The sequence below is a fragment of the Arvicola amphibius genome, chromosome 12 (genome assembly GCF_903992535.2).
Source record: "Arvicola amphibius chromosome 12, mArvAmp1.2, whole genome shotgun sequence".
In the NCBI taxonomy this organism is placed as follows: Eukaryota; Metazoa; Chordata; class Mammalia; order Rodentia; family Cricetidae; genus Arvicola; species Arvicola amphibius.
The window spans coordinates 68,030,348-68,163,620 of NC_052058.2; the positions used below are offsets into that span (position 1 = coordinate 68,030,348).

Consider the following 133,273-nt stretch of genomic DNA (forward strand, 5'->3'; position numbering starts at 1 on the left):
GATTTCTCTGCAGCTTTTTTAGAGCCTGTCCTGGACCTAGCTCTTGTAGACCAGGCTGGCCTCGAACTCACAGAGATCCGCCTGCCTCTGCCTCCTAAGCACTGGGATTAAAGGCGTGCGCCACCACAGCCTGGCTCATTTACGGAGAATTTACAATGTGCAAATATTGCAAGTTTTAGTGAGTGAACTTGAACAGTCAGCATGCATCACTGGTCACAGCTTATGTCCAATGTTGGCTTTCACAAGTATCTTAACTGATGGAGGAGTATCTATGTGTTACTTTCATTATTAATAAAGAAAACTGCCTTGGCCCTTTAAGAGAACAGAAAATTAGGTAGGCGGAGTAGACAGAACAGAATGCTGGGTAGCAGGAGTGGGGCGATGCTTCAGTAGCCATAGTGAGTCTCCATGCTGCTCCTCTCCGAGATGGACGCAGGTTAAGATCTCTCCTGGTAAGCCACACCTCGTGGTGCTACCCAGATTACTAAATATGGGTTAAAGGAAGATGTGAGAATTAGCCAATAAGAGGCTGAAACTATGGAACAGGCAGTATTTAAAAGAATACAGTTTCCGTGTAATTATTTCGGATAAAGTTAGCCGGTTGCTGGGAACTGGGCGGCGGGACGCAGCCCCGCCGCTTCACACTACAGATTGGCGCTCCAACGTGGTGACTAAATCCACTTAAAAACTCAAGAGGGCTTTAAATAAAGGAGGGAGAGAGTTTAACACAGCTTTTTGCTGTTTGCCTGGACGTGCCGTAGAGAGATTTCCTGTTTCGGCAATAGCGGCAGAGAAAAAGCTGAGTCATTTTAAAACGCGGCTTCCTGGTGCTGTGCTGCCAGTGCAAATTCTGGCTATAAACCATTTCAGTGGCTTTTATGGACTGGATGTTTGTGTGCCCGCTTGGGATCGGGGGAAAAAAAGTACTCTGAGACCATGCCGATGGCTCACTGCTCCCTGCCTGCACCTGGGCAGATGGCGGAATCAGGCTTAGGCGAGTGGGACAGCGTTTGCGGATTCCTGCCGCCATAGAGAGAGAGGTGTTTTCAGACTGCACGGTGCTCTGCGCATCAGATTTGGCTGTAACTTTGATGAAAAGAGTTTCTGTGCCGCATACTCAGTCTCAGAGTTAAAGTGCTGAGTGCAGCTCCTACCTGGCAGCCCCAGAGCTAACAGAAAATGGTACGTCCTCCATTTTGAAATTGGAGAGAGGTGGAGCCAACATCCAGAGCAGCCCGCAGCTCTGCAGCTCAGAGCTGCAACCCATTCAGAGTCACAAGCGGCTCAGCCATGTTGGACTGGGCGTGGCAAGCTCACAGTACCTGTTTTTGACCTAGGAATGTCACAGCTTAGAGTCTTAAGCGCTTAGCAATGTAAAGGCTCAAATCAAACAAGTTTCTCGACAGTAAAAAAATTACAGATTCACAATAGGACAGATTCAGACATAAAAGACTTTTAAATGAGTCACAGTGTTGGATGAATGTATGTAGGCTTGAGATAGAGAAGAAGAAAATATAAAAAATAAAGTTAATGCCTAAAAAAAAGGCTAAAGTCTTTAAAGAGACAGAATAAAGTAAAGTGATAGAATGAAAATAAGCCGCATAAAAATGGAAAATTCACAGAGAGTCTGGATTATGTATTTTGTTGTGTTTTCTTTGAAATTTTTGACTGTAAAGGAGCTAAATACAGAGAGACATTTCATTATATGGGCTGCCAGGCTAGACCAGAATGGACATTTTAATGGTATGACTTCAGGATTTGGATCTAAGAACATGATGCTTTGGAAAAGAGTTTCTTCTTTTGTTTTCACAGAGGACGAGACTCTGTGGATTGCTTCTATCCCAATATGGTATGATAGACCACGCCCTCCTGAAAGGTTGCTATGAACATCTTCAAAAAATTACTTCACTCAACTGCCAACTGAGAGGAACCTAGCACACAGGTTACACCATAAAAGACCTAAATAACAGCGCCCCCATTCAGCAGGAAGCAGTTTGGAGAGAAAAAACTGCGCCCATTTTCCCAAATATTGTTTATAAATGTTCTTTTACATTTAAAGGGGGAGATGATATAGATATGAATAATTTGCATTGGTATAGATTTTAAGGACAATTTGTTATATGTATATGTATTTCTGATCTTGATTAAGCTATTTTGATTGTGTAGTTCATTTTAAAAACTGTAATGTATAATTAGGAAATATAGATTGTTAATGGATAATCATTGATAATAGTTAAGCTTGTAGTCATGTTATTAGATTTTCTAGATATGTAGAGATATATTTCAGTTAGATAGACATTCTTCATATCTTTCAAAGACTGCAGAATATGGCATTTAATGTTTTAATAACTTAGGGTTTTTCATGACAATGAGACACGTCTGCTCCTGGCAGCACCAATCTACTTCGAGAGGAAGATGGGCATCGAAGAGGCTACTTATGGAGTTTGTTAGCCATTTGGGCAAGAAACTGCTCTTGGCTGGACTGTTCCATAAACTGGACACAAAGAACCCGCAGAGAGAGGACTGCTGAACTTGCCTAAAGGTGAGATGGTCTTTTGGGGTTCCTGATTCATTAAAGAGTCTGCGAGACGTTCTGCAGGACACAGCAGAAAGTGACTGAACTGTCTTTGGAATTTTTCTGCTTCATGAAAATGTCTGCTGGATACTTATGGGCCTGTAGGCTGAAGATGGATGCCCCAACAGTACAGAGGAACTTTGGGTGACTGTCCAGGCAGCGAGTTGTCTCTGTCATTTCTAGAGTTTGAAAGTTGCATATGACTTGTTTACTTAGGTAATATTATATCCTTCTGGAGTCTTTGATGGAGTTGAAGAATAAATAGATAGTTATAGCTTTCCTTAGTTATGATAAAAGATAAAATAGATCTAAATATTGTAACTGTAATACTTGCTTGATAACTGTTTTGTTATATGTAAATTTACTATGTTAAAGTTGAAGCCTTTCTTTTTTGTTTAAACAGAAAAAGGGGAAATGATGGAGGAGTATCTATGTGTTACTTTCATTATTAATAAAGAAAACTGCCTTGGCCCTTTAAGAGAACAGAAAATTAGGTAGGCGGAGTAGACAGAACAGAATGCTGGGTAGCAGGAGTGGGGCGATGCTTCAGTAGCCATAGTGAGTCTCCATGCTGCTCCTCTCCGAGATGGACGCAGGTTAAGATCTCTCCTGGTAAGCCACACCTCGTGGTGCTACCCAGATTACTAAATATGGGTTAAAGGAAGATGTGAGAATTAGCCAATAAGAGGCTGAAACTATGGAACAGGCAGTATTTAAAAGAATACAGTTTCCGTGTAATTATTTCGGGTGTAAAGCTAGCCGGCAGCCGGGTGGCGGGACTCAGCCCCGCCGATTCACACTACACTTAACCACTCTAAGACATCTACCGAACAACTGTTTTGTACTAAGTACTTACATAGGCCCTCTTAATATGCCCTCTCATTTATTTATTTCTTTTTGAGACAGACTCTCTCATGTCACCTAGGTTGACCTTGAATTCATGCTTGAACAACCTCCTGAAGATTGGAATAATAGGCACTTACCACCACACCAACTCCCTTTTGAGATAGTCTCAGGCTGGCCTTGAACACCATAAGTACCTCAAACTCCTGATCTTCTTGCCTCTGCCTCTTGAGTGCTGGGATTATAGGCTTGTGCCACTATGCTAGGCTAACACTCTACCAACTGAACTACATCCCTTTACAAAATTACTGCAGGTTCACAGAAAAATTGTGGTGGCACACGCCTTTAATCCCAGCACTCAGGAGGCAGAGGCAGGAGGATCTCTGTGAGTTCAAGGCCAGTCTTGTCTATGCAGTGAGTTCCAGGACTGGCAGAGCCACACAGTGAAACAATCCTGGCTCAAAACTATACATATAATCTTCATCTCACTCCACGCTCTCTGTTTTCAGCATTGGCTGCTTGAGGCTTGTAGAACATCATGAGGAGAGTTGTGAACTCAGGGCTCTTGCAAGCCATGATGTGGCCCGGCAGTGGGAGAGCGTTAAGAGAGAGAGCATGGTAACTACAGGCAACAGATGGAGCTTTGAAGGGAGGGAGAGTCTTCAAATCCAGAGGACAAAGAGTTCTTAGAGGTTTCCTCAAGGGGTGGGTGGAGAAAAGAAAGTTACTTGTAACCTAGTGTGCATGGTCCCTGGGATGGAGGAGGAAGGCCAACACTAGGAAGCAAAGTTACAATTCAAAGTTATTTAGGCTTTGGTCTCAGGGAGAGAACTCAGCTTGTTTGCAGCTAGCTGTAAGGGGGACCCATAGAATTCTGTGAGAGCCTTAAGGCTGCAGAACCAGGGGATAAGGAAAGAGAGAGAGAGAAAATATGAGAATTTGGGGGTGAGGGTGGGGAAGGCCTGACTTTAGGGAGAGAACAGCAGCTGGAAGATCTGTAACTCAACAATTCCCAGTCCAGATTTGCTATCCATCTATCTGTCTGTCTGTCTGTCTGTCTGTCCGTCCGTCCGTCCGTCTATTATGTATGTGTATATGTATGTATGTTAGCCAGAAGCAGAACTGCAGATTACAAGGTTAGTACATTTAGAGACTTTCCCAGAGCTATGGGTTTTGGTGGACTAGGTCTTTTAGTTTTGGCAGGTGGTGCTGTCTACATGCTGTTTATATTTTTATATATGTTTATAGTCTGAATGGTACTTTCATCATGAATTCAGTTGTGCTAAGGTCTGAGGCCCTGTTACAAGGATGGCCTCAAACTCTTGCTATTTATTGAAGATGATGACCTTGAACTCCTTCCTGATCCTCTTGCTTCTGTTTCCTGAACGTTGAGATTACAGATGGGAGCCACCCCGGCTTTTTATGAGGCTAGAGTTGGAACTCAGGGTGTCAGGCCCCCCAAGTGAGCACTCTGACTGATCCACAGTCACTGACCCCCCCCCTTCCCCCAGGGCTCTTACTGGAATCAAAGGTTCATTCTGCTCTCCTTTCCCTTTCAACCAATCCCCCCTCCAAGAGATAGAAGTTAAGGGGAGAAAGTCCCCTGGGGAAAATTTTTCTGTCTCAAATCTCTTGGGGTAAGCACTAGGATGAGGTCACTGAAAGGTCACAGTTTTACAGTGGGCAAGAAGTCTTGTCATCAGGCAGTCTATTTCTCCGGTCACCTGCTGGTTTAGGAAAGTTTGGAAGTGGGATCTCCTGGGGTCAACATCTGCATTTTATCTTCAGCCAAATTCTTTTGAGTTGAGAGGCAGAAGCTGTCCCAGGTGCCCTTCGTTAGAGCACCACCTGAAAATCTGAATGTGACAGGTCCTTAAAATAGAGGAAGGCCTGGCGAAAGTAAGCAGAAGTGAAATGTCCACATGCTCTGTCTAACGCTGGGGTGCAAATCCCTTGACTCTGCCCACTAGGCAACATGCCAGCCGAGAGCCACCTGCACCCTGTGGCCCAGGAAGTTTAAACACATTCTTCAGAATTTCGTTGACATGGGTGGAGATGGAATCCAGGGCCTGAGTATGCTAGTTTAGCACAAACGAACAATAAACAGATAAACAGGGTGGGGATGTTAGATTTGAGGCATAGTTTAGTGGTGGGTTACTCCTCAGAGCCTCAAAAACACAAGAGCCCCCCAAAAGTATGAAACACAAAGGAGGCTTTACTCCTGAAGCTAAACAAAGGGGTAGGGATTGAGAGGAGAGATAGGGAATGGGGGGGATGGCGGGGGGGGGGGGGGGGGGGGGGGAGTTGAGCAAAAAGGAGGATGCATCTTGAGCTAAGTTTTCCTTTTTGTGGAGGGGAGACTGGGTTTCACTATGATACAAAAAAGCTATGATAAAAAGCCACTGCGCCGGGCTTTTTATTAGGCCTGCGCTACCACTCCCGGCAATAAGCCAGACTCCTCCTCCTTTAGATTTGTTATACTGTAAGTATCAATCTTCTGCCTGCGTGCATATATGTGCACCATGCGCCTGCTGAATCTCCTGGAGCTAAGATTTTTTTGGGTAGTTGTGAGTCACTACGTGGGTACTGAGAATTGAACCCTGGTCTTCTACGAGAGCAAGTGCTTTTAACCTCTGAGCCATCTCTCCTTAACTCCAGCCAAGGAGTTAGGGATTTTTTATACAAATGAATCTCCCAGGTAACTACCACCTGTGGTAATCTGTACGTGGGCCAAACCTCCTGAGGAAAGATGTTATAAGACATAGAAAAGCCTATTTTCATCAGCTGAGCCTTTCATTCAGCTGGACCAGGCTAGCCTGGGACTCAACCCGGCTGCCTGCAGCATCTATCTATCCATCCATCCATCCATCCGTCTATCTATTGAGACAGTGTCTTAGTATGTGTATTTCGTATGTATAGCATTGGCCTGGAACTTGCCATGGAGAATAGGCTGCTTTCGAACTCACGGAGATATGCTAGACTGCCTCCTGGGTGCTGGGATTGAACGTGTGCACCACCAAGCAGTACATTGCCTGCAGCATTTTGTATTTTAACGTACTCGTGGCACCCGGAAATACTTGGGCAGATTTTAAGATGGCTATGGGGGGTACTTCTGAAAGGATTGATTCTGGTAATTAACACTAACCATCAAAAAGGAAATCCGTCGGGCTTAGTGGCAGGTCTGTAAAATATGCACCCGGAAGGCAGAGAAAGAGAGAGAGAGAGGGAGGAGAGAGTGAAGACTGCGTTAGATTGTAGGTCAGCCTCCTCCACAAGGGAAAAGCAAAAGGATCTCAACTTCCTGAAAATGGCCCTCAGCGCCTGACAGGAAACGGCAGGCCCAGGCCAGAAGAACTAGCGCAAGACCTCAGGTTTGGCGGCCGGAAGTGGCTGCAGCCCCGCCCCCTTGGGCGTGCTAGCTCCGGAGCTCGCCTTCTGCGCAGGCGTGAGTCGCTGACTCCGCCTCCTCGGTGCCGCGGTCGGAGCCATTTCGCCGCTGCTTCCATGCGGGGTGAGGTGCGTTCCTTCGCCGTTTGTGTCGAAGCTTGGAGCTGCGAACTCGCCTGAGAGGGTTGTGCTTTCGGGCACGGAGCCGTGGAGGAGGGTAAGGGAGCAGCGTTGGGGCCCCCAGGCGGGCTCGGGGCCGACGGCCGACGCTGGCCTCCTCGGCTCCGCCGTGGCTTTGTTGTGAGGCGCAGGCGGGCGGGCGGGCGGGTGGGGGAGGGGCGGCGCGGCGGGTGCCCGGATTACGGGCCGTGGGCTCGCCCGCCATGGCGTACTCGCTGGCGACCCTGGCCCCTGGCCGCGGTCTGCCTCCTTCAGGTTGACCGCTCTCAAAGGCCGCGTTCTCCATCGGCCTGTCATGCGACGGGTGTGTCGGTACCCAGAGTCACTCGTGATGGCGGCTCGACGCCACACGGCGCCTCGGGCCCTCGGGTCGCTCATCCGGGGCACTAGAGCCCCGGGGGGCCCGCCGCTTGGGCACACACGGGTTCTTTGCAGCTCCTCAGCATGGGTGGCTGAGCACGGGTGGGGCGGAACGAGGAGCTGCTGGTAGGAAAATGTCTGAATGATTAAGTGAGACCGTGCAACGGGATCGCCCTACTCTAGATAACGGTCTCCGGGAACGGCGCCTCGGAATCTGAGACTGGCTTTGGGGTGCAGAATGTGTCATCTCCGAAGATGGAGGGGCATTTGTGAAGCCTAAAGCCATAAACTGACCGTGGTGGTGGTGGTGGTGGGGGCGCGAGAGGGAGGTCTGGCCACGTGACTTGAGGGTGGCGAAGGAGATGGAAGAATTTGTTTTAGGGTAGAAGAATGAAAAAGAATTTCGAAATATCGCAGTTCTCCAAGTAGGGATGGCAAGCGACAGGAGCTGGAGAGAAACGAGGACCATCAGAGACGTTCTGGAGCCAAAATAGCCTTGCGGAGCAGGCTTGCATCCGGGGTGATTGACGTTTTGACATCCGACTAGGCTCTCTCGTCAGGGGAGAAGTTGTTTGTAGATTCTGAGTCTGTAAAAGAAATTGTGGCTATTTCCAGGGAACCCTTCACTTTTTTTTCCCCCTCTCGGAGACAGGGTTTCTCTGTAGCTTTGGAGCCTTCCTGGAACTCTGTAGCCAGTCTGGCCCCTAACTCTTGAGAGTCCACTTGTCTGCCTCCCGGAATTAAAGGTGTGCGCCACCACCGCCCCGGGGCGGCAGACCCTTCCACACTCATTTCTCACTTTGCTGTATGTTCCCTCTGCTCAAAGAAATTAAAGGAAAACAGAACAGTACAGTATACAGTTTAAGGATTAGCTAGTTCCTTAATCCTCTAAGGATAATCTCAACAGCCATTTAAGGATACAAAAGATAGCCGTGGAAGATCTTTGGGGATCAGATCAGAATGTCCAAATTGAGACACTGAATTACTTGGTGCCATTAATGTAGGTGGGAATTTATTTATGGGTTTGGGATACATTGTTTTGGAAAAATTCTTATTGAGATGCTAAGTTAATGTTTTGATGGGAATGTTAATATTTTCCTTGGATAAAATTTGGAGTCTTGCATGACTTCAGGAGGCAGAGACAAGCGCATCTCTAGAGTCTTCTTGAGTTTGAGGCCGGCCTGGTCTACAGAGTGAGTTCCAGGACAGGCTCCAAAGTTACAGAGAAACCCTGTCTGAAACCACACACACAAAATGGAGACTAAAGGCTTTATATATCTATTTTGACTTAAATTAGCATGAATATTCTAGGGATAAAAACTTGTTAATGCACACTGCGTACTTTTTTGTTCTGTGTTTGTGATTCTCCTGCCTCAGAGGCAGGAATTGTGTGTACTGCAATTTCTCTGTAGCTTTGGAAGTCTGTCCTGGAACTAGCTCTGTAGACCAGACTGCTCTCGAACTCACAGAGAACCGCCTGCCTCTTTCTCCTGAGTGCTGGGATTAAAGGCATGCGCCCAGCTAACAATGCTTTCTTAGGCCTTTTATTTTTAAGATTTATTTCCTTGGTTTTAGACAGGGTTTAACACCTGGCTGACCTTGAATTAAAAAGCTGCCTGCCTCTGCCACCTAGTGTTGGGATTAAAGGCCTGTGCTACCACCACCCGGTACACCTTTATTTTTTAAAGGGCATTAGCTTTGACATTATTGTCCAAAAGTATTAAGTGTTTTTGAGACAGGTCTCAAATTTTACTACCTGTAAAATTTCTTTTGTCCCTCCTTCTCTCTCTCTCTGTCTCTCTCTCTCCCCCTCCCCCTCCCTCTCTCCCTCTCTCTCTCTCCCTCCCTCTCCCTCCCTCTCACATTTTCAAGGCAAAGTTTTTCTCTGTGGCCTTTGCTGTAGACCAGACCAGCCTTTAACTATAGGATATCACTCTATATCCCTGGCTAGCCTTGACCTTTATGTAGACCAGGCCAATTAACGACCTATTTACTAGGCTCTTCTGAAGTAATCACACGATCAAATTATAAGATTACAATCTCAGCATGTGGGAGATAGAGGTAGGAAGGTAAGGCTACACAAAGACCTTGTATCATATGGTTCTACAGCTTTCAGAGGATAATGAATTGGTCTCCTGTCTGGTGAGGTAACAGTAACAGTCCTAAGTGGTTGGATAAAGCTGCTGTTCAAAGTTTTTGCCAGTTTGTAGGGGGTGATGGGGTCTAAATATTCCTTCTGTGATAAGCCTTTACTTTGAATGGAAGGCCCTACCTCTTAAAGCTTTATACCACTGTCTAGTCATACCATGGACCTTGGAGGGTGACTGCTGTGTATCTTGTTTGATGCTGGGTCTGGCTCTGTTTCTTGGCGATTTTTTTTTTTTTTTTTTTTTTAAGATTTTTAAATTTTTATTTATTATTTATTATGTACATAACATTCTGCCTCCATGTATGCCCACACACCAGAAGAGGGCACCAGACCTCATCACAGATGGCTGTGAGCCACCATGTGGTTGCTGGGAATTGAACTCAGGACCTTTGGAAGAGCAGGCAATGCTCTTAACCTCTGAGCCATCCCTCCAGCCCATTGGCGATTTTCTGGAACTTAGAAAAACAGGTTGGCCTTGAGCTCAAGATCTGCCAGCCTCTGCCCACCAAGTGCTTGGGTTAAAAGCATGGGCCATCACCACACCCCACCTTGGAAGTACTCTTCATTGTGTTAAACTTTGAGTTTCTGTTATCTGGGTATGCCATTTGCTTTACCGAGTGCTTGATCAAAGTTCAACTGACAACAAAATCAGATTTATAAGTTTATATTAGGGTCACATTTGTTGGGTGTAGATTTATTGTAGGTGCCTTGAAGCCTACAATAGTAATCGATCTCCCCTCCCCTTTCTAAATTTGGTTTTGTTTTTTCTGTGCATGAGTATTTTGCTGGCATGTATGTAGATGTACCATTTGCCAGAAGAGGGCATTGATTGGATCCCTTGAACTAGATAGTTAAGAATGATTGTAAGCCACCTTGTGTGGGAAATAAATCTGGGTCCTCTGTCAGAGGAAATAATGCTCTAAAACCACCTAGCCATCTCTCCTGTTTGCCCCGTGAGGGTTTTGTTTTGTATTTGGGCTTTGTTTTTGACATGGTCTCACTATGTAATCTTGGGTGGTTTGGAACTGGTTGTGTAAATTAGGATGACCTTTAACTCACAGAACTGCCCACCTCTCCCCATTGTTAATATGTCTTTAAGAAAAAAAAAAACTTTGACTCATTTTTATGGGAGGTTAAGGTTGGCTTAGGCTACATATCAAATTGAAGGCTTAATTGATTTCATTAATGTATGTATCCTGTACCTTCGGAATAAGGCTAAATATGGGTTTATATGCAAATTGTTGGTTATTTTTGTAATTTTGTTTGGTTTTGTTTTTAGTTTTCTGAGTCTGCTGCATGCAACCTCAAGTAGGCCTTCATTCTTAGCCATCTTCACCTGAAGCTTACTAAGTGTTAAAATTATACATGACCCACCACACCTTTAGTATGCTTGTGTGTGTTGCTGTTTCTTAGTCTGGTGAATTTCGGTTTCAGTTTAGGCTTTTACCATGAGTCACATGGAACTTAGATTTTCTTTTCTTTCTTTTTTTTTCTCTTTTCTTTCTTTTTTTTTTTTAAAGCTTTATTTTTAGCTGGGCAGTGGTGATGCATACCTTTAATTCCACCCAGCACTCAGAGGCAGGCAGATCTCTGGTGAGTCAAAGCCAGACTGGTCTACAAGATAGCTAGGACTGTTACACAGAGAAACCTGTCTCAAAAAAGTTTTTACTTTGTGTGTATGAGTAGTCTGTGTGTTTGGATACCACCTGGATACCAGGTGCAGGCAGGCAGATGTCAGATCCCCTGAAACTGAAAGCCAAAGAAGATTGCCAGTCACCAAATGGCATGTAAGATACCTATTGTAGAGTGTAGGACCCTGCATAAAATGTTTGCCATGTCTGGATGGAGGTGGTGTACACCTTTAATCCCAGCACTTGGAAGGCAGAGGCAGGAGGATCTCTCTGACCTCAGGGCCAACTTGATCTACAAATGAGTTCTATGACAGCCAATACTACAGAGAGCAACCCTGTCTCTAAAAACAAAGAAAAAAAAGTTTGAGGTTAAAAATCAGCCTACTGTGATAATTTGTGTGTGTGTGTGTGTGTGTGTGTGTGTGTGTGTATGTGTGTAACCCTCAGCTTGTGTCTTTTTTTTTTTTTTTAACCACATGCCACAGGCTTCCCAAAATAAATTCTTACCAGTTCTAGTAGTATTGTGAATAGAATACCTTATTCTTGGCCTAGATTATAGTGGCTTATATATTTTGAGGTTTTGCTATCATAACGTTTTGACTTGTTTTTTAGGTGTGAAGAAGACACCTGAATCATGGGTGACATTAAAAATTTTCTGTATGCCTGGTGTGGCAAAAGGAAGATGACCCCAGCCTACGAAATTAGAGCAGTGGGAAACAAAAACAGACAGAAATTCATGTGTGAGGTACTAAAGAATACAATATATTTGTATGCTTTCATTTGTTAGGTTAAAGGAATGTTTGGAAAGGCTAAGCTGTTGCAGGTTAGAAAAAAATATTTTGACTTAACGGTTTACTAGAAAAATTATTCTGGTGCTCCCAAAACAACTTCGATGCTTGTTAAGTTCAGAAGATAAGTGCTTGTAGTCTTAAATAACTTTATTTTTGTTTGGGAGGGAATGGAACAGTTTTACTTCTATCTCTGGCTGGCCTTTTAACTCCGTAGACGAGACTGGCTTCAGGCTCAACTGTTCACAAGTGCTGTGATTAAAGGTGAACACCATACCTGCTTCTCTGACTCATTTAGAGAAGGAAAGTATTTAAAAGAAAAGTAAAGAGCTTTTCTTTTAGTTATTATAAAATCTATGTTACATGATTGTGTGTACATACAGGCATAAAAAGTAAAACTTGTGAGGGTCCGTTTTTCTTGCTGTACACGTCTCAAGGATCTAATTCAGGTCCTCACATTGGAGGCAAATGCCCTTGCTGAGTCATCTTGCTGTGTGGGGGGCGCATTTTGATTGTGATGGGAATAGCACTTAAGGCCTGTCTAGGCAAAGCACTGTCCCATTGAGGTTACCAGCACTCAAGAGGCAGGAGAAACTAAGAGAATTTGAGGTCTGCCTGCCTGGTCTACAGAGTGAATTTCAGGACAGCCAGGGCTACAGAGAGAAACCCAGTCTTGGAAAACCGAAAAGCAACCCAATCTTAAAATAGTTTATTGTGGGAATCTGAGCCACTTAAATTGATACTTTTGGATCAGCATATCAGTGAAAAATATAATTCCATGTTTCTAATAAAATTCAGTGTTGTATGGGTATGCTAAAAGCATGCTTAAATGCATGTTTAAAGTAGCTAGCTGTTCATGCTTTATCTTGATGGGCCATTTAATGAATAATTATTTTTTTAAATCCTAGAATTATTATCAAGGTTTAATTCAACTTTTTTCCCCTTGAATCTTAAGGTTCGAGTAGAAGGGTTTAATTATGCTGGTATGGGCAATTCCACCAATAAAAAAGATGCACAGAGCAATGCTGCCAGAGACTTTGTCAACTATTTGGTTCGAATAAATGAAGTAAAGAGTGAAGAAGTTCCAGCCGTTGGGGTAAGTATTTATGGCCAAGAACTTGAGCTGTCTTTATGTTTGCTTTCACATTTCTTTGGGTTCAAATTAACACAAGACAGATTTATAGGTGAGTGGACATTGTGTGCAGGGCTATCAATTGTGATTATGCAAAAATGCAGTAAGCTTTAGAAACTTTTAACACATGTTGAGATTTCTCTTTCTGAAATGGTGTAGAACTGATATATACTCAGTAGAAACCATACCTTGAATTGTGAATTTTGACATTTATCCATGCAGGCAATAAATAGTTGTTGGACACATGGCCACTCAGACATGCCCCCAGAAGAGTATAAACAGCCAGTACTTATAGCTTATGTGTTACTAAGGTACATTGCTTAGTAGGATGGGTATAAGAAGTTAGTGTTTGTTTCAAAAACTTGGTATTTTCAGAATAGGTGTTTTATTGGGAGATAGCACCATCGAGGCTTTGAGTGCTCTCATAGGTGATGGTGTATCTAGGTGCCAGTCTCTCATACCCCTCCGCTTTAGGTTTTTTTTTTCAAGACAGGGTCTTTATAGCTCTTACTGTCCTGTAACTCAACTGTGTAGATGAGTCTGGCCTCCAACTCACATATCCACCTGCCTCTGCTTCCTAACTATTGGGATTAAAAGCTTACATCTATTCCCAGCCAACATCTCATTTCTAATTCCTTGGTATTTTTAATCTCAGGTTGTGAGATTTTGGGGGATAGGATAGGTAAGTGTTTTGGAAGAGATGATAAGGCCTTTTCCTTGTATATCTTTCTAAAGCACCCTAACCTTGAGCTCCAGAGCCACAATTTCAGGTGTCAGTATCTGAAATTCAGTTCTAAGATTGTTTTAACCCTTTTTTTCCCTTATAAAAATGCATGTTATATATTCTGGGCTGCCTAAAATTTTTTTTTTTTTTTTTTTTTTTGGTTTTTCGAGACAGGGTTTCTCTGTGGCTTTGGTGCCTGTCCTGGAACTAGCTCTTGTAGACCAGGCTGGCCTCGAACTTCACAGAGATCCGCCTGCCTCTGCCTCCCGAGTGCTGGGATTAAAGGCGTGCGCCACCACCGCCCGGCTGCCTAAAATTTTTTAATGAAGACAGGATTTTTTTTTTTCTTTTTATGTATACAATGTTCTGTTTGCATTATGCCTGCAGGCCAGAAGAGGGCACCAAATGTCCTTACAGATAGTAGTGAGCCACCATGTGGTTGCTGGAAATTGAACTCAGGACCTGAAAAGTAGCCAGTGCTTTTAACTGCTGAGCCATTTCTCCAACTCGAGGATTTTATTATTAGAACTCATTACTTATACCAGGCTGGCATTGAACTCACAGAGATCTGCCTGTCTCTGTCTCTCAAGTGCTGGGATTAAAGGCATGTACCACCATCACAAGGCAGACTGAGGGTGTCTTATACTCATTAAAAAAAATTTTTTTTTTGAAGTTGGGTCTCTGGCCAAGACTGGCCTTGGATTTAGAACTCTTTGCCTAGGTCTCCAAGAGCTGGGATTACAGACTTGGGACATGAGGTCCAGCAGGCTATATTGTGCGCGCCTCCCCCCCGTCCACCCTTTTGTGCTTTGTTTTGCTCTTCAGGACGGGTTTTTTGTATAGCCCTGGCCATCCTAGAGCCAGGCTCGCCTCAAACTCAGAGGTTCCACCTCTGCCCTGAGTGCTGGGATTAACCATCATTGTCCAAGTTATTGTGCTTTTTAGTTTTTAAATATTTATTGTAGGGGTATTTATATTTTGCTTAAGTGTGCATGCCTAGTGCCCACAGGTCAGAAGACATCAGATCTGGAACAGGAGTTATATATTATTGTAAGCCACAAAGTGGATGCTAGGAACAAAGTCCTGGTCCTCTGCATGAGCAGCAGGTTCTCTTAACCACTGAACTACCTCTCTGGCCTATATATCTAATGAACTGTGGTATCTTTGTATAGAATAAGTTTCAGAAATTTGTCATGTACCTAGTGTAAGACTGTCATAAAAAAAGTATACTATGTAATTAACTGTATAAACATAGAAATTTGAACACTTGAATCTTTTAACTTTATTAAAGTTCTAGCACTTAGTAGGCTTAGGTAGTGAAATTGCCTTGAGTGGGTAATTCTGATACCACAGGTCTTGCCTTAAAAATGGGATCTTCATAGGAACAGGCATTTATCATTATAATGTTAAATACTTCTGTTACTATATAAGACAGGTTTCACTATGTATCTTACAGCTCATCCTGGAACTCACATAGATCCACCTGCCTCCTGAGTGCTGGGACTAAAATTGTGTGCCACCATGCCGCACACTTTTATTTTTGAGATTATTTCACTAGCCTTTGCCATCCTTAACTTTTAAGTTGTGATGGTTTCAAATTTCCACCTAACCTCTGAATCCTGCCTTCCTTGTTGCTAGGGCTGAAGGAATGCTTTACCATGTTTGGCACCAGAAAGTTACCTAATTCTTTTTAATAAGATAGGTTCTCAATATATTCTGCAAAAATTGGCCTCTTCCTCCCCACTGCTGTAATTAAGCACATATACCACTATTCCCAGCTGCTTTCTTTTCTCTTTTTTTAAAAGCAGGGTTTCTCTGTAACAGTCTTAGCTGTCCTGGAACTAGCTCTGGACCAGGCTGACCTTGAACTCAGTTACAGAGATCCGCCTGCCTCTGCCTCCCAAGTGCTGGATTAAAGACATATGCCACCATTGCCCAGATTGGCTTTGAATTCTTGAGGGTAGTGTTATTTCCTGTTAAGGATGTATAATATTTGGACATCCTTAAAGGTGGTCAGATATTGAGGAAACACCAATGGAGAAAGACAGGTTATAGCAAGATTTAATAGTATCGGGAAGTGGGAAGTGGGAATGGGTTATGTAAGAGTTTGGTATACTCTTAAGTTACACGAAGCTGTCTCTGAGAAATAGGGAAAATACTGTTGGAAAGGATCTTTAATATATGGCATCTTTTGAGTCTTGAAAGAGACTTCTAGTTCTTCACCAAAAAAAAGTCAAAACAAAGCACTGACACTGTTGACATTTCCTTGCACAGATTGTACCACCCCCACCCATACTTACGGACACATCTGATAGCACAGCAAGTACTGGAGAAGGTCCACCACCACCCATGGGAGGACCACTTCCTCCACATCTGGCTCTCAAAGCAGGTAAGAAAGAGACTTGAATATCTGCACTTGACTGAGAATAACACCATTATGGTCATTCATGTCTATTTGGAAAGTTTTATTCTTAGTTTAAAAAACAAATCTACATTGAAAATACATTATGGGTGGTGGTTTTAGGCCTGTAATCCCAGCAGAGGCAGGCTAATCTGAGTTTGAGGTCAGCCTGGTCTACAGAGTGAGTTCCAGAACAGGCCCCTAAGCTACACTGAACCCTGTCTGAAAACCAACAACAACAACAAAAAAGCCAAGAACATATATTAGTACCTAGGACAGAGAGAGTACCATTCCTGAGGATGTGTTCTAAATCAACTAGCATCCAATATGGGCAGAAACAGATTGGGCAAGTAGGCCAGGCCAGCTTTTACCACCCAGATGAAAGCAGCTCAAGGGAGGATGGGTTTATTATGGTTCACAGTCCATCATGACAGACTTCAAGGTGGGAGGAGATTAAAGCAGAAAGCAGCTGGTAACCTTGCAAAAAACAGAGCAGTGGATTTATACTATTACTTAGTTTCTAGTCCAAGGAATGGAGTCTTCTCATTGGGTTGGCAGTTTTATACACTCTGGTTAACTTTTAACCAAGACGGTCTCTAACAATTACTGCTAGAGGATTTAGTCAAGTTAACAGTTATATTAATTAATCATCAGATAGCTTATTTACTGTTTCTTGGAGCTTATACTATCGTTTCCACATGCATAGGCACAAACAACAAACGAACTGGATTGGGTTGTCAGTTACTTAAAATTTTTAAGATAGTCCTGATTCAGGTGCCCTTCCACATTACTGAAAATAACAAATTTCCTTTAGGAGTATTCTTTAAAATAATTAAAGTTTCTTTTTAGTTAAAAGAGTGATTTTTTTTTTTTTTTTTTAGCAGCAGAGAATAATTCTGGAGTAGAGTCTTCATCTGGCTATGGTTCTCCTGGACCCACCTGGGACCGAGGAGCCAATTTAAAAGACTACTACTCAAGAAAGGAGGAACAAGAAGTGCAAGCGGTAAGGCTCTTACAATGTCACATCCTTGAAAATAGGCTTTGGGGTAGAATTCACAGCAGGGTTGAGTATCTCCACAAATTCATAATATAGTTATTTGGTTTTCTGTTTTATTTTTGAGACAGTATCTTGAATCCAGTGACTATAGCTTAAAAGCCATTTTTAATGGTTGTTAGTACTAACTTGGTTGTAGTCCAGCAGTAGAAAGTAAGGGACAAGGGAATGACATTCAGGTTAGCCTGAATGATAGTTCCAAGAATATAGGAATTCCTATGTCTTAGCTCAAAAATAAGGGTTTTGGATAGTTCAGTGATGAAAGTACTTGTCTAGCCGTTTTCAAGAACCTGGATCTCAGCACAATAAAAACAAAACCTGGATTTTGTATTGGAAAAGAAATGTTACTTGTTATTATTGTACCTTAAGTAAGTACTGATAAGTAGTGCAGCCAAATTTAATCATCATTGATTTCACAGACTCTAGAGTCAGAAGAAGTGGACTTAAATGCTGGGCTTCATGGAAACTGGACATTGGAAAATGCTAAGGCTCGCTTGAATCAGTATTTCCAAAAAGAAAAGATCCAAGGAGAATATAAGTACACCCAAGTGGGTCCCGATCACAACAGGTTTGCTTGTTTCACTGTTTTCCTTGTAAAGAAGTTAAGGTTGTTTGGCTGTTTATGTTTTAACCAAATGTTACCCAGTTTATTGTATGCATCAGTAGTGAATTGTGAACAGATAAATATGTATAAGAATTACTGACTTGTTGCCATAGTTTTCACTTAAGAATTTAATGCTGTTGTATAAGAAGTCCTACAAAAGTCTGTTGCTAGACTTTTAAGATTATCCTTTGGCTGAGGCCGAAGGTAACATCCACTGGTGATTTGTTAGTTGACCTAATCGGTCAGAGGTGGTGATTTTGTTCTGTGTAGTTTTATTGGCGATAGATAGCTTTAATACTTGAAATGGTTCTGGTATGTTTTGTTGTCTTAGTAGATTGTATTTCATCTGTATCCAAATTTGACTTGAGTTTGATGTTGGCAGCTCTTAAAAGAATCCTGTTTCTAGAATGCCATGAAGTTGAAGGATCGCGAAAGTTTTATATGTGACTTAAATTAGAATGCTTTTTTTTCCTGTTAAGTTTATAAAACTGAATGTAAGGGAAGATATGTGACCGTATGTTTCTCAGCCTGCTTGATGTTCTTCCTAAGAGCATTCCAGGGTGTAGTACTTATTACTCCCAGGAAGGCTCATACAGATTAGATTCTTCAGGGAGGCACTATATTTTTATTGGAAGAGAAAGGAAGCGGTTTTGGAAAACATCTTGATTGGATTTGCTATCTTTAATTATAAAAAAATTAAATTATCCAAAATAAATTTAAAACATTTTCCTTAAATCAAAGTGTTCTCCCTTGGGTGCAAATAGCAACCCTAAAATAATCATTGCACACACACAAAAAAAAAAAAATCAAAAATTGACTGCATACTCAAAATGATCCAGAGCATGGCTCCTCCTGCTTCCTACTGCTTTGTTCAGTCCTGAATTCTCAGATACTATATGCTTGGTGTCATTATTTTCATTTTGTTGTCAGATTAAAAAACAAAACAGACTATAACAAAATTTTTTAATGCTTTATGTATAACTTATTGGACTTACCAGCTCCTGGTAGTTTTTCTTTGTAATAATAATTGGAAATGCTGGTGATAGAGCTCAGGTGGAGCATCTCCATAGTTTGCTTGATGCCTAGAGTTCATATTCCCAGCATTAATGTTTTAACTATTATATTATTGTTGTTGTTATTATTATTATTATATACATAATTGTGCCTAAAACTTAACTGAATTGCTGCCAAAAAGCTTGATTTCAGTATCTTACTGATTTCTGATGTAAAAGCAAAGAATTCAGGACACGACAATGTAAGAGGCAGACAGTTGGAGCTGGGACACATTGCTCCTTGTATGTCCTTTATTGAAAGGCATAACAGACAGCAACACCAGAGGTTTGTGTTCATATACACATGTGCTGATGCTTAGGCTGAACTAAGCAATCACATGGGAAACTATTGTAAACTGATTTCTGGTGTTGCTGTTCCCCCCTAGGTGGAGGAGAATGAGATTGAGTGCTGACTTTAAGCCTGGCTGAGAAACATACTGTCATCGGTGTCATTAATGAAAGGGTGGATGTTGTTCCCCTGAAAGCCAGTGGCCTTTGACCCCTTGAAGCCCTTGTGCCTGAAGGTCAGTTGACAAAGAAGTTTAGGAAGGAGACTAACATTTTTTTTCCTTAAGCTTCACCTAACCTTTTGTTCACAGCACAAAGTCAAGTTTGAATGTACGAGCAGTGAAGGACCAGCATACTTTTGCTAAAAATCTAAATTTATTCCTTAGAACCTGCTAGCAGTTTTAGCTGTAATGTAAAAAATGACTTTTGTTCTCTAGGCCCTGGTTTAAATACCTAAAAGTAGGCTAAATTTTTTTTTTGTCACCAAGGACTTCTTGCAGCTATATGTAATCAGGACTCTGCCACAGGAGCTACTGGTATATAGTGCTTGCATGTATGAAATTGCCCTAACAGGTTGTAACTAGTATATATATAATTTGAAGTTTGGTGTTTTTCTTACTTAGCTACAAGCTAAACTAAATTTTCTTTTGTTGAAAGCATTCTCATTCAGATTCTAACCTTGGAATAAAAATAAGTAAATTTATAATAATCCAAAAATGTAACATTTTTTTTCATGAAAGAAAGCTCTCCAGCTGTTAATAACTAATGTCATACATATTTGCAGTTTATATACTTTTTGTTCTAGGATTGGACAGAAATGTTGAGAATGTTTTTTGCTATAATTTCTATTGAATGCAGTTGGAAAACCTCCCTGACTAGGTAGATACGGAGTTAGTAACTTAGAGTGATAAATTCCTAACCTTGTTTGTATATGTTGTTACAGGAGCTTTATTGCAGAAATGACCATTTATATCAAGCAGCTGGGCAGAAGTAAGTGTAATCCCTTTTAAACTACTCCTAAAAGTTTTTGCAGTGAAGATATTTTCACATTATAAAGTCTTGAGCTACTTTAAAAGAACATACACCACTATAGAGAAGTTAGTTTTAGCCTATTACATTGAAAAATTGAACTATTCATTAATGGGAAAGAATAGGGGAGTAACACATGGGATTTTGAGAGTTAGTTGATACTGTACACTAAAGTGGGAGCTAGGTATTTTAATTTCGTGCATATTAATTTGAGCTATGGTTCTAGAGTGGAATAAGTTAGACTAGGGAAAGTTGAGGATAGGAGGTGCACTGTGGATACCACTATGCCTCACATAAACAGATGATGAAATGTAATAGTCTAGATATGAAGCGCCTGTCTTAGACCTAGGAAAGGTCTTTGCTAGGCACAAAACAAGCCTGCTTGTATTTGTCTGTTTCCTTAAGTCATGTAGATTTCCTTTTATAGGCGTTTCCTTTATAAAAATGGTAGCCTTTTAGACTTAACAGTTATCAGAATAGTTGGTCACCTTATACTGATGCCAGAGAAACCTATCTGAAACAGCAAGTTTTAGGTACCATGATACCTATAATAACGTCTTAGGATATTATTGAAGATCAACACAGGTAATCTCCCAAACCATATATGCAAAAGATGCTTGTGTAATATTTTAGTGGTCAGATCATGAAGGATGTTTACAGTTCAACTATAAGTAGTGAAATGGAATTTAATGGGTTGGATTGGGTAATCGAATTAAAAGCAATCGCTATTGCATTTGAGAGCCATGTAGCTAGGAGTAGTGGTGGGACCTGCATTGTGTGTATTAATGTAGGAGGGCAGCCTATAAGTTCCAGTCCTGTATAAGTTAGAGAGAAAGAAACCTTGTTTTAAAACAACAAAATACCAAAGGTGTTAAGTATAGCCAATAGGTAAATTTGTGGATTTAGGAGATAAGCAAATTCGGTGGTAGATTGCTTACTTATAGGATTATTGATTCAGTACCCTGCACATCGAAACAACTGTGAACCAAGTCCCTGGAACTCTAGCTATCAGCATTCTGTTAAAAAATGGTCCTTTTCTTTGGGTCTCAATGGTAATAAGATTATATTCAGAAGGTCCCAAATTAAGCCTTTTGTTCAAAACAAACCCAAAAGCAAGATTTAAAGAAGCATGGGGGCTGGGCTTTTAACTTACTTGGTGAGTGTTCGCATTTATTTCTGGCTCAAGTACCACGCAAGCTAGGTATGGTGGTATGGCGCACTGCAAGATGAGGCAGGAGAATCAGAAAAGTGTGTTCAGGGTATTGGGGCCACATTGAGACCTGTCCATCCTATATAGTGAGTAGCCATTCAGGACTACATGATACCCTTGTCTTTAACAAAAACAGTTAAAAGTTACCTTTTACTACGTAGAATGTTGGAAGTTATGCCATGACTACAAGAGACACTCTTAAAAACAGAGAGACCATGAGAAAGCCACTAACCTTAGGAAAACAAAGGATAAACTTATCCATAGTAGATGATAGAAAGGCTGAGATGGTGCTTATATTAATTCTTCAGCAATAAGACTTAGGGAGCTCTAGGTTAAGAGCATTATGGGCTGCTCTTCCAGAGGTCCTGAGTTCAATTCCCAGCAACTACATGGTGGCTCACAACCATCAGTAATGAGATATGGTGCCCTCTCTGGCATGCAGGCACAACACTATACATAATAAATAAATCTTTTAAAAAAAAGATTAAGACTTAAGGTATAAGGATAGAAAGATACCTGTACATGTTTTACTGCCATAGTGTTAACCGTAAATAAATTCTACCATACATAATAGTGGTTCAGATTATTTGATCAGAAGATTTAAAGGAATGTCTTGAAATACTTTGTATTTCTGAATTTTTAATAGTGTAGTTTAACACATGCTTAAATTTAGCATATGGAAAATTTCATAGCCAATAGCAGTGGTTGCTTTTGTTTTTTGGGTAAAGATCTTAACATATCTTTTGGCTTGCATGGAGATAAGAATTTGAGTTGTCTGCACTGAATTTCATACTAAAAGCAGACGTCACAGGTGTGATAGACTAAAACCTGTGAGACCTACTTATTTTAAAACTTGGTCTGGTTTGCGTACTAAAGTTTTGGAGTCCAGACTTTGGTAACCCTAAGAAGCTGTGAACAGGGTGCTGGAGAGATGGCTCGGTTAAGAGCAATGACCCCTCTTCCAGAGGTCCTGAGTTCAATTCCCAGCAACCACATGGTGGCCCACAGCCATCTATAATGAGATCTGGTGCCCTCTCTGGCCTACAGGCAGGATACTGTATAAATAAATCTTAAAAAAAAAAAGAGGCTGTGACTCAGGAAGTTTTTAACATTAAGTGGAAGCCTCTTTCTTGATGTAATTAACCATCGTATACCTAATTTCATTTTATACTTAAGTTTTAAGTTTATCATTTTTTAATCTGATTTAATGATGTGGTAATGACAACAGTTGAGTGTGGTCTTCAAAATGATTAGTTATATAGAATTGGATTTGGTTAATGAATAGAATGAAAAGAACTGTGATACTTTTTATCGATGGTTGTTTAATATATAAATGTTTAGTTGTAACTGATGGTTCCTTGTTCAGCTCATTTCCGTCTTGGTAATCCTTGTAGGGATTTTTGCACGTGAACATGGATCAAATAAGAAATTAGCAGCACAATCATGTGCCCTCTCTCTTGTCCGACAACTCTATCATCTTGGAGTGATTGAAGCGTACTCTGGGCTTACAAAGAAGAAAGAAGGAGAGAGAGTAAGTATTTAAGCATTAATGTTCGTAACTTAGTATGTAACTAAAGAAGTTGAATTTATAGTTCAAGGGAGGAATGAGTTGGGGGACATGACCATAATAATTAATGGAAATTAAGGATTCTAAATGCTAGGCAGATCTTTTACTTCTGACCTATATCAGATCAAAGCTTAGAAAATCAAGAAATTAAAAGGCTGTATTTAATTAACACTCTTTTAAGATCCACTGAGTGAATTATAAATTATGATTATAATTCTCACTAAGAGGAATTTTTGTTTATGTCTATCATAGCCCTATTATATACTGTCAGCTCTCTATCTCTATTTTGCTAAAATTAATAGTTCTGAATTATTCATGGATGTGTTGATATTATTATTTTTGTAGGTGGAGCCTTACAAAGTTTTCCTCTCTCCCGATTTGGAGCATCAACTGCAAAATGTGGTTCAAGAGCTAGATCTTGAAATTGTGCCTCCAGTAAGCATATATACAGCTTTTTGTAGTTAGCTTTATTTTAAAATCTTCCCATAGACAAGTGTCTACATTTATTTTATTTTGCTTTTTCCTAGCCCGTTGATCCTTCTATGCCAGTTATACTCAACATTGGGAAATTGGCTCATTTTGAACCATCTCAGAGACAAAATGCAGTTGGAGTAGTACCTTGGTCACCACCACAGTCCAACTGGAATCCTTGGACTAGTAGCAACATTGATGAAGGGCCCCTGGCTTATGTAAGTACCACATGCCCTCTAAGATCAATTTTGGGGTTTAAAACTTCGGTATATTTTATTAGGTCAGGGTAAAATAGATTTTATTTGAATGTTTTCTTTTTATAGGCTTCCACTGAACAAATAAGCATGGATCTTAAGAATGAATTAACATACCAACTGGAACAGGATCATAATTTACAAAGTGTAAGTAATAAAGATTTTAACTATACATTGCCTAGTGTTTCAGAACATTGTTCTGTAGAATGGCACATTTCACCAAATTATTAATCATAGCATCATAGCTCTGATATACTAGTGGCTTTTAATTCAGTCAGGACCTAGAAATGAGTTGTGCTTCTTTGTTCCTTTCAAAAGTGTGTGGCAAGTAATTATAAAATTAGAAAGTTTCTGGAGACCTAAGAATGAAATGGGGGATGAAGACAAAGATTATTTAGAAATTTAGTAAGAATCAATTTTTTTTTTGTTTTTTCGAGACAAAAATGTATCATAGAATATATCAAGAACTAAGCCAGTTAGAATATAGTACTTTTTAAATATGGAAATGGTTTTAATGAAGTTTTACTAAGTTTTGACTTTTCTATGCAGGTATTACAAGAGCGAGAGATGCTTCCTGTGAAGAAATTTGAACCTGAAATCCTGGAAGCAATCAGTCAGAATTCAGTTGTGATCATTCGCGGGGCTACTGGATGTGGTAAAACCACACAGGTTCCACAGTACATTTTGGATGACTTTATCCAGAATGACAGAGCAGCAGAGTGTAATATTGTTGTAACTCAGGTAAATAACAAGCCAGTGTGAGCTCTGTTAATAGTTTGGGAGTTGGAGGATATTTTTTTGTTGTGATCAAATAAGGTTTTGAGAATGTTAAGACATTTTCACCTGCTTTCAGGGAACCTAGATTGGTATTAACGCAGGTTTCCTAGTTGTCAGACCTATAGGAGGCCTTACCTTCTCTAAAAGAGCAGATGGTGGTTGGGGAGGGGAGGGAGGAGGAATTGGGATTAATATGAAAACATTCCCAGGTTTTACGGGGAAAAACTGTTAAAACTGTAATACACACTCTTTTCTGCTTTCCCTGTCCTTTGTAACTTAGAATCTTGACAGGTTAGGCACGTACCCTAACCACTTAACCATAGCTTCTATCCTCTGGGTCATCATTGAACTTGAATCCTGTGTGTCAGGGGGTTCAGGCTTACGCTAGGTATACAAACACTAAGAACTTGGGCTAGCCTGGCAGTGATGGTGCATCACGCCTTTAAGCCCAGCACTCTTGGAGGCAGAGACAGGCAGACTGGCTGCTCTTACAGAGGTCAACAGCATGGTGCCTCACAACCAGTTATAATGATATCTGGTGACCTCTTCTGGCTGGCAGGCACACAGGCAGACAGAGCACCATATATATAAAATAAATCTTTTTTTTTTAAAAGAACTTAGGTGACTCTTATGGTGCCAAGTGATCTCATTTTTTATGTTTTTGTAAGTAAGATAAGCTTGTCAAAGTGCTCAGGCTTTGGGGACAGCTATTTCAAATCTGTCATGTTAAGCTGTTGGCGACAACTGACCATCAGGAGGATAGACCATTGCAGAGTTACTAGACCAGGGTGGCTTCAAACTTTGATCTGTGTCTTCCACATGCTTTTGAAGGTCAGTAAAGTTAAAAATTAATACAAGCTGGGCAGTGGTGGCACACACCTTTAATCTGGTCTACAGAGTGAGTTCCAGTGACAGGCTCCAAAGATTCACAGAGAAACCTTGTCTCTGCAAACTAAAAATAAAAAAATGGATGGTGATGATAAAACACTTGAGAAAAAAATAGTAGGGCAGTGATTCCAGAGTCAACCTGAAACATATCTTTATTTTACTTTTTAAATTTTTTTAGCAGTGTGTTTATATTGCACATGTGGGTATGTATCCACGAAAACTAGAACAGAGTGTCATTACCAAGAGGTGAACTTAATTTTTGAGCCATCTAACTAACATGGGTGCTAGAAACCAAATTTGAGTCCTTGAACAGTTCAGTGAGCCATCTTACTTAGTTCCAACTATGCTGAGTAGTGTAAGAACCAGTTTCCTATTGGTTTGTGCCTTTCAGTCACTTGTATACCATGATTCTGTTGGGAACTAGAGGTAGGTACTCTAATTAAAAATAAAGAGCCTATTGTACCATAATAGAAATAGTTAATGTATTCTCCATTTATTAAAGTTTCATATTTGGTAAAGGTCATTTGTGTCCTACCTTTCTCTGTTTCTAAGATAGCAATGAGAGCTTTTATAGTAATTTAAAATTTAGATGGGTGTGGTGTAAAGTTTGAAGTGAGACTCAAAACTTTTTGTGTTACTAGTTTGGTAGAACACTTGGCTTAGCATGTAACCTATGTTCAGTCACCCATATAACACATAGGAACTTTTAAATAAGTACAACTAATTTTATAATTCCATATCACTTTTGTTTTCAGCCCAGAAGGATCAGTGCAGTTGCAGTGGCTGAACGAGTTGCTTATGAGAGAGGTGAAGAGCCTGGAAAAAGCTGTGGTTACAGTGTTCGGTTTGAGTCTATACTTCCACGCCCCCATGCCAGTATAATGTTTTGTACTGTGGGTAAGTAATGCATTGTGGTACCTCATTTGTGACTTATTGTCATCTTTTTATTAAAAATACAGAAAGTTTGTTGTGTAAATGTTAATCCTGTACAGAAGAGAGACAGAAGCAGGCAAATAACTCTGTTAAAGGCCAGTCTGTTTCACAGAAAGTAGGGACAATGCCAAAAATACCTGAATGTGTCAGGATATTAATTACTGAAGACTGTTTTGACAATACAAGGATTGTGTTGTAGCAAGGTTGATTATCTAGTCATTTGCTTGCTTGATAGGTTTCTCTTGTGTAGTTTTATTATCTACATGATTTCAATAAATCATGTCTTTTTTTAAAGGTTTGTGCAATCAACCAAAGCTCAGCTAAAGTTTTTTGTTTTTCATTGATTCTAGGAAAGAAACCTATCATTGTTTCGATTTTTTTTTTTTTTTTAAAAGGTGTCCTCCTAAGAAAATTAGAAGCAGGCATTCGAGGGATCAGTCACGTAATTGTAGATGAAATTCACGAAAGAGATATTAATGTAAGTAACCTATGAGTCAGGTTTGATTTGACTATGTCTAACTAGAGAAATCACATCTTTGCTTTCTTTCTCTACTGCTAAATACTGTTTATTCAGAGAACCCAAATAAGTTAATATTCACATCGTAATGATGTTTACTATGATCGGTTAGAGTTTTATGTAACTTAGCATTTTAGTAGTGATTTATGACCAATAGCTGGTGGAATTGTATGATTAGTTTTCCTTTGTATGTGATAAATTTGTGCTTTTAGCAAAATGTTGGTAGGTATTGATAGCTTAACATTTCAGATGTTAGTAATTGTCACGGAAAATGAGAAAATACAAATTTCTCGCTCTTGCCTCATGGTTCTTGATAAACCAGTGTAAAGTTTTATTATATACAGTTGTAAGATTGGAAGGTGGATACTACAAACAACATTTTAAAATACTTCATTTATACAAGAAAAAGTGTGATATCTTTAAAAGGATATCCTACATTGTTTCGGCATGCAAACTATCCAGAGTTTCTATTGGAATCTAGTAGTTACTCTCTTTTTTAAAACAGGGTCTTGTTCTATAGCACAGATTGGCCTCTGATTTCCAGTCGTGTTGCCTTAGCTTCCCTAGTCAGTTATTAAGTATGAGGAATTACATCCAGGTGTTTCAGTAGTGACCTAACTTGAATGTTAGCTAGTTAGTGGTCTTTAAGAATTTTAATTAATGTCCTGAAATAATAAGATGGATGGTTATTTAATATTCTACTTTAAAACCGTTTTAAAGCTCTTCAAATAAATAGCATACTAAGAACTTAATGTGGGTAAGTGCTTTGTAGAAAGTGTACTCTCCTTTTATCTATTACATGGAAAACTCCATCCAGATTTAGAATTAACATTGTGACTAGAAAGTCTGGGCAAAGTTGTCTTTGACTGACCAAAGCTTTGCCTGTGGCATTAAATCCTCCTGGTTGTTTCGAGACAGGGTTTCTCTGTAGCTTTGGAGCCTGTTTTAGAACTCAAGTTGTAGACCAAGCTGATCCCAAGCTCACAGAGATCCACCTGTCTTTGCTTCCCAAGTACTGGGATTAAAGGTGTGTGCCACTATGCCTGGCTAAACTTTGAAATAATGGGCACACCTTTAAGTGCTATGTATCAAACACTTGTGTATTAAGCAGATGCTCTACCATTTAGCTAAATCACCATTCCTAGCACTGGAACTTCATTATTTTGAGGAGCAGATTCATTCTCTGACACCACCTGATAATAGCGTACCTCTGTTCAAATTCTTTTCCTACAATAGTATTTTTGAGATGAATATTAAGTGAAAAAAGTGTTATATATACAAAGCATATGTAGGCATTACAAATATAATTGAGGATGCTGACCTGGGAGACAATTTAAACTTTATAAAACTTAAGTTGTTGTGGCTATTTTATTTAAAATAATTTTTGTCATATTTCTAATGAAAGTTGCTTGTTACAAACTTAATTTTACCAAAAAATAGTTGAAGTGTTTGCATAACGAAAACTTTTTTCCCCTTAAGTATGCGAGTACACTAATAGAAACAGGAAGGGCTGGTAATGAAAGGTCAGTTGGTAGAATGCCTAGCATACACAGAAGCTTTGAGTTTGGCTTCCCAGCAGTACATAATGTGCTTATGATCCCTTTAGAATTGGGAGACAGGAGAACACAGTCTAAGGTCAATTATGACTATAGTGAATGAAGTCAAGGCCATGCTGAGATTCTTATCCCCAAAATGAAAATAAAACTGTAATATTTTTTGCACTTTTTTTTTAAAACTGATACCAGAAACAATTTCAGTAATGTCTTAAGACTGTCACAAATCGCCGGGTGGTGGTGGCGCACGCCTTTAATCCCAGCACTTGTGAGGCAGAAGCAGGCGGATCTCTGTAAGTTCGAGACCAGCCTGGTCTACAAGAGCTAGCTCCAGGACAGGCTCTAAAGCTGCAGAGAAACCTTGTCTTGAAAAACCAAAAAAAAAAAAAAAAAAAAGGACTCACAAATCTTACAGGTATATTTTACCACCCTGTTTAAACTTTTGTTTTCATTTTAATAGACTGACTTCCTATTGGTAGTACTACGTGATGTCGTTCTAGCTTATCCTGAAGTCCGCATTGTTCTTATGTCTGCAACTATCGATACTACCATGTTCTGTGAATATTTCTTTAATTGCCCTATCATTGAAGTTTATGGAAGGACTTTCCCGGTTCAAGGTAAATTTTGTGTTGATAGGAAGAAAATCATGATTTGTGCTGGAGGTTTTGCATTTTCTTAATTTGGAGATCAGCGTGATAGTTTAAAAGACTGAAAACATGTCATTGGCTCAGACATCTGTAACTCCAGTCAGTCCCAGGAGAATCCAACCTCCTCTCTGGTTTTTATCAAATGTCTTCGCCTTTGGGGAACCTTGCTTGCCTGTGGTACTTTGTTTTCCGGAGTAAAATCAGATTTCATTCACTTTTTGAAATTGATTTCTATGCTTTTTAAAATTTGAATCAACATAGAGCTTGTAATTTTATTGAAATAACATTACACAGTCCAATTGCGGAAATATGAAAATATGCTAAGAGCTTTAACATTTTGGCAAAGTGTGTTCGCATGAAATGAATAGCCGTGCTATGCTACTATATTTTTTAGTTCAGTAGCAGTAGTAGTAAATTGTAGGCAACTGAGAAATGGGTCGCTCAGTGTTTGTATAAGCACAAAGACCTGAGTTTAAATACTTGCCCAGCACCCAACAAAAAAGCCAGTTACTGTGGCTTATGCTTGTAGTCCTGGAACTAAAATATGTTAGGAATGGGAGGTTCTACAGAACTTTCTGGCCTATCAGTGAGCTCAGATTTTGTGAAAAACATTTGAGAAAGATACAAATGTACATAAAATACACTAAAAAAAGGTTAATATACGAATGAAGTATAAGCTAATTTTATTTCCCAGGGTCTGGGTTTTAAAGTTTATTTGCTGTGCATCTGTACTTTGGAGCTTTATAAAAATATTTAGAGGGTAAGAACCTAGTTTCTTACAGATTGCAGTAAGAAGTTGCGGATAATGTTGTAGTTACTCTTCATTGCTGTAAAGAGACTCCATGGCCAAGGAGAGAAAAGGTTTTGGGTTAGTTCATGATTAATATGGTGAGGACCACTGAGGAAGGCAGGCATGCCTCTGGGACAACTTGAGTTGACTGAATCATACCAATGATTTTTAAAAAATTGATCACCTGAACTTTTGAAATAACTTCTTACACAATCCAATTGAGGAAATGCAAATACCCTAGGAGACTTACAGTCTGCTGAAATGAATATTCATGTCACTTGTTAAAATTTTTATTTGTATTTTATTTGTGTTCTGCCTGCATGCATATTCATGTGAGGGTGTCAGATGTCCTTAAACAGTTCTTGACAGTTGTAAGCTGCCACTTGGGTGCTGGGTACTTGAGTCCTGGAAGAACAGCCAGCGCTCTATCCAACTGCTGAGCCATCCGGTTCCATTCCACTACATTTTTAAAATCTCTCCTAATCTGCAGGCAGAAGTCCGTGATGGGCACAGTTTGAGCAGAAAGTTAACGATGGTATTAGATTATACCTAAATCTTAAAATATAAATATACTCTGAATAGAAAAGTACATGGTAATGACAGATTTGTCAATGAAATTTACTACTAAATGTGTAGATTTGATAACAAATTTTGATCTTAATGTGTGTAGTTCTGAGTGACTGGAGAGCATTACTTAATATTGAATAAAATTGGTGAACATTAATTTAGGTGATGGTGTGTGTGCCTTTGGTTTGCTGTCTTGGTGGTCACTGGTGAAGATACAGAAGACAGATTATAGAGACAATTCTTGACTTTTTAGAATTTCAGGCACGTTATTGGTTAGCTATATTCCAGTCTTTGGAGTAGGACAGTATATACAGTTTTCAAGCGTATTTCCTTGAAAAATGTGTATAAAGGGGAAACTCCAGCTGGTTTGTAAAAATTTATGTAAGAATTACCTACATTTTTGTTTAGAGTTTAAGGGAGACATGTTTAGTTTACATTGTTGAAGCTTAATCATGAAAATTCACTGTTGGAATTTATAGCGGTTTGAAAGAAGTTTGAATTGCAGATTAGGTAATTATTTTACCGATGTACCATTTTGTAAATCATCAAGTGCTTAACTAATGTGATTATCCTTGCCAGAATATTTTCTAGAAGATTGCATTCAGATGACCCAATTCGTTCCCCCACCAAAGGACAAAAAGAAGAAAGATAAGGAAGATGATGGTGGTGAAGATGATGATGTAAGTAGATTTCTCTACAAACCTACAGGAATGAGAAATGTTCATCGTGAGAGTTTTTGATGGAGAAGAGAATAAGTGGTTAAAGCATAGCATGAATTAATTGGCATTGCAGAGTCCTTTAAAATCAGTTTTAATGTCTATTAATGAGGTTAATGACTATTAATCCAAATAATTCCAGGTTCAGTGCCAAGAGACTTCAGGTTAAGTAGTTTCTGGCATAAAAGTCTTAAGTTCTGGGACTATTTGTAGTTGAATTCTCTATATCCCAGGAAAATAATAAGAAATTCAGTTTATCGTAGGTTCTATCTATATTCATGGATATCAGTCGTTTTTGGCAGACTTAGTATATGTACAGGTGCTTTCAGAGATGCCGGAGCAGATGTGCTTCCTTGCAGGTCAAGTTGCAGATAAGTCCCTGATGTAGGTGATAAGAAATGAATATGGAAATGCCCTTTACTGCTCACCATCTCTCTAGCTTAGAAGTTGGTCAGTCAATCTCTGTTTTTAGAGACAAGGTTTCTCTGTAACAGCCTGGCTGAAACTCAATTTGCTTCCCCAGTTCTAGAGTTTACAGTGTGTTTTCCCAACCCAGCATAAATCAAATATGCCAGGCCTTCCTTTGGGCCACTAACCAGGTACCAAACAATGACATAGAGACTTAATAAATATTCATTTTATGAATGCTGTCTTTGTGCTTGTTTCTAGCTAGCTCTTAATAACTTACTTGTTTCTCTCCATCTATGGTTTGCATTGTGTCTTTTCTTCTGTATGTCTTATTTCATCTGCCTGACTGACTGATGACTGGCTACTGCCTAACTGGTTGGCTACTGACTGGCTAGCTTGCTTGCTTCAGGAGTCTTTTCCCCTTGTTCTCTTCTTCTTTTTCTATTTATTCTCTGCCTAACATCCAGGCTTCTTATTCTTCTGCCTAGCTATTGGCTGTTCAGTTGCCTTAGGCAGATAAGATGAAACATTATCATTAAACAAATGCCATATAAATAAATGTAACACAGTTGAAGTAGTATTTCAAAGTACTGGTCTCATAATGAAAGTATGACTACCCTAGGGTTAAACAGTATTGCTAGATGTTTCTTGCTTAGAAAAAGTAAACCCAAGAGAATTGAACTGTTAATAATTATGCGTGACAAATCCCGTTTTCTTGCAGGCAAATTGCAATCTAATATGTGCTGATGAATATGGTCCAGAAACAAAATTGAGCATGTCTCAGTTGAATGAAAAGGAAACTCCTTTTGAACTCATTGAAGCTCTACTTAAATACATCGAAACCCTCAATGTTCCAGGAGCTGTGTTGGTCTTCTTGCCTGGCTGGAATTTGATTTATACTATGCAGAAGCATTTGGAAAATAATTCACATTTTGGTATGACGATGAATACGTTTACTTCTATACTAGCTCGTATGTTGCTGTGTTTAATGAAAGTATGTGTAATTAAGAACAATGTTTTAACTTGTTCTTTTAGTCCTTATCCTTTTTGTATTGTAGGAAGTCACCGGTATCAGATTCTACCTCTGCATTCTCAGATCCCTCGGGAGGAACAGCGCAAAGTGTTTGATCCAGTTCCAGATGGGGTAACCAAGGTAAGGAAGGAATTACAGTGAGGTCAGATGTGAAAGAGATGTTAAATATTAATAAACGTTTGAATAGCTCTTGGAAAATGCAAAAATATCAAAATCTAAATAGAAAAAGGTCTTCCAGTCTAACCTTGATAGGACCCCCCCCCTTCTTATTCCTGTTGCTGTAATTCCTCTTTTACTACGGGTTAAATGATTCTGTGATCATTTGTGTGTTCATAAGTGGAATATTTTATATAGTGTACTTTTTTGGATTTTTTTGCAGGTTATTTTGTCCACAAATATTGCTGAGACAAGCATCACCATAAATGATGTTGTTTATGTCATTGACTCCTGCAAGTAAGTTCTAGGGAATCTTTGTCTTTTTACTGTTAGCAACTGCCAAACTTTATCAATTAACCTTTTGTGTAATTTTTCAATTTACTGAAATTGTATTTTTTTTTAACTGTGTATCAGTGTTTTCTTTGCTTAAATACCTGCACTAGTTGTGCCTGGTGGCCTTGGATGCTAGAAGAATGTATAAGCTGCCCAAGAAATAGATGTGAGCTGCCATGGGTGTTGCTGGGAATTGAAACTCAGGTCTTATGTCAAATAGTCACTGATCCATCTTTATAATTATTTCTTTTGAAGTGTTTGTGTGGCCTATGCTCACCTAGACGAGATTTTTCTTACTCAAGTACTGGGGTTTGTACCATTGCTGTGTACCATAACACTTAGATTTTAACTTTATTGTCAGATTTTATACTTTTAGACCCAATGTGTTTGTATGTCCTGGATGTAGCTGAAGAGTACAGATTAACCAAGATTTAGTAAACAACAAAAATTTACCACTAATTTCTTACTTCGTGTCATACGATTTGTTACTTGTTTTTTCATTGGTTGTTTCCATTGATCACTATGTAATTTTCATGCTTTTTTGTTAATAATTATAAATACGTCACAGTCCATCCTCAATGGGCTTCACATGTTTCACAGTAGGAGCATGTAGATTAGAAATGCCAAGCAGACAACAGATACTAAAGAAAAAGAGAAAGAATAGAACCATATGCTTATTATACTGTATTCCGGGGGGGGGGGGGTGGTGGTGGCAAAGACTACTTTAACATGTTACAAAGAATAAACAGGGCAATTACCTCTTAAATACCTGAAGTGTCATGCAGCTATTTTTTGAGTATTCTGTTTAGGGGGGGACATGCAGTGACCATACTTTAAGCCAAGTATCCCATAAGTAGTTAGTCACTCTCTGGATCAAACCTATCATATCTTTGAAGAAGCAGGAATATGTCCTCTCACCTTTGGTTAAGGTGTAACACCCATTTATTTAGTCTCCCACATAAACACAACCATTACTCACAGTGACAGTCTCACTCCTTAAGAAAGTAGTGAACTACAGCCTGGTAGTTTGGCATCTGTAGTGCAACTCATGCACAAAATTGACTGAGTTGAGTATGGTGTTGTCTGTAGGTAAAGTCAATTTATGCACTTTTGTTGAGGGCAATAAAGCCTGGTTAAAGCTGGCATTATTGCACATATGTCTAAGTAGATATTTATTAGTCATTCTGTTTTGTTTTTGAATGTGTATGTTCACACCCATGCATACAGCTGTGTAAGCCTGAGGCAACTTCATCTATGCACACACCTTATTTTGAGATAAGGTTTGTCCTTGAGCTCAGGAACACACTGGCTGACCAGAGAATTTCTAGAATCTATTATCTCCACATCAAGCATGTCATAATTTTGCTTAGGGTATGTGGTGCATATAATGTTGGTGTGTCTTTGAAATAGATTGGCAGCTAAAGAATGTAAAGTCGTTGATTTCTTACTTGTTCTGTCTTCAATAACTTTTTTCTTGTTTAGACAAAAAGTGAAACTGTTTACTGCTCATAACAATATGACCAACTATGCTACTGTGTGGGCATCAAAAACAAACCTTGAACAGAGGAAAGGGAGAGCTGGCCGAGTGCGACCTGGGTTCTGCTTTCACCTGTGTAGTCGAGCTCGTTTTGACAGGTAAGTCTTTTTAATTTGTCACTGGTTGTGATAGAAGTCAGTGAAGAACCTGGAGAAAATTCTTAGCATTTCTTGCTAAGCTGTCTTGTCCAATGAGATCAGTTTTAAAATAAGAACTTTGTGTGTGTGTGTGTGTGTGTGTGTGTGTGTGTGTGTATTAACCTTTTATATGCAGTTCATCCATCAGTGCTTCAGTGAAGTATATTTAAACTAAATGGGATTATAGTGAGACTGAAATGAAATTAGAGGTTGCTAGTGTTGTTTTATTTAACAAAAGGATTTGTGGACATTAATTCCATTTCTTTATCAGTTTGTAATTACAGATTATCGGAGATAGCTAGTTTTTCGTTAGCCATGTCTTAAAATTTTAGGTTTTGGTCAAGGGGCTAAGACAGAGATTAACCTGGTTGTCCTTGAACTTGAGGATGTGCCTGACCCAAGTGCTGAGATTAAAGACCTGTCACCCATATTCAGCAGTAGAGTATTTCTTGTTTTTATTTTTACCACATCTGTTTTATGGTACTCCTTCCCAAGAAACACTGGATGTTACAGATGAAAAATACATGATATTTAGAGCTTTGGCTTTATGTGTACTTAGGACAGGCAGTAAGCAATGTTCTAGAAAAAAATTAGTTAACTGTTTTACCAGCAATTATAAATGTACATTTAGATCAACATAGAGCTGCAACATTTAGATGTGGATTGTAGAAGTGGTAACATTGGCTTTTTCATGCTCCTTCACTTAGTTGAAAAGGCATGGCTTTGAGAGTAAAGACAGAAACCAGTTTATAATTGTCTACTCTGTAAGGCATGACTGCAATGCATAGGAAAAATTGTGGTAATTATAAAATGAGGAGGAGAAAGGAACAACACCATATACTATCGTTTTTTTATGCAGATATTGTTGGATTGTCATTGCACACATAAGTGAGGATTACTTTTTTTCTGCTTCCGTAAATTTTAGACTGGAAACTCACATGACACCAGAGATGTTCAGAACACCTTTGCATGAAATTGCTTTGAGCATAAAACTTCTTCGTCTAGGTGGAATTGGCCAGTTTCTTGCAAAGGCAATTGAACCTCCACCTTTGGATGCTGTGATTGAAGCAGAGCATACGCTTAGAGGTAAATGCTGATACCTTATGCTATCCGCCCTTACATAGCAAGTTCCACTTAACAAGTGTGTCAAATGAAGATAGACTTGGTAAAGCTATGTTAGTAAAGGCTTCTTACCATCACAATTTTCTTGAGCTTGAAGGCTGAAGGAGAATAAATGGCTCTCGTTTATTTGTAAAGCATATAAGGTATATACAGAAAGCCACATCTTAAGAGTCAGTACATGCATTATTCCTTGACTTATATTTATGTCTTAGAGTTCTTTTTTTTGTCCCACATCTCAGATCTGTTATAAAAGTAGTGTAATGAAAAGAGAAGGAATTGAAGCCAGAAGCGCTCTGTATTGAATTTGGAATTTTGCACTCACTGTTAACCCAGATTCAGTTTCTTTTTTATGGGTTATGTGGATACTTATTTTATTGACTAACTTTGGGCTATAGACCATCCATGTTTGCCCAGAACCTGTCTGAGTAGAAAGAACTACAAATAGTGTCTTGTATTAAGTATACCAGAATTTTTTTTTAAGATGTCTTTTCACTGAATCATTTGCTCTGGCTTTATACTTGACTCTTGCATGGACATATAATGAAATATGTACATTATCACTCACGAATAAGTATCTTCCCACAGAACTTGATGCTTTAGATGCCAATGATGAGTTGACTCCTCTGGGACGAATCCTGGCTAAGCTCCCCATTGAGCCTCGTTTTGGAAAAATGATGATAATGGGGTGTATTTTCTAGTAAGTTTGTTTTCTTGTTGGTAGTTAAGAGATGGGATGGCTTTCATAAAAGGAGGTGAGGTGGTCTGGCTAGAAAAAAATTACGGGGGAAATGTTAATGACAGGCCAGTTAGGTTCAGTACTTGTTAGTAGTATCCTCTCCAACAAAGGTTTCAGTTCATTTTTGAAAGCCTTTCTGGCATAAAGATTGTGATTCACTGTTAATTTAACTTTTTTTCTTCCCAGTGTGGGAGATGCTGTCTGTACCATCTCAGCTGCTACCTGCTTTCCAGAGCCCTTCATCAGTGAAGGAAAACGCCTGGGCTATATTCATCGGAATTTTGCTGGAAACAGATTTTCTGATCATGTGGCTCTTTTATCAGTATTCCAAGCCTGGGATGATGCTAGGTATGGCGTTAAAGTCAAATCTTAAGGAACTACGTAACTGTCTGAGTTCATAATCCTGCATGCAAACTTGCTGAGCCTTTGAGAACAAATGCTTCTTTTTCATTTTGTCTTAGGATGAGTGGAGAAGAAGCAGAAATACGTTTTTGCGAGCAAAAGAGACTCAATATGGCTACACTAAGAATGACTTGGGAGGCCAAAGTACAGCTTAAAGAGATTCTGATTAACTCTGGCTTTCCAGAAGGTAAGATGTCTCTCATTTGTCAGCTGATAATTGTGGCTCATATTGGTATGTTCAGAATCCAGGAAGCTAAAGCCAGAGTATAGACTCATTGAGAATTTGTAGTGATGAGGAGCGGGCAGGCCTGCTTTTCGTCCTGCCCAGCTCCTGGCCGCCTGACTAGCTTAGGCCCCGAAATAACAACACACAAACTGTATTCATTTAAAACACTGCCTGCCCCATTAGTTCCAACCTGTTACATCTTGATTAACCCATATCTAATAATCTGTGTAGCACCACGAAGTGGTGCCTTACCAGGAGGATTCTAGCATATGTCCATCTTGGGCCGGAGCTTCATCTCCTCTGGCTCAGAGAGGAGAGGTATGGCATCTGTTTGAGGCATCTGTCTCACTTAGGAGAGGTGTGGCATCTGACTGAGCCATCTACCTCACTTCCTTCTTCCTGTTCTGTCTACTCCACCCACCTAAGGGCTGGCCCATTAAATGGGCCAAGGTAGTTTTCTTTATTAACGAATGAAATCAACAAACAGAAGACTCTCCCACATTAAGAATTCAAGGATTGACAGCTTGAACTAGTGAGTGCCTAACACCCTTTCTCAATTACAGGAGAAAGCTTCCCCTTGGAAAATATCCTTTGTGAACTCTTGTCTCAAGCTAACATGTATATTGACAACAGAGTACTTGTAATAGTCTCAGCTGTTTGTTGGAACATAATATATAATTCTATGATGTAACACTAATCCAACTTTCCATTTCCCTGTAGTTGAGTTTGTCTTTTCTAAGTTGATTAGGCTTTGTGACATGAGATTAATGAAAAATAGAATGTTTGTTAGCGCCAGGAAGTAGAATTTTAAAAAGTTATGAATTGAATTCTTTCTAAACTGACACTGAAAATCAAAGGGAGAAAACATTTTTATATATCAGAACATAAAGATAATCTAGATGAAGCTACTATTCAGCTTTTTATAGCAAGTAGAATTAACAGTTTTTAGGATGGGCGGTGGTGGCGTATACCTTTAATCTCAGCACTTGGGAGGCAGAGAGGCAGGCGGATCTCTGTGAGTTTGAAGCCAGCCAGGTCTACAAGAGCTAGTTCCAGGGCAGGCTCCAAAGCTATAGAGAAACCCTGTCTTAAAAAAAAAAAATCAAAACAAAAGAAAAAAACAGCATTTAAATGGCTTTGATGCATTCAAGGTAGTAGAAATGATGTTTTATATAGCGCATTGCTGTTTGGTTTCTATTCAATGATAAAAGTACTGCTAGGGTGTGTCTTGGCTGAAAATTGCCTTCATTGCAGTGACTTAGATTGTCCTTTTCATCTTCTGCTAGTAATAAGAATGGATACCTTTGGTTATAGAATCTCATCAGAAAAGCTCCTTCAAATAGTTGTCAGGGCGCTAAGCAGAGTCATACTATTTCTTACCTCATTTTTAACAACCATTTCTTTAAATTCTATTTAACAGATTGTTTGTTGACACAAGTGTTTACTAACACTGGACCAGATAATAATTTGGATGTAGTTATCTCTCTGCTGGCCTTTGGTGTGTACCCCAACGTATGCTATCATAAAGAAAAGAGAAAGATTCTTACCACCGAAGGGCGTAATGCCCTTATCCACAAATCATCTGTGAACTGCCCTTTTAGCAGCCAAGACATGAAGTACCCATCTCCCTTCTTTGTTTTTGGTGAAAAGGTAAGAAGATTAGGGAAGTCTGAAGGATCCTGCCATAGCTAATTACCTGCCAGTGTGTAACATTCGAACTTTTTTTATCTGCAGATTCGAACCCGAGCCATCTCTGCTAAAGGAATGACCTTAGTCACCCCCTTACAGTTACTTCTGTTTGCCTCCAAGAAAGTCCAGTCTGATGGACAGATCATATTTATAGATGACTGGTATGTGCTTTCAGTTGTGACTCCAAACTGAATTTTTAGAATTGAGAGTTTTTAGAATTCAATTTTTATTTTGAAACAAGACAAGGTTACTTTCATGTTTAAGGTTTATTTTATAATTTATTTTCTTGGAGTTGCAAATCTTTCTGATTCAGTTAAAGGATTGGTCATTTTTGAGTTGTTTTATATGGTTATATTGCTGATTATTCATACTTTCATATAACCTTGGGAAATGTCTAATTATAATAAAATCAGCGGTTAAATTTATGCCACATGGGAGGCAAATTTATTAACCTAAATAGTCATCTGTCTCTGTGCATGTCTTGTTTCCCTTCATCATAGGATCAGACTGCAAATATCACATGAAGCTGCAGCATGCATCACTGCCCTCCGGGCCGCCATGGAAGCTCTGGTTGTTGAAGTGTCCAAACAACCAAATATCATCAGCCAGTTGGACCCTGTAAATGAACATATGCTGAACACAATCCGTCAGATTTCTAGGCCTTCAGCTGCTGGTATCAACCTTATGATTGGAAGTGTACGGTGAGTACTTAATGAAATTTTGTGTGTAAAGCAGAATTATTAAAGTTGGTTAGAGTCCTCGCCACTTAGGTTCAAGTTATAAATAAACATTAAATATGGAATTTAGTGTGACACAGAACAAATTTCCTTTTGCTTTTCTTAATCTGTGTGCACAATATCGCCACATACTAAATAAAGTACAGAATAGTAGAACGTATAGAGTGTTATAAGCTAGATGATACACTTTCTGGAATACTGTGTTGATTTTTCAGATACGGTATTAATTACTCCTTCCTCAAGTAGAAAGATAGGTATTTAATAGAAACTGTCTTTAAGAAATATGAAATTTCTCCTTATAAAATACTTGTATTTTCTCAGCCCTCCCCCCCCCCACACACATTGATAACATATTTGTGTTCAGTGGATGCTTATGTTTCTCATTTAGGTTTACTAGTTTTCAATATTTTAAAGAATTACTGTTGTAGACATACTGATTATTAGTCTGCTTAACATTCTTTTAAGCATGGCTTCAATATCATCCTGCTAAATTAAGTATAATAGTATACAAATATGCAGAAAGTCCTTTGTATTTTTATCAAGTTATTTGCTTTAATTTCAGTATAGCTAAAGTGTTATTAATTCTGGTCTCTTTAATTTAGTGTGCACAGCCCTGGGTTCATTCCCTTTTACCACACGTATACCTAAAGAGGTTTGTTGTTTTCTTGCTTTTTCCTAGATATGGCGATGGTCCACGCCCTCCCAAGATGGCCCGATATGATAATGGAAGTGGATTTAGAAGAGGATATGGTGGGGGAGGATATGGCGGGGGAGGATATGGTGGTGGCTATGGTGGAGGAGGCTTTGGAGGAGGCTTTGGAAGTGGTGGGGGAGGAGGCTTCGGAGGTGGCTTCAACAGTGGTGGCGGGGGTGGCTTCGGTAGTGGTGGGGGAGGCTTCGGCAGTGGCGGAGGTGGTGGCTTTGGTGGTGGTGGAGGAGGCTTCGGTGGTGGTGGAGGTGGTTTTGGCGGTGGCAGAGGCGGCAACTTTGGGGGTAGTGGAGGCTTTGGAAGCAGTGGGGGAGGCTATGGTGGGGGTGGTGGGGGCTATGGAGGTGGTGGTAGTGGTGGGGGCTATGGAGGAGGAGGCAGTGGAGGCTATGGAGGTGGTGGGGGAGGTTATGGTGGTGGAGAAGGTTACAGTATTAGCCCCAACTCCTACCGTGGAAATTAGGGGGGGGGTGGTGGGGGGGGTGGGGGATATAGAGGAGGTTCCCAAGGGGGCTACAGAAACAACTTCGGTGGCGACTACAGAGGATCTAGTGGCGATTACCGTGGATCTGGCGGGGGCTACAGAGGATCTGGAGGATTCCAGCGAAGGGGTAGCTATGGAGGTGGTTATTTTGGACAAGGAAGAGGAGGAGGGGGTGGTGGTGGTGGTGGTTATTAAGGTTTGTGTCAGCCTATGCAGACAATTTAAAAATGCATGCTATGTGTTTTTCCAAGATGTTTATTTGCACCCAAAAAGCAAACCCATTTTCCACTTAATCTGTAGCTTATTGTAGTTTCAAGCAAGGAAGAATGTAGACTAGTGATTTTGTTTATATTATGTAATGTAAAATATGACCTATTATACAAGTATCACCATACAGTTTGTATTTTTTCTTCAAGGGATAAAGGTTTGCCTTTTAACTTAACTTGACATTTTCTTGGTTTTCATTTAATAGAAAATAAAGTATTACACTGAAAATTGGCTGTTCTTTTTTTTTTGAGTTTGAGCGCCCCCACCCCCTTTTAGGCATGTCAGCATGTCCAGGTACTAACTAGTTTGCCTCCGCTTCCCAAGTGCTGGGGTTAAAGATTGTACACCACAGCCGGGCGGCGGTGGCGCACGCCTTTAATCCCAGCACTCGGGAGGCAGAGGCAGGCGGATCTCTGTGAGTTCGAGACCAGCCTGGTCTACAGAGCTAGTTCCAGGACAGGCTCCAAAACTACAGAGAAACCCTGTCTCGAAAAACAAAAAAAAAAAAAAAAAAAAAAAAAAAAAAAAAAAAAAAAAAAAAAAAAAAAAAAGATTGTACACCACACCATATTGACTTCAAGCACTTTTGTACCCTGTTGAAACATTTGACCTTAGCTGAAATACTGTCTTTGAAAAGAAAAACCAAAGCCAGCATTTTCTGTTCAGTTCTTTCAAATTAGTTTTTCTTTAGGGCTTTGAGGGGGTAGGATAGTATAAGCTACAGTAACCTTAAACAAATATTTAGTCAATGAAAAAAGGTTGGTGAGCTTTGCAGTGCATTACTTAGTATTTGGGGGTCGAGAAGAATTTAGCTAGTTCTTTCCCATTAACATGTATCTCAAAGGATGTAAAGTTAGGGGTGTCTTTTTAATACCTTAAATTTTCCTAGTTAACTACTGGAGTTCTGGGGGGAAAGGAATCCTGGAAATCTAATTCAGGGCCTAATGCCTGCCAAGTCTCTCAGGTCCCCCAGGAATGCTCCAATGTTGGAGGTAAATCACACAATACAGCAGGGTCCAAATTGAACAACTGCTACCCACCATCTTGGGTGGGATGATTGGGCACGCTTTTTAAAAATCTTTATCCATCCTCTGGTTTTATGATGTTGAGGCATGTTTTCCCAATGAGCTACTTTCCTATCACAGCATAGGTGCTTTTAGATTCTTAAGTCTGTTACAATTTGTCATCTCCAATTTGCCATTTCTGTGTGTATGGACGCAGTGTTTAGCTGTTTAGTTGCATGTTTGATCTAGTTAGAATTTTTTTATCTGTGCCCTTAAAAACTAATTTCTATATCCTGGCTATTCTTGTTCATAAAACATCTTAATTGATCCTGCACCCAATACATTCTCCATAGTACAGCTAATGCCACTTATTTTTCCTTAAATTTTTAGTGATTTTTATTTAGCTACATTTTTCTCTGCTCCCCTCCCTGTTGCTTCCCTCCTCTTCAATCTTCTAAGGTCCCCAGTGCACCTAATTTACTCAGGAGATCCTGTCTTTTTCTACTTAACATGTAGATTAGATCTATGTATGTCTCGTTGTCTAGGTTCTCTGGGATTATGACTTCTGGGCTGGTTTTCTTTGTGTTTAAAAACCACTTATGAGTGTCTTTCTGGGTTTGGGTTACCTCGATGTTTTCTAGCTCCATTTGTCTGGAAAATTTAAGATGTTATTTTTTTCTTCTGTGTAGTACTCCATTGTGTAAATGTACCACATTTTCCTTATCCATTCTTCAGTCGAGGGGCATTTAGGTTGTTTCCAGGTTCTGGCTATGACAAACAAAGCTTCTATGAACATAGCTGAGCACATGTCCTTGTGGCAGGGTTGAGCATCCTTTGGATATATGCCCAAAAGTGGTATTGTTGTGTCTTGAAGGATGTTTCATATTTGGAGGTTACAGTTGATGTGTTGGCTGCTGCACAAAGCAGTGATCTTTTTTTCACTTGAGGATGAAGTACCAATTAGAGCAAGCAGTTTGAATAGTGGGTGGCCTCACTTTTTTGAGACAGGGTTTTCAAACAGTCCTGGGATTCTCCATAGATCAAGCTGCCCTTGAACTGAGATCTGCCCATTTCTGCCTCCTGACTGCTGGGATCAAAAGTGCAGTCACCACCACCTAGCTCCTCGTACTTTTATGTATGGTATTTTGGCAGTTACCACCCTACTGGAAAAAGTGAAAGTATTGAAAACACCAGTTTTAGGCAGTCGTGTTTGAAATGTAGGCTGGGTGGGGAGTGTGAAAGCTACCAGTGATGAGTGCGGGTGAAGCTGTACTTAAGAAATGTGCAAGAGGAAGTGAAGGGTTCCCTTCAGATCTGTTCAGATGGCAGGTAGCCAAACATTGAAGTCAGAATATAAAGGATACCAGAAGTGGCTTAAAGTTAATAAAATTGTATTTGACAAAGTTGAGGTTTAAATTACTGTTAAGACAAAAAAAATGCAAGGATGGGTCTGTATGCCTTTAACGTGGCTTTAACTAGATATACTCAAGAATGGTGGGGCTTTACTGAATCAGCATTGCATTTTGTCAGACTTGAGTGATTTGGCAGGATTTAGCTGTTGTGTGGAAGACTTCTACTCACCTTATACAGGGAAGCCTGTGGCAGTGAATGGTTGTGTCCAGGACCGACTAATGAACTATGATTTTGTTACTTTTTGTTGTATGCTCACCCGAGAGTATATGTTTGTAGGGGACCTCCAAAGTTGGAATGGGCACTGGACCCAGCCAGTGAGTTCCTTCACTAACACACTTAAAGTCTGGATGAGGTCTTAAACAACTTAAAGCCAGTGCAAACAACTGGAGAGAATTATGAGGTCATCTTTTAGTTAAGTTAGAATCTACAGAGGATTTGGGGGTGCATTCTGTTGCTGTGGAAACTGGCCCAAAACAACTTGGGGTTGAAGGGTTATGAAGGAAGTCAGTAAGGAAGTAGAAGTCTGAAGGAAACCTTCCTATACCATCCAGGACCCCTGCCTGGGAGTGACATCACTCACAATGGGCTGGGCCCTCCTCCACCAATCATTAGCCAAGATGCTCCACAGGCTTGCTACCTGGCAAAAAGATTTTCTCTATTGAGGTTCAAGTTAACAAAACACTGGCCAGCACAAGGAATAATGTGACAATGGTAGAATGTGTGCTTAGTATATGTAATGCTTAGGTCTTTGATATACACACAAAAAGCTGTGTCTTGGTCCTTTTTGGAACAAATTTATCTAAGTTTAGACTCCCAATGACTGAAAAAATTACTGATGGGGAATCTTGGTCAACCAATTATCTTTAAGAGTTGGGACCAATTTAGGGCGTGGCCTTTCTGGGTACCTGGAGATAAACCAGGCGGCCCGAGGTTCATGCTCTCTGGCTCCTGCTCTGTATTGCTGAGCTTGGACTTCTCGTTCTCATTTTGTGAGTTTGCCCCTTATAATAATAATAAACTTGATCTATATTTTAGCTAGCTTGGTTTTTTCTTGATCTGAGATAATTCAACAGATTATCGACAAAATAATGGTCCATCAAATAGTCCTAGTCCTCAGAACTGTCAGTACATATTTTCTTAAATGCAAGGTTCAATGTGATTTAGGTTAAGGTCCCTGAGATCATTCTGGGTTATTCAGGTGAGCCTATTCTAGTCAAAATGGTCTTCAGGGTTGGAAAAGGAAAAATGGAATGTAGCCCAGGCTGGTCTCAACACTTCCTGTAGCACTGGCTGACCTTGACTGTCCTGATTGTCCTATTTTCATATCCCTAGTACTGGGATTATAGGCACACACTACCATGCAGGTTTGTGGTGCTGGTGCTAGAACCCAGGGCTTTATGCCCGCTAGGCCAGCACTTTACCTACTGAAGTACATCCCCAACGCCTCAGCTACACTTGTAGCTAAGTAAATTCTATGGCATGACTCATCTTAATGAGTCTACAGTATCTTAAAAAATACATTAAGACAAATAATTCAGTGAAAGCATTTAAATGTTTTAATCTTTGAATTTAAACTACAATTTCTGTGTGATAAATAATTTATTACATTTCTGAACTATAAAATAGGAACACCTATCCAGATGCCTTAGCCAGTGACTATCCTAATATCCCCCTTTAGGTTTGCTTCTATCCTGTTGTTGTTCATTTCCACATTCAGAGTTTGCATGACTTTGGAGAGGATTTTGTCATCCTTTTTATCTCCTGAAGCAGCCCCTTTGTTGAGAGCTGCTTCTGCTACAATAAAGAACTGTTCCGATGGCTGAAGAATGCTCACTCCATAGCCATTGTTGTTGTAGATATGATTGTTAGTCATCTTCAGTTTGGGTGCTGGAAGAACCTGTTAAATTATTGGAGAAAGTCAGCTATTCAGTAATTCTGATACAAAGAAAACAAGAACAAGATGGCACAGGAACTTACTCTAAAGTCACCAGGGTTTTTAAAGCTACAAGAGTTAGTGCCAAACAAATGTGTATTAAGTTTTTATCCAAACTGATACAAATAATTCTAGATAGGGGATGCAGCCTGTTAATATCTACAACATGATTAAGCACGAAATGATTCTAGGTAGGTAATGTGTTACGGAAGAATACAAGAGGCCAGTGAAACAGCATGACTTGGTAAAGACAGGCTGCCACCTAAGTGGAATGCTCTTTCTTTAAACAATTATAATGGAGTATCTTCACTCATTTATTGTAGATACAGAATGTGTTTCAGGTTAACATATTACACAGGGGACTTGGATGGGATCTCACTGAGGAGTAAGGCTCAAAATCTACAGGGATTTTGAATTTTGCTGTTTTTTGCAATCCTGCCTCTGCTTTCTGGCAGGATGCTGCAGTTCCAGCAAGCCACCACACGATGTCAGTGATGTGCTGTTCTATGGTCACTGTAAGCAGTGGGATTATGTTTTAGGGAGTGACCAGCAATTTTAGCGTCCCTTTGGAAACTGACCAATTTTCAGGCTTCACTCTAACCTATTGAATTGGTAACTAGGGTGTATCTCTGCAAGAGTGGTTAAGAGTGGTCATGATACAACCCAATATTTCTGAACAACTGAAAATTATTTAAGAACAGAAACAACAACAAAATGGAGCTTGAGAGGTGGCTCAGTGGTTAAGAGCACTGGTTGCTCTTCCAGAGCACCCGGGGTCAATTTCCAGCACCCACATGGCAGCTCACCCTGTCTGTATCTACAGTTCCAGGGCTTCTGACACCCTCACACAGACGTACATGCAGGCAAAACACCAATGGTCATGAAATTTAAGGTATTTTAAGATCTATTAGGCTTTTGAAAATTGATCTTCCATGTACCATTCTTCCTTATCTGACTGATGTTGAAAACCTGCAGGGGCATTGGTGGGATAGGTGGTCTGCTGTAGACTATATTCTGAAAACCCAAATCTGAGTTTTATTGAGACAAAGTCTTACTAGGTAGCCTTAGCTGATTTGGAACTCACTGGTAGACCAGGCTGGCTCCCAACTAAGAGACCCACCTGCCTCTGCCTTTGCCTCCAGAATAATGGGATTAAAGGTGTGTGTAACCACACCTGGCCAAGAGTGGCCTTTATTCCCTTCCTCACTCCTAGTTTTTCCCGCCCACAGCCCTCCTTTCTCTCCTTCCTTCCCCTTCTTTCTTTCCAAGAAAGGCTCTCCTCATATACCTCTGGCTAGCCTGCTATCCGTTATATTACTCATTCAGGCAGGCCTGGAATTCACACCAGTCCTCCCTGCTCAGCCTCTTGAGTGTTGGTATTTATAGGAATGCATACTACATTTCACCTCAAAAGTGTTTCTTATATTATTCTCTTAATTTGCTTTGTGGATGGGATACTTGAGACACAATCTCATATATAACCCATTATGTAGCTAAAGGTGATCTTGAACTCCTGACCTACCTGGCTCTACCTCCTAAGTGCTAGGATTACAGGCCTGCCCACAATACTCTATTTGCTTAGCCGGGCGGTGGTGGCGCACGCCTTTAATCCCAGCACTCGGGAGGCAGAGGCAGGCAGATCTCTGTGAGTTCGAGACCAGCGTGGTCTACAAGAGCTAGTTCCAGGACAGGCTCTAAAGCCACAGAGAAACCCTGTCTCGAAAAATCAAAAAAAATACTCTATTTGCTTTACTTTCAAAACTGTATTACAATCCTTGCCAATAAAAACTATTACATAAGAGCAAAGTCCACCTACTTTCTCATATTCAAAATTACTTTATGCTGGGCCTAGTGGCCTGTGATCTCAGTTACTCAGAAGGCTGATGCAGGAGGACTGTAATTTAAGACCTGATTAGGCTATAGACTACCAGGCCAACTGTCTCAAAATACGATGGGGACAAACTCAGTGGGAGTGCTCACTAGTATGTATGCATAACCACTGAGTTCAGTCTACACTGTGGGGGCCAGGACAGGTCTGAGTCCCCTCACCTATCATTTGTTTTATGTGTGATTCCTTTTAAAATAGAAATAGCTGCAGTCCTGTCCAGACACAGAAGAAGAAGATGTGACTACACTGCTGGAAAGGTGCTGAGCCGTGTGGCTAACACAGATAAGAATAATGGGCTAATGTAAGTTATAAGAGTTAATAGGAAGCCTCAGCTAATGGGCCAATCAGTTTATGATTAATATAGACCTCTGTGTGATTTCTTTGGGACTTAACGACTGCGGGAACTGGGCAGGACAGAGACCTCAGACAACAAATGGTGCCCAATGTGTGGACGGCTGCATCCACATAAAGCCTGACAGAGCTTGGGAAGTAATTCTAAAAAAAAAAAAAAAAAAAATAAGAGTTAAGCATGGCTTATTGATAGCAGCATTTTCTCAGATGGACTCTGCTTGCTAGAGGCAAGTGCTCTCATTTAAGAGAGGCTTCCTGACTCAGCTTTAGCTGAAAAACCTTGCAGCTCTTTTAAGAGGTCCTGCCACAAAACACTTAAATGGTGTTGATGAAAAGCTGACCGCATGCTTTCTGTTGGTGGCAGGAACCTTGAAACGCCATAGAGTTGTAGCAATAAACATGGCTCTGGCCAGTACCTCCACCATGACGCTGGAATATCAGAAAGCTAAGGAATGGGCCGGATCCAGCTGTCAAAGACTTTAATTCTAGCCATACTGCTTAGCAAATTAAAGACTCATGTGGTCAGAAAAAGAAAAATATACAGTAAAAGAAAGAGTCAAAGTTGAAGAAACCTCTAAATGTTTTACAATGTGTTAAAAATATATGCAGGCTTGGGAGAGAAAAAAAAAGTTTAAAGAGACTTAAAAAAGAGTAGTTGGGTGTGGTGGAACATACCTTTAATCACAACACTTGGAAGGCAGAGGCAGGCAGACCTCTGTGAGTTCAGGTGTGGCAGCACACACCTTTAATCCCAGCATTTGGGAGGCAGAGGCAGGTGGATCTCTGAGTTCAAAGACATCCTGGTCTACAGAGGGAGTTCCAGGACAGCCAAAGATATACAGAGAACCTGTCTCTAAAAGTAAAAGTAAAAATAAAAGAAATAGGGCTGAAGAGATGATGGCTCAGAGGTTAAGAGCACTAACTGCTCTTCCAAAGGTCCTGAGTTCAATTCCCAGCAACCACATGGTAACTCACAACCATCTGTGCCTTCTTCTGGCTTGCCAACATATATAAAGTCAGAATACTGTATACATAATAAAATAAATAAATAAATAAATAGAGGTTAAAATAAAACCACGTAAAGATGAAAAATACACAGAGAATCTTGATACTGTATGTTATCATGCTCTCTTTGAAGTGTTTGACTGCTGAGGAAGGAGCAACAGCTGCTAAAAGATATTTGCTTATAAATGCTGCTGAATTAATCCAAGATAGGTATTTTGAAAATTAAAGTCAAAAGTTATGTTACTTTGGAGAAAAGATTTTGCTTTTGTTTCCACAGGAAATGAGAGGCTGTAGATTCATTCTGAGTTAAAAAAAAAATCATGTTTGATCAAGAAAGACCCCCCTGAGAAAGCTCCTGTAGGAACAGATGGCCCATATGTTCTACATCCAGAACAGATTCAAGATGCTGCCTGAGATGATCAAGACTCACAGGATACTCCAGTCAGGACTTGATCACAATTCTAAATATTCCTTAGGTCCCCATAAGATTATCAGTGCCCCCAACCAGCAGGAAGTAGCCTAGAAAACTATGCCCACATTCCCAAAAAAATGGACTATGGATGTTCTTGTTTTTTAAAAAAAGAGGGGAAGTGGTGCAGAACAATTGTCTATATTCTGTCAATTATGTTTTAAATAAACACTGATTGGCCAGGTGATATAGGTGGGTCATCTGTCTATGTGTTACTTTTATTGGTTAATAAAGAAAAGTGCCTTGGCCCTTTAATAGGACGGAAAATTAGGTAGGCAGAGTAGACAGAACAGAATGCTGGGAAGAAGGGAAGTTAGGCAGCTGCCTCAGGCAGTTGCCATGCCTCTCCTCTCCTAGACAGACACAGGTTAAGATCTCTCCTGGTAAGACACCACCTCGTGGTGCTACACAGATTACTGAATATGGGTTAAAACAAGATGTGAGAATTAGCCAATAAGAGGCTAGAGCTAATAGGCCAAGCAGTGTTTAAAAGAATACAATTTATGTGTTGTTATTTCCGGGGCTAAGCTAGCCGGGTGGGAACGCAGCCTGCCGCTTCAACACTACAGAGTTGCACCCTACTACAGCCAGGCAGGAAGTATAGGTGGGTCAATGAGAACAGGAGAATTCTAGGAAGAGGGAAGCTCCCTCTACAGTCCTGTCCAGACACAGAAGAAGCAAGATGTGACTATGCCACTGAAAGAGATACTGAGCCATGTAGCTAAAGCAGATAAGAATAATGGCCTAATGTAAGTTATAAGAGTTAATAAGAAGGGGGCTGGAGAGGTGGCTCAGAGGTTAAGAGCATTGCCTGCTCTTCTAAAGGTTCTGAGTTCAACTCCCAGCAACCACATGGTAGCTCACAACCATCTATAATGGGGTCTGGTGTCCTCTTCTGGCCTGCAGAAATACACACAGACAGAATATTGTATACATAATAAATAAATAAATAAATAAATATTAAAAAAGAGTTAATAAGAAGCCTCAGCTAGTAGGTCAATCAGTTTATGATTAATGTAAAAAAATAAAATAGAAATAGCATTTAAACAAGATTATTACTATTTTAACATTTGTGAAATATTAATTTTTAACTAGAGAGAATTACTAAGCCTCCAGGCATACTGGAGGGATTCTTCAGCCTCTGGTTGTGCCAGTGAGGGATATACTGCTTGGGTTAATAGAGATGGGAGGACCCATCCTAAAAGGTGGCCCCTTTTCCTGGGTTAAGTACTAGACTTCACAGAAAGGAGAAATCAAGCTGAACATACACATTCAACTACTTAAGATTGTGGATGCACTATGACCAGCTGCCTCTGGCTCTTACTGCTTTGACCCTGCAGCAGCTTTGCCCCCCCACCACACACTGTATCATTGAACTGTGAGCTAAATAAACTCTTCTTCTCTTGAATTGCTTTTGTCAGAGTGTTTTATCACAGCCACAGCAAAGGGAACTAAGACCTGACTATCTAAAACTCTTAGAACAGTTCTACAGTATGAACTAAGGCACACCTTTAACCCCAGCACTCGGGAAGCAGAGGCAGGTAAGTCTTTGTGAGACTAACCTGGTCTACATAGAGTTCCAGGCTAGTAGGGCTACATAGTGAGACCCGGCCTCAAAACAAAAATAAAAGTGCTGAGACAATACCTTCATGCTAACGCCACCTAAGGTACTTTTGGAACTGTCACTGGTTCTGAGATTATTACAGTGATGAATCTCATTCCCTTCCAAAATGGCTATGCTCCCAGGATACAGTTCAACACCAGCACCCTGAAATTCAAAGCAAACAATGCAAGTTACAAAATGTTTCCACCTAGCAGCAGGAATTGCAAGTGTATGCCACCATGCCTGACATTATTTTTAGTTATGCAAGCTTGTTTATGTGTGTCCATAGACACACTATGCTACTGAAGGTGTTTATGTGTGTCCATAGACACACTATGCTACTGAAGGTGCTCACAGAGTACAGACGGCGCCAAACCACCTGTGAGCTCGTGTGTGGGTTCTGTAGAAGAGCTGACATGCCTTCTGGGAGATAGAGCAGTGCACTCCTAGCCATGAGGCAGCTTCCTAGCCCCGTGTCTCCCGCTTACTGAGATGAGTTAATCTAGTTGTGTGGAAAGATAAAAACAGTCTTTTGGGGACTGGCTGGAAAAACACTTGTGTAAGCGTGAGAACCCGAATTGAAACCATAAGAACGAGTGGAAAAGCTGGGCGTGAGAATGTGTTGTCTAGTCCAGTGCTTCCGTGCTGACACTGGAGGCAGCGAGGAGAAGGTCTAGATCACTGGTTCTCAACCTCCCGCATGCTGCAACCCTTCAACACGTACAGACATTGTGATGACCCCCAACCATAAAATTATTTCATAGCTACTTTGTAACTGTAATTTGGCTACTCTTATGAATCATAATATAAAGATCTGATATGCGACCCTCTTGGGATCATAATGTAAATAAAGATCTGATATGTGACCCTCTCGGGGTCTTATGTAAATAAAGATCTGATATGCGACCCTCTCGGGTTGCAACCCACAGGTTGAGAACCACTGCCCTAGATGGTCACATGTCAACTAGTTTGGTGGGTGCAGCAGCAGTGAACAGCACTCAGAGCCCATGGTAGAAAGGGAGAAGCAATAACTAAAAACTGATATATGCATGTACTTGAAGACAAAGCACACAAAGCCTGAGCTTGCACAAACACACACACACACAAATAATAATAAAAACAAGGCAATTTTAATTATAGACACCCTGTTTCAAACAAGGTAGAAGGCAAGGATTCATACCCAAGGCTGTCTCTGACCTCCACACATGTTCCATGAGATGTGCATATGCACACTCACATGCCCAGACATGCACACCACTGTTATATTTTGTTTTTAAGTTACGATCACTCCCAGTTATCACACACAGTCATATAAAGCTGTACTGTTTCTAGAAGGGGATACCTGGGCACCAGTGATTTCACTGTCTGTGATTGTCAATGAAGCCCCTGTAAGAACGCACACTCCTGTTCCTTCACACTTCAACAGGCAGTTTTCCAGAGTCAAGTGACCAGACTCTACCACCACAATGCCATCTACTGTCCCTTGTTGTATCAAGGAGAGCTGCATTAATTTCACATTATCTGCTTTGGATACCACAAAACTGTCATGTGAAGGTTCGGAAGTAATCATAATTTCTTCTCTCTTTCCAACTCCTGATGCAGAGACAAAAACAAATTGTAACACAATAATTTAAAGTTCTTTAGTCATTCAATAATATGCTATTTCTGTTATTTTTATCTAGTTTTATATACAGACACATATATACAAACATTCACTCTTAACTAAATGGCTATCTATAAAGGGATCTTGTGTACTCACATATGCGTGAATGTGTGTAGCTGTGCCCTGTGCATGTGGAGGTTAAGTATCTTCCCCCACTATTCTCTACCTCATTATGTGAGAGAAGGTCTATTGTTATACATGGAGTTCACAGTTTCAATTAGACTATCTGGCCAGTAAGTCTCCAGGGTATATCCGAGTTCACTTCCCTAGCTCCAGGGTCACAGATGTACCCCACTGCCATCCCTAGTTGTGTGGGCACAGGGGACCTCAGGACCCTCTCACTTGCACAGTGAGTCCTTTATCCTCTGAGCCATCTCCCTGCCCACACCTATAAAATAATATTAAGTTGTTGACTTCATGTTGAAATCTATGTTTATAACCAGTCTAACTACACTTACAATATTTATTCAATATAATCATCCTACTAGTTATTTCCCTTAATAAAATAATAACAACAACAATTACAAAATTTCAAAGTTTCACTCTTAACCCAAGCTGTCCTGGAACTCACGATGTAGCCCAGGCTAGCTTTAAGTTCATGCCTCAACTTCCTAGTGTTGAGATTATAGGCATGAGGTACACACCCAGCTTCTAAATCTTACACATTCTCATGTAATCAATAACTGTGTACAAATGTCTAAGACACAAAATGCACTACATCTAACTTGCTTTCAAAACCATAATTAATGACCATAACAATGGCTCAGCAGGTAAAGGTGCTTTGCTGTCCAGTGACCACAGTTCTATCCCTAGAATTCACCTGGTGGAAGAAGAGAACCCATGGGCAGTGGTGGTGGAGCACATTTTTAAACCAAGCAGTTGGGAGGCAGAGGCAGGCGGATCTCTGTGAGTTCGAGGCCAGCCTGGTCTACAAGAGCTAGTTCCAGGATAGGATCCAAAGCCACAGAGAAACCCTGTCTTGAAAAATCAAAACCAAACCAAAAACCAACCAAACAAACAAAAAGCCAGAGAGAGAACCTAACCCTAAAAGTTGCACACACACACACACACACACACACACACACACACACACACACACACCTGACAGAGAATCAGATTAATCATACCAATAATTTTGCTCTAACCAAAGCAGTTGTCCAAAATTTAACATCAAGAAAGCTACAGCTCCCTTGTTTAAATGTACCACATTTTCTTTATCCATTCTTTGGTTGAGGGACATTTAGGTTGTTTCCAGGTTCTGGCTATGACAAACAATGTTGCTATGAACATAGTTGAGCACATGTCCTTGTGGCACGATTGAGCATCCTTTGAATATATACCCAAAACTGGTATTACTGGGTCTTGATGAAGGTTGTTTCCTAATTTTCTGAGAAATCGCCACACTGACATCCAGAGGGGTTGTACCAGCTTGCACTCCCACCAGCAATGCAGGAGTGTTCCCTTTACCCCACAATCTCTCCAGCATAAGTTGTCATCAGTGTTTTTGACCTTGGCCATTCTTACAGGTGTAAGATGGAATCTCAGAGTTGTTTTGATTTGCATTTCTCTGAGTTTTAAAGTACTTATGTAATTCTTATTACCCACATTGTTTGGTAAAATACTGTTATAGTGAAGATTTGCTTGAATTTTCAAAACTGATAGGTAGAATGTAAATTTACTATTTTCTTTTCACCAGACACTGGGAATACTCTTCTTTCAAAGCTAACAGGACACAAATTTAGGTACAAATATACAGAGGAGTATAAAATAATGCAATGCCTGTTGGCTGGAGCTATAGCACAGTGGTACAGTGCTTGCCTGAGCAGGCACAACGCCCTTGGTTCAATTCCAGGCACTACCAAAAAGGAAAATATAATGACCCACTGGGCATCATGGTGTACCAAGTATTTCCTGTCACTCACAAAGCTTATTTGAGAAAGGCCACTTGATCCTAAAAATTTGAGACCAGCATAAGCAATATATGGTCTTTGCTGTAAAAGGCACATAGGGATTTTTTTTTTTTTTTTTTTTTTTTGGTTTTTCGAGACAGGGTTTCTCTGTGGCTTTGGAGCCTGTCCTGGAACTAGCTCTTGTAGACCAGGCTGGTCTCGAACTCACAGAGATCCGCCTGCCTCAGCCTCACCGAGTGCTGGGATTAAAGACGTGCGCCACCACCGCCCAGCTGGCACATAGGGATTTTGAGAAGGATAAGCTGTTCTGGTTCCTGGTTTCTTGATTAAATATGCTTACCAGTACAGTTTGGCAAGTCTATGTTGCTGTAAGAAAAACTGCAAGGGCTTGCCTACTAACCCTGTATAGTGATGTCATCAGTCAGCAAAGCAAGATTTGCAGCTTGATATTCTCCTGGGAAAATCACTACTATATCTCCACTGTAGCAACTGTCCAGAGCCAGATTCAGATCATCGTGCTGCTGGAGAAGTGTGTCTGAGGACAAGTTCTTCACCTGGAAAGGAAGAGGAAAGCAGTGTGCCACCTGAGTACACTTCCTGGACACATCATGTTCTCCAAAAGACTTACCTACATACTCATCTGGTGACAAGTACCATTCTGTCAATAGATCAAGGGTGAAATTTTCTTCATAATCACAAATGATTATTCCTCTATCAAGGGCTGGGTATGGATCACAGGCCAGAAGTCATTTTCTATATTACCTCGAGCAGTGAGATTAGGTGAATGGTCCAAGGTCAAGCCTTAGACACAAGGCAAGGGACACTGGACCCTGTGCTTTCTTATGTACCAACCCCCCTCTGCTGCTGCTGTCACCTCCACCTCACCTTCTTCTCCCTTTCCCCCTACTCCCCTCCTTCCTGTTCTCATCTTCTTTTCTTTTCTTTTTAAATCAAAGTCTCCTTAAGTAGCCCAGGCTATCCTGGAACTTGAGATCCTGTCTCATGTTGAGGTCAAGACGTGTGCCACTGTGCCTAGTCCTACTTTTTTTTAAACATTTATTTAGTTGATTGTGTGTGTGTGTGTGTGTGTGTGTGTGTGTGTGTGTCTGTGCACATGCATGAAAGCACATGTGTCAAGGACAACTTGTGGCTGTTGTTTCTCTCCAATCATCCTGTATGTTCTGGGGAACAAACCCAGGTTGTCAGCACCCCCTCCTACTGAACCATCTACAGCCCTGCCTTGTTCTCTTTAGCTCAGAATAATCTTCCAATTGTGGGGAAATTATAACTTTTATAAATTGACGATTCTAGAGTTACAAAGAAAAAGTACTAATGCTTTGCATTAAGGATAGAGAAGGAACTTCATTACTTATTATAAAAAGCAATGACATTTATTTATCCATTTGTTTACTTATTTATTGATATAGTATCTTGACATGGGATTCTCCTCAGTATGCTGTGAATACCATTGGTTAATGAATAAAGAAGCTGCTTTGGCCTATATTAGGGTAGAATAGAGCTATGCAGGAAAACTAAACTGAATGCTGGGAGAAAGTAGATGGAGTGAGAGAGATGCTGTGTAGCCACCAGAGGAGAAAGAGGCAAGCTATCAGTTAGAACCTTGCCAGTAGGCCACAAACCTCATGGTAAAATATAAAGTAATAGAAATGGGTTAATTTAAGATCCAAGAGCAAGCTAGAAATATGCTTAAGATATTGGCCAAAGAGTATCGCAAATAATATAGTTTCTGTGTGATTATTTTGGGTCTGGGCAGCCGGGAACTAACGAGCAGCCTCCACCAACGGTACCTCACTCTGTAGTCTTAGCTGACCTGAAACTTTCTGGGTAGACCAGCCTGGCTTTGAACTCACAGAGATCCTCCAACTTCTGTTTCCTGAGTTCTGGGATTAAAGGTATGCACCACTGTTGGAACACAGTCCAAGAATGGAGACATGTTCAGATGAGGAGAATTCTGAGTATTTGAGAGAAAACAGACAAGAGTTTTGTCCCTTCAGTTTCTTCCAAAATACGGACTTGTTCTTGGCTTTCATGCCCCTCAGGTGTAGCAGACAGGAGAGCGTTCACTTCAGATTATTCTTAGAGCTAGCTATTGTTACTTGTTTATATGCCTCTATGGAAAAATAAGTTTTGCCATGTGTGACTAGTCCTTGTGACTGTATACTCATGTGACTCCGCTTAACCTTCAGAGTATTGTCTGAGGCTCTAAATAAGGCTGGCCATCGTGTGATAAGTCAGCCCACTGCATCCATTGGCTCCACTCTTCTAGGTCCCACCACCACCTAGAGTGGTAAATACACCACCAATCCCAGCCTATTTATTTATTATGTTTTTAAGGATAGGGTCTTGTATAACACAGCTGGCTTTGAACTCCCAATCCTCCTGCCAGGCCTTTCAATTGCTCAAATTATTGATATGTGCAATTATGCCCTGCTATAATTAACTTCAAATATAGAATTTGGAAACTAAAAGTATATTCTAAAAAAAAAATCTACTATGTTCAGCAGTGGCGGTACATGCCTTTAATCTCAGCACTTGGGAGACAGAGGCAGGTGGATCTCTGAGTTTCAGGCCAGCCTGGTCTGCAGAGAGAGTTCCAGGACAAACTCCTTAGCTACAGAGAAACCCTGTCTCGAAAAACCAAAACCAAAACCAAAACAAACAAAGCAAATGAAGAAAAAATTTAACTTGTAAATTTTTATTTTAAAAAACCTTTATGTAGATATTCTCTTCTAATATTTCTTTATGCGTACATTAATTTCCAGTAAATCATATCATCATCTACTGTATGCAGTTCGGAATTCTCTCTCTCTTTCTAGTCCTAGGAATTGAACCCAGAGCTTCCCTCTGCCAGGTGAGTGCTCTTCTGCTGAGCTACACCCCAGCTTTCTTTCAGTTTTTCAGACAGGGTCATGCTAAGTTGGCCAGGCTGGGTTGGAACTCACAATAGCCCAGTGAGGTCCTGAGCTTTCTGCTTCAGCCTGTGCAATAGCTAGGATTATCAGCATGTGCCACCAGACCTGACTCACTATTATGGAAAGTCTAAATTCTAGTAAGTATATATTAAGCTATAGATGCATTATAAATTCCTCATACACATTATAGTTTATGACTTTTTAGTATTATAAAATTGCTACAAGAAATAAGTCTTGATTGATGGACCTTTCTAGAAACTCCTTCTGGAAAAATTTCTGCTGAGGAGAAAGTTATAAACAGACACATACACACAAATACACACATGTATACATACAAATGAATACACACATGTACTCACATACATACATACACAACTACACACATGCATATATCCACATACATTCTCGTGTACTCACACACAAGTGCACACACACACAGGAATACACAGACACTTATGGATAGAGGTATTGATATCTGAAGTCTTTTGGATGCATATTACCAAGTGGTTCTCCAGAAAAGCTTAGCCAGCTAAACTGGTTTGAGAAAACTCATTTTTTTCTGTACATTCATCAATGAGAGGTATCTAAACCTTTGCTGTATTAATAGACTGTGCCTCATTTTACCCTTGTAATGCTTCATTCTATTTAAATCAGGTTTAGAGTGCTTGTCTAAAGCCATAGGCTCCAGCTCCAGCTCCACACGAACCTGTCACAGTGGCACAGGCCTGCCATCCCAGAATGTGGCAAGTGGAGGCAGAAAGATGGGAGTTCAAGGTCACCTTTGACTACATTGTGAGTCTGAGGTCAGCCTGTGTCAATGAACACTATAAAAAGGAAATTAAGAACATATACACCATTTTAATAGCATACTGAATTTAAACCCAGGAAATGAAAGCCTTTATGCTGAACCACAAACCATTAACTGAAAAAAATTAAAGATGGGAGTTTCCCCCGGAAAAATGATACTGTCCATATTAATCTATAAATTCAATGTAATTCCTATCAGAATTTTGACAGGGTTGTGTGTGTGTGTGTGTGTGTGTGTGTGTGTGTGTGTGTGTGCGTGTGTGTAGGGGGATGTGTTTCTAACTCTTTTCTTCTGTGGCCGGGGGTTGGGAGGTGTGGTGGTTTGAATGAAAATGGCCTCTATAGGGCCATGTTGGAAGAAGCGTGTCATTGGAGGTGGGCTTTGGGGTTTCAGAAGCCCAAGCCAGGCCCAGTGTCACTCTCTTCCTGCTGCCTGCTGATCTGATGGAGAACTCTCAGCTCCCTCTCCAGCACCATGTCTGCCTGCACGCTGCCATGCTTCCCACCATGACGATAATGGACTAAACCTCTGAACTGTAAGCCAGCGGAACTTGTCAAGGGAGCTAGGCTAGCTAGCCAGCAAACCCCATAGACCTGTCTCCACCTCCCCGGCACTGAGAGTATGAGGCCATCATACTCAGTGTTTTTATTTTTTAACATGAGTTCTGAGGCTGGAACTCAGGTCCTCATGTATGCCAAGCAAGTCCTTTACTAATGGAGCCATCTCTTCAGCTCCGCGGGGTCTTTGCAGAAATGCAGTCCTTTTTACTGGAAAAGAACAAAATGGAGAACATGCACTTCTGATTTCAAAATTCACTACAAAGTCGTGCTAGGTGGTACTGGTGCACGCCTTTAATCCCAGATTAATCTCCCAAGACTTGGGAGACAGAGGCAGGTGGATCTCCGTGAGTTCAAGACCAGCCTGGTCTACGAGAGCTAGTTCCAGGACAGGCTCCAAAGCTACAGAGAAACCTTGTCTCAAAAAACAAAACAAAACAAAAAATTACTACAAAGCCATAGTGATCAGACAGTGAGGTGTAGGGATAAGGAAGATACAGACCAGTGGGCCAGAACTGACAAGCTAGGAAAAAAGCATCCAGTTAATAGTCAACGAGGATGTCAAGACAATTCAAGATGAAAATAATAATCTCTTCAGCAAATGTTAGGACAGATGAATGTTTACATACACAAGAGTGAAGCTGGACCCTAATCCTGTAAAATTAACACAACATGGATTAGAGACTTGATAAACAAGCTACAGCTAGGGCAATGGCTCAGCCAGTAAAGTGCTTCACACACACACACACACACACACACACACACACGCATGCACGCACGCACGCACGCACGCACGCACGCACGCACGCACGCACGCACGCACACATGCACACACGAGAACCTGAGTGCATTTCTCCAGCAACCATGTTTTTTTAAAAAATGGCAGGGCTAAGAAGTTCACTGACTGCTCTTCTGGTGGTCCTGAGCTCAATTCCCAGTAACCACATGGTGGCTCACAACCATCTGTCATGAGATCTGGTGCCCTCTTCTGGCATGTGGGCATACACAGACAGAGCACTGTATACATAATAAATCTTTGGTATGCATCTGCAATCTGTGGTGAGACATTAGTTACAGTCTTAGAGATTGGTCACTTCAGACAGAAATCCCAGTGATAACCTGTTTTTAAAAAGAACAATGTGACAATCAAACTTACTTTCCTTGGATTTCAACTTTCACAACCTAAACTAATGCAGAATCTTAAATTATGTCCTCTTCTATGCCCTGACCCAGAACAATGCCTGTGTGTTTGTGTGGGTGTTATCATATTTGCTGCAAAGAGCAAATACAAGTTAAAAGCAATATTATAAAATAAATATTCATTCTAAGATTCACACTACAGGCAGACAGAAAGAATGGAAGACACAGAGAAAGAGAGAGGTAGAGAGCTCAAATCTGGGCTCACTCTTGGTTAAATTACACCAAGGGGAAGTGCTTTCTAATTTCTTTTCCAACACATTATTGGGGATGCTGAATTTATTCCTAATGTGTTCAAACCAAAGCAATAACTCCATAAATTTAAACAAAGAACTACCCATATAGCCCAATCATTCCATTCTCAGTTGTCTGCTCAAGACATGCAGTGTAACAACCATTTGCACAGAGAGCCCTTACTACTATGGTAGTGGTCAAAATAAAGAAAGCTGAGCTGGGGAGGGGGTCAGCTCAGTAGTAGAGGGCTTGCTCAGCATGTACCAGTCCCTGGATTTGATCTCACTGTGATAAATAACAAAGACAACTCAGTCATCAACCAATGAGGGATAAACAAACTGTGGTGTTTACAGGTAACATAACACTATACAGCTACAAAGTAAGTGCTACATGTTACATATGAAGGACCTTGAAACCATGTTAGGTGAACCTCTCTGTGGGGTGCTCAGAACTCACCCGTCAGAGATGGCAGAAGCAGTGGACACTGGGTTTTCTGACTGCAGCGCCCACGTCCTGTGCACAGTGTACAGAGATCAGTAGCTACGTGGCATAAAGCTCAGAAAGCTGTGATGGCAGCATGCAGAACTGCCACCGACCTCAAACCCATGCGTGGTCAAGCTCAGAGGCAATCTACAACCAAAGGCTCAGTCGAGTGGCAGGTGGGTGGCCGCCTTTCCCCTGCGGTCCCTCCATCCTAATCCACAGCTCAGAAACAATCTCAAAGTGAAACAGGATTGTGCAGATGATAATCAAGTCTCTGACCGATATAGGAGAATGGAGAAAATAAAACCAGAACAGATTTGTTTTGTGTTGAAACAGAGCCTCACTCTGTGATTCAGTCTGGCCTAGAACTCCCTATGTAGACCAGGGTGACCTTGAATTTGTGGTAATCCTCTTGCCTCTGCCTCCTGAGTGTTGAGGATACAGGCATGTGCCACTATGCCCAGATCAAAAGAGATTTAAAAGCAAAAATGAGAAGTAAAAATGAAAAACATAAGACTGTGGTGAAAAAGCAAATTCTATATTTTTACCAAGATGTATCATAGATGCTGGTATAATAATCATCATCGTATTTTAAATTTAATCAATTTATAATATAATCAATTATATTATGTGATTATTATTATTATTATTATTATTATTATTATTATTATTATTATTTAGAGGCAGGGTTTCTCTGTGTAGTCCTGGCTGTCCTGGAACTTGCTCTGTAGACCAGGCTGACCTTGAGCGTAGAGACCAGCCTGCCTCTACCTCCTGAGTGCTGGAAAAAGGCATAACCACTGCCCGGCAGAACAATTAATAGTAAAAGGGAAATTCAACTTTCTGTTCTCACAATAGCCATGGCTCTTTATACAAAAACGGAAACAAAAAACAAGCCAGAAAACCACTGAGGCAGGCAGCAGCTGGCACACGCTGGATAACTGACCGTGTGTGCAGCAGCTGGCACACGCTGGATAACTGACCGTGTGTGCAGCAGCTGGCATATGCTGGATAACTGACCGTGTGTGCAGCAGCTGGCACACGCTGGGTAACTGACCGTGTGTGCAGCAGCTGGCACACGCTGGGTAACTGACCGTGTGTGCAGCAGCTGGCACACGCTGGGTAACTGACCGTGTGTGCAGTGGTGTCACACGCTGGATAACTGACCGTGTGTGCAGTGGTGGCACACGCTGGATAACTGACCGTGTGTGCAGTGGTGGCACACGCTGGATAACTGACCGTGTGTGCAGTGGTGTAGCGTTTACCTTTTACCCAATTCCAGCCCCCAAGTTAGGAGAACAGCAGCCTCTTGTCAACTTCCAAAGGAACAGACTGCACAGCTCTCACCACAGATGAACCGAAGACAGTGATTGTGTGCTCAGCAAGCACTCCACAAGGCAAAGTCAGGACATAGATTTCCAACCCCTCTGGGTCAGTGTGTTTCCGCAGCATTGACAAGACAGGAGAAAATTTCTGTTTACCTGTGACACCACAGGGCACTTTGCTGTCCAACAGTTTTGTGCCTGAGGAGGCCACATCCAAGTTGTTCAAAGTGCAGAAAAGAAATCCCTCATCTGGTGGCTCATTAAGGTCAACAGCACCACTCACACTGATGTGGAGACTGGCAAGACTGTTGAGAGCCGGACGGATCTAAGGCTTCCTCAGAGGCCCTCATGGGCCCTGAAAAAAGGACAAAGGGAAGCTAGTTCTGTGTCCTTGCCCAAAAACTTAGCAATGCCAGTCTGGGACTGGGGCAGGGCTTTGAAGATTTCAGATCCTGGGAACTTGGCTTTCCCCCCTGAAGGGAATGGAATTTTCAGTCCCAAGGCCAGTGTGTGCTCAGTCTGTAATGCGCTTGAGACACCTGTGTTCTATTTGATCAATACTGCTTGATTAGCCTCCTCTGACTTCGTCCTACTGCAACACTTTCTGCTGACTCTGTCCACTTCTACCCTGCGAATAGCATATAAGATGCTGTGCTTTAATAAGCTTGCTTGGCATAAGAAATAACTTGGGAAGCTCCACCGGGAGCAGAAGCCAGGAGCAAATCCAGTCCTGGGACACTGGCAGACCAGGACTGAGCCAGTGACCAGATCCAGAGTCAGCCATCTCCACCGGATCAGGTACAGAGGAATAACCGCTGAGTGAGTGAATCAGAGCCAGAGACCACTGAGGGTTCTGATGTGAATGTGGGACCTTCTGAGTCTAGGACCTCCCAGGAACTAGGCCTGAGCCTGGACCTCGCCAGTCTGGGCATGAGTGAACCTTGGGACCTCCGAGGGAATAGGCAGGAACCAGATATCTTGGCAGGGCCAGGGGTGAGTCTGGGTCCTCAGATGGAGTAGGCCTGAGCCAGGACCTCTGTGGGTTCAGGGAATTGGTCTGGGACATCAAAGGGAATAGGCAGGAACCTGGAACCTCTGCGGGTCTGAGAGTGAGTCTGGGACCTCTGAGGGAATAAGCAGGTCCTCTGCAGGTCTGGGCACACCCGAGCCTGGGACATCTGAGGCAGTAGACTAGAGCCAGAAACCTTTCCAGGTCCAACTCCAACCCAGGGACTTCTGCAGGAGAGGATCCAGACCAGGATTTACAGATACAGGTCAAAGCTGGTAACCTAGGCCACATTTGCCCTGAGGCAAGGAACTCCACCTTAGGCAACAAATTTCACAGGAGTGCAACTGAATGGGATACCTAGGACAAAGAGGGCAAAAGGAAACAAGCTCCACTGGGAGCAGAAGCCAGGAGCAAATCCAGTCCCAGGAGCCAACCCAGTCCCAGGACACTGGTGGAACAGGATTGAGCCAGCGACTAGATCCAGAGTCAGCGATCTCCACCAGAACAGGTCCAACTCCAAGCCAGGGACTTCTGCAGGAGGAGATCCAGACCAGGATTTATAGAAACAGGGCAAAGCCAGCAACCTAGGCCAAAACAGGCCTGAGGCAGCAAACTGCAAGTGAGCAGAGCAAGGCACAGGAGAGCTGAGCTACCTTCAGGAACATGAGTAACCAACAGGGTAACCAGAACTGTGACACAAACTGTACCACAAGGAACAACCATCTGAGCTTTGGATTCACTGGCACCTAGAAGATTATTCAACAGAATCTCAGACAGCCCCAACCACACCTATTAGAGGAAAAGGTAAGATCACACACTATACCACAAAGAATAATACAACACCAATAAAACCTAAAGACTCTACAACAGCAAGACCTGAACAACCAAAAATGGATGAACCAGAAGAAAATGACCTAAAAATAACTTCAAGAGAATGTTTGAAATTCTTAAAGATGAAATGAGAAATTCCCTTAAGAAATTGAGGAAAAGACAAACAAAAAAATTGGAAGATATCAGCAAATCACTTAAAGAAAACCAAGAAAAAGAACTCAAACATATAAAAGAAACTATTCAGGACTTAAAAACTGAAATAGAGACAATAAAATACAAACTGAGGGAATTATAGAAACAGAAATCATGAGAAAAAGATCAGAAACCACAAACACAAGCACGAACAGCAGAATACAAGAGATGGAAGAGAGAATTTCAAGCACTGTAGATACAATAAAGGAAACAGACTTATCAGTTAAAGAAAACATTAAATCTAACAAAAGATTTACCCAAAATATCCAGGAAATATGGGACAACATGAAAAGGCCAAATCTTATAATAATAGGTATAGAAGAAGGAGAATTTAGACTCAAAGGCACAGAAAATTTATTTAACAAAATCATAGAAGAAAACTTTCCCTACCTAAAGAAAGATATGCCTATGAAGGAAGATACAAGAAGCTTACAGAATACCAAATAGACTGAATCCAAAAAAAGTCCTCTTGCCACATAATAATCAAAACACTAAATATACAGAGTAAAGAAAGAATACTAAGAGCTGCAAAGGAAAAAGACCAAGTAACATATAAAGGTAGACCTATCAGAATCACACCTGACTTCTCATTGGAGACAAAGAAAGCCAGAAGGTCATGGTCAAACACCTGCCTTCCTTCTTGCTCATTTGGAAGGACACTGTGTTAAGCTGTGAGTTTATTTTGAAGAAAATAGTCCTATTCATATCATGTTACTGTAGTGCGGATAATAATTATGCCTTGAATTGTTCTAGGTTCTTCACTTTGCTATATTAGTCGGGAGTCTGTGACTTTTTAAAAAGTGCCTCGGCCTGGTGGTGGTGGCGCAGGCCTTTAATCCCAGCACTTGGGAGGCAGAGGCAGGTGGATCTCTGAGTTTGAGGCCAGCCTGGTTTACAAGAGCTAGTTCCAGGACAGGCTCCAAAACTACACAGAGAAACCCTGTCTCAAACAAAACAAAACAAAAAAGATGTGTTACATTTGTTTATGCTGTGGAATATCTGTTTGATGATGCAAAGATGTGTTGCATTTGTTTAACCATATAAAGCTGTGTTATCTTGCCTGCCTAGAACACCTGGTTGGTCTAATAAAGAGCTGAACGGCCAACAGCTAGACAGGAGAGAGAAACAGGCAAGGCTGGCAGGCAGAGAGAATAAACAGGAGGAAAAACTGAGGGAAGAGAGTGAGGAGCGAGAAAAGGAGGAGAGGAGGACGCTAGGGGCCAGCCACCCAGTCAGTCACCTAGCCAGCTATGGAGTAAGAAGGAAAGAAAAATATATAGAATAAAGAAAAGTAAAAAGCCCAGAGGCAAAATGTAGTTAAATAGAAATAGGATAACTTAAATTAGAAAACCTGGCTAGAAACAAGCCAAGTTTAAGCTGGGCATTCAGAAGTAAGCAAGAATTAACTCTCCATGTACTTATTTGGGAGCTGGGTGGTAGGCTCCCAAATAATAAAACAAAACAAAACAACAACAACAAAAAACCCCAACCACACCAGGTTAAATTATGTGTAAAGGAGATTGGTTGGGACTATTAAAGTAACTCCTGAAAAATTGTAATTAGCAACTAAATCAATGCTGAGACCATTTACTGGAATACAGAGTTCTGGAACATGAACAAGCCAGTGCATAAATATCTTGAATTTAATCACAGACAGGCATTGGAGTGCTTAAGAGTAACAGGTTGGAGTAGGTCTGGGCTGAGCAAACTCCTAGCCTGTGTTTGTGTGTTTTGGACTGTAAACAGGTGAAGTTATAACTGATAAACAGGACAAGAGAGTGCAGGAAAAGACAAACTGGGCATTGAGAGGTCAGTGGGGAAAGCATCTAGAGACCATGAAAGCCAGGGGAGTACAGAGACCAAGCAAAGCAGTCCAAAGAGACGGCTGGGAGACACTATTAAGCATCAAGTCACCATTTACTTTTGATCTCAGAGCAATTTGTATTTGTTCAGAGACTGACTAAACACATTCCCCCAGAGTTCACCTATTTGATATATAAACCAGGTTTCAGTGGGCTTCATTTTCCCAGCTGGCACTGTCAAAATCCTTTGAAATTGGCCCTGTACATATCCCTGTTGCAGTATTTCTTAGTCTTTGTTGTAGCTGTTGCTGCCTTTACTTGCCCATGTCCCCATCTTGAAATCTGTGAGGTGTGAAGAGCCAAGACTGTCCCTCTGTTTCCCTGTCTGCAGCCTCTCATGGGCTGCACTGGCAACAAGGGCAGGGCACTGTGAAGAGCTGCCAGTGCTTATCTAGTATCAGGTGCCAACACTGAGACGGGCATAAGGAAGAACCGAGGTATCATCACCATGTCACACAAGAGCTCTACTTCGGGCGCGACTCCTCCACACTGTGCAGCACACCTAAGTGACCACAGAAGAATATTTCTTACCATGTCGGTCGTCATCACCTTTGCTACGATGTGTGTTATAGTCTTCCCAAAGTCTCTCTTCCCTTTCCTACGTCTTAGAATCCTTGGAAAGAAAGGTCCATGAACTCTATAGTAGAAAATATTTGTGGGTGAATTAACATAGAAAAACTCAACCTATCTTAACTTAGTAAACTACTAACATTTATTGACCATAAGCAATTTGAGAGTAATCTAACAAGAGCCTTCATTTTTTTATTTATTTTCTTATTTATTTAGGCTTTTTTGAAACAGGGTCTCACTATGTATGTATGGCTGCCTAGAACTCTGCATATAGACCAGACTTGCCTAAAACTAACGGAAATCCCCCTGCCTCTGCCTCCTACATGCTGGGATTAAAGGTATGCGCCACCACACCTAGCCAACAAGATCTCTTAGATAATGGAATTTAAACCCTTACATTCTACATCTTTGTCTTCCTTTCTCTTTCTTTGGTTTTTCAAGACAGGATTTCTTTGTGAAATAGCCCTGGCTGTCCTGGAACCCGATTTGTAGATCAGGCTGTCCTCAGACTCAGAGATCTGCCTGAGTGCTGGAATTAAAGATGTGTGTCACCACCACCATTTTTAAGGGACTGTCTTTAAATGAGAAATTTACATTCAACCCCTCTCCACATGCTGGGGTTGCAGATGTGCCCCATCACGACTAGCTTCCTGAACTATTTTAATCAAGCCAATCTGTGGGCCAAATGCTACCACACAAGAATAACCATGCTCTCTTTGTGGCTCTTTCAGTAGAGCAAATCCTTACCGCAAGCGTAAGTCTTCCCACATTTTCAGCAACCCGCAGAGCATCACGATCTCGTAGTACTTCTTCCAGCACTCGACGGCCTCGGCTGCAGACGGGTCTTCTTTAATGTTGCTCTGGTACTCTATGAGCTCAACACGCTTGTTTTTGTATTTCTCCAGAGTTTTCTTGAAGCGTTGTGCGATGGGGCCAGGGATTGTCCCGTCCTGAATATCGCACCACCTGGAAATAACAATGCAGTTACACGTGCCTCCCTCAGAAGTGGCTCAGTGCTTTCTCAACTCTACTTACAGATTAATTCTCTCTTCAATAAGGGCAGTATAATTCTCACAAATTTCTTCATCATCCCAGTCTCTCCAAAGAAAATCATAGAAAAACCTACAATAAACCAAATTAGGATGACAGTAACTAACACATGTAGACCATGTTTAGAAGCTTCTAAAAAAATTCATCTCAAAACTCTCTATGAATCTTAATTTAAAAATTACATTTATTTAATGTGTGCACTCTGACTTATTCACCACAGTGTGCGGCTGGAAATCAGAGCAGCCGCGGGAGTCTGTGCCCTCCTTCCCCAGGAAACCCCAAGGTGCCGAACTCGGCTTTGGCCAGGCTCACCACCAGGCTCAGCACCAAGCCATCTCCAGGACCCCCGTCTCCATCGCTCCACACCTCATTTCTTACAATGCAAAGGAGTTGAACTCAGGGCCTCATGTGCTAGGCCAGCACTCTACCGGTGAGCTATATCCCCAGCTCACATCTCAGTTTTCTTAAGGAAAATGTTTTGAAATAGTCTATGAATGAACAATTAATAAGAGATCAAACCTCAAATGCTAAATGACTGAACTGTATCTTAAACTACTACAGATAGGAAAATAATGTTTCTGAAGTAAGATTATAAAATTCATGTTTTAAATTCATAGATTTGAGCTATGACTTTGTTCAACAAAGAAAATTTGCAAAATTTAAACACAATTGGTATGGGAGAATAACTTTAGAAAAACATAAACATGTAATAAACACCCTTTTCTTCATAGATAGCTCTGCCCAAGTGAAGTCAGCTTATAACAACCAATTACACTGTGGACAATGACATTTAGTGTTTTGTTGTTGTTGCTTTGCTTTTGTAATGTCCTCATATATTAAATGAAATCAAATATATTTCAGATGCCATCCTGGTTACTTAACTATCAGCTTGACACAGCCTAGTGGCCCTTGAGAAGGGAATATCAGTTGAGGTGCTACCCAGATCAGACTTGTGGTTGGGCATGTCTGTGGGAATTGTCTTGATTGTTAACTGACCTGAGGGCCCAGCCCACTGTGGGAGGCAGCATTCCCTGGGCTAGCTGTCCAGTGCTGTATAAGAAAACTAGTTAAGCAAGAGTCTTCTTCAGGAGCCAGCAAGCAGTGTTCCTCCATGGTGTCTGCCTTCAGGTTTCTGTCCAGGCTTCACTTATGAGATAGATTGTGACCTGGATGTGTCAGCCAAATAAACCCTTTCAACCTCTAAATTGCTTTTGGTCAGTGTTTTATCACAATGGAAAGGAGACTAACACAGATGCTTAAACACGAATAGTAGCTAGAATTTGTTTTCTTTTTGAGACAAGGCATCGTTTAAATTGGGCTGACCCTAAACTTCCCGGGCAGTTAATGAGGACCTTAAACTCCAGATCTTCCTGCCTCTACCTCCCCAATGATGGGATCACAGGTGCCTGTCACTACACCTAGCTTCTAGAACTCCTTTTTAAAAAATTATTTATTTGAGACAGGGTCTCACTATGAAGCACTGGATGGCCTGGAATTCATTATATAGACCAAGGTGATCTCAAACTCACAGAGATCCACCTGCCTATGCCTCCTGACTTCTGGGATTAAAGGCGTGTGGCCCCACACCTGGCTCATAACTTTTCCAAATGCAATTTTTATAAAGTAAAAGATAAAAACAGAGCAAACCTTTCATTATGCAACTTATACAATTTGGTTATGTTAATTAAGAACAGGTCAATTTAATTCATCAGTCTCAAGTAAATTAGAAAAGTGTTTATATGCGCAGAACTTCTGTATGAAATGAGCTGCTAGGAAAAGCAATTTTCAACTCCATCAGTAAGGAAGCCCTGTTACCTGACAACTTCCAAGGCCAGAGCAATGTCGCGGACATCTGCGTCTTGTCCTTCAACTGGATACACTTCCAGGAGGGGCGCGCTGTACTCCAGTTCCTCCAGAACCTCGTCCACCAGGTCCCTCGGGATGTTTGCAATGTTAGAGGAAAAGGGCTCAGCCACAGAAACTGTCACTTTGAAACAAGATGACAAGTTCTGGCGCGGCTTACAAGTCACCTAGGATAAATGTCATACAGGAGGTAACTGCAAACGTACAAATGCCACCAGGATTTCTCATGTATAAGCTGGTCACAGTGTTGTATCTTCTAAATTCTTAGGAATTTTCTTGCAATCAACACACTGAATGATTCTGGAGAAACACTAAATAACAGCAGGTTTGTTTTGTTTTTCCAGACAGGGTTTCTCTCTGTAGCCCTGGCTGCCCTGGAACTCACTCTGTAGACTAGGTTGGCCTCAAACTCACCGAGATTGTCTGGCTCTGCCTCCCCAGAGCTGGGATTAAAGGCATGCACCACCACCACCTGGTTTCAAGTACCTCCTTAAAGGCATTAGCTTTAAAGTTTCACAAAGAGAATGTGTTGTGTTGGCTTGTTTTATTTTATTTTTTTCAGTTAGTACTGATTTTTTTAATGTGAAAGAGACTGAGTTGAGTTTTTAAAGCAAACAAGCCATAACAATTTGGCACTATTTCAATAATGAAGTGCCCATAATATGGTATTAGTACAAAGATCTAAGCAAATCTCAAAGATGGTAGATTAGTAATTAGAACATCATGCAATGTTGATTTTAGCAAGAAACTTAACAGGTAAAAGAAGCATCTTACTGCATTATAAATTCGAGTATGCAATTATAATTTACAAATTATAAAAATCTTCCCTTTTTTACAGCCAATTGTTTTGAATGGCTACATGAATGCACAGTCAACAAGTCTAATAAACACATCTATCCAAATTTACATCCCAGAATACCTACGTAAACTGAAGACATTATTCAGATGAATAAGTTCTATTCATTTTCATCATCTGGGTGATCAGGTTGCAAAGGACATGCTTTTATCTTTGATGTTCCTAAGCCACTGCATCCTGCTTCCTCAGGAACCTGGTTCTCTTTCTCAGGATCTTTAGGAGACAGCCTGAAGAATTCCCCAATGCCTTTTTGCCACTTTGGAGTTGGTCACACACAAACTGGATTCCCTCTTGCATACTTATTTTCAGCTTTTCTCGACGAACACGATGAAGAATTGGTGACAAAGGTGGAGGAGCCAAGCACCTTCCTGGGGGCTGGAGAAGCCACCACTTCTCTGTAGGCTCCCGGGACATAGTTTGCTTTGGTCCGCACCATGTTCATGCAGGAAGAGACAATTCGCACCAACACCCCAGCTGCGGATGTCTTAACTGAACAAGAACCCCCCCCCCCCGGGCTTATTTTATATCAATCTGATACAAGCTAGAGTCATCTGAGGAGGGGGCCTCAATTGAGAAAAAGTGTTCATAATATCAGGCCGCAGGCAAGCCTGTGAAGGCATTTTCTTAATTAGGGATTGTTAGGGAAGGGCCCAGTCCATTGTAGGTGGTGCCACCCCTGGGCTGAACAAGTCATGAGGAGCAAGCCAGTAAGCAGTACCCCTCCATGGCCTCTGCATCTGCTCCTGCCTCCGGGTTCCTGCCCTGCTTGAGTTCCTGTCCTGACTCCCTTCGGTGATGAACTATGATGTGACAGTGTGAGCCAGATAAACCCTTTCCTTCCCAAGGTGCTTTTGGTCAAGGTGTTTCACCACAGCAAAAGAAACCCTAAGACATGTGTCCTTCTGCATTTTTTGTTTTTAGTTTTTGAGTCAGGGTCTCACTATGTGGCCCTGGCTGGCCTTGAACTCACAGAGATTCCCCTGGCTCTTCCTCTTGGGTTCTGGGATTAAAGATGTGCACCACCAGGCCCAGTTTCCTCCCACATTATTTATTAGTTTTCTAATTTTGAGTTATTAGGCTTTTGGATTCCATAGAACAATAATAATTTTTTTCTTGCCTGGTGGTGGTGGAACAAACCTTTAGAGGCAGGTGGATCTTTGTGAGTTCGAGGCCAGCCTGGTCTACAGAGCTAGTTCCAGGACAGGCTCCAAAGCAACACAGAGAAACAAAAAACAAAACAAAAAAAATTTCTTACATTTTGCCACAAAGGTATGTTTAAGAAATATTGTTTAGATTATATTATTTGTAAAAGAAAGGCCATTCAAACACCAAAAGGACAAGAAGTCCTTGGGCTGAATAAATTTAGCTTCATGGAGTTGGTTCTCCCCTTCGGGCTCTACTTGGGTTCTCAAGCTTGGACTCAGGCCTTGAGGTTTGCGCAGCAGCTGTTTTGACCTGTGAGCCATCTTGCCAGCTCCTCAATTTTCAGATTTCCTGAATGTTCCAGTGAGCATCTGTATTAGCTCCTGCTTGCCGCTGTGATAAAACACCATGGCCAGGCAACTTAGAGAAGGGAGGGTTTCGTTGAGTTTCCAGTTCTCAAGGGAGAGTCTATAAAGGTGGGAGAGGCGAGGCAATACGGCACTGGGTGAGAAAGCTAAGAAACCACAGTTCCACATATGCAGGAAGCTGAGTGAACTGGACCTGGCATGAGGCTCTCAGCCCCCAAAGCACGTCCAGCACATCTCCACCTTCCGGAGGTTCCATAACCTCCCCCAAACCATGTCACTAACTGGGGACCAAGTGTTCAAACACATGAACCCATGGTGGGGGGGGCATTTCCATTCAAACCATCACCATCTTGAAAGATAAAGTCTTTTTATACTTTAAATTATGTGTATGGGGATGTACATGTGAGCGCAGGTGCCCATGGGAATGCTGGATCCGTCTAAAGCTGGAGTTTGAAGCAATTATGAGCTGTCTGATGTGGGTCCTCTGGAAGAAACACAAATACTGTTTTTCCAAGTTCTTTTGTTCACTCTCCAACCTTGGTGGGTAAAACAATGTCCCCTACAGATGCTCAGGCCCTGATTTTGGAACCTGTGAATTTGCCATCATAGCAAAACTGGCCTTGCAGACAGATTACACTGGAGGACAGAAAGGAACGGTTATTCTGGATGGCCTTAGTCGGGTCATGCCTGTCCCACAAGTCCCTTAAGACAGGAGCAACCTCTCCAGCCTGAAGAGCTCCATGGTAATGCAATGTCAGAGAGATATTTCTTGTTCAACTGGAGGATGAAGGGAAATGCCACAAGCCAGATAATGCGGAAGCCAGACAATGAAGTCAGAAAAGGCACAGAAACAGATCCCCACCCCCAATCCCTGCTTCCAGAAAAGTCAGCAGTTCAGCCTGCGCTTCACTGTCAGCTCTGTTAGGCATGAGGCACACACTCTGATCCACTGATCTATGAGATCTGTAATTTAACACACGAGGCACACACTTCTAATCTACAGAGCTACAGGAGCTGTAATTTAACACAATATACAACTTTGTGGGTGGCAGAAACACAAAAATAAGAGAATTGAGGTGTAACTCAGTAGTACAGTGTTTGTCTAAAACTTGTGAGTCCCTAGTGTGCATGTGCCCCCCTTCACACACACACACACACACCCATCACAGGTTTCTAGGAAGAATGACAGTTGGGGTCCATAGGAATAAACTATGACTGCAGAACAAAATGCACCATGCAGCACTGCTGAGACTTGACTTCAGGAAGATTCAAACAGTAGCGGGAGACAACAGCCTGACGTCACAAGGTCAGGGAGTCTCACTTGGTCAACTGCCACGTTCTAAACAACTAGACTCAGTCCATATGTGATTCTACCTTTTCTTTGTTCTCCCATTTCACCCATCCCTCTGATGTACAGAGGACATTAGCACTTAAGGGACATTAGCATGCTAGGCTTGATGGTTCATATCTATAATCCCTGAATTTGAGAGCTGAGGCAGGAGGATTGCTATAAATTTGAGACTTGTCTTGGCTACATAGTGAGTTCCTGGCCATCCTGGGCTACTGAATGGAAACTTGTCTTTGCTTGTTTATTTGTTTATTTTTGGTTTTTCGAGACGGGGTTTCTCTGTCTAACAGTCCTACCTGTCCTAGAACTTGGTTTGTAGAACAGATTAACCTCAAATTCACCAAGATCTGCCTGCCTCTGCCTCCCAAGTGTGGGATTAAAGGTGTGTGCCACCACCGCCTGGCCTTGTCTTTATTTAAAAGGGGGTTAGCAGGTCCTTGATGTGTCTAAAGTAGCTGGGTGTGTTTGTGTATATCCTGTGTGCCTGGAATTCCTTCACTCAGAAACCAGGGGCAGGAGCACCAGTATAATTTATATATATATATATGTATATATATATATATATATAGAGAGAGAGAGAGAGAGAGAGAGAGAGTTTGTATATTGAGTTTAAGACAGGCTAGAGCAATAGGGCAAGACCCTGTCACAAATAAAATATTCTAAAGTAATATTTAGTGGGAATCTAGTAGAGTCATTGTATCTATTGTAAACATTAGAATATAACAGTCAGAGAAAAATGTAGAGCTCAATAAAAATCAATAAAAAAGAAGAAAAAATATAAATATAGAAAATTTAAAAAAGAATGTAACAGTCGTTTCTTACTGTATCTAGGGCAACAGTAGAATGTATTAGTGTTTGATGAAGGTACCTAGACCTTGAAGAAATCATAGTAGAGAACAATGACTGTTTTCTATTTATAGAGCTGTCTTTCTGAGGAGGGTTCCATCTGTCGCGTAGCTTTGGTCACAAGCCTATCCAGGCACACTTGGAGGTCTTGAGTTACTGGGTACTGCAGACAGTAGACAATAAGGACTAAAGGTTGTAGGATGTGTTGATTTTTTTCAGGGAACATATAGAATAAATCAAAGGGGCTTTGGTATAAGGGACTTGGTGTACCCCAAATGCGACCTTTGTGTACAATCAACAAATATGCTTTCTGTTCAGGTCACAGAAGCTGTTCCTCCCTGCTGCTAGGGAGCCTAAAATTAGCATTCTGGGTTGACTCTCCTTGAACAGCCCATGCGACACAGAGCACCTGACAGTAATATAATTTGCAATATTAATATTTTCAGAATAAAAAAGAGACATGGTAGTACACACCTTTAATCCCACACTCAGGAGGCAGGGGTCAGGTGGATCTCTATGAGTTCAATGCCAGTCTGGGCTATATTTGCAGTACCAGGTCAGCCAGGGCTACACAGTGAGACCCTGTCTAAAAAGAAGAGAGAGTGAGGGAGAGGGAGAGGGAGAGGGAGAGGGAGAGGGGGAGGGGGAGGGGGAGGGGGAGATAGGAAGGAAGAAAGAAAAGAAAGAAAAGAAAAGAAGGAAGAAAGAAAAGGAAAGAAGAGAGAAAAAAGAGAGGGAGAAAGAGAGAGAGAGAGAGAGAGAGAGAAAGAGAGAAAGAGAGAGAGAGAGAAAGAACGAAAGAAAGAAAGAAAGAAAGAAAGAAAGAAAGAAAGAAAGAAAGAAAAGTCAGGCTGGACAGTGGTGGTGCACACCTTTAATCCCAGCACTTGGCAGGCAGAGGCAGGTGGATATCTGTGATATCCAGGCAAGCCTGGTCTACAAAGCAAGTTCCAGGACAGTCAGGGCTGTTACACAGAGAAACCCTGTCTTAAAACAAACGAACAAACAAACAATAAAAACAAAAAGAAAGAAAAGACAAATTAAATAATGAACATATTGTATTTCATGTAAAACCTTAGACCTCGGTAGGACTTTGAGAAGCTAATGCAGGGCTGGTGAGAGGCTCAGAAGGTAAGCACGCTTTCTCCCAAGCCTGAGACCCACACAGAGGAAGAACAAAACCGACTCTTACAAGTTGTTATCTGACTTGTTGTGCATGTATGCAAACACGCACATAAATAAATAGATAAATGTGAACAATTAGGAGGGCCCTGCCCGTACAGTGCACATTTCCACAGAACCTCAGCAGTACTGGGAAGTTTGCTGGAGTATGGGGCTCTCATAGGCTTTGCTGGGAGGGGAGCCTACCCTCTTTTCAGTAGTGGATTGTGTGCTTATGTTATGTGACATTTCCACATAAGACTTGATTAGAAAAAGCCCCAAATTATACTACTAAAAAACATACCCACATTTTACTGCCAATGATGGGGTCCACTTACTCTTACTTTATCCAACATTAAAGATTCAGGCAAGAACTGCTCAAAATCTGAAGATAGAAATATCTCCCAAACTAACTGGGCTGTGGTGGTATTAGTCTTTAATCCCAGCATTTGGGAGGCAGATGTAGGTGGATCTCTGTGAGTTCAAGGCCAGCCTGGTCCACAGAGCGAGTTCTAGAACAGCCAGGGATACACAGAGAAATTCTCAAGAAATTAAACTATACATATATATCATCTCCAAAACCACTGAGGTATTTTTGAAAATGTAATTATCCCAAGACTCTAACGTTTCTCCACTCTCTATCACTGGAGACTGGCTGAAAAACTGTCAGCCACTCACCTTTCCACACAGCATGAATCTTAATTGCTTTCAAGCAGTATGTGATATGATAAGTCTCAAGGTTTTTCTTGTGACCATAGCAACATATTTGAAATATCTATCTAGGTTGGTAAAATGCCTCAGCAGGTTGAGGGGCTTGCCAATGAGCTTAACTCTCTGGGTTTGAGCCCCAGGACCCGCAGTGGAAGGAAAGAACCGACTTCTGAAGGTTGCCTTTGGACCTTGACACACGCATGGTGGTATACATGCATTTATGAGTGTGCACACACACACAAAACTTTAACAATGTAAAAAAAGAAACTGGGTGGTGGTGCACACTTTTAATCCCAGCCCTCGGCAGGCAGAGGCAGGCGGATCTCTGTGAGTTTGAGGCCAGCCTGGTCTACAGAGTGAGTTCCAGGTCAGGGCTACACAGAGAAACCCTGTCTTGAAAAACCAAACAAACAAAACTCTTGGAGCACCAAGAACGAGTATGATATTAATTAATATTAATTTCTATACAAGGATAATTAAGGGAGTCAAACATGCCAGCCTCTGGACCTAACGAATCTGAAGGCTGGAAGTCAGTCACACTGAAAAGGTCAAAGTTTGACAACAGTTTTTTAACCTAATTCTCTTTCCTCATCTGAACCGAAGTATATAATTCACATAAATAAAAGGACGTAATAGACCATTTGTGAAAGCCAAATACTGATTCTTCAAGAAATATATCTTTGTTATTGTTTTTTTGTTTGTCTGTTTTGAGACAGGTTCTCTGTGTGTCAGCTTACTGTCCTGGCTCCCGCTATGCAGACTAAGCTGGCCCCTAACTGCCTGCCTCTGCCTCACTAGTACAGGGATTTCATGCCTGGCAGAAATACAGTTCTGCTATTTTACTGTATTTGGGGAATTGTAATTGGATTAATAATTATTGTTCGATGCTACCAGATCCTATTTCACTATTAATTGCCCCTAAGCAAACGTATGCTAGTGTTCATCTTCTTCCACATGCTCATCTGCTTAATATTTGTATGAGTATTAGAGCTCCAGCTTAATAAAATCATATTTTCATCATACAAGGGGCTGCTAATTTCATTCAAAGAGCAAAGCAAGCAAAATTTACCTCGACTAGTATGCCAACGAAAGGGATGGAGGCCTCTTCATACTTCTCAAAGAATAACTCGGGGTTACTCTTCCAGACTCCAAGCCATTTGTCCTTCAGTCTCAGCTTTTCTGACAGGTACTTACTCATAGCTTCATCTGCATCCTCTGCCTAACAAAAGAGAAGACACAGCTGTGTAGAGAAATGCAAGCTGGGGAGACAATGCTGAGGGAGAACACTTGCAGAGCAAGCCTGAGATCTAAGTTCAATTCCCAGCACCCACATACAGGTGGGGGGAGAGAAGCGATTCCTACCAGCTGTCCCAACCTCCATATGTGTGTCATGAGACATGTAGGACACACACGCAGTCACACACACTGAAAATAAAAAAATTTAAATGAATGTCTTTTACATCAACAAATATATAGAAGGTTATAAGAAATATTTTTATTTGAAAATATAACCAATATAATATTAAACAGTGAAAAACCTAGAAAATTCATAGATATTTTTAAAAAACTAAAACTATATTTCACAAACTGTCATAAACACAAAAAATCAAATGAAGAGATTTACCCACTCAGCGCATGCGATGTCTTAGGGAGTTTATTCACCGAATGAGCAGGAGGAGTGATCTTCGAGAGCACAACAGCAACTAAAAACCCGTAGGAATGCTTTAACCTTAAAAATGGCACTGCCTGTTTAAAACACATCAGGAGTCATGCCTGTGATCCCAGCACGTAGGAGGTGGATGCAGGACTGGGGTTCAAGGCCAGCCAAGACTGCACGAGACTGGCTCAAAAAACCACTGAACAAAAACTTCAGCAATCATAGCTTTAAATTGCACTCTGTTTTATAAAACAGTGAGTGTGTTAAACACTCAGTAAATATTTGCTCATTTGATTTTTTTTTTTTTTTTTTTTTTTTGGTTTTTTGAGGCAGAGTTTCTCTGTGGCTTTGGAGCCTGTCCTGGAACTAGCTCTTGTAGACCAGGCTGGCCTCGAACTCACAGAGATCCGTCTGCCTCTGCCTCCCGAGTGCTGGGATTAAAGGCGTGGGCCACCACCGCCCGGCTGCTCATTTGATTTTTAAATTTAAAGTCAGCTAGTTAAAGGGCAAGTAATCTAAACTATTTTGAAATTGGTTAGGCCGTAATGACAGAAAAATTTATATAAATATTTTCCACTTATTTTTTTGGCAGCCCTGGCCTCCAATTCTCAATATCTGATAAAATAGGTCACTTATGCAGTTTGAGTTTTACAGTAATGATGCTTTTAAAATTTTCTTCTCTAAGATCTGCAAACATTATGAGAAACACACACACACAAAAAACATGTGTGATACGGTGAACACATCTGGATTCCCTGCATGCAGGAGACAGAGGCAGGAGGGTCACCACTAGCTGAAAGCTAGACTGTATCACTTAGTGAGTTTCAGATAGTCAGGACTACTTAGTGAGACTCTCAAAAATCAAAAGGGGGGAAAATAGGAAATGCAAAGACAGCAATTTAAATCAGCTCTAATCTGACAGAGGTGCACACTGTTGGCCTCAAGCTATGTCTCCTCTCTCTCTCTCTCTCTCTCTCTCTCTCTCTCTCTCTCTCTCTCTCTCTCTCTCTCTCTCTGTCTCTCTCTCTCTCTCTCTCTCTCTCTCTCTCTCTCTCTCTCTCTCTCTCTCTCTCTCTCTCTCCCTGTGTCTGTCCACCAACCCACCTGTCACGTCTGCCTCCAGGGCTTGTTTGCTTTTTAACCTAATTAGAGCATAAGCAAGGCTGTGGTTCTTGAAAACATGCATTTACAACTGCATAATCTCCCACTGCGTGACGCCGTGGAAATGCTCTGGGGTTGCTTTTGTTTGAGATGGGGTGTTGCATAGTCTACACTAGCCTCAAACACTGGGCACTCCTCCTGCCTCAGCGTCCTAAGTGCTGGGAATACAGAGGTGTGTTACTACGCCTGCCCCACTGTAGTTATTTTCTGCTCCCTCCCTCCCTCCCTCCCTTCTTCCCTCCCTCCCTCCCTCCCTCTCTCTCTCCCTCCCCATCTCCTTCCTGTCTCCGAGAGTGTAGGAACTGTGTCGATAAAAGCAGGGGGTGTGTGCCATACCGGGACTCACATTCAGTCCTTCATTCAAGCCCTACCAATGATTCCTGTTACTCTTATCTCACTATGTAACCTAGGCTGACCTTAAACTCCCGATTCTTAGGCTCCAGTTTCCAGAGTACTGGGATTGCAGGTATATGCCTCCATCTGGGAGGCAGGGGCAGGTGATCTTTGTGAGTCCTGGGCCAGCCTGGTCTACTTAGTAAGTTCTAGGACAACCTGAGCTACAGAATAAGAGGAACTCAAAAAAAAAAAAAAAAGATAAAAGAAACAAAGCCACGAGTCACTACACTACGTTTACGTTTTTATAAGCACCACTGCAATGAGTAGACTTGTACACAAATCCTGCTATACGCTTTAACAAACACATGCTATTTGTTCTGTTTGGCGTTAACAGGTGTCTTCCATACAAAACACCTGTCTACATCGTGGCTCGTGGACTGGGAGCCGTCATTTTCATTACATCGTAGGCTTGATTTTATTTTACGGGTATGTGTGTGTGCACACCACCGTGTGTGCCTGGTGCCTGGGAAGGTCAGGAGAGGATCTGGGATCCCTTGAAGAGGAGTTAAGGATGGCTGTGAGGTACCGTGTCGGTTCTGGGATCCAAACTCGAGAATCCTCTGCAAGACCAGCAACTGTTCTTAACCAGTGAGCTCCCATTTTTAGAATTCCAGGGTAATCTCAGCTTTATGTTCGGGCCCAAACTGCTACTGCTACCTAATAGTATAAAATGAGATTAAAAACTCTTGACAGGTGGTGGTGACACACGCCTTTAACACCATTTGGGAGGCAGAGGCAGGTGGATTTCAGTTCGAGGCTAGCCTGGTCTACAGAGTGAGTTCTAGGGCAGCCAGGACTGTACACAGAAAAACTGTCTCGGAAAACAAACAAACTGGGTGTGAACAATAAGATGTGTGGGCACTAGGGTGTGTGGACACCGAGGTGTGTGAACAGTAAGATGTATTATGCTCAGGCTTAGGAGGTGCCATTTTAACCGACAATTTCCTCTGGGGCGGGAGCTGAGGGTCTGGTCTAAGGTGGCCAAGGTGGCCATTCTGTACCCCTTGAATCTGAGAGCCTGTTTTTGTCCCGCTGTGGGAGGGACCCGGCCTCCCCAGAGCTGGCTGTCCCTCTGCGGCTTCGCACCTTCGAGCCCTGCAGCACCTGGTCACAGTACAGAGCCACCTTCTCGCTGCGCCACATGCCCCTCATGGGGGATGCGCAGAGGGGTGGCAGGGGCTGCGCCTCCTCCTGGTCCTCGGCTACCGCGAACACGGGCTCCTCGTCGCCAGCCTCGGTCTGAGAGACCGGTGGGAGCTGGAGCCGCCGCCGCGCCGCCTTGCCCTTCACAGGGCGCGGGGAGGCCACCACTGAGCGCACCGGGGAGGCGAGGCCCTTAGCTACCGCGGCCGCCAAGTCGCCCGGGGTGGCTGGGTCGGCCTGCTCCGCTGGCGGACTGACGCTCCCGATCGCGGCCTCGGGCTCGGAGGTCGTGGGGTCCGACTCCATGTCCGCGCCGCAGCCGTTGGAAGCCTTCCCCGCGCGGGACCGCGCAAGCCGGTGTGCGTGCGGCCCGGGCTCGCGCGCAGGCGGGAGCAGAGGGCAGGCGCAGGGGCGGTGCCCTGGCTCTGACTCCGCCCATTGCTTCTTGGGAACCCCAGAACCCAGGTGGGACAGTTTCTTGGGTCCTGAAACGTTTCAGGGCAAGGCTGGCTTCAGCTGCCTATGGATGATCTTGAACTTATGATCCTCCTGCCTCTACCTCCCAAGTGCTGGCTTTCACCACCCCACAGTTCAGTGCATGCAAGGCAAGCATTCTACCAACTGAACCATATCCCCAGTCCAAGAAAACATATTTTTATGCTGGGAAGCGACTGTAACTGGGGCTGGCTGGTTATTACCAGAGAAAACTCTGGGGTCAGCTTCCCACTCGGATCCTAGTGTAAGCATTCCTTCATATCGTAAGTAAATTGCTCACCTTTTGTCAAGATGTGGTCATGCCAAAAGGACAAATTAGCCGTAGAGCTACTCAGAATTCTCCTTGATGGGAGTTTAACAATTCTGCAACCCTTAATGTGAGCATGGATTTCCAGCGGCAGCAATGTGAGTAAGCTGGGAGTGTTCTCCTAAAGGCTGCTCAAGGCTTTTGAAAACAACAGAATCCCAGCTCCCGGTGTCTGAGACCGAATGTCCATTGAATCAGCTGGAATATTGTCTGTTTACACTAGCCATGAACTCTGTGCTGGGGCCCCACAGCTCCTGAGCCGAGGTGCCTTGGGAAAACACCTGCCTTCCTTCTGGCTCATTTGGAAGGACACTGTGTTAAGCTGTGAGTTTATTTGGAAGAAAAACAGTCCCATTCATATCATGTTACTGTAGTGCAGATAATAATTATGTCTTGAATTGTTCTGGGTTCTTCACTTCGCTATATTAGTTGGGAGTCTGTGACTTTTTAAAAAGTGACTCCATTATAACAGACCGAGTCCACCCACCCAAAGTAAAATCAATTACTCGATGTCTCTTTTTTCCTTCCCTTCTCTTTTAATTCATTATCGCTCACGTGTACATGTGTGTTTGTGCAAAGGGTCTCACAGTTCATGCTTGCCTGGTACACTACGTAGACTGCCTCAAACTCACAAGGTCCTCCGTCTGTCTCTTAGGCACGATGATTACAGGCACCCACTGCCACTCCGTGCTTACTCTGCTTTTATTTTGTTTTTAATTCCTTTTTTGAAAATTTTAATTTTTTTAAGTTTTAATTATTTTGTTTCATTATTATTTTTTCAGTCCTTGGGTTCAGAGTAAAAACATGACTGGCCCTAGTACGAAGAGTTTGCAATTCAAAAACAACAGCAGCTTCATTTTCCTCCAGAAACAACCAATGTTTCTTAGGAACTTACTAGGTGCCTGTGTGGACGCCAAAGGCCCAAGCGCTGTCCTCCTAACCCTAGTGAAGTGTACACGTGGGTCAGTAGACAGTTGCCGTGGGTAAGGACTATGAGTATCACATACGTATTTTAAACCATACTGTGTTGGGGCTGGAGAGATGGCTCAGCAGTTAAGCAGACCTATTGTTCCTGTAGAGGTCCAGGGTTCAATTCCCGGGACTCACATGGCAGCTCCGGTTCCAGGGGATCGGATGCTGTTCTGACCCCTGTGGGCCCTGCACATACATGTTGCATGTACATACACACGTGCAGGCAAAACACTCATACAGCAAAACAAATATAAAATAAAAGCAAAAAAAGTGTGGAAGAAAATGACCTTTCTTCCCAGAATAATCAATAATTAAACTGAGTCTTTTTAAAAAATAACTTTTAGAGCTGGGGTAAATTAATCCCAGCACTTGAGGCAGAGGCAGGAGGGCAGAGGCAGGAGGATCTTTCAGAGTTCAAGGATAGCCAGGGCCACAAAGTGGGATGCCATCTCAAAAAAATAAAAATAAAATAAAATTTGTAAAAAGCACTGTGTTGCCAGATTGTTTGTTTCCCCCAAAGTATTAATTTATATTTCTATTACCAGATAAAATTCCCAGTAGGACTGAGGTTTTAAAGAGAAGTAAGTTGTAGGCAACTAAGGCAGGGGTTAAATAAAGGGGAGAACAGTGTTAAGAATGCAGAGATGCTGGGTGATGGCGGCGCACACCTTTGATCCCAGCACTTGGGAGGTAGAGGCAGGTGGATCTCTGAGTTCAAGGTCAGCCTGGTCTATAGGGTGAGTTCCAGGACAACCAGGAATACATAAAGAAACCTTTTCTCGGTGTGTAGGGGGGATTAATGCAGGATTACAAAGTGAGACCCCATCTTAAACAAAACAAAAAGCCAGAGAGAGTCATTTGTTGCTCTTACAAAACAGTAAAGAAATTGGCTTCTAGGGCAACACTGTGGAAGAGGGGTGGAAAGGATGTAAGAGGCAGAGGATAGGGAGGCGTGCTCTGAAATCGGCCCTCAGGACATGACATGGTCGTTGAACCTGTGAACGCACTGCACTGACGGTTTCCTATACAAGATCAGGTCAACAGCCGATCAGTCAGCATTCTAGCAGGCACAACTGACTGCTCTCGGTGGGTTCCTAACACAAAGGAGAACGTAAGAGGTAATGAGGATGCGGTGGAGAGGCCCGAGAGTGAGAAGGAGGAGATGGAGGTTCCTGGGGAGAGAGGGAGGGAGGAGTTGGGGTGCTCAAGAGGCATCCTTTACATGTAGGAATTGTCAAAGAACAAATCAAAGGAAAAAACACCCACCCCCCCCCCCAAAAAGGGAAAGAATTTGGCTTAGGTAGAATATGATTAGTGCAGAAAAGACAAATTGGAACAAATTGGAACAAAGTCACAGGGCCAGGCCTTCTGTGTTAATACGTTAAATTCTAGCTGTACTGATGTTCTCACGTATCTGACTTTGTGTCCCACCCCCGCTCCAGCACTCTCAATTGCTCTTCTCTTAGGAGTTCCTCAATTCAAGCCAGTACACACTGGCCAGCTCCCGCAGTGTCTAGACCTTGTCTTTCCTTAGCCGATTCAGCAATGGCCTGGTTGGATTATGTTGGGTCTTGATCCTCTTTGGCCAGGGATAGGTCTTCACAAGAGGCACATGCGGTCACAAGGCAGGTTACAGTATCATCTTCAAGCATCCAAGACTTGGTTTATTTTTTGTTTTGCTTTGCTTGGTTTTTCGAGACAGAATTTCTCCGTAGCTTTGGAGCCTGTCCTGGAACTTGCTCTGTAGACCAGGCTGACCTCGAACTCACAGAGATCCCCCTGCCTCTGCCTCCAAGGGATTAAAGGCGTGTGCCACCACTGCTCAGCTAAGACTCAGACTTCTAATGAACAGAAATGAGCTCAGAGGGTTCAGGGGAATCTGAAAATTTAAATCTGGAGGTTCAGTACTTTTATGTGCGTCAACCAAGATGTACCTAATCCATCTCTGAACCCCAACCACTGTTCATTAGGACCTGACTTGGTGTAGTAGTCCTGCTTAGCCTAAGGAGTCAGAATCCTTTCCTAAAACTTGGTAAACTTTGTAAAAGTCACGAGACTCTGTTTTGCTACTTTTCAATAGGGAATATGTCTTTTCATGTGTTATCATCGTATTGTGTGACTTTTCCTGAGGAGATAAAAGCAAATGTCTCCTCACCCTAGATTAGACTCCAACAACACATCAAAAAACTATTTCACAAAAGTTTAGTTTGGTGAACCAATGAGTTTATTTGGATTACTTTGAGGACTAAGGGTGAGGAATTAAAGGAGAAAGGATAACTCCAAAGCAACTGTATCACTAAAAAACCCACCTTGGCTCGAGTAACAACTCACTAAAGCCACACTGCTAGGGCTCTCTGAAAAACGTGTAGGAAGTTTAATAAAAATCAGTTGGACTCTTCTTTCTGCTAGGTCCTTACTTCAAGGATTTAAAGCAAGGAGTAGCTTTGGGGAGTGCCCTTGTGAATCTTGTAAGTTTCAGGAACTCCCTGAGACTTGTATGTTTTTTACTTCTCAATCATTTGCAATTCTTGTTTACTTCTTGAGTCTTTTTGTTTGTTTGTTTGTTTTTGTTTTTGTTTTTCGCACATATTGAGTCTTAATGAATTTCTCTCCAGGAATGTTTTGATGTAGAGGAAGTTGCTACACTCCACCTCCCTTCACCCTTTCCCCCAGGTTTTGCATTCCTATGTCTTGTCGTCTGCAATCATCCCTGAGCTCTGAGAGAGGTGATCCAGAGGTCTGATTATCTGTCTTCATCACAGCAACAGCTGTGTCTTCAAAAGCTCCATGAGGCTGTGAGTCAGCATGTACTTCCTATTGGAAACAGAAGTTTCCTCCCATGACCACGTGAGGCCAGCAGGATCTGTGATTCATAGGCATAAGCACAAATGTTTAAAAGACAATTTGACAGGAACATTTACTTAAAGCAACAGCAGTGGGCTTCCCACTGGGCATATTACCTCCCTAGTCCTTGGGTTTTGCTCTGGCTTACAGTACCACCTGTGAGTTCTCTTCTGTGTTGTAGGCAATAAATATATAGGAAAGTAATTGGTTGCACCCAAAATAGTTGTTGACACTGTTATACCAGTGAGTACTTCTGGCTTGACATGTTTGTACGGTAGCATACAGGGGCAATAGCCAAGCAGAATTGCTGGTAACAGTTCCTCATCTTCTGGCATCATAAAACAAGCCATTAGGGAGGAAGATTTGGTTCAGTACAGGCTTGACTTCCTCATGCCATTCAGTCAAACCAGCTGGTGTCTTCAGCAATAGGAAGTTACCTAGTTGTGGCATGCAACCAGCGACAATAGCAAGTACGTTTTTGGTTTGCGGTTCTTTCTGGGGCTTCCCTGACTTCCTTAGTTAGCTTTCCTATTTCTGTGATGAAACGCCATAACCAAAAGCAGTTTGGGTTTATCCAGTCTACATAGCCTGTATCATAGTCTATTGAGGAAAGCCAAGACAGGAATGCAAACCAGGCGGGAACCTAGAGGCAGGAGCTAATGGAGAGGCCATGGAGGGGATCCTGTTTACTGGCTTGCTTGCTATGACTTGCTCAGCCTGCTTTTATTTTTAAAACCCAGTGGCCCCATCCAGAATGGACTGAGACCTTTCCCATGCATTACTAATTAAGAAAATGCCCTACTGTCTTGCCTACAGCTGGATCTAATGGAGACATTTTCTTGAGGTTCCCTCCTCTTAGATGACATTAACTTGTGTCAAGTTGGCATAAAAACTAGCCAGGACACTGGCCCACAGCTCAAAGGGAGGTAACCTATCCCTGGAACTGAGATTTCCATTCAACAGCCTTATAGTCTCTGGGAGTGCACCTTTCTACCCATATAGCATCCCTTAAAATGCAACAAAACAAACAAACAAAAAAACCCCAACTCCTTAGCTACTGTCTTTACTATTCCTCTGAGTGCTCTATATACACTCAAGGGTCAACACTGTAGAAAGAAATATTAGAGAGGATGGACAGAATCCCTGAAAGTTTCCCAAAATGCATTTCTAGTAAGTGCCATTTGGGTAGCTAAGATGATACAGAACAAGCAACCCCGGCAAAGTCCACCATGGTAGGAAAAGATCCAATCGCTTCTAGCAATTGTTTCTTCCAAAGGGTAATATTGGGTTAGTGGTGTGTATGGGGAGCACTACCCCATCCAGCCCTCTGTATTTCAGCCTCTGTATCCTGGGGTACTGCTTCTACCTAGACCCACTGTAGTCTCTCCATGCCTGATGGCTTGTTCTGTTGGGCTCAAATCTCAATCCAGCCCATATGGTCAGAGCCCCAGCTCTTACAGGTTTCTGGCTAGGACGATGGTCCTTGACTTTCCATTGGTCACAACCAGCTAAAGGGCGGGGTCAATGATTTCTACCCATAATATAATTTTTTTTTCAAGGGAGAATGGTATACCGGATGTCTTGGGGTGGTACTAACTGCCTCACTACTGTGCTGAGCTTGATCTTTTTCCTTTTAATCTGCACGGCTTTATCACTTAAGACTCTTAGGGCTGGTATGGACCAGTCCACCAAGGACTCGCTCCTCAGTGTCTGCAGTGTTGTCTTAAGGATGGCTAGGGAGTTATTACTCTGTTTCTCTGCTTCCCCAACACTCAGACGGATCCCATTCCACAGTCTCACAGCCAGGCTCGTCCGCTGCTTGTTTAAAAGTGGATTCAAGAGTTAGGTCTTGAATCCACTATTTTCTGACTATTCCAGTTTCCTCTACTAGATCATTGTTAAACACCAATCTGTAGGCTTCATCATGGATTTTTCTTTCTACTGAAGGTCAGGCTTCGGGGCGATAGTCTATCACTTCTACCTGGCATCCTTCCTCCTCACTACCTAAATGCTTTTTACGTCCTACTTAGCATCCAGATAGTGAGCACTGTAAGAGTTACGTCGTTAGGGGGGTGCAATGGGCGCAATGGGTGCGCTGCAGTGTTTGTCCTTCGTACTAGGTGGTTCCCTACCTGCTGCTGGTCATCTGTATGTTAATGGAGACCTTGCTTAGCTATCATGCTATGGCCTTCCAGCCAATGCACATCTACTGAGGTCTATAGTTCAGGGAAATTTAGTTTATGCTATTGTTGTTTATGGGGTGTGGGGGCTCTGGGTTGTAGTCATAAGTTGTCTCATGATGAACAAATTTCTAAAATTTTCTGTAAAAATTACACTCTGGTCAGACTGTGGTGATGCATACCTTTAATTCTAGTACTTGGGAGGCAGGGACAGGTGAATCTCTGAGTTCGAGGCCAGCCTGGTCTACAGAGTAAGTTCCAGGGTAGCCAGGGCTACACAGAGAAACCCTGTCTTGAAGAAAGAATTAGGTGTTTTCTATCAGAAAATAATTTCGGGTTAAAACTTTTCTTTCTGGCTCACTGTGAAACCAAACCTAGGCTTGAAAATTCTTTCAAGTCTGCAGTTGCTGAGCACACAGCTCTTCTGGATCTTCTTTTCCTTTAAAAGGACAAACTTGACCACTGACATAGTGACAACTGGCTCTAGGCAAAACAGAAAAGAGCTAAGAGCTTCACGGGTCAGAGGCCAGAGATCTACTGAGAACAAATTTTCCTAAAGCTTCCTTTTCACCTGAGTCTAGAGCTCAGGGGCAAAGCAGAGTCACCTGACAGACTTACAGAGGCACAGTAGGGGACAAAGCAGAGCCACTGACAGACTTACAGAGGCATGGTGGGCCTGAGGAAAAATAACCAGGTCTGGAATTGAGGGAAGGCACCAGGGAGAAAGCAAGGACCTGGAAGACTTGCCATGCTGTTATCCTAGGTGATGATCCCCCATCTTCCTATGTAGCCTGGAACTTGCTATGTACAGCAGACTTGCCTGTGCCTCCCCAGTTTGGATTAAAGACACACACGAGTCTCTGAGCCACATTCTTGTTGAGAGGAGACAAATATATTATTTTAAAATAAGAATTATTAAGAAAATGGAACCCGATATCACCCATAAATTTATACAAGATAGCTGGAGACATGGCTCAGGGGGTAAAGGCAATTATTAAGCAAATCTGAAAACCTGAGTTCTATCCCTGTATTCCATGTAAAGGGCACTGTGGTATGTATGTATGTACACACACACACACACACATGCACACATACACAATAGTAATAATGAAAAAGAAAAATTATGTTTCTGGCAGCACTAGCAGTATCTTAGGATTTATGTTGCTGTAATAAAGCATCATGACCAAAAGTAACTGTGGAGGAAAGGGGTTCTTTTAGGTTGCCACTCTCAGGTAACATGCCAACATAGAGTGAAGTCAGGGTAGGAATTCAAGGTAGGATCCTGGAGGCAGGGGCTGATGCAGAGGCCATGGAGGGGTGCTGTTTACTGGCTTGCACCCCTACCCTTCCCACTTGCTCAGCCTGCTTTCTTATAGAACCCAGGACCACCAGCCCAGGGATGGCACCACCCACCATGGGCTGGGCCCTCTCTCATCAATCACGAAGTAAGAAAATGCCTCATTGCTGGGTCTTATGGAGGTGTTTTCTTAATTGAGGTTCCCTCCTCTCAGATGAATTTCAATTATGTCAAGTTGACAAGTTGACGTAAAACTAGCCGTGATCCTGTTCCATTTCCATTTATGTCAACAGTCTTACTGGGCAGGGCACATCATGCTCCTGGAATTCCAACAATTGGGATACAGAAGAAAACTGCCACAAGTTTACACCATAGCAATTAGAGCCAGAGCTGCATAGACCCTGTCTCAAACAAAAACAGTCTTAAAATGTCGTTCCTAACAAAATCTCAATGATTTGATTTTACCACTAAATACTTGGGAGCCAGGTGCTGGGGTGAAAGCCAGCTAGCTCAGAGGCAGAGAAAGCACGCCGCTGACCTTCAGAAGAGCGTTTTAGAGGCCTCCTCAAACAAAAACCTCACACTGAAATGCCCTCCCTTCTCCTTCCTGTGCATCTTTCTATTTATCTTCATGACTCCCTCTTACTCTTACATTTTTTTTCTTGTTCACTTCCGGTCAACTCGTTGCTTGCTCTGCCTCTTGATTTATGGTTGACTTTATGTAATCCTGTTCACAATATTCCAGGCAGAAAGCTCTCGGATTAAAGGTGTGTGCTAGGGCTGAGCCACACCACAACTAGAAACAGGTTTTTTCAGTAAATAACGCAATCTCGAGGTTCACAGTGTGATCAAATATCCTGCAACATAAAAATGAGAAAGAAAAATCGCGAATAAACAAAACCAGAGAGAATGCCGGCGGCTGGTGGATGGTAGCTGGGGGAGGGGAAAGTAAGCGAAGGAGTGGGTGCTGGACTGCTAATGGGGCCAGGGTCTCCTTCCAGGAGGTGAAGATGTAGCTGTTTGTAGTGATGGTTGTATACTGAGAACTAAAAGCCACGGGCTTGCACACTTTGTTTTAGATAGGGGCTCATGTGGCCCAGGTTGACCTTGAACTTGCTATGTATCTGAAGATCTTAAACTTTTGATCCTTCTGCCTCCACCTCTAAAGGTTGGGGTTACAGGCATGCACCAACATCGACCAACTGAGCTGCACCCTGGCCTGAACTGTTCGTTTAAATGGATAACTTATAACTATTTTTTGAGTCTATTTTCATATTTTTACTATTTTACAATATTTTATTAGTATATAAATTATGCATAACAATGGTTTTAGTATGACATTTTTTATACATGTTTATAGCATATTGTAACCATATTTATGTTCCCTTCCCTTCCCCTTTCTTGTCCCCCACTTCACTCCTGCTAATCCCCCACTCCAGCCCTCCCTCTTAACCTTCATGGTTTTCCTTTGTTGTTACCCAGTGAGTTTCATTGGGGGTGCTTACAGGCATAGGTGAGTTTGTTACCTGGGGCTACACCATATCTCCCACCAAACATTACATCCTCATGGAGAAGAGGAAGCCCCTCCTCCTTCTATGACCAGGTGAGGATGGGTTTAGCCTTATGTAGGTCCTCTCGGGTACCATTAATTCAAGGTTGTAACAGCCTTGTCAAGTCTGGAAGCCAGTGTTCCATGCCACTCCTAGGCTTCCTCTGGCTCTCACACTATTTCCTCCCTCCTTTCATGATGTTTCCTGCACCTTGGGAAGGTGATATGGATGGCCCACTTATCACTGGGCCTTCAACAATAATTTATTCTATTTTTTTTGGAGGGGTGTGTGTTCCAAGACAGGGTTGCCCTGGCTGTCCTGGAACTCACTCTGTAGAACAGGCTGGCCTTGAACTCAGAGATCTACCTGTCTCTGACTCCCGGGTGCCGGGATTAAAGGTGTGTACCACAACCATCGGGTGTCATTTATTCTCATACTGAGTCTTTGCAGTCACCACTGACCGCTGGAAACAGAAGGTTCACTTACCAAAGCTGACTCCAGGGCCGGTCTGTGGACACAGGCATAGTTATTGAGAAGGTAACTTGACAGGCTATAGACCTCAGTTTTGAGTGGTATAGTTTATAGTGTAAAGCATGGTAAACTCTGTGGAGAACGACAGATTCCAGAGGGTGATGGGAAAGACCGGATGGCAGGTGCCGGAGGGAAGGCTCACCCCTAAGATTACATTTGCAATAAGGATTTGGAGGGTGGCAAGAGGCCACTGCGAATATAAGGGGGTCGTTTTCTATCAGCAAGTCATTCCTAGGCACAAGGAACAAGGGGGCATCAGGGACAACTCTAGCTTAGGGACTTTAACATTAATGTTTAATGTCTCCTATATTATTTTAATGTCCCCTATATGGTAAAGATTTTTATTTTTGAAAAGGCTAATCTCAATTCACTATGTCACTGAGAATGGCTTTGCTCTTCTGCTCCTCCATCTCCAGAATGCTGACAATATAGGCATGTGACCCCCAAACCGGGTGTATTTGGTGGGAGGGAGTGTTGGTACCCAGGGCTTCCTGACCTCCACTAACTGAGCTATACCCATGATAAAGCTGCATAATGCTTACATTTTCCAGAGGAGACATAAGTAGTGCATTTACAGATTTAGGAGTTTTGGAGTTTTGTATGGGAGAAACTTTGGTTTTTATTGTTTTGGAGATATACACAAAAGGATGATGGGAAATGTGACTGGACTTATGTCTTGGTTTTCCCAATTGAACAGCTAAGTAATTGTTTTTAAAAGCGCTCCAATTAGCAACGGATTCCTAAATAGTCTGGTTTTCTTTTTTCCTTCTAGGTACATCAGTTTCTTCCTCGCCCTTCACTCTGCCCAAACTCTATAATCAAATATCCCTGGAAGGTGAACAGGCTCCGAACAGGTCTCTAGAACGCGCATCTCCTTCCTCTGACCACACGGGGGCACTAGAGAGCTTTTGGGGCGGCTGAAGGCCCCAATCCCAAAGGGCTGGGCGCTGCCTTCAGCGTTCCTGCCGCCGGGGCCAGCTCCAGCTCTGACTCAGAAGTCGGCTGTGCAAGCTGAGACTTCTCACCGCCAGCACTTTAGCCTCCAGCGCGCTGTTCTGCTGAGGCTTCAGCCTTTGACGACATGTGCTGACCTCTCTCCATGCTTGTCTTAGCGTCTGCTTTCAGCTCTTTCCGAAACAAATACAGGCTTTAAATTATATTCTATATAAACTACACAAGGACTCACCGTACTGGTCAAGGACACGTATGCCACTAGAGAGAGGCAAGAAAGGACACAATCTAAATCTCTTTCTAAAGATAACCCGGAGAAAAGCTCGTGGCCCACGAAGGTCTTCATAGCTGGCAGGAAGCTTGCATTTCGGTCTTGACAGAAAAGGTCTCTTAACGATGCCAGGTAATAGTATCACATAGAAAAGAGCAGAAATTCCTAATAACAGGGGAGGACACTTGGCATTTACAGCAGTCGACAGATGAGATAGCACAGAAGCTATCGAGGAAGCAATTGACATCAACACACACACACACACACACAAAGTGTGTTTTGGACACATAGACAAGCATAAGAAAAGGATAGGAAAAATGTGTACCGTTGCAGAGGAGAGAAGGTGTTATAAGAACTTGGTTGTGAAAAAGAATTTCACCCTATATAATTCTATACTGCTGAAGTGATCTAGGGTAAAACATATGTTCTGCTTGTTTTTTAAAAATATATAGCAAGGTCTTGATATGTTATTCAGGTTGGCCTCAAATCCAAAATCTTACTGTGTCAGTCCCCTGAGTGCAGGATTAGAGGTGTGTGCTACCATGCCTGGCTCTCCAGAATCTTTCTCTTGTTTCATTTTCATCCTAGCCTGGTAAAATTATCAGAAAATGCCCTTCCCTAATGATTGCCAGATGATGTCAGCAGCAGAGCTCTTATTGAAAAGCACTTTTGGCGGTGGTGCTGGCCTTGAATTCCAGCACTCAGGAGGCAGAGGTAGACAATCTCTGGGAGTTCGAGACCAGCCTGGTCTACTGATGGAGTTCGAGGACAGACAAGGTTACACAGGGAAACCCTTGTCTCGAGAAACCAAAAATAGAAAAGAAAGACAGTTTTCTGATTTCACTGTAGGTTTAATGGATTGTTTCACTTTCCTTCAAAATCCAGTAGGGGCTGCGTTCCAAACACACCATGCCTTTGGCAAACGGTGCTTCAGAGCTCCGAGTGTAAAGCCCCAGTATACTTCAGTACGAAGAGAGAAGTATTACGTCACCATGGCCACTGTGGATGCTTTCAACATCCCAGCTGATGTGTCCCGGTGACTTGAATAGCTCTGCTGGTACGTGATGGGGGACACCCACATCTTGCTTGTTCGTGAGGCTAAGCACCAGGGCAGTCTTCTCACATTGTGACACAGCCAATTTCCTTTAGAAATTGATAGATCATTTAAAGAGGTGCATGTGAGGTGTGGCAGTATCACACTTGGGAGGTGGTCAGGAGTTTGGGGCCAGCCTCAGCCACATGAGACCCAAGCGCCAGAATGTTACAGGTGTGAGACAGTTATTATGTTAGCCAGTTATCCTTGTAACAAATACTTCAGATCACTAATTGATGAAGAAAGGTTTATTTTAGCTACTTGTAGAGATTCTAGTACATAATCTGTCAGCCCCGTTGTATAAATTTAATTTGCAGGCTGCCCACAGTCTTGTGACCACCATTACTACTTCCAGGAAATCTCTGGTCTTAGGAGTTCCGCCCCTCCAATATAAAAAGCCCCCAGCCTCAGTTTTATGAGGTTTTTTGTAGCCAGGGACACAGATGTGTGAGGCCTGGAGATACACACAGCAAACTGGTGCTGTTGAAGACTTCTGTGTTGCAAGCGTGGACAGAAACGGAGAAGACAGATGTGATCCTCAGGCTGAGTTCTTGCCCAGGAGTCAGCTCTGGCGCCAGCAGCATCAGGAACGCGCGCAGGTCACCTGGCTGCTAGGCCAACCGAGCAGAGGGTCCTTCACCAAGGCCAGCACCACCATTTTCAGTGTTGTCCCGAGTGTGGCCTAAAGCCAGTCCCACAGCAGTTGGGTGAGACTTTCTTTTAGGGTTTATTGAGCTATAATTCATCAGCTATAAATGCACCTGCTCTCTCCCAATGCCCTTATAACACATATTTCAATCAACTGTTTACATTAGAGTCAACTCAATGGAGGGTCCGCAGCCAAAGAGTAAGATGCCATTTTCTTTGCGTTGTTCCATTGCTTCTTTTATTACTGTCATGGGAGACATTTGTCAGCTCCTCTCTTACTTCATGTGTTCATTTGTGTTTTTCGGGTACACTTTTTATGTGTATATTATTTTTATTTTTAGAACATGGTATGAGGTAGCCCAGGCTGGTCTTGAATTTCCCATATGTAGTTGGGGATGATCTTGAACTCTTGTCCCACCCTCTGAGCCCCACCACTCCCAAATTTTTATTCAGTGATGGGGATCAAAAATCCAGGGCTCTATACATGCCTGTAAAGTGTTCTACCAGTTAAGGTAATCCATCCCCAGCCCATAGTATATGTTATCATGGGGGGTTTTGGGACATACTTGTCATCATACTTGGGAGACTGAGGCAGGAGGATCACTGCAGTTTCGAGGTTAGCCTGGTCTACATAGCAAGTGCTAGAGAGTATACTCTGTTTCAAAAAACTATCATAAAAATGGTTAAAGTCACCCATCAGGAGCGGTGGTGGCACACGCCTTTGATCTCAGCACTCAGGAGGCTGAGGCAGGCAGATCTCTGTGAGTTTGAGGCCAGCCTGGTCTACAGAGTGAGTTCTAGGACATCCAGGGCTACACAGAGAGACCCTGTCTTGGAAGAAAGAAAGAATAAAGTGTACTGTCTTTTAAAGGCCTCCCAGACCTCAGTCCGTGGAGACTACTCTGCCCATGTCACTATGATGTAATGTCAGGAGAGTGTTGGGGTGAAGGCTGCCCCACTGTTACTGTTGAAATCCTGGGGTGTTCAACATACGTGTTTTTCTTATCACTAACATTGAAACTGAAGATCCATGGAAGCTCAGGGCAGTTCAGGTTTCTCATTAAAAATTGACAGACACAGCAAGGCTGTGAGAAGCCTCCTCCAGCACGAGAACGTGTTATCTAAAGGATAACAGATTGAATCAGAAACAACTCACTGCCGGGATTCTGTTGTTGTATGGTTTCTGTTTAATCTGAAACCCAAGGGCTTTTCAAACAGTGAGTGGGCTTGTCTAAAAATCTTGCGTACAAATGGACTAGGTTGCATTCAAGACCCAATAAGATAGGAATAGGATTATTTTAGATAATTTTAATTGTGCTTTTACAAATTCAGTTGAATTGAAACCCACCCACATTCCCCAGTCACAGTGATACCTCTGTGAACAAAGCCCAGAGTGGAGTGAACTCTCTTCAGAGACTCCTTCTAACCAGAGAATAGACACAATGGGACAATGAGGGACGGTCGTGGCACATCTCAGACACTGGCAGCCTAGATTCTACTATCAGCAGTTTGGATTTAAGGTGGGGGTGGACCCTCAGTTTACCTTAATTTGGAGGAGAAACAAATATGTTACTTTTCTCATCTTAGAGTTTCTTTTGGGTTTTCAGGACTCCCTGGCTTCTGAGAACACGGGCCAGACAAGCTTGCTCTGCCTTCACCATACAGTGACAGTGACTAATCAGATGGGGTTTTTAAAAGACAGACTAACATTGCCTTTGTCATCAAGCCGTTGAAAATAGACTAGTTAACTGGTTAACTCAAGCTCAATTTCTGCTTAACTGCTCCTCTCCCCTCTCCTTTCTCCTCCCTCCCTTCTCCCCTCCTCCCTTCTGATCTCCTCTCACTCCCTTCTTTATTTTTCCGTTTTATTTTCCTTTCCTCCCTGCTCCCCCTCTGAAATAGGGTAGCTCAGGTTGGCCTATATTTGTTTAAATTTTATTTATTTGTTTGTTAATTAATTTTGTTTTTTTGAGACAGGGTTTCTCTGTGTAACAGAGTCCTGGCTGTCCTGGAAATCAATCTGTAGACTAGGCTGGCCTTGAATTCAAAGAGATCCACCTACCTCTGCCTCTGGAGTGCTGCTCAAACATGCCCGGCTTTGTCTGCATTTTTTGAAGTCAGCATTTACAGGTCACAATGGAGCCTTCCTGTAAGTTTTACGGATTACTTCATGTGGATGGGAACAAGACACACATGGTAAAACTACCCATTTGATCTTCGTATCAGCTCTTCATTTTCTTTTCCTCTCTCTCTCTCTCTCTCTCTCTCTCTCTCTCTCTCTCTCTCTCTCTCTCTCTCTCTCTCTCAAGATAGGGTATCTCTGTGTAGCCCTGGTTGTCCTGGAACTCACTCTGTAAACTAGACTGGTCTCAAACTCAAGAGATCTACCTGCCTCTGCCTCCCAAGAGCAATTCTTTATTTTCAAAGGCTTAAGTGAAATAAACATAGAAATGAAACTGTGTTCTTGTTTTCCAAATTGTGAATTCATAATCATTTCAAGAAAAATACTCAGAGTTTTCAATATGAAACCACAATTTCCTATTTGGAATTTTTGTCTAGGAGCAGGAATCGAAACCTTCTAACAGCCACTCCAGATTACCAGCGATAACTACCAGAAGGAAGAGCATGCCTCCCAATTTATTAATGGCCAGGCTCCACACTATTGTTTGCCGGTAGGAGTTATTTATTGACAAAGCTGGACCCACCCAGTCAAGCAGAGACCCTTGGTGGATGTTCAGTTAGACTCTAAACCAAGAAAAAGACTTGCCTCATTTCCTTACTGAACTTTGATCGGTAAGTACTGTGTGCTGTGTGACCAAGCTAAAAAAGTAGATGGAATTGCAAACAAGGCTTCAATGGCAGCTGCCACTAAACATTCTTCAACTAAGGAGAAACACACCAAGCTAGAATGAATCAGACGGGAATTTATTAAAGAAAACCCCATTACCGTAGCATACATCCACGGTTAGGGCTGACCCGTAATTTACAGGTAATGGTAAACTACTCGCTCTGACATAGGTGGGATATGACGTGTGTCTAATTCCTTGTTTGTTTTATGAGATAGGGGGTCCATTCTGTTGCCCAGGCTGGCCTCAACTCACAGCCCTTCTACCTCAGCCTCCTAATTGCTGGGATTACAGGAGTGAGCCTCCAGGCGGAGTAACTTCTTGAATTTCTCAAATGCTGGGCTCCAAAGGTTGGCAGGGTTCCTGCTCCCATGGAAGAGGCAGACTGTACATTTATTTTTAGGAAATGTTTTATGGGCTGGTAAGGTGGCTCAGCAGGTGAAGGCACTTGCTGCCAAGCCTAAATGCTTGAGTCCAAGCCACAGGACGCACACAGTGGTGAGAGAGGACCTGACTCCCACAGCTTGTTCTCTCTCTCCGTATATCCGTGCACGTATGCATACACATACACAAAATAACTAAATTAAAATGCAATAAAACAGAATTATTAATAAAGTTTGCTTAGAGCCTAATCCTAGTAATTTGTAATCTGAGACCAGACCATCAACCAACCTTGTGAACTCAAGACCAGCAAGTTAGCAAGACCCTGTCTCAAACAGGGAAATAAATCACAGTTAGGATGTGGTTTGTAGTTGAGGAGATAGGAAACAGCAGAGGGGAACTAATTAGACAGGAGAAAAATTCTTCATGGGTTCAGGACTTTTAACTTGAGACCTGTCCAAACCCCGATTAGAGGACTATGGTGCCCAGAGCAAATGCGCAGCAAGGCAGAAATTCGTGATGTCTAAGAACAGGAAGAAGCCAGTGGGACTGCACCTCAGGGCCAGCGAAGGCCAGGAAGCTGGGTGTAGTCAAACTCTCTAGTGGTTCTCAACCTATGGGTCGCGGCTCCTTGACCCCTTCACAGGGGTCTCCTAAGACCATTGGAAAACATATTTACATTATGATTCATAATAATAGCAAAATTCCATCCATGAAGTAGCAACAAAATAATTTTATGGTCAGGGGTTACCACCACACGAGGAACCGTATTAAAGGGTCACAGCGTTAGGAAGTTGAGAACCACTGGGCTAGGGCATTTCTTCCCAGCAACTTTTTTTTTTTGATCATGGTGCCCAGTAGCAATGTAGTTTGTACAGCTCTCCAGAAAACAAAATGCAGTTCAAGGGGATCGAGCTTCAGCCACAGAGTGGGGTCAAAGCCAGCCCAGGCTACGGGAGACCCCGTCTTAAACAAAACAAACCTGTCCACACATTAGCTCGCGTGACTGCTCCCGTCATACACCCAGCTCCTGCTTCTACAACTCTGCTCCTGCTTTTCCTGCTCAGCCTTTACAGCATTAAAGCAAGTCTTGATAGGTAGTTGGGCAAATAAAGAAGGCTTTGTTTGCGGTAGGAAATTAGAATATTTTATTAGAAAGGAATTAGATTGAGGAAGGGGGGGAAATGCCACGAGGCGCCACAGCGTAGATCGTCTGTAATAGCCATTGGGAAGGGGGGGGAGGATGCCACGAGGCGCCACGGTGTAGATCGTCTGTAATAGCCGTTGTCATCTCGTCTTCAGACGGGAATTCACAAGGCCCTTTCCGTGGGGGTGCAACTTGCTCCGGAGCACTTGTGTCGCAGCTTGTAGAGAGCAGAGACTTCGTGCCAGGCCAGGCAAGCTCTTACCCTGCTGTACCCGACACGTCTATACAGGACTTAGTTTCCGTTCAGAGCTCAGCAGACACCAGTCAAGCTTGCTAGAAACCGAAAATACTACGTGCAAATCATTCAAATAAGCTTTTTCTGGGGGGAAGGGGGACAAGATCTCATGACATAACCCGCATTGGCTTTGAACTCACTATGAGTGTCCTTTCTAAATCTGTAATGCCCGAATGGCTTACTCTAAAGAACCGTCTCCCAAACTGTAGTTATACCATTTAGAAAGATTTCTAAACAAACCTATAGCCCAGGCTATCCTAGAACTCACAATATAGCCCAGATTGGTTTCTCTTCTCAGCTTCCCAAATGCTGAGATTACAGACGTCCAGCTTGGACCATTTTTAAGTATATAGTTCACTGGCATTAGGTACAATTTGTATGCATGCCTTTTGGAGATTTTGTTTATTTATTTATTTTTTGAAACAGGTCTTACTACATACCCCTGAATGGCCCAGAACATGGAACTCCTGATCCCCCTGTCTCTTCCTCCTGAGTACTGGGATTTCCAGTGTATACCACCACAGCTAGCATTTCACGTTTATTTCTAAGGTAGTTTTCACTGTCTATGGTTAGTGGACTATGTTTCTGATTTTTTTTCCAAGACAGGGTTTCTCTGTAGCTTTGGAGACTGTCCTGGAACTAGCTCTTGTAGACCAGGCTGGCCTTAAACTCACAGAGATCCGCCTGCCTCTGCCTCCCCAGTGCTGGGATTAAAGGTGTGCGCCACCACTGCCCGGCTTGGACTGTGTTTCCTATTGTCTGGAAGATCTCCTTCCATTATTTTATGGCTCCCACTGTTTCTGTTATACTTCTGCTGTTAGTCATGTTACACAAGGCTCTGCTGGGGCTCTCTGGGCTTATTGGACTTCTTTTCTCCTCCTTCTCCTCCTCTTCTTCCTTTTGAGACAGAGTCTCTCTATGGAGCCCTGGCCTGTTCCTGAACTCACTATGCAAACCAGGGTGACTTCAAAGTCACAGAAATCTGCCTGCATCAGTCTCTGAGTATTGGAGTTAAAGACATTTGCCACCATGCCCGGCTTGACTTTAAGATGTTTGTTTGTTTGTTTTCTACTCTACCAAAAGTCCACACTATTTCTTGAATCTGTGGCTGAATTTTTTCCCAATAGTTTTGAAAAAACCCTTATGTTTCCCATTTATTTCTCTGTTTATAAAGAGTTTCACGTGATAGCCTAAACTAGTCTTGAATTCACACCAGCCCTCCTACTGCAACCTCTCTGGTGCTGGTGCTCAAGGTATAAGCTACCTTCTTCCTCCGTGTGTGTGTATGTGTGTGTGTATGTATGTTGTCTCGTGCAGCCCAAGTTGGCCTTGAATTTGCTATGTAGTTGAGGATGATGGCCTTAAACCCTTGATGCTCCTGCCTCTACCTCCCAAATTCTGCAATTAAAGACTTGGGTCTTGCTTTTGTTTGGGGAGTCTTTAAAACCTGCTTCAGGTTGATAGGCCGCAGTTGCAAATGGTACACACTACATCCCTGAGGTTTTCTTGTCACCAATCAGTGTGTTTGCAACATTTATGTCTTGCTTAATTTCTGAAGAAAACAGTTCCAGCCACTGGGGGCCAGAGGTTCAAATGCACAAGCCGATAGGGGACATTTTTCATTCAAACCACCAGATCCAGGAAATGTAATTTTCTGTGATAGAGCTCAAACCATGGAAATGTCCCCTATGGTCTGTGCCAGAGGAAGCGTGCCCCGGGGGTGGGACTTGAGAGCAAAAAAACTTTGCCTACTTCCGATGTGCCCTCCCTGTCTCATGCTTGCAGAAAATAATGTGAGCTCTCAACTTCCTTCTTTGAGTACATGCCTGCTTCCTGCTGCCATCCCTCCCGGCCATAGAGCTCTTTGGAGCTGTGCGTTCCAAGGAAACTCTTTCTTTTCTAAGTTGCCTTGGTTATAGTGTTCTATCTCAGCCACGGAAAAGAAACCGACGCAGTTAGAGTTCTCTGCTAACTGCGTGGGTTCATGTAAATGGGAGACATTGGCAAGCACGAAGATGGCAGGGAGAGGTGGGAGGGATTTCTCTTTTTCCGCCTTCGCTGCAGCTGCATCTTCTCCAGGAGGTCTCTCTCCTGCGGGGTACAGGTCTCTGCTGTGCCCCACCATCAGCTCTCCAAGAACTCTGTTAGACTGGCCCTGCTAATGCCTGCCTTGGGACATTATCCCCAGGGAGGGAGAGGTTGCTCAGTTTCCCAGCCATCCACAGAATTAGTTGGTTATATTAAACTTCTTTGTTTGGAGGCAGAGGCAGGAGGATCTCTGTGAGTTTGAGGCCAGCCTGGCCTACAAGAGCAAGTTCCAGGACAGGCTCCAAAGCTACAGAGAGAAACCCTGTCTCAAAAAACAAAAACAAAAACAAAAACAAAAAAATCAAAACATCAACAAAAAAATTCCTTTATTTGTAAGTCATAGAGTCTTCCCACTTCTGAACTGGGCCTGTTGTTACGCACTTAGCCATGGCGTGTGTTTTCTCACCATGATAGAGTTACAGTATTGTCTGGTACTGAAAGGAGGTTTTAAAAGATGATTTAAGTGTGTGGTCCCCCTTGGCCCCTGTCTCTCTCCTTCTAGACAAGGTCTCTGTCAGTGACCAGCCTCAATGACAGGTCTCCTGTAGCCCAGGCTGGCCTCTAACTTGTTACATAGCCAAGGATGACCTTGAACTTCTGATCCTCCTGCCACCACCTCAGTTCCAGTATAGGCCTGTGTACCACCGTGAAGGTTAGGCAAGTCCCCCCCCCCCCCCAGCTGAGCCAGCACAACCATTTTGACTTCTGGGATTGGAGCGGATTGCTTTTACTCCCACTGTAAACCGTGGAAGCCTCAAGTCAGTGTCGGCCAAGGAACTCAGTGCACTGGCAGCTGGGGAAGGAAACGCCATTGTTGGAAGCCTAAGCCACACATTCAACACAATGGGATGCTTAAAAAAGAAAACCTTAAGAATATATAAAAATAAGCTTGTTTCCTCTGAAATACTTCAAATAATTGCTTCCTCTATAAAAAATTCAGTCAATATATATTTAGAAAATAGATCATTCAATTGTACTTTAAAGAAGCAAAGTGGGGGGGGACTGTGACTGAAAGACAAAGAATGAAATTCTCAGAAAATTTGTAAATTGATATATTAAAATTCTAACTTACGTTTTAAAGTTAAAATTTTGAATGAATAGTAATTAACTAGAATTGTGAGGTACGGTGCTATGCTCTATGACACGTGCAGAAATGATAAGGTGTGATGCGTGTGGGGGCTCACCCCTCTTGATGTGCACCTGAGAAGTGAAGGCAGCTGTCTCCTTAGTCCCTGACTTTTAATTTTTGTTTTTGTTTTTAAGGCAGCGTCTCTCACTGTATAGTCCACGAGTGATGCTAACCTACAGAATACCTGGCTAAGGAGAGGGCCCAGGCAGTAAAGTACTTGTTCTCAAGGACCTGTGTTCAGTCCCCATAACCCACTTAAAAAAAAAAAAAGCTGGGCTTGGTAGCACACTCATAATCCCAGCACTGAGAAGGATGCCTGAGACTTGCTGCTACCACACTCATCTGGTTGGAGAATTCCAGGCCGGTCTCAGACCCTCTCTTAAATAAAAAGCTGTACCGTGCCCGAAGAACATCACAGGTGATTGTTCTCTGCATTCCACGTGCAGCACACACACACACACACACACACTCACCCCAACAAACACATACACACATGGACACACAACAGAGAGATAAAATACTGATAGAGAGGAAAGTTCGGGGATAAGTTAAATTTCAATGATATTTATATGGTACCTATTGTTGTATGCTGAAATCAGAATGAGGGTTTAAAATTTGGATATTAGTAATGTGATGCTGATCTCATTTTCTGCCACTTCCTCTGGTGCCTTCCTTCCGGTTTCTGGAATAAACTAAAGATGTAGCAGAAGCAGTGGGAAAATGATTAAAGAACAAAGAACCAATCAAGTAATAAAAACCATTAATAATGATGGGTACCCCACTATCAAGGAAAGGTAGGCATGAACTTGAAATAAACCTGAATGAGCATTTTGTTTTATAGTAGAATTAGAAGTATCATTGTGTGCTTGTAGCTTGACATATAGATAATAGACAGACAGACAGACACACAGACAGACAGACAGACAGACAGACAGACAGACAGACGTAGATAAGACATATGTTCCTAATTCTGGTGTGGAATAGGAGGTGTAGAACTGCATCTCCCCCAAAACATCCACCCAGATCCAGATGCTGGCTTCTAAACATTGCTTTCCGCTATGAGGAACTGGGACTTCTTATAAAACTGTCTGACTCCAGACTTGCAGCAAGGAGGGAGCAAGATAAGCCTGGAGCATTTTATTGCCCTTGAAAGGAAGGAACTGCTCAAAGGATGACGTGGGGTGGGGTGGGAAGGGAAGAATGCTTGGTGGGTAAAGGGTTTGACCTGCCAGCCGAAGTGTGGACCCTCAGCACCCACACAGCAGCCTGCCTATAAACCCAGTGCTGAAGGGGAGACAGGATCCCAAGGGCAAGCTGGTTACCTAGACTACCTGGATTTGTGAGCTCTGGGATCAGTGAGAGAGTCTTTTCACTAACTAAGGTGCACACAGATTGAAGAGATACCTAATGCAAGCCTCTGACCTCTACACCCACAAACACACTCCTGTGCCCACACACATGTAAACACAAGACCTCTCACAAGTTCAAAAATAAAGAAAGAAGGGGGCATGTCCAAGAAACAACAGCAACACAAACAATCCCTGAGGATCTGGTTAAGCTTTACATAGTGCCAGAGTATTGCTTTACCCAATACTTACGGATAAAGGAAGAAATCGTGACCATCCAGTGGAGAAGCTTGTTAGACGTCACCTCAGTCAACAGAGACACATGAAATAAATAAAAATTATCTGCTGCTAATAAGGGTGGATTGAGAATAGAACAACCCTTTACACACACACACACACACACACACACACACACACACACGAAAGAAAGGAAGGAGGGAAGGAAGCAAGCAAGGAAGGAAAAAAGAAACAGGAAAAAGGAAGGAAAGGAAGTGAGAAAAATTGGTTAAATAAAAGAAAAAACCTTTAAACTGAATGTGGTGTCACATGACTTTAATCCCAGCTCTTGGGAGACAAAAGCAGACAGATCTCTGTGAGCTTAAGGCCAGCCTGGGCTACATAATAAGTGTCAGAATAGCCAGGACTACATACATAAAGAGACCTTGTATCAGAAAAACAAAACAAAACAACAACAACCAAACCAAACCAAAACAAGAAAACCACCACCACCACCACAACAACAAAAAACCCAACAACAACCAACCAAACTAAACTAAACCCTTTTTAAGAACTCAGATGTCACCATGAGACTGAGTGTGTCTGGAGCATCAGGGCAGGGAGGCTCAGGGGCTGGGCTGGTGTCTGCAAAGAGAAGATGGAAAGAAAGGAAAAAGAAAGAACTGCATTTAATTTGGTCTCAGAAAGTGCACTCTGAACAGGCTTAGCCATGAGGGTCGGTAATCAGCTACACCAAGGGTGTATTTAAGTTCTTATCTCATTAAGGAGGGGTCAGCTAGTCCTCTCATTTTCTTAAGTCTTCTGGTATATCATGTTTCTTCCACTTCCTGGCTTCAGGCTGGTTTTCTTTTGGTTGTAAAACGGGATTTTTTTTTTTTTTTCCTTTTCAAGAAGTCCGTGTCTGGGCAAAGGAAGCACCTGCTGTCCATATCAAAAGAGTATTAGCAATCACCAGACAACCCATTTGTTAAAGGGAACCATTGACTCTCAGCTATGCTATTTATGCTGGAGCATGTCACCGTGTTGGTACTTATGTCTTCAAAGGTGGGTACCAGGCTGTCTGCATCAGAAGGATGTTTTCAGCTGGGAGCATGCCATTTTTACCAGAGGATGCTGGCATAGATGTGCATATGTCCAAATGGTGCACAGAGCCCCTCTCTGGAAACAACCCTTCTATATTTATTCTTGTCTACCATGCTCTGTCTTTAAAAATGTCTATTTTGCTTAGTTTATATGTATGGATGTTTCACCTGCATGTACATATATATATACCAACTTCCTAGTTAGGTCCCTGAGTTGGAGTTACAGATGATTGTGGGCCACCCTGTTAGTGCTGTAAATCAGACCCAGGTCCCCTGCAAGAGTGCTCTAAATCACTGGGCCATTTCTCCATCATCCTCCATCAGTGTGGCTTCTAGAGGGAAGCTGGGACTTGGGAGGCTGAAGCAAGAGGACGACTTCAAGTTCAAAGGATGCTTGAACTACATAGTCAACTCCGGGCTAGCCTGGGCCATGGAGTAAAACTATGTCATAAATAAAAACAAAACAAAGCAACCATCACAACTCAACAAACACAGGGAAAACATGGGCTGGCAAGATGGGTCCCTAGGTAGGGGCACTTGCTGCCGAACCTGACATCCCTGAATTCAGTCCCTGGGTCCCACATGGTAGAAGGAGAGAACTGACTCCCGAGGGCCATTCTGTGACCTCTGTGTGTGCCGTGTGCCATGGCTAGCATTGTAGCAGATACAGAATGACAAATTTTGCCCATACTGGAAGAGATCTATCTCATCTACGTATCTCAAGACCAAAAGATGTTCACAAAGCTAACATGAGGGACAGAGAGGCTTCTTCACCAGCAGTGAACTCAGTCATGCTTTGAAGGGGCGCTGAGGACCCTGGCTTTGGCTCACTGCCTTTTGCTTGCTGTGAGAACTGGCTGCTCCACACAGGTGGGTTAGCATCCGGCCCAGGAGGAAGCTCTTTCACTGTCTGCCCCCAGGTAAGGACATTCCTAGGCTGCTCTCAGATCTGCTAGACAAAGAGGAAGGGTGCTTGAGAATTGTCCAGAAGAAGCTCAGTCTATGTAGCCAGAAATATTTTTTAACCACTTTAGCAAAGGAAGACCAGTGGCCCAAGATTGTAATCCTCCTGCTCAGGAGGCTGAGGCAGGAGGATGGCAAGTGTGAGGCCAGCTTGAGCTATATAGCAAAACCCTGCCTCAAAAACAAAGAAAAAACGAGCCACAAACAATCCACAAATGAGAAAGATGGCAACTGAATGAGCACCAAATTATGAAAATATAAATATTAAAATTAGCTCTTGGCAGCCTATTCATATGGGGAGCAAAAGGCCTGGTAGAAGTTATTAGCTAAAATGGCAAAGATACAAGTAATTTAATTTTTAAAGAACTTGTTGGGACAGCAAAATGGGTCAGTGGATAAAGGTGCTTGTTGCACAAACCTAACAACCTAAGTTTGATCATTAGACCCTCGTAAAGATGGAAGAGAAGAACCAACTCCACGAAGTTCTCCTCTGCGTTCTACACTGTGGGAGCATTTGAAAGAGCATGACACATACACACGAAGTGAAACAAAAGAACAAATTGCAAAGCCAGACTTGGTGGCATATATCTATATAATACCAACATCTAAGAAGTTGGAAGCAGGAATTGGGGTTCATAACCAGTCTGGGCTACATCATAAGAACATCCTGTCTCAAAACCCAAGGGAATCCCACCCCCAAGAAAAAAATCAGAATGGCCACTGCTATTGAGGAAAAGAAGCTGCAGAGACAGAAGTCACAATAATAAACATTTGTACAAGAGGACTGGAGGTGCAGCTCAGTTGGTCGCGTGCTCGCCTGACATGACTGAAGCCCCGGGTGTGACTCCCAGCATCACAATAAAACAGGCTGGTGGAGCACATCTGTAATTCCAGTACTTAGATGAGAAGAAAGAGAATCCAAAGTTTGAGGTCATCCTTGGCTATATATAAGCTTAAGACAAACCTAGGCTGTAGAGATCCTCTCTCAAAATAACTAGTCTATAAACAGAGACTTGTGAAGATCACTGAAAAGTAGGGTTTGTACTTGCCTATATTCTGATAAGATGATGAATTACAAGGATCATTTTATATGCTTCAGTGATGGTGTACAAAGGGAAGATTTTCATAGCCATGGTGACCCTATCAGCTAGCCACAAATATGCCTGGAAGAAGGGAATCCCAGAAACAAACCACCCTTTGATGGTGTCAGCAGGATCTGGTTCCTGCCTCCCCTTGGCTCCCAGTGAATTTGTGCAAGACACAAAGTATAATGCAGAAAACAGTTTATTATAGAATAATGAAGCAATCTCAAAGGCAAGAGTAGACAAAGACCAATGGGGCATTGAAGAGGACTGAGAGACTATGGCCACTGGCCAGAGAGCCCATTGTGAGGGACAGCACTCACCAAGAGTGGCCACTGGCCAGAGGGCCCAGTTATTTCCTATTTCTAATAGTGTTTAATGATTTCTATTCATTCTTTCCTTGGTCATTCTTGTCAAAGGTCTGTTTATTTGATTGGTGTTTTCAATTAAATAGCTTTTGGTTTTTGTTTTGTTGTTGGCTTTTTGGAGCTTGTCCTGGAACTCACTCTGTAGAGTAGGCTGGCCTCGAACTCACAGAGATCCGCCTGCTTCTGCCTCGTGAGTGTTGGGATTAAAGGTATGTGCTACACCCGGCTAAAATAGTTTTGTTTTTCTTGATTAAGCTTACTCTTTTAAGTGAGGTATGGTGGTATGTACTTCTTGGGACCAGTAGAGGAGTTTGTGTGCTGGCCTAATGATCTGGATTCAATACCAGGGTCTCACAAGGTGGCAAGACAGAACCAAGTCCTGCAAACTCCTTTGTCCTCCACATGTGTGCCTTGACACCGTCTGCATCTGAGAACACACAAACACACATGCTTCTTTAAAAAAAAAACTCTATGCTTTGTGTGTGTGTGTGTGTGTGTGTGTGTGTGTGTATGTGTGTGACTAAAGATGGTGGGCAGCCTGCCCACACTGCCTCAGGTTTTAGGGCCGCCAGTTTACTATCAGGCATCTCTCTTCTTTATTTGTTTGTTTGTTTGTTAGATGCAAGGTCTCACTCTGTAGCCTACCTAGGTAACTGGCCTGGTAACTCATTTTGTAGCCAAAGTTGGCCCCAAACTGGTGGTGATCCTTCTGTCTTAGCCTCTTGAGTTCTGGGATTTTAAGAATGAGTCACCACACGCAGGTGAGTCCCATCTCTCTAAAATTATATAATGAACAGTTTTAGAATCTGTTCATTACATAGTATTGGTGGTCAGCATATAGATCAGGTCGATCCAGGTTCTTGGCATCTAATCCAAAGAACTGAAAATAAAGGCTCACACTGACTTGCAGGATAAGGGCTGGAGAAACAGCTCAGCCGTTAAGAGTGCACACTGCACTTACAGATGACTAGATTTCCGTTCACAGCATCCACTAGGAGAGGCTCACAACCACCTGTAACTGCAGTCCCAGGGTGTGGCCCAGCCCTCACCTGCATGGGCCCATATGCAGATATACACACAAGATAATAGAAATATTTTTTTCAAAAATAATAAAATTGCTTTGTCTAGAAGAAGCAGTGGGGCAGATCAGAGAGGAGTCCACCCTCAGGACCAACAGCAGGCCACATGAGTGACAGAAGAACTTCCTTACTGTTTGAGGCTTCCTTCTATGGTGGGCAGGAGGGGCTGAGTCTAGTGGGATTGCTTGGGTGGTTGTCTATTTTCATCAGAGTTAGATCGTGCGTTCATTTTTCCTATTTCTTGTGTTTTCCCCATAATGCATCTGTTTTCAATCATATGCCCAGTTATGCATAGACAAAAACTGGTAAATAGGGAATTCTCCCTAAAAGGTTACTAGAGAACACCATTTTGCCTTACATTGCCTGCACTCAAAATCAGTTTGTTCCTTCTATTCTTCCTACTCAGACATATTAGGGATATGATGCTGTCCAAATTTGATCATTTTCAGAACCAGGAATTTTTTTTTAAATTCAAAATGTGGTTTAATATACTTCAATTACATTTCAGTACAATGGTCCTATTGATGGGTGGATAGCATTTTCGAACACCAGCCTAGATTGTTGGGGGATATTCGATCATGCTTTGAACTCTGAGTTAGCATTTGCTTTAATTAAATAAAATTAACCTTGGGTCAGGAGCTGAGTTAGCAACTAGTTGACAGGAAGTAATCATGGAGCATCAGAGGGCATCTGGAAGAGATAGATGCACCAGAAGTGACTTGGAGGGATTCTGAGTGGCGTGGTTTTTTTTTTTTTTTGAAAGAACTAGGAAACTTATACTATTGTTTAGAGATGACAGTATGTTTCGCCTGCTGCAGGTTGGTAGGGCCATCAAGGGGTTTGTGAGTTTGCTGGGTGCATTGTAGGGTGGTATGGCACCTAGGTGAGGAACTAGTCTGTCAAGAGCGTTATTGTAAGAGATTGATGTACATAATAAAAACCAAATGGGGGCCCCAACCTAAAACATCTCCTATGCTTGTCTGCTTCAGCATAGGTTGAAATTGTAATTTCCTTCCTTCTAACCAATGTAAGACTGGGGGTGTAGCCCAGTTGGCAGATGCTAGACTGGCACCAGTTAGCAGGCTTCACCCCAGTGTATAAACTGGGCATGCTTGTGGATGCCTACGTCATTTGTGCCATAGCACGTTCAAATAGCTTGGGTTATATGAGACCCTGCCTCAAATTCTTTAAAAAATGTATATAGTTAGTATATATATTGTAATGTTCATGTGGGATGTTTGTTGTTGATCCAGAAAGTACACAATATGAATGATGCAATCTTTCTAAAATGTTTTCCTGTGATTAATAACTGGATTGCCACCATTTTTCTTTTAAGTTTTCCTTATCCTTGTTCTCTTTTCTCTTCAAGTGCTCCAGCAGATCTACTAAACATCTAACAATAATCTTTCCAAAGATCGGCTCATAATCAATGTGTCTGTGGCAGGCTGATTCCCCAGCATCATCGTGGTTGAGCAATCATATCCATTTTTATCTTCCTGTCAATCTTTGTTCCACAGCCACACTATCTGCAGCAGCCTTTGCTACTGTAACAAAATGCCTCAGAGTAGGTAATTTACAAACAACAGGAACTTGTTGCTCCCAGCAGGAAGGCCGAGACATTCTAACTGTAGATGGAACATTGATGAAAGCTTGATTTCTGTTTCATGGCCAATGCCTCCTGGCGACATCTTCACACATATTCCTTCACACCTACCTCGGGACAAGGTTTCTCTGAGTAGCTTTGGTGCCTGTCCTGGAACCTGCTATGTATACCAGGCTAGCCTCGAACTCACAGAGATCCTCCTGCCTCTGCCTCCCGAGTGCTGGGATTAAAGGCGTGCGCCACCACCGCTCGGCTCACACGTTCTTTTGTAAAAGCCCCGAAGATCAGATCATTGAAGATCAATTCCGCTCTTATATTATTGCACTGGGTATTAGGTTTTAATGTGTGAATTTTAAGGGGACATAAGTATTCAAACCCTAACACTCACCATCTTCCTGCTCTGGGCGGGGCTGCTTGTTTCCCTAGATCCAGTAACAGCTGCTAAGATAGAACATTTCTTCTTTGTTCACTTGTGAAAGACCCTTGTTGTCTGGATCCCCTGCATATTGTGTGTGTTCTCAACAGTGTAGAGAACATACTCCAGCTGGTGCAAACTCAAAGGAAGTATCAGACCTCCATACCTCTGCAAGCATGAGTCACCTCTAGATTGAGCCTCCAGGGCCTCTCCCAATATGGACTGTCAAGGTAGCTACTGCCTCTGCCAGAGCAAAAAGCTGCCAATTAGGAAGCTGCTCTCACTAGAGTTAGTCACTTGGCTCTGCCAGTTGCTGAGTTGAGCTGTCTCCTGCTCAGCAGGGAGGGTGTCTGGGAGTCAGCCTTCTACGACCACAGCTGCTGCTATAGAATTTACCTCTTCCAGTGTCTCCACCCTTGGTAAATTCAATTCCAAGTCAAATGCTGTCAGATGCATCTTCCTAGGTGAATTAAAATAAACTGATTCTGGAAATGTTGCCTTGGGAGATTTAGGGATGATTGGCTTTCGTGTTACAGGGAGACATCCTAGGAGAAGTTGAACTGGGTATGCGTGCGCCTCTCCCCAGTGTGCGCACGGCTCTGTGGTTACCCCATGTTCAGCCACTCCCTTTCTTCATACTTTAATCTCCCACCTCCATGAAACATAGCACACCTGCTGTGATGCTTTGTGTAAGTGAAAATATCTTACCATCTTCCCATAGGAGGAGCCCCAAAAAGCTTGGGCTACTGCATCTGTTTCTGAGTGATGTTCCTTCCTCCTTAAATCCAGTCATAACCCTTCTCCTTACTACTCCATAACTTGTGGATGAAATCAGCTCATTGCCTCAAATACGCACTGTATTAAACAGAAGGGGGAAGAAATTTTTTTAAAAAATTGACCATTATTATATAATTTTATTATTTATTTATTTAGGATTTTTGAGACAAGGTCTCATGCAGCCCAGGCTAGCTTCAAGCTCATTATGAAACTATCACACACACACACACGCACACACACGCACACACACGCTCATGCATACATGCGTGCGCGTGCGCGCACACACAGGCACAGGCAGCATCGTCTCATGTCTGCAGCCCGTCCTGCTGATCATGTAGACTAGCTAGCACTCATCACCCCTCTCCTCCACTTCAATGCTGTGCCTCCGTCTCTTCATCTGACCTTCACTTTTGAAGTGTCTGAATTTTTGTGGTTGGGTCTGTATCGAGGTGATTCCTATTAAGTTTTAGCACCAGAGAGGACTATCCAAAGACACAGCAGAGAGTGTCTTGAGTTCTAGACACACTCTTCCCTGACCCAGTGTATGATATTCACAAGCAATCATCTCTGTGAGTACACAAGTCTCTGATTTGTTTACAATCTGTGGCAGGAGAAGGCCTAAGGTGCCAGGCATGAATCTCAAGAGACACCCTACACCAGTGTTTTGATCAATGGAATTATTTTCCTTTTGAGCACTGAGACTTCAACCCCAGCAGAGCCCAGAGCTGCAGTGGTAAAAAGCAGGTTTTGCGAGTGAGTCACTGAGTGCAGAAATCAGCAGCAGTCTCTTTATTCTGCTCTCTGGGGTCAGAGATTCTGACAACGGCAGAAATCGTGTCACGTCTCCCAGTTCAGCGATAACTCCACCTCACAGTCTGTTCCACTATCCTGTGTGGCCAGCCTACACCGAGGGAAATAAATAGGTGGGAAGATAAGCAGATCTGAATATCAGTTCATTGTTCTTTTGAATAAAATGAATTATCTGCTCAGAGAGTGTGTGGGTATCAAGGCAGGGAGTATGACACCAGGAAACCCGGAGATAATATTGTTGACAGGAATGGGCTAAGGGCAGGGAGAACCCTAGTTATTCTGGCTGTGCCTTACCTTCCTCTCTACCTCGGTAGAAAATGATCTTTGTTAGCGCCATGAGCAGCAGCCCTTTCAGAGTCTCAGTGCGGGTCATTCAGCCCCGAGCAGTGATGGCCAGGGTTCAGTCTATTCTTTGATTAGACAATGGTAGAGTTGTTTGTTTGTTTTTAGCTACTCACAAAATAAAAACTACATTTCTCATCTGCTCTTCCTTGCAGTTTGACCTCAAGACTAAATGATAGCAAATACTTTCCAGTTTATGCCCTTAGAGGAAAGCAACTGCCTTTCCTTTCCCTTCAGCTGGTTAAAATGGGGCGAGAGCTAGCGCAACCGTCTTGAACTACAAAATGAAATCCAGAAAAGTAAGCTACATAAAGGAATTTTGAAAATGGCAGAAAACAAAGAAAAGGCCTGGTTCCTTGGTACTCAAAAGACACCTTATTATCCTAGATTTCCTTCTGAATCCATTCACTCATTCATTCACCGATTTATGTTTTTCAAACATGGCTTATGTATCCTAGACTAGTTTCAAACTTGCAATGTATCTGAAGCTGACACTGAACTCTGGCTGCCACCACCCCACTGCTGGGACCCACAGACATGTGCCACATCCCTTGCCCACTGATATTTTAATACGAAAGAAATACACTTTATCCCCATTTCCTTTGTGTTGCTCAAGCCACCATATTTTTTTTTAGCCCAAACTATGCCCTAACTGGGACAGATCCCCAGCAGTAACATACACAAGACAGCTCTGAGAAGGGGACATCCATTTTGTGGTCTTCATATACAGTCGCCATTATTATGAATCGAGCTAACTTCTACCTGATCCCAGCAAACATCTATTAGCATATCGAGGAAGGAGTTTGACTAACTGAAAGTCAACAGCCGATGTATGTTCAACTGATTTTACAAAGCTCTCTTGCTGGTGGTGTAGGGAGCTGAATGATCTGCTTTCCACTCCCACATTACATCTATTTACCTGCCTGCCTATCTATCTATCGATCTATCTATCTATCTATCTATCTATCTATCTGTCTATCATCTATCTATCCATCCATCTATCTATCTGCCATAGCACAGTTTGTGGGGCCCTGTGATCAAACTCAACTCATCAGATTTGTGGGAAGTGTTTTTTACCTGCTGAACCACCTTACCAGCCCTTGATGGACACAAATATCCTCTCATTCTGAATCTAGCCTGAGAACTTAGTATACCGTTGGTAGCCTGCCCAAACCTAATTGCCAATTAGTTGCTAATGTTCATAGTGCACATTTCCCCAAGTTCCTGACCATTCAGCCAAACTACTGGGTCATACCCGTAAGTCATTGATGTCAGCCTTGAGTTGTCAGCGGATTCCGAGAAAGCAGGTAACTATACAGCTGTATAAAGATCCCCCAGCACAAAGGGAACTGTTCTCCAGGGCTGCTTCTTGGTGTGTCTAATGCCACAGCTGGGCCAGTATCTATTCAACATTGTAAGTCAGAGATTTTCTTCCTCACTTTAGGGACTCTGGGCTTCATGAAGCTGTGTACATGGGGTGAGGGAGGGGAACCAGTGTGTGGCTCATGAGGGGGCTGCTTGCCTGTGTTTAAGGACCCACTTCAGACGGAACTCTCAGTCCCAGTGATGGAATGCAGCACTGCTGGCCGCTCCCACCTCCAGGGCACTATCTTGGCCGTGGAAGAAGAAGAAAAAAACCCCACCTGGTTTGTGATGAGTAACTTGGCTAACTAATCTTTTCACGTCCACAGTCAGACAGACTTTATCAGGATTCAATATCAAATTAAGGGCTACTTATCACAAAGAGAATAGGTATTTGTTGAGGAGAGAATGTCTTTGTGATAAAATTGGGTCCCTGATAGGATTTGCTGGCTCAGGCCTGTCACAGTTTGTAGAGCTTTCTGCGTTAGCCACGCCGTCATCTTTGTGTGTTCTGCCTTTCAAGGAGCAAGGAGCCTCGGACAGCCTTCTCTCATTGTAGCTTTTAACATTATGGCTTTATAGGTGGCTCAGTAAAAGACAGGGGCTGTGCACCCCGTTTTGACATAAATTAACCACCACATATGTTCTCTCTTCTCAAAGCAGTTTCCAGGCACATCAAGATCTCTTTCCTTTCACAGGGACTATCCTGAGACGTCTCAACCATTGGAGTTCAGTTCAGAAGCCTTTGGACGAAGAGGGACCCCACAAATTGATGGGAGTGAAGTTCCCCGCTTCTGCACAGACAGCAGCTGGCCAACAAGATAGGAACATTATAGTCATCTCTCCATTAGGGAGGAATAAACAATTCTGATGCTCTCTGCTTGTTACCATAGGAAACATGGATCCATCAAATACACAGGTGTTGCGAGTTGATTTGACCCAGTAAAGAAATGGCAGTTTGGTTTGTACTCAGAATCCCAGCTGAGGCAGGAGAATTGTGAGTTTTGAGACTTGTCTGGATAGCAAGAGCCTGTCTCAAATAAAAGAAGAGAAAGAGATACACACAGAGACACACAGAGACACAGAGAAATTGGTGACTGATAGAATGTCAAGACCTAATTATCTTCAGCATAAGTCAATTTCAGGTTCAGTAAAGATATGAGAAGAATTTCTCCTTTTTTGACATGTGTTCCTCAGTTAGCTTCTAGCACCAATAGCTTTCTTTTTTTCAATTTTAAATTGCATGTGTGTGTGTGTACGTGTGTGTGTTTGTATATGTGTGTGTGTGTGTGAGAGAGAGACAGAGAGAGAGACAGAGAGAGAGACAGAGAGAGAGAGGAAGAGAGAATGAATTCCAGATTCAAGTACTCCTAGAGGTCACAAATGTTGGATCTCCGGAGCTAGAGTTACCTGCAGCTGTGAGCTGCTTGAAGCCGGCGCAGGAGCAGTCAAGAAGAATGCAGGCTCTTTCTTGTTGGGCGTGCGCCGTGGCGGCTCACACCTTTAATCCAGTAGAAGCAGGCGGATCTCCGTGAGTTCAAAGCCAGCCTGGTCTGCAGCATGAGTTTCAGGACAGCCAAGACTACACGGAGAAACCCTGTCTTGAAAAACAGCAACAACAAATATATATAAACATATATATTCTCTTAACCGCTGAGCCATTTCTCTGGCCCCCAAGTCACCTTTTCCCTTTTTAAATGAAGCTTAGCTGGAGTTCTTTATGTAGAGATTTTTAATGTGGGCTTAAGCGTGGAGGTTAAAACAGAAAGCGAAGCGGAGGGGCAGACACACCATGTGTGGTTGTGGACTTCTCCAGGGCCGGGCAGCAGCAATCACTTTGAAGTACTTGGACAGCATACAGTTTTCAGCCCTCCATACAGCGCTACTGCTTTTGCTCCCACTTCACAGATGGAGAAGCCCCTGCATTAAGTTACCAAGGAGCTTGCCCAAGTCACACATTAGTAATTAAAAGTGGTTTAGATCCAGACCCACTCCCTTCCTCAGTTCCTTGTGAGAAATAAAACGTTAAGCCGAAAAACATGCCTTTCCTTACACGGTTTGCATGGAGGGAAAGCTGGAGAAATTGTTAGAAATTATTTACTGAGAAAAGAGTCAATCCAACCCCTGGATATTTTTGAAAAGAAGTTAGTTCCAGTAACTTCCCTGTGCTTTGGATGGAATCTCGTCCTCAGGGCATGCTAGGCCAGCTGTGTGTGTCCCTAGATATCAGACAAACTGAGGGTTTTTTCTTTTCATCTTTTTTTTTTTATTTTCTTCTAGTATTTCCCTTGGCTGTTTGTGAAATTGTGCTCCTTTATGCTGCCCCTTTGATTTCATTGTTTGTCTTCCTCCTAAAATAGGGAATTTCTTGAAGGAAGTGATCGTATTTCTTTATTTCTTTCCCTTTTTGTCTTCAGCAATAATGTACAATGGAGGATTGCTAACCATAAAGACAGCAGATTATTCTAGTTGAAAGAAATAGCACTGATTATTCAAACTTAATATTTATGAACACATTCTTTCTAAGGGAAAACCTTGTTTTAGAGTCTTTGATTAAATAAATCCCAGTATGATTCTTCTAAGAGTTAAACATTATTTTCTTATTTTACAATCAAGGGCCTCACTGACAAAAGGTCAAGTGACTTACCAAAAGTTGTAAAGTCAGTCACTGAAGGGAAAAAAACCAACAATCTAGGAATGCCTTTCCTTATTACAGAACTGTTCTCTGCCAGTCGAATGAATTCATGAATATTTCAAAAATTAAACATTGTATTTAATGACGACAAAGGCAAATTTGAATGCAAACAGCTACTTATGTTGATTTTGTATGAAGAGCCTCTAGAGCTTTCTTTCTGCGCTCTCTTTGTTTTCTATGATGGATTTTTGCAGTAAGTAGGGCCGCATCCTCCCAGGAGAGCGGCAGGGCGGAGGTGAGATAAGCCACACACCACTTAACTTGTTTTGACCTCCTAAGGAAACGTGGCCACTCCAGATGTTTCCACGATCTGAGCACAGAGGATCCAGTGGGCAGGAGAAACTTGGCTGAGGCCCAAAGCAGGGGGCTCTTTTTTAGCCAATAGCAAAGTCTGTACTTCCGCGCACGAGGGCTTCTGTTTTAAGAAGGATCTTGTTACTTACTCAGTTATGGAACAGTCTTTGTGAATGATGTTCCGGGAACTTGAATTTCTAAGTTTGGAATGGTTCTTTCCTCCCTTCTGTCTGCCCCAGAGTCTGTCCCTCTGACTTTGTTAATGCCTTCACCATCCGCGGAACTGACAGAACGGAAAACTTCGAGCTCATTCCAAAAGCTCCCTCTCCCTCACCTTCCTGTGTAATTCATTCTTCCTCTTCAGTAGAGACACTCAGTGGACCTGGTCCTTCTCCTGTGTGGTGGACTTGCCGTCCCCACCACTGCCTCGGGACTCTCTTCCAGATGGTGACAATCCCCTAGGTATCTTTACGTCTTCACTCTCTGTTTCTGGCCATTTTCCTCACTGGCTTAGCATACTTCTTAATTCACCTAAAAACAACCTGCGCCTTATCTTTGCCTGCAGATCAGAATAGACTCTTCTCTCCTGATTTGTTATAACACCCACTTTGTTGTTGTTGCTTTGTGTTCTTTGTTTTATTTTTTGAGACAGAGAGCCTTAACTGGCCTAGAACTTGACACGCAGACCTGGCTGGCCTGGAACTCACAGAGTGCTGGGACTAATGGCAGGTGCCACTACTCCTGGATAGCTTTTGTTTATGTTAGCAAATATCAATTATGCATATTATGAGTTTCATTAGGACGTTTTTGCTACTGTTATGAACCATAATACATCTGTGTTTTCTGATGGCCTTAGGTGACCCCTGTGAAAAGACTGTTCAACCCTCAAAGGGGTTGTGACCCACAGGTTGAGAACCACTGCTCTAGCGTCCTGCCCTTGGCTTCTCCAGTGAGCAGCTTCTAGGTGCCTTCAAATTCCAGCACAGATACGGTTTCTCGGTGAAGAAAATCCCCATATAATTAATCACACCAACGGTGTCAACTAACTGCCTGTGGTGGTTTGAATGAAAACCAGCTCTCTGTTCTGAGTAGTCTTATGTCAGCTTGACAGAAGCTGGAGTTATCTGAAAGGAGGGAACCTCAATTGAGAAAAAGCCTCAATGTGATCTGGCTGGCAGGCATTTTCCTAATTAGTAACTCATGTGGGAAGGCCCAGCCCATTGTGGGTGGGACCACCCTTAGGCTGCTGGTCCTGGGTTCTATAAGAGACCAGGCTGAGCAAGCCATAGGAGCACTATTCTATGGCTTCTGCATCCGCTCCCGCCTCCTAGTCCCTGCCCTGCTTGAGCTCCTGTCCTGACCTTTGATGAGGAACAGTGCTGTGGAAGTGGAACCCAAATAAACCCTTTCCTCCCCAAGTTGCTTTGGTCATGGTGTTCATTGCAGCAATAGTGACCCTAAGATACCCTCACAGGTGTTTTAACACTCTGTTCCACATTGGTAGAGCTGTTTGGGAGGGTTTAGGTAGTTGAGTCTTGCTGAAAGGAGTTCATCACTCGGGGTGAGCTTTGAGATTATCTGGCCTTTCCCTGCTTCCAGTTTGCTCTCTCTGCTTAGCAGCTGAGGATGTGCGCTCTCAGCTTCCTGATCCCAATGCCACGCTTTTCCTTGCTGCATCCTTCCCTGTCATGATGGACCCTCACCCTTCTGGAACCAAAGCCCAGGTAAACTCCTGTAAGTTGCCTTGGTCATAGGATTTTATCACAACAACAGAAAACCAATTCTCTATTCCACCCCCTCTCTCTCTGTCCCCCATGTCACCCCAAACTCAGGACCCTCCTGCCTCAGGCTCCTGAACACTGAGATTTATATGCCGAGTTGTTTCTTGGTGCCCTATGTTTCCCAATCAGAGGAGGCCATGTGACTTCTGGTACCAGCTGATTCCAAACCCCTTGAGTCAGTACATGACCCAACTGTGTCCTCTATTGGCAGCCAGGAATGACTTGTGATGAAATGACCTCAACGTACCACATTTCTGGAATGGCTTTGAAAAGTTCTCTGAACTTAGCCAAGACAAAACTGTGTTGCTTAAGTCACTTGGGGTTTATTTGCTACTGTGGAATGATCTTAAGAGTCTAACGAACTTAATTCAGTATATATCTTTATTTAGTTGCTTATTATATTGAATTTTAATGTATTAGTTGTCTCCAACGAAATTTGGTGAAATTTCAAGTTCAGACACTATGTCTTATTTCGCGTTTGATACAATGTTATGCTCAAACTGAATTTGTTGAAAATTGAGCGTAGACTTAGTCACCAGCTGTTCTCTCGGTGGCTCTTATTTCAGTTACTGTCACCCATTACAGCCTCTCCAGCCAGAGTCTAGGGATACATTTCTTACTGTCCTCTTACTTAAGCCAAGAAGTACCTAGATGGTACTTGTACCTCCCAAGTATATCCTGAGCTTGTCATGCTTCTTACATTTGGATTTTATCCCCTCAAAAATTTTTTTGAGTCTGGAGAGATGCCTCAGTGGTTATGAGCACTGGTTGCTTGCCCCCCTGCCCCCCCAAAACACAGGTTCACATTCTAGCATCTATGTGACAGGCCACACCCATCTGTAACTTTAACTCCCGGGGATCTGACACCCTCCTCTGACCTTTTGGAAAAACAGGCCTACATGTGGTGCAAAGACATACATGAAGGCAAAACACCCATGCACATATAATAAAAATAAACAAAGCTTAAAAATTGTGCAGTATTGGACGGTGTGCATTCTGGGCTCCAACTGAGCTCCAACCCAGCACTCTCTTCTTATAATTAAAAAAATTGCACTTATTTATTTTGTATGTGTGCAAGTAAGTGGCACACAAATGTCATGGTCCTTGTGTGGAGTCAGAAGACAGATTTGAGGGGCAGGTCCCTTCTTTTCCCTTGTGGGTTCTGAACTTAGGTTGTCAGGTGTGGCAATATGTGCCTTTATTGACTGAGCCCCTTTAAAATTGTATGTGTCTGTGTGTATGTATGTATGTATGTATGTATGTGTAGATGTATGTGTAGTATTTGTATGAGTGTGTGTGTGAAATAGAGAGAGAAAGAGAGGGAGAGAGAGAGAGAGAGAGAGAGAGAGAGAGAGAGAGAGAGAGAGAGAGAGGAGGCCAGAGGCTGAAGTCAGGTATCTTCTGCTATTGCTCTTTTTGAGATGGGATCTTTCCCTGAGCCCAGAGTCCAGTGACTGTGTAGACCAGCTCTCCAGGCAGCCCTGGAGGTTCCCCTGTCCCTGCCCTGCCCCAGGGATTGAGATACACACCACCATACCTGGCTTTTGACATGGGTGCTGAGGATCTGGACACAGACTCTCATGTTGTATGACAATTTTTTTTTTACTCACCCCAGATAGGGATCCCACAACAGACATCACCGAATTCCATCTTGGTGATCCAATCCGTTTTACTGGGATTACTTTCCAGGATATGGGTGAGGGGTCACTTACAGGAGCAGAAATGATTCAAAGACAGCTGTATGACCAAAGCCCACCCCAACACAGGTGACAGTTCACCAATGCTGGGGACCTGGAGCACGTCACACAGCCTGCAGGCAGGTCAACAAGCTGGAGAGTGTCCTTTCCAGGTGACTCAGTTGGCCTAACCTCTTCTAGTCAGCTTGGCTGGTCTCTGCTTCTTCCAGGTCACTTCTGTGGTCTCAGAGCCTTCTTGGCCCCTCAGTTCTCTCCTCTGTCTAAGGGGACTCTCAACTTTTAGCGCTGACTCAGGCAGGGAGGGGCCTAATGAATCTGGGTCAGTTTCAGGGACTTCCTAAAGCTGTTTTGAGTTCTTTAACCATCCTGCTTAAGGAACTTCCTGCAGGATGCAGAGTTTCAGTCTCTAAGGAAACTGTTAGACAAACCTCATTAGTAGAGCAAGCCCCTCATCCAGTGAGCCACCTCTCCAGCCCAGTCCGCTTTAACAATTCTATGTAGAGATGGGACTTGCTGTTTTCCTGCCTCCGTCTCCCGGTAAGTGGTATTATAGGCATGTGCCACTGTTCCCTGCTAGATCTTCAGTTTTCTTGACTGAATTCCATAGAACTGAAAGCATGAGTTTTATTTTGAAATCTAGCATCTCCTCAAATTCTTAACCTCCAGGTGCCTAGGATTATGTTCTGCACACAGAGAGCACTGGCAGCGCTGGCTGAAATGCCCACAACAGCTGTTTATTTACTTAGTTATTTACTTATTTATTTATTGGCAGGGTCTCACTTTGTAGCCCAGGCTGGTCATGAAATCATGACATAGATCAAGCTGGTCTGGTATTTGCAAGCCTCTTGCCTCAGCCTCCTGAGTCCTGGGATCACAGGTATGGGCAACACACCAGGTCAAGGCAGAGACTCTCAAGAGCGAAAGATTGAGGCGGCTCACTTAGTAGACAGGTACTGTCTGTCCTGTCTGAATGACTTCTGGCTTTCCCTCAAGGTGGGTATGAACGTGGTCATAGTCTGGGTCTTTAATTTTAGACAGTCTGCATTCAGAAGCACACCCCGTGAGGGGACTTTGGGAAACCCTTGACTTTACACTGGATTGTCACTGGCCACTGACCTACAGAGAGCATGTGCTGAGGAAGTCTTGCTTGGGCAGTCCCAGGACAGTGGGAAGGACAGTGGGAAGCACATGGTGTCTTCGGGGCCTCAGAGCTGGCGTGTGTTTCTCTCACACAGGCGAGGCTGATGGAAGGCAGAGACACTGAGGTGGCCTACAACCAGAGTCTTCAGAGGGAAGTTCCAGAATAAGAAACAATTGAGTACAACTGAAACAAACTGTCTCCTTGCTTGCTGACTTTATGCTCAAAATGCGGAAGTACTTCCTTTAGTTCGTGCATCTCACCTCCATGAACATGTTCAATGCTAGTCACACTGAGCAAAGAAAACCTGGTCCCCACCCCCACCCCGCCCCAAGATAGGGCTTCTCTGTGCATCCCTGGCTGTCCCAGAACTAGACCAGGCTGGCCTTGAACTCACAGATATCTATCTGCCTGTCTGCCTCTTGAGTGTTGGGGTTAAAGGCATGCACCACCACCTCTGGCAGAAAGCCTCTTGGATTTCCAAGACAGGGTTTCGCTGTAGTTTTAGAGCCTGTCCTGGAACTAGCTCTTGTAGACCAGGCTGGCCTCGAACTCACAGAGATCTGTCTGCCTCTGCCTCCCAAGTGCTGGGATTAAAGGAGTGCGCCACCACCACCCAACTAATAGCCACAATTTCTGAGATGTAGCAGGTTCACTTTTTGTCTCTGTAAAGCTGTACAAGTAGTATTTTTTAAAATTTAAACAGTTATATTAGTTTGTTTAGGCAGCTATAACAAAAACCATAGGCTAGGTAACTTAAACTAAAAAAAGGTATCTTTTTACAGATCTAAGCCTCATCTACCCACTCAAAACAAACAACCAAACCAACCCAATCCAACCCAACCAAAGTCAATACAAAAAAACCCCACAACATCAAACAGTTCCATAGGTTAGAAGTTAAGACCTAGACCATAGGCCATGTGATCCTGGTGAGCACCCCCTGACTCCTCACACGTGTGACCCTGGTGAGCATCCCTCCTCATATGTGTGACCCTGGTGAGCATCCTCCTCACACATGTGACCCTGGTGAGCATCCCCTGCCTCCTCACACGTGTGACCCTGGTGAGCATCCCCTGCCTCCTCACACATGTGACCCTGGTGAGCACCCTCTGCCTCCTCACACGTGTGACCCTGGTGAGCATCCCCCTGCCTCCTCACCTGGCAGACACAGAGGAAGCTAGGTCTTTGGTGTCATATAGAAATGTTAATCCCAGCAGCCTAGAAACCCCTCCCATGCTCTGACACAATTACTATTCCCAAACTTTGTCTCTGAAATCCACCTTGAGAGCTGATGTCCAACACATGCAGTAGCCCAGGCAGTCATTAGCAATGATTTAAATGGTTTGGATTGGTTGCTCATTTTGTTTTACTGAAGCATATATGACTTTTAAATTGTTGTTGATGATGATGGTGATGATGATGGTGATGATGATGGTGATGATGATGGTGATGATGATGGTGATGGTGATGAGAATGGTGGTGATGGCAGTGATGGTGGTGATGATGAAGATGATGGTGGTGATGATGATGGTGGTGATGGTGGTGGTGGTGATGGTGGTGGTGGTGATGGTGATGGTGGTGATGGTGATGGTGGTGGTGATGGTGATGGTGGTGATGTTGATGGTGGTGATGGTGGTGGTGGTGGTGGTGATGGGGCACACACGCACACAAGCACGTTTGCCTGTAAAGTCAGAGGACAACGTTGTAGAGTTGGTTCTTGTCTTCCACCGTCACATGGACTCCAGGATGGGTCTCGGGTCACCAGGCTTGTGTGCTACTTGCTGAGTCGTCTTGTCAACTCCAATTTCTGGCTTAAATGTTTAAAAAATTCTTTGATGATTTCATGCACGTGTGTTCTGGCTTTGGTCATTTTCACCCCCATTACCCATTTCACTCCATTCCTACTCGAATATCTTCCCAACAAGACCCTCCCACCACTCGCATGTCTTTTTAGTTTTTGATTGTTGTCTGTGACCCACTGAATTTAATTAGTATTGCTGGCATGAGTCTGGATGGGGGTTATTTACTGGAGCATGGGCAATTTACCAGTGGCTGCACTCTGGAAAATACAACTTCCTCTCCCCCAGCAACCATTAACTGCCAATGGCATCTCAGGGAGGGGTGAACCCTCATGAACCCCTCTCCCATCCACCCGTGTGGCTTTTGGGAGTTGCCAGGGTGTCAAGAGAGTGAGGTGTTTTAAATCCCCTCTCATCAAACCTTGTACTGGCTTTATTTCCCAAACTTCGGCTATCTGCTTTGTCCTTGCTTTGACCTTGCTACATGACCATGAGCTTTGTGATTGGCTGGGAGGATTCCTCCGCAGCTGGTCACTTTTCTTTCTCCCACACTGGCCTTGAGTAGTGGCCATGCTGTATCCCTGCTTTATGTGCTGCACCATTAACCTCAGTAAAGCTTTATAGATGTCACGGAGGTTCTTGCTATTTGACTGTCTTTTTTACAGAGTGGTCCAGAGTTAGTGATCAACGCCTCCCCGAGGGCAAGCGTTCAGTGGTGTCTTTGGGGGAATGGAGGCCTTCCTGTTCACGTGGAACTGGCACTATACAGTTCTTGTCTGTACAGCATAGTTAGAAAGTCCCCGAGTGTACAACATTAAAGTTTAACTTGAATCATCTAGGTCATAGCCACAGAGAAATAATATATGTACATAATTTAAAGAAAATTGAAGTTTGCCTCTCCTCAGCTGATCTTATCTGTACAGCCATTCCATTTTGCCAGACCACAAACTCAGGCTATAGGTGTACTTTAGGGAACGACATTTATCACTATATACAGATTATTTCTGTTATGCCTAAAAATATAGTTTAGATTTTTTTTAAATTGAAAGAAAATTTGTGATCTTATTGATGTGCAAAGCACCCATTCAGCGTAAATGTGCCAACATCTCTGACAGAACTCCCTATGTAAAGATTCGTCTGTGTCCAGAGCGTGAGCGTGCGTGGGAACTGATGTTTGACCCTTGAGACCCCGTATCGACTGAGAAGCTGTGCTGTTTTACGACGAGTGCAGGCCAGCTCTGCCGCTTACTGGCTTTGTGATCTTCCTATGCCCTCCCTTCTCATCTGTAAAATGAGATCATGGTAAAAAGGCGCACATCCTGGGGTCACTGGAGAGGTCAAGTGAGGTCATATTATACTGAGCACTAAAAATGCCGCTGCTGGGTAGAAAATTTCAGATAACCATTGGCTCCTGTTGTGTTGTGAGTAGGGAGCCTTGGGGGCCAATGTCAGATACCCTGAGTTTGAATCCCAGCTCGGTCACATTGGACTTGGACAGTATTTCTTAATATCTTACGGCTTTAGCCTCTTCATCTGGAAACAGGACTAGTAAGAAGATAAGGACCCACTCAAACAGTAGGGAAAAAGCTTCCAAGAGCCCTAGTCGGCAGAGAACACTAAGGGAGGGTTTATGCCTACTGAATACCAAATGTAATGGGGAGATAAATATGGCAGTGAGAGAAAGATGCCGTTTCACCAGCCTGGAGGATAACGTGGGGTCATGTATCTTTAGCAGTAACGTGACTCCCAACATCTATTTTGCTTATGATGAAAATGTCTTTCTTTTTTTGGGTCTCTATGTCACAGTAAGCCCAGAAGTCTAGGAGGCCACCAGCTCTGGTGTCTGGTCTCTGTTGTGGGGAGGCCATTGCTGCTCCCGTGTAGTGTAGACACTTGTGTAGTGGTTGGGGCTGGGTCATCCCTTCCACCCCTCCATGGTCCAAGTGAGAAGGGCAAGGTGTTACCTACCAGCCTTTTTCTTTTAAGACACCAACTAAATCCCAGATCACGACACAGAGACTTATTAGTTTTGAATGCTCAGCCTAGTTTAGGCTTGTTTCTGGCTAGCTCTTTTAACTTAAATTAACTTGTATCTCTTCAGCTACCTTTTGCCTCAGGGATTTTTTTTTACCTTTCTTTCCTTCTGTACATCTGCTTCTCGTGTCTGACTGACTGGCGGCTGTGTAGCTGGCCCCGGGCATGTCCCTCTCTTTCTCTTCATTCTTTCCTCCTTCCTTCTCTTGTTCTTCTCTCCAGCCTAGATTTCTCCGATTTATTCTTTCTGCCCACCAGCTCTGCCTATCCCTCTACTGCCTAGCTATTGGCTGTCCAGCTTTTTATTAGATCAGTCAGATACTCTAGGTGAGGTGAAACAAATGCATGTTTACATAATTAAACAAATGCAGCCTAAACAAATGTAACACACCTTTACATAGTTAAAATAATAGTCCACAGCATAGACAAATGCAATGCATATTTACATGGTTAAATATTCCACAACAGTGTTACTTACCCACTTCTCAGTAACAATACTAGATGATTAACTGTCTAGTAAAGAGAACTTGCAAAATCTCCAAATGTTTGGAAATTTAGCAGCAAGCTTGTGAATGTCCTCTGGATCAAAAGAATTTTAACAGTAATTAGAAAACATTCTCAGTTGATTAATACTAACATTGACAAGAACCAGGCACATTAGCACTTAGGATACATAACTAATGGGGTATTTAGAGGGAAGTTCTTCTCCTTTTCCTTCTCCTTCTCCTTCTCCTTCTCCTTCCTTCCTTCTTCTTCTTCTTCCTCTTCCTCTTCCTCTTCCGCTTCTGCTTCTGCTTCTGCTTCTTCTGCTTCTTCTGCTTCTTCTGCTTCTTCTGCTTCTTCTGCTTCTTCTGCTCCTGCTCCTGCTCCTCCTCCTCCTCCTCTTCCTCCTCCTCCTCTCCTTCTTCTTTTCTTCTTCTTCAACCCTAACTGTCCTGGAACTTGCTTTATAGATCAGTTTGGTTCGGAACTCACAGAGATCTACCTGCCTGTGCCTCCTGAGTGCTGGGATTAAAGGCATGTGCCACACCCTGTTAGAAATTCTTATTCTTAAGTACCTGTATTAAGGACTAAATGACTTAAATTTATTACATAGTATTTCAAATATTTTATATCTAGAATTTAAAATAAGAATAAAACTGAAAATTAAAAACTGAGAAATAATGACATAATACATAAATATTAAACAAAAAAGCTAAAGGTTTGTGATTTGTTTCTTTCCCCCCTCTTGGCATATATGTTTTATTTTATTTTATTTTTTTTAACATACTAATCCCAGTATCCCATCCTTCCCTCCAACATTCTTCTTCCCCTTACCCCACCCCCATCTGCTCCTCAGAGAGGGTAAGGCCTCCCATGGGTAGGATCTGTGGCACAATGGATAGCTCATTGGACTTCTAGTGTGTTTAAGGCTTGTGATTTGAAATAACTAAGAAACTGATTTAGGGGCTGGAGAGACAGCTTAGCAGTTAAGAGCACCTGTTGCTCTTTCAGAGGACCCAGGTTCTGTTCCCAGCACCCATATGGTGGCTCATAACCTAACTCTAGTTCCAGAGGTTCTGAGATCCGTCTTTGCTCTCCTTAGGTACCAGGCAGGCACTTGGAGTTCACACACACACACACACACACACACACACACACACACAGGCAAATCACTCAATGTACATAAGCTAAGACAAAACAAAAAGAAAAAAGAAAACCATTTAGCCCTAGTAAGTAGAACAAAATAAAATAGAGAACACCAACTTCATGAACAAAATAAGTTCTTGCCACAATTAAAAAGATAATAAGACACTAATATGAAAAATTTAAATATAGATAATATTGATAAATTCTTGAAAATGGAATTTACTAAAACTGATCACAGAAGACATAGAAAATTTAAAAATACTATAATAGTACTATTTTTATATAAAGTATGAAATCTACTATCACAAATAATGCTTTTTTTTTGAGACAGGGTTTCTCTGTGTAGTCCTGGCTGTCCTGGAACAGGATCAGCCTGGCACTGAACTCATGAAGATCTGTCTGCTTCTGCCTATTAAGTGCTAGACTTAAAGGCTTGTGCCATCACCACCCAGCTACAAATAGTGTTTTAAAAATAGACCTATCTAGGTATGACTGATGAAGTCTTCAAACATTTAAAAATGAAATACTACTTAAAGCAATTCTTTAAGCAAACTAATGCCAATGAGTCTCCAGCTGTTCCATAAAATAGGAATGAAAGATACCAACCCTTTACACAGCCACAATCACCCTGATAAAAGCCAGACCAAGACAACAGTAAAGAAAACCAATCCCCTGATAAACACAAATGCAAAATTTCTCAATAAATAATTACTCACCAAATTTAAGAACACATCAAAAAACCTCATTCATGATGACTAAACTGGCTTCATTCTAGAGATTCAGGAATCGTTATAAATCAACAAATGTAATACATCACATGAATGGATTCAGTGACAGAAAACATAGGGTTATCTAAGTAGATACTGAAAAAGCTTTTGATCAAATCCAATATCCTTTTATGATTAAAACCTTAGGGGCTGGAAAAATGGCTCAGAGGTGGATGGTTTGTGCTGCTCCTATAGAGGACCTGAATTTGGCTTCCAACAAATTGTTAACAAGGATCTGGAACTTCAGATGGGGTATCTGAGCCCTCTTCTGATCTCCCCAGGCCAGACACCTGTACTGACATGCACATATCCTATCTCCATATATGTAATTTAAAAAAATAAAACAAATCTTTAAAAACAAACAAAACAAAAACCCAAAACAACAACAACAACAACAAAATAAGAGAGACTAGGATTGAGAGACAATATTTAAAGATAATAAAGACTAATAGGACAAGCATATAGCCGACTTCCTGGTAAATGGGGGAAGTTTCAAAGCATTTCTACTAAATCAGGAAAAGACTTATTCAATATAGTGCTTGAAGTCTTATCTAGAGCAATAAGACAAGAGAAACAAGTAAAAAGGATATACACATCAAAGTTTTATTATTATTTACGGATGGTACGGTTTTATTCAAAAGAGACCAAACACTTCCAACAGAAAACTCAGGTAAGCATCTTCAGAAAAATGGCAGGAAACAAAATCAACACACAAAAATCAATAACCTGCCACATAACAATGACAAACAGGCTGAGAAAGAGAGTGGGGAAGCAATCCATTCACAATTTCTTGAAAAGCAATTGACTAAACCTAACCAAGGAAGTGAAAGACTGTTACAGTGAGCGCTTTAAAACATTGAAGAACATACTGGAAGATGGAAAGACCAATTAATAATGTGATAGTGGCTATACTATCAAAAGCAACCTATAGATTTGATGCAATTCCCATCAAAATTTTCATGCTGTTTTTCACAGAAACAGAAAAACAGATTCTTTAAAATTCATACAGAACCACAAAATATCCCAGCAAACCAACTTGAGCCAAAAGAACACTGTTGGAAACATCAACATATCCCATTTCAAGTGATTCTAGAGCCATGCTGGCAAAAACAACATGGTACTGCCCCCAAACCAGACAGGAAGAACAACAAACAGGATGTAAAACCAGACACAAACCCATGCTACCTGATTTTTTGGACAAATGCACTGAATAGTTGTATTGAAGAAAAGACAGTGTCTTCAGCAGATGTGGTGGAGAAACTGAATATTCATATGCAGATCAACGAAGCAAGATTCCTATAGCTCTAAAGGGATCAAGACTTTAGCATAAGGTCTGAAACTCAGAAAGTGTTAGGTGGAAAAGCAGGGAAAGTGCTTCAAAATATAGGCACATGCAAGGTTGTTCAGAAGGAGGCTGCAGTAACTAAAGAGCTAACGCTGACCAGGGACAGACGGGACCTCATGAAATTAGAAAGTGTCTGCACAGTAAAGGGAAAGATTACTTAAGTGACAGCTACAGCCCGGGAGAAAGATCTTTACCATCCGTACTTCTGAAAGGGTTCATAGCCGCAGTATAAGGACTAAGCCATCTAAGCAAGAAAGCAAACAACCCAGGCAAAAGCCAACCAATGAAGTGAAGAGATGGTTTTTAAAAGATGAAACACAAGTGGCCAACACACATGGGAAAGTAAGACCTTGAGAGGCAGAGGCAGGCAGATCTCTGCAAGCTGGAAGGAGCCTGGTTTATATAGTAAGCTGCAGGCCAGCTTAAGACTGTAGAGGGAGAGCCTGTTAAAAACAGAAGCGGAAAAGCAGGAGACTGGTGGTAAGCTTTTGGGATGGGGTTGAGGATGGGATTGGCTATTAGGTGTTATAATCTCTCCCTTTGTATTGCATTTATATATTGTAACAAAAGTTGTTTGGATGTGACCTTTCTGCAGTCAGGGTCTGTGTTGATGTCCATAGCTCCTGATACCATCGAAGGCCATGCTGACCTCAGGGGTCTGAACCACGCCTGGAACCATGTTGGTGTCGGAGGGCCATGCTGCTGCAGGAATCATGCCAATATGAATAACCTATGCTGCCTTCTGGGGCTATGGTGACATCGTGGTCCGGGCTGCTGCAGAGGATCATGTATGGGTCCGTGGTCCTACAACAGCTAGTGTCTCTGTGGATTTCTGTAGCCCATGGTAACATCAAAGGTCACACAGATGCTCGGGGTCTAGGCTGCAACCTGTGGCCGTGTGCATGCGTGTGCGTGCGTGCGTGCGTGTGCGTGTGCATGTGCGTGTGCGTGTGTGTGTGCGTGTGCGTGTGTGTGTGTGTGTGGTGGGGAGAGGGTTTCTGATCTTGGTGGCCTGTGCTGCTACATGAGGCCATGTTGTCTGGGCCTGGGCTGCTGCACAGGGCTGTGTCTGGGTCTGTGGCCCAGCAGCACCTAGGGTCTGAGTTGAAGTCCATGGCTCCTGTTAGCACCAAGGGTTGTTGGGATGCCCAGATCCAGGTCTGGACAGCTATCTGAGACCAACGAGCCTTGCTGCCGCTGGGGGCATGCCGATCTCTGTGGCCTGTGCTGCCATACGGGCCATAAAGTTCAGGCCCAATCTGCTGTCAAGAGTCTTGTCTGGGTCTGCGGTTCTGTTGCCGCAGGCGTCTGAGTTGACTCTATGGCCCGTGCTGCTGCAGGGGGTCATAGGAACCATGCACATTGAAATCCGAGGGCTGTGCTGAGCCGAACCCGCCCATCACTGACCCTAGGATAGGTGGCCCTGCCCCTTGCTGGTCTCTACAGCAGGAGAGCTGGCCCCATCCCCCATGGGAGAGACGGCCCCACCCCTCACCATGGGTGTGGGAGAGCTGGCTCCCAATGGCATGGGTCTAGGAGAGTTGGCTCTGCTCTTTGACTGAGGTGGTGTGGTCCCAAGCCCAGTTCAGCTACCACTCAGACCCACATCCTGGGCCTTGGGTTTGTCACCCTAGCATTTACCCCGTCTATGACCTGCTGGAGTTTGTAAAGGGAGTGATTCTGTGGAATGATAAGATCTCCATGACTCAGGGCAACTGCAGGATTTCGGAGAGGAGTTTCGGTGAGGGTCCAGTGAGGATGGTGTGCCAGAGGCCTTGAACCAGACCAATGACTCATGACAATGAACTTTTTGTGGGTGGGGCTGGTTGGATAAAAGGGTACACTTCGTGACACACTTCAGTTCCTGATTCCAATAGGATGAATGAAGAGGTGTTGGAAAGACAGAGGAACAAAGTGTTTTTTTAACTGATTCTTTTGGGTGTTTCCCTTGATGGGGGATGCTCAGGGTGAGGGGAGAGTATGGAGGGACTGGGAGGTGAGCAGGATTGGGATGCGAAATTCCCAAAGAATCCATAAAGAATTATGTTATAAAAAAGGTTGTTTTGATTCTTATATTGATATCTCTTTTATTCTCCCTTGTAAAACCAGAGTCACAATTTAAGATAGCCTGAATTTGATAACACAGGACTGAATGGGACTGAGGAATCTTGTTCTTCTTTACCTGAGCTACATAAGGTCTCTTATCTTGTTATGCTAGAATTTGTACCAAGGACACAGACAGAATCTCCAAACTAACCCAAAATACCACGTGTGGTTACTATAACTTTGAAGAGAGAAATTCGAATTCTTTTTTAGTACCACTTTAGTTCCTCCTCAATTTAACTCCTATTTGATAACCTGAAAAACCATGGCTGTGGAAAATAGCACTTCATTCCCCCTCGTTCCTCTTACGATCTTTAAACGGCAGAAGGAAGCCTCTGCGCACAGAGAGCCAGAGGGGCAGCCTTTGTCCTGTTTTATTTCTTACTTAGGGTCAGAGGTTACTTAACCTTGTGGCTTAGTTTCTTCAACGCTACAGAGGCAATCACATCTGGTGCTTCAGAGAAAATCTGAAAAATGAAGATAATAAATACAGGCTAGCATCATCTTTTTATTACTAGTTGTTGTTGATGCGTAGCATTTCCAAACACAAAGAACAAGGCAGATAGTACAATGTCCTCACGTGTGGAGACAATGAACTCAGCAACGAGGTCTGGAGGACTGGAAACTGGAAAAGCAAACACATAGGTAACTGTATGGGGCTAAAAACCTAACAGAGGTACAATCTTGAAAGACCAACACACACTTCAAATTTCTTTCTAATTATATAGCTTGCTCTCTAGACCCTTAGGTAGCGGACAACTGTCGATTTTTTCCCCTGCCTTGTAATCTACTGGCAGCAGCAACCTTTCCTCTGAGTGGCTTTGTCCTGTGGACTGGTGACCAGGCGCTGTTGTTAAGTTTGATAGGGGTGGGTATGCCTATAGATTCACGGGTGGTCAAGCCAGTGAGCATCCTCTCTTGAAGTTATTCCAATATATCCTGAAAGGACAACAAGTCTCTTAAACTCTTATGTAGGTTCTTTGGAGGGCATCCATATTGTATAGCCACATGCCTTGATCCCACCTGCCTTGCTGCCTGGAGCCACTTGTGACCGGGCATTAAAAGAATCTGAATTTCACAAACCTGAACTTAATTTTCCCTCATAAATAGCAAGTCTGTTAAGTATATAGTGGAGTTTCGAAGTAGTTAAGACTGTGTATTTAAAAAGATAAGACTCTGGAATCTTTTGAGCAAAAACCAAAACACACAAAGAAGAAGGAGGAGAAAGAGAAAAGAAAGAAAGAAAGAAAGAAAGAAAGAAAGAAAGAAAGGAAGAAAGAAAGGGTATAACTTTTTACACACATTTTTGAGGGGGGCAGGTGAGGACGATAGGGTTTCACTGACCTGGAACCAAAGATTCTCTTGCCTTAGCCTATAGTGGATGTAAGGAAATCTCCCCAGTGAGGTATCATTGAGTTTATTTTCTTTTTGCTGAATAGCAAGTCTGTTGATAACTGTGATGCCTCCAGGTACTTCAAATACTTTGTTACCATCCAACATCCAGTGTCCAGATTTCTCACACTGTCTTCAAAACTGTACTGCAAAGTCTTTGGTTTATTTGAATCCATACTCACAAAATGATGACAGGCATGGTGGCTCATGCCTACAATCTCAGCATTGGGGAGGCTGAGGCAGGAGGACTGATGTGGGAGCCAGGCCATCTGGACTATTGACTGTCTCATCCCATCTCCGCCCCCACCTCATCCCCCCTAATCCACTTAATGAAACAAAGTTTTATCATCAAGCATATTGGTTGGATACAATTTATTTCTTTAAAAAACTAAACAAAACAAAAACCCAATACTTTGTTACTTTAACATAGTCCAGTGAACAACAGCATTTAGACGTTAATTCAAAGTTCCTTCATGTGCTTTACAAGCAACAGATACCATGCTTGTGATGAAGTTGCTTGAACTTAACTTTGGACATCAGAAGCCAAAAGAGAACAATGAAAAAGACCCACGCCAATTTATTTGGTGTGTTTAATAAGTGGAGACCTCATTCCCTCCAGGTATAGACTGGTTTTACTTCAACCTTCTAAAATGTTATTATAGGTCCCAATTTTTTTTTTCTGCAAAGAGTTCCAAGGGGTTAAGAGTTAGAGACCATTAGCACACATAATCTCTACCATCTCGTCAAATAAGGCAGGCGGATGCATTCCCAGTAGGCTCAGTATTACAAGTTCCCTGAACAGTAACCCTACCCACCACAGTAGTCCATTATCCTTAAGGCCCTCTTCATTAGGACTCGTGGCCCTAACACTGACCCTAACTATCAGTACCTATCATTTACTTATTTCATTGTTTCATATGCCCACTACTCCTATCTTTTTTAAAAAAATACATTTGTTTATTTAGTTGTGTGTGTTTAAATATGTGGGCACACGAGTGCCATGGCGTGGTTGTGGATGTAGGTATGTGTGGTCCCTGGGGATTGAACTCAGGTCATCAGATTTGGTGACAGGTGCCTTTCCCGTTGAGTCATCTTGCAGATATCAGTATCCCTATCTTAAAAAGACTCCTGAAGCCAAAATTGTATTTATTGTTATCACTGTATCATTAAGTTAGAAAGTTTTTTAAAACATGTCTGGAGCGCTCGCTTTATGGGTCTCTTTGCATCTTGGGTTGAAATTCCAGCAGTGTGCTGCCACACCCGGCTCTCAGCTTGGTCCTTTTTACTGCAACCTCCCTTCCCCTGTCTGCTTGTTCTATCAGCCCTGTAGGTAGTTCTGGTTTGGGACTAAAACTCATGATCTTTTGGCTCGGGCTCTGCCAACTGAGTCATTCTGGCACTGACAATATTCTGTGACTCAGCAGGTCCGAAAAGGAAGATGTCAGAATCCAGATAATGTCGAGTCTTTTAAAGGCAAACTGGGAAGCACAAACACAGTGGAAGAATTTCAAAGCGAGTCTGCATATCCACGGGGAGAATGTCATTCCATTCCCAGCCTTCTCACTTCCTTCCTTGCCAGGGTAAATGACAGTTACACTTTAATTTAGAGCAAGGAAATCACGAAATTGACTCGGAAGCTGAGATTGAACCCAGCCCCTTGGATACCCCGGGATGTCTCTTCTCAGCGGGGATAAGCGCTTGTCCGGCGCTTCAGGAGGCATCCCACGGACTGTGGCGAGACCGAGGTTCACGCAGGCCGCCGCACGGTTGCGGGGTCCTTCAGGCCCCAGCGCCGGGTAGTGGCTGGGCTTTACCGTAAGGACTGACACCTGGTTGGACCACGGTCCAAGTCATCGTGAAGTCAAAAGACAGATTCCGAGCCACCTCACCCACCCGCGTCGTCCTTTAAGAATCTCCTCTTAGTCCCCATACCCTCCAAGGCAAAAGATTCTCTTAGGACGAAGAACCAGGGGGAAGGATTCCAGAAGGGTGCGGGATCTCCACCGAGGCCCCTGCCCTCCCAGCATGCAACGCCCCGCGCCCCACACCCCACGTACCGCCCTCCTTCCTTCACTCACGCTCCCTCCCCGCCCACCTTGGGC

At 42.5% G+C, this 133,273-nt stretch overlaps 2 protein-coding genes and 1 pseudogene across 2 annotated transcripts; 1 reads left to right on the forward strand and 2 right to left on the reverse strand.

Annotated features, from left to right (window-relative positions):
• The first annotated feature begins 6,881 nt into the window (after window positions 1–6,881).
• Window positions 6,882–40,775, forward strand: Dhx9 (DExH-box helicase 9). The gene is made up of 28 exons (XM_038348570.1): window positions 6,882–7,022; window positions 11,738–11,870; window positions 12,869–13,009; window positions 16,044–16,158; window positions 17,052–17,173; window positions 17,644–17,792; window positions 20,112–20,158; window positions 22,802–22,938; window positions 23,320–23,409; window positions 23,502–23,663; window positions 23,769–23,846; window positions 24,249–24,440; window positions 26,120–26,261; window positions 26,693–26,775; window positions 28,828–28,984; window positions 30,951–31,051; window positions 32,217–32,430; window positions 32,554–32,648; window positions 32,908–32,981; window positions 34,500–34,652; window positions 35,617–35,777; window positions 36,399–36,510; window positions 36,736–36,897; window positions 37,011–37,138; window positions 38,598–38,827; window positions 38,912–39,027; window positions 39,367–39,567; window positions 40,283–40,775. The coding sequence occupies exons 2-28, from the start codon at window positions 11,760–11,762 to the stop codon at window positions 40,773–40,775; spliced, it is 3,966 nt and encodes a 1,321-aa protein (XP_038204498.1). The 5' UTR covers window positions 6,882–7,022; window positions 11,738–11,759.
• A 4,350-nt stretch (window positions 40,776–45,125) lies between these two features.
• Shcbp1l (SHC binding and spindle associated 1 like) lies at window positions 45,126–80,312 on the reverse strand. The gene is made up of 10 exons (XM_038349853.1): window positions 79,950–80,312; window positions 76,719–76,868; window positions 69,169–69,383; window positions 67,339–67,425; window positions 67,051–67,269; window positions 66,265–66,370; window positions 54,703–54,856; window positions 52,072–52,322; window positions 50,772–50,894; window positions 45,126–45,377 (listed from the first exon to the last, which is right to left on the reverse strand). The coding sequence occupies exons 1-10, from the start codon at window positions 80,310–80,312 to the stop codon at window positions 45,126–45,128; spliced, it is 1,920 nt and encodes a 639-aa protein (XP_038205781.1).
• LOC119827905 lies at window positions 70,173–70,508 on the reverse strand (annotated as a pseudogene).
• Window positions 80,313–133,273: the final 52,961 nt, after the last annotated feature.

Excerpts from the sequence above, each read along its gene's own strand:
- Dhx9 (XM_038348570.1), top strand. The coding sequence starts at position 11,760 with ATGGGTGACATTAAAAATTTTCTGTATGCCTGGTGTGGCAAAAGGAAG. Across the intron at positions 11,871-12,868 it reads GACAGAAATTCATGTGTGAG|GTTCGAGTAGAAGGGTTTAA; the intron begins GTACTAAAGAAT and ends TTGAATCTTAAG. Across the intron at positions 22,939-23,319 it reads AGAAGAAAGAAGGAGAGAGA|GTGGAGCCTTACAAAGTTTT; the intron begins GTAAGTATTTAA and ends TTATTTTTGTAG.
- Shcbp1l (XM_038349853.1), bottom strand. The coding sequence starts at position 80,312 with ATGGAGTCGGACCCCACGACCTCCGAGCCCGAGGCCGCGATCGGGAGC. Across the intron at positions 69,384-76,718 it reads TCGTTGGCATACTAGTCGAG|GTGACTTGTAAGCCGCGCCA; the intron begins GTAAATTTTGCT and ends CATTTATCCTAG. Across the intron at positions 67,270-67,338 it reads ATTGAAGAGAGAATTAATCT|GTGGTGCGATATTCAGGACG; the intron begins GTAAGTAGAGTT and ends TGTTATTTCCAG.